The 114,470-nt window shown below is 40.6% G+C and overlaps 2 protein-coding genes across 2 annotated transcripts; both read left to right on the top strand.

Moving 5' to 3' along the window:
- Nucleotides 1-12,674: 12,674 nt before the first annotated feature.
- On the top strand, nucleotides 12,675-37,022 carry LOC114664656 (zinc finger protein 260-like). Its single transcript, XM_028818851.2, has 3 exons — nucleotides 12,675-12,880; nucleotides 18,345-18,798; nucleotides 34,387-37,022. Exons 2-3 carry the CDS (start codon nucleotides 18,396-18,398, stop codon nucleotides 36,189-36,191), a joined length of 2,208 nt encoding a protein of 735 aa, XP_028674684.2. The 5' UTR covers nucleotides 12,675-12,880; nucleotides 18,345-18,395; the 3' UTR covers nucleotides 36,192-37,022.
- A 24,748-nt stretch (nucleotides 37,023-61,770) lies between these two features.
- Nucleotides 61,771-112,896, top strand: LOC114663513 (zinc finger protein 665-like). Its single transcript, XM_028817329.2, has 6 exons — nucleotides 61,771-61,974; nucleotides 64,562-65,003; nucleotides 69,072-69,957; nucleotides 89,135-89,155; nucleotides 91,763-92,133; nucleotides 110,476-112,896. The coding sequence occupies exons 2-6, from the start codon at nucleotides 64,586-64,588 to the stop codon at nucleotides 112,191-112,193; spliced, it is 3,414 nt and encodes a 1,137-aa protein (XP_028673162.2). The 5' UTR covers nucleotides 61,771-61,974; nucleotides 64,562-64,585; the 3' UTR covers nucleotides 112,194-112,896.
- The last annotated feature ends 1,574 nt before the right edge of the window (nucleotides 112,897-114,470 follow it).

The raw sequence follows: 114,470 nt of genomic DNA, 5'->3' as shown, positions 1-114,470 counted from the left end.
TCTAACACTTATATAGGGAGGGCAACCTCAATTGACGGTGATCTGTACTGAGGTAAGCAAATCACAGCTCTGCAAAATTAAATAAATAAAACTAATTGTGAAGTTATTTTTATTTGCATTCATTAACAGAATAAAAAAAAATAATTAGAATGTTTCCATGACGTCAAATTGAAGTACAAAATTTAAAGGAATTTGACTAAAATTTAACAAATGAAACAATTTATTATGTGCACAATAATGTAACCAATCGAATATTTTTAAACATATACATTGATTTCCATATAACTTACAGTTTTTGTCACTTCCTAGTTTTATTTTTTTCATTTAGTGGCCCATTGTTTGTCCACTTTTCCTGGTACGCTCAAATCTCCAGCAGTAGTCCACCATCATATCAACACCCCAGCATCCTTGGTACCTTCTTTCCATTCTCTTGATATGCTCAAGGAATCTCTCACCCAAGGTTTTTAGGGAAAAATTCAAAAATGCTGATCCAAAAAGTGAACTTTAATGTTGCAACCCAATTTCTTAAACTTAACTGAAACATTTTTTTTAAAAATTTAGGATCTTTATTGTTACCTAAATACATAGAAATGATTAGCTTGCATGCTAACCAAACCTTTTGTTCCAGGTTGTGCACTGCACCATCAAATTCTACATCATGTTGTTTGTTGCTTTGCTAGATTACAACTGAAATGAATACAATCCATAATATTATTATCATCCTTTCCTTAAAATAATCCAATTTTTTGCATGAATACAACAACTTATACCTTTGCAACAATGAAACAAGTTGATTGTTTTCTTAATTTAGAAATGTTTCAGAATCGACTTGCTTGTCTTTAAATTTAGATTGGAATCAAACTTCCACTTGCTCTATTCATTTACAACTTCAGAAATGCTTGGTTTTGTGTAATTTTTGAAAGCACTCTGTGATAGTATTGCTTAAAAGATCCATCCATCCATCTATCATCCAACCCACTATATCCTAACTACAGGGTCGTGAGTGTCTGCTGGAGCCCGGCTAGTTTCAAATATTTCTAAGCTGCCAGTTAATTCATTTTAGTGACAGTCACCCTAGTTTTCACATTAAACATTTTCCAGATTTCCACCTCTTACAGACTGTGCATTTGATTATCACATACTAGTCAAGACCCAAGCAAGCATAAGGCATACTAATTCTAGAGCAAAATATCGCAATGACATCAACTAATTAAAACAAACAAAAAAAAAAGATCCAGGGAGGGCAATATGGACCCAATATACCGGAGGTGTTCCAGAATTTACTGTTGTGAGGTGATAACTACTCATGACATGCTGACTGCTGCGAGTTGCGCTGATTGCTGGGTGTAGCCAAGTTAAGCTAATCCATCCATCCATCCATCCACTTTCCAACCCGCTGAATCTGAACACAGGGTCATGGGGGTCTGCTGGAGCCAATCCCAGCCAACACAAGGCTCAAGGCAGGAACCAATCCTGGGCAGGGTGCCAACCCACTGCAAAAGTTAAGTTAATGCAAATAAATTTTTCTGTGCTGACATTCACTTCAGTGTACATACATGTTGTGAAAGCTAGGGGCGAACCAGAGAGCCCCAAACTCGAATACACAGACACTCCTGGGTTCAAATAAATTGTATTTTATTACACAATACCTCAGTATAAAGCACAAAACAAGTTGTTGTCTCTCCCCCAATTCTCCTCTCCTCTCCCCACCACACCTCACTGCACTGCACTCCTCCAACTGAGTGTTGCCTTCCTTCCTCCCAGCTCTGACTCGCCCGGACAAGTTAGGTCCCTTTTATTGGAGATCGGGATTATTTCGGGTGCCAGGGCTGTTGCCCGCTGGAAGCACTTCTGAGTAAAACATATGTCCCACCAGGCAGGGAGTCCATCTCCCTTCAGTGCCCTCTTGCTTCACCCAATGACCACAGTAGGGCTGCGCTGCTAGACTAAAATTCCTGACATTCTCTGCTGTTTCCTGAATGGGTGCAGATATCCAGGGCTGCTGCCATCTAGAGTGCTGGGGGAACAAACATCCCATAAAGCCAGCTCTTCCCTGTCCTTCCCTTTCATCCTGGCCAAGGAAGGCACTATAAATATCTCTGGTTGGGACGCCTGTGCATTTGCTGGGGGCTTCCTGCTGGGTAAATTAATCTTCTATCCTGCTTGGGTTGTCTATCCATGCACCCGAGAAGTCCCCTTCAGGTCTGGCACCATTCCCTCCCTTGGCCGGGACGCTTGTCTGTCCTTTAGGAGTATCCCATCCCGGTAAGTAACCATCCCCTCTCCTGGTCTGGATGCCCGTCCATTCCATGTGGCACTTATAATGTATAATACATCTGCTCTTATAGCATATACTCTACCTGAATACATACGTTGAGACATTTTTTTTTGGTATTTGTTTCACTGTATTATCCCCACAGGGTCAGCAACTGTACAGCATACCTGGAGCATATTTTCAAGCATGATGCAAAAAGCAACGCAAATGACGCATTGCAAGCCATAGTAAGCTGACACACAGAACGTATGCAGTATCTGATCCAATCACACCCACCCCAGCTTGTGAGGTATCATCTACTGCCTTACGTGACAGTTTTACTGGGTAGATAAGTAAGCATGTCTGACACCTCGTACATCAAATTTAAATATTGTCTATGATGAACAAATAAGTTTAAAAAATATATTCCTGTACCCAAACGTTTTTCTGGGTTGGTAAGTAAGTACAGTACTGTGCAAAAGTTTTAGGCAGGTGTGAAAAAATGCTGTAAACAAAGAATGCTTTCAGAAATATAAATAATGATTTGTAAATTGATAACAATAAACAAATGTAAAGTGAGCGAACAAAAGAAAAATCTAAATCAAATCAATATTTGGTGTTACTACCTTTTGCCTTCAAACCAACATCAATTCTTCTCGGTACACTTGCACAAAGTCAGGGATTTTGTAGGATTCTAGTCAGGTGTTTGATCAACTAATTCTACCAAACAGGTGGTAATGATCATCAATGTCACACGTAGGTTGAAACACAGTCATTAACTGAAACAGAAACAGCTGTGTAGGAGGCTTAAAACTGGGTGAGGAACAGCCAAACTCTGCTACCAAGGTGAGGTTGTGGAAGACAGTTTCATGTCATGGCAAGATTGAGCACAGCAACAAGACACAAGGTAGTTCTACTGCATCAGCAAGGTCTCTCCTAGACAAAGATTTCAAAGCAGACTGGGGTTTCAAGATGTGCTGTTCAAGCTCTTTTGAAGAAGCACAAAGAAACAGGCAACGTTGAGGATCGTAGACACAGTGGTTGGCCAAGGAAACTTAGTGCAGCAGATGAAAGAAACATCAAGCTTATTACCCTTTGAAATCGGAAGATGTCCAGCAGTGCCATCAGCTCAGAACTGGCAGAAACCAATGGGACCCAGGTACACCCATCTATTGTCCGGAGAAGTCTGGCCAGAAGTGGTCTTCATGGAAGAATTGCAGCCAAAAAACCATACCTCCGATGTGGAAACAAGGCCAAGCGACTCAAGTATGCATGAAAACATAGGAACTGGGGTGCAGAAAAATGGCAGCAGGTGCTCTGGACTGATGAGTCAAAATTTGAAATATTTGGCTGTAGCAGAAGGCAGTTTGTTCGTCGAAGGGCTGGAGAGCGGTACAAGAATGAATGTCTGCAGGCAACAGTGAAGCATGGTGGAGGTTCCTTGAACGTTTGGGGCTGCATTTCTGCAAATGGAGTTGGAGATTTGGTCAGGATTAATGGTGTTCTCAATGCTGAGAAATACAGGCAGATACTTATCCATCATGCAATACCATCAGGGAGGTGTATGATTGGCCCCAAATTTATTCTGCAGCAGGACAATGACCCCAAACATACAGCCAAAGTCATTAAGAACTATCTTCAGCGTAAAGAAGAACAAGAAGTCCTGGAAGTGATGGTATGGCCCCCACAGAGCCCTGATCTCAACATCATCGAGTGTGTCTGGGATTACATGAAGAGACAGAAGGATGTGAGGAAGCCTACATCCACAGAAGATCTGTGGTTAGTCATCCAAGATGTTTGGAACAACCTACCAGCCGAGTTCCTTCAAAAACTGTGTGCAAGTGTACCTAGAAGAATTGATGCTGTTTTGAAGGCAAAGGGTGGTCACACCAAATATTGATTTGATTTAGATTTCTCTTTTGTTCATTCACTGCATTTTGTTGATTGATGAAAATAAATGATTAACACTTCCATTTTTGAAAGCATTCTTTGTTTGCAGCATTTCTCACACCTGCCTAAAACTTTTGCACAGTACTGTACTTACTTACCAAACCAGAAAAACGTTTGGTACAGGAATATATTTTTTAAACTTATTTGTTCATCATAGACAATATTTAAATTTGATGTACGAGGTGTCAGACATGCTTACTTATCTACCCAGTAAAACTGTCACGTAAGGCAGTAGATGATACCTCACAAGCTGGGGTGGGTGTGATTGGCTTTTTACTAGTCTGGACACAAAAACAAGTCCCTTTGTGTTTTGGGCAAACATTGTACAGTATTATGTCTCTATGGTCCAGCTTTAAACTTTATTGATTTTTTTTTTTTTTTTTGCTAAAACCTGGAAAAAGTTGTGGCGGTGCATAAATGGAAATAAATAACAGAAAGCAGTGATTAATAAATGATAGTAAATTATCTTTGACCTGAAAACAATATAAAAGGCCATTATATAATGTTACAACTAAAGAGTGTTTATTAAAAAATAAACACTTATTTTGATTTGGATACTTGCAACATGTTCCAAAAAAAGCTTGGCCAGTGAAGAATTTAGTACTCTGTAACATTTCCTTTCCATCTCAAAATCCTGAATAAATGTCCACCAGCTTTGTGGAGTGCATCAGGTGTAATTTTGTCCCATTCGTCCTGCAAACAAGTCTAAAGGTGGGCAACAGTATGGGGTCTTCGTCCTCACATATTGTGTTTCAAAATGTGGCAGACATTCTCACTTGGGACAGGTCAGGACCGCAGGCAGGCCCGTTGAGCACCGCCCCCTTTCCCATGCAGCCCTGCTGTTGTAATGCACACTGAATGTGGTTTTACATGGTCTTGCTGAAACATGTATTGGCTTCTATGGAAGTGGTGTCATCCTGAAGACATCATATGTTGTCCTAAAATCTGGATGTACTTTGCAGCATTAGTGGTGCCTTCACAGAAATGCAAGTTTCTCTTACAGGGCACAGACAAAAACCCATACTGTCGCAGATGCTGGCTTGTGGACTTGTAGCTAGTGACAGTCTGGATGGTCCTTTCCTTCTTTGGTCCAGAGGACATGACGTGCATTTCTTCCTGAAATATTGATTTGTCCAAACATGATGCACATTTCCACTGTATGATGGTCTATCCTAGGTGCCTCTGAGCCCAGAGAAAGCAATGGCGCTTCTGAACACTGTTAACATATGGCTTCCTGTTTGCCTAGTGCCGTCGTAACCAGCATTTATAGACGTGACTGCATATTGTGCCACTTGATAAAGGTCAGTACTCCTGGGCCCATATGCTTATATCTCTCATTGATGAATGATGGTTTTTGAAGCAGCATCACCTGAGAGATCCGAGATCATGGGCAATCCATGCCCTTGCCCTTCACATATTTCTCCTAATTCCTTGAATCTTTTAATTATATTATAGACCGGTAAGGGTGAAATACCTAAATCCTTCCCAATCTGTCTTTGAGAAATATTGTTTTTAAACTTTTGAATGAATTTCTCACACATTTCCTCTTTGCTGCTAAAGGACTAGGCTTTTCCGAAAAGGATCTCTTACTCAACATTATAGAAACGGAGTGGAAGGCACCCATGCACATAATACACTCGAGCTCCATATGCGCAAAGCATGCAATCATTCAACTTAATGTTTTATCGAGCGCATCTCTCTCATTGAAAGTTGTACAAAATGTTTCCAGTGTAAGATCCAACCTGCGAACTTTGCCATCGAGCCCCAGCTTCACTAGGCCACATATTTTGGGCCTGCACCAAATTAACATCATTCTGGACCAAAATCTTTAAATGCCTTTCAGACAGCTTTAGGGTTACAATCCCTCCTAATCCACTAACAGCTGTGTTTGGTGGGCTCACAGAGGGGCTTAAAGTGGAGAAGGACAAACAAACTGTGATTGCCTTTACTACACTATTGGCAAGTAGACCTGTCTTGCTGAACTGGAAGAATCCAAACTCACCTCTTTTAAGTCAGTGGGTAGCTGATATTATATATTATTTGAAACTAGACAAAGAGCCCGTTTCGACAACGTAAGATGAAACGGGCACGAGTGGAATAGTAATAAGTATAAGCACCACAAACCTGATATAGGTGTATTGAATGAATGCGTAATTAGGCCTCGAGCTGTAGTCGAAATCGCCTTTCAGGCCTCTAGAGCTTTAATTGAAGTCACCTTTCTCTTTGAATTTTTGCGGCCGTAAATCCACCACCTGCTGCGATGTTGGGGTTGGATATCGGTCGAAGTCGCCTTTCTCTTTGAATTTTCGCGGCCGTAAATCCGCCACCTGCTGCGATGTCGGTCTCTTAAGGTTTTTTGGGCAGCTGCGCAGAAGGCGACTGCGCATTCGGCTTCGGACGTGCGCAGAAGGCGACTGCGCATTTGGCTTCGGATGGACGTGAGTGAGTGAGTGAGTGAAGAGACTGGCGAATTATATATAAGATTGGAAAAAATCTAATTCTCACTTAGAGGATCTGTACAAAAGTTTTTAAAACCTGGCAGGATCTAATCAATAACATTTTAGATTAACCAATTAAATTAGGGAAAAGACTCCTTTTCTCTCTGTACTACTCTCATTTGTTTTACGTTGGCTGTCGGCCTTCCTCTCTTTCTCATGGGTGGGGTTTGAACTGAATTTAGTTCTGTTAAGTTTTGAATTGATTGTACGGAATGTTATATGTTTTTATTCAAATCAATAAAAAGTGAAAAAAAAAAGTCTAGGCTTTTCTTGGATGCAACTTTTGAACCAAGCATGATTACAATCACCTGTTGAACACCGTCTCTTCTCTTTCATTATTTTTTTTCTAAAGTCATTATTGGCTCAAAATTTCCCCATCACACCTTTCTTTGGAATGTGTTTCAGTCCCTCAATGGCAAGAATGGACGTATGTTTTCAAAAAAATGAAGCTGACCAGACTAAACATGAAATATCATGTCTTTATACTGTTTGGGATGGATTACAAGTCAAAGTGAATTTTAAAATCACAGCTTTATGTTTTTATTTGGATTTTCCAGTCAGTCAGTCAGTCAGTCATTTTCCAACCCACTATATCCTAACACAGGGTTATGGGGGTCTGCTGGAGCCAATCCCAGCCAACACAGGGCACAAGGCAGGAACAAACCCCGGTCAGGGCATCAGCCCACCGCAGGGCACACACACCAAGCACACACTAGGGACAGTTTAGGATCACCAATCCACCTAACCTGCATGTCTTTGGACTGTGGGAGGAAACCCACGCAGACATGGGGAGAACATGCAAACTTCATGCAGGGAGGACCCAAGAAGCAAACCCAAGTCTCCTTACTGTGAGGCAGCAGTGCTACCACTGCGCCACTGTGCTGCCCTTGGATTTTCCGTACTCCCCCAATTTTTATGAGTTGGGTTTGTAATCCATTTACATTTCTTTCACATACTGTTGGTGGTGAGATCTTATTATGAAAAAATTTGGATGTGAGTGTCAGTAGGCTACCCGAACTACTCTAACATTTCAGTAATTAGTTACCACTCTGATGCTAATCTTTCTGAACATAAAATAGGTCATTATGATAAATATTAATGAGAAGAATTCATAATTAATTGCAGAATTATGTTATTTGAGGGTTCCACTTGAGTGAATCTTTCTCTTTCATGATTTGGCTCAAAAACTAATCAGCACATCGTCATCTCATAACAGGCTTAAGTTTCGAGTTTGGTCTTTTCTGTCTAGCCATTTTAGCTCCAGACCATCCTCAAGAAACTGTGGCACACACAGGCAGACACACACCCATCATTGACATATCAATATTTTTGGTATCAGGGGACCCTAAAATGTTGAGATCTGTTGAAAACCAGAGATCGGAATTTTTGACAAATCTAAAGCTTTTGCTCCTTCCCCTTAGACGATAGGTTATGGTGTTGGAGGGTGCAAAGCAAAAAAGTCAAACGTGATTTGTCCTTGTTTCTGCCATCCTTCAATAGAAGCTGAAATGTAATTGAAGGTGGATGTAAACTTTTGATATCGATATTTCATTGATCCAATTATAATTATACAGGGAGAGTAGCTTGTTATGTTTGAAATATTGTCAAGATACAGCTAGTGTCCTCACAAGTGGCATTTGTTCAAACTACATACAAGAGATTGAAAAACACAGAAGTATCTGAAAAGTGAATACAGAAATGAAGCACAAACTGAATCACAACATATAGGACTTTGTAAAAGTCTTCAATGCATTTAAAAGTTTACAGATGTCATTGGATACATCAAAGATAATACCAGGATTTACATTTACATTTATTTGCTTAGCAGACGCTCTTATCCAAAGCGACTTACAAAAAGGGGTCAACATAATCGAGTAACATCAGTCTTGGGGGACTGTTTGGGAACAAGTGTTACAGGATAAAGGCATAAATTTGACCACCACAAGTGAAGAGCTCAGAACAAAATATACAAGCTTGTTACAACTCCAAGACTATAAAACTTAACAGCTAATATCAGTTAGACAGAAATTCACCAAACAAGAGCATCTGCTGAAACATCTGAAACACGTTGAGGGACCCAGAATTTCAAATGGAGAGGAGCAGCTCATTCCTCCAGCTAGGAGCTTCACATCTGGATTGAGATTTGAGAGCACACAGAGGTGACATCACCAGACGTCACTCATCAGCAGATCTGAGTGGTCGAGGAGGAGCATAGGACCTCACAAGTGTCTCCATATATATATATATATATATATATATATATATATACATAATATAGATTGTGGAACGAGCCCCAGACACAGACAGACGGACATCGTGTTTGCACCCAACAAATGTTTATTTACAATATTTACAATTATTTAAGTTACACAAACCCCAGTGCCACAGCACCAATCACCCCAGTCCAGGCCAACACCACAGTATGTCTTTCTTCTTCAGACCGTCTCTTTCTCTCTCCTCTCAGACCTTATCCTCTTTCACCCGACTCTAGCCCTTCCATGAAGGGAGGCGGCTCCTTTTATATGCACCCAGATGTGCTCCAGGTGCTTCCCGGCAATCTTCCACCGGCACTACCCAGTGTGGCGGAAGTGCCGGCTGCGTACCCGGAAGCACTCCAGGTGTCCCCACTTCTCTTCCCCCCAGCACTTCCAGGTGTGGTGGAGTGCTGAGGTCCAGGGCTCTCCAGGCATGGGGGTGCCCCCTGGCGGCGACCACGGGGCCCCTACAGGGTTGAGCTTCCCAGCTCCGTACTCGTGGCCCCCAAAGGAACCAGGGCGGTCACCCCCTCGTGGTCTGGAGGAGGCACAAGCCTTCCTCCGGTCTTTCTGGGCGTCCCAGCTGGGTACCACCCCCAGCCGGGTGCCACAATATATATGTGTGCTGATCCTTTGCCTACTCTTTGGGTAAGCATCAAACTGCTTTGAATTTTAATGCCTTCCACTATAAAGAGGCAATGTATTGTTCTGAAGAGAGAAGTGACATGTATCAATTAGTCTAATTGAACACCAGACATGCCATTGCATTTTTTTGTTGGTATTCCTGCCAGTAGAGAGTTGGAGTAGTCCAAATGTGACAAGGTCAAAACCTAGACCAGAAGTTGTGCTGCATATCCTGTTAGACATAGTTTGATCTTATAAATGTTAAATGTTGTATAGAGTGAATCTGCAAGACCAACAGATTGTAGCAACATGGTCTCTTAAAGAACAGCAGGTCATCTATCACCACCCCAAGGTTGCATACAGACTTGGCGAGTGTTAGTGATAATGAACCTGAGCTGAACAAAAAGGGGTGCTGAACAGATGGATGAGCTAGGATGAAAAGAAGGCCTCTCTCTGCCAAGGTGAGCTGGAGATGGTGTTCCTTCATCCAGGTTGTAACATCAGTGAGACATGCAGATACAGTGGGGCAAAAAAGTATTTAGTCAGCCACCAATTGTGCAAGTTCTCCCACTTAAAAAGATGAGAGAGGCCTGTAATTTTCATCATACGTATACCTCAACTATGAGAGACAAAATGAGAAAAACAAATCCAGAAAATCACATTGTCTGATTTTTGAAGAATTTATTTGCAAATTATGGTGGAAAAAAGTATTTGGTCAATAACAAAAGTTCATCTCAATACTTTGTTATATACCCTTTGTTGGCAATGACAGAGGTCAAACGTTTTCTGTAAGTCTTCACAAGGTTTTCACACACTGTTGCTGGTATTTTGGCCCATTCCTCCATGTAGATCTCCTCTAGAGCAGTGATGTTTTGGGGCTGTCGCTGGGCAACACGGACCTTCAACTCCCTCCAAAGATTTTCTATGGGGTTGAGATCTAGAGACTGGCTAGGCCACTCCAGGACCTTGAAACGCTTCTTACGAAGCCACTCCTTCGTTACCCGGGCGGTGTGTTTGGGATCATTGTCATGCTGAAAGACCCAGCCATGTTTCATCTTCAATGCCTTTGCTGATGGAAGGAGGTTTTCACTCAAAATCTGATGATACATGGCCCCATTCATTCTTTCCTTTACACGGATCAGTCGTCCTGGTCCCTTTGCAGAAAAACAGCCCCAAAGCATGATGTTTCCACCCCCATGCTTTACAGTAGGTATGGTGTTCTTTGGATGCAACTCAGCATTCTTTCTCCTCCAAACACGACGAGTAGAGTTTTTACCAAAAAGTTCTATTTTGGTTTCATTCCTCTTCTGGATCATCCAAATGCTCTCTAGCAAACTTCAGACGGGCCAGCACATGTACTGGCTTAAGCAGGGGGACACGTCTGGCACTGCAGAATTTGAGTCCCTGGCGGCATAGTGTGTTACTGATGGTAGCCTTTGTTACTTTGGTCCCAGCTCTCTGCAGGTCATTCACTAGGTCCCCCCGTGTGGTTTTGGGATTTTTGCTCACTGTCCTTGTGATCATTTTGAACCCACGGGTTGAGATCTTGCGTGGAGCCCCAGATCGAGGGAGATTATCAGTGGTCTTGTATGTCTTCCATTTTCTAATAATTGCTCCCACAGTTGATTTCTTCACACCAAGCTGCTTACCTATTGCAGATTCAGTCTTCCCAGCCTGGTGCAGATCTACAATTTTGTTTCTGGTGTCCTTTGACAGCTCTTTGGTCTTGGCCATAGTGGAGTTTGGAGTGTGACTGTTTGAGGTTGTGGACAGGTGTCTTTTATATTGATGACGAGTTCAAACAGGTGCCATTAATACAGGTAACGAGTGGAGGACAGAGGAGCCTCTTAAAGAAGAAGTTACAGGTCTGTGAGAGCCAGAAATCTTGCTTGTTTGTAGGTGACCAAATACTTATTTTCCATCATAATTTGCAAATAAATTCTTTAAAAATCAGACAATGTGATTTTCTGGATTTTTTTTTCTCATTTTGTCTCTCATAGTTGAGGTATACCTATGATGAAAATTACAGGCCTCTCTCATCTTTTTTAAGTGGGAGAACTTGCACAATTGGTGGCTGACTAAATACTTTTTTGCCCCACTGTATTCTAGCTGATACCATGTGATCCACTGTAGGAAACAACAGGTACAGCTGCATATCATCTGTTTACGTAGCACTGATAAGAAATATAATGGAACTGGATGATTGAGCCCAGTGTGGTGGTGTATAGAGAGGAGAGGGATCAGCACCAATTGTTAGGACACCCTTGACATCTCTCCTCACCACAGTAGGATCACCCCAAAAGGTAGGATTTAAACCACCTGAGGGCAGTCCTAGTGATGCCAAGGTCAGACAGGGTGACAACGAGGATCTGGTGGTTGATTATGTCAAAAGCAGAGGAATGATCTACCAGGATGACGTGTTGGTAGCTCCGGGCTACTGTAATGTGTTGACAATGCTTATGCAGAGCCGTCTCGGTGGAATGGCCCTTCTTGAATTCAATTAATTAGGATTGTGCAATATGTTTTGAGATTATTGTTTTTGACATTACATACTTACGTATATTCTGTAAATTTACAAAGAGTTTTATATGACGTGTGTCTTCAACGTGTTTGATGTGTGCGTTTCCAGTCGCTGAATCTACACGTGTCTTTCCTCAACGAGGATGTTATTAAAGTCACATTTGATATCCAGGTACTGCTAAACTGCACGCCTTACCGGCTGTAACAGAATGTGAAAACTTTAGTAGCTGGTTACTTCCACAGAACTTCTAAGGAATTAAGGATGGAAGAAACAGGCTTCATCATCCAATACACACTTTAATAAGAGCGTTACAGATACAGTACTGAAGAACAAGTAACAGCTACCTGTAGGAGGCGAGTCTTATTTCTTCACTACGCAGCAGAACAATTTGAACAGGTTAATATAAATTTTACATACTGTACATCGCACATCGTTTCCTATTAGAGGGGTTTCCAAGTTCAGTAACGAAGTAACAAAGAGCACGTGTTAAATCTAAAGTCGTCAACACAACAAGGCGAGTCAGACGAAACCGCAGTTTAGTCAGGGGATGACGTCATTAAGAGCGACGGAAGCACAAGTCGAGGTGCTTGTTGTTTCGGAGTTGCGAGGAACGTTTAACAAGAAACAGTAGTAGTAGAAGAAGAAGATGAAGAAGGAAGAGCAATAGCGAACGGTGGATGTGAAGTGTTAGATAGTGTTTCTTATTTGTCTTCTTGTGTCCGGCTGACGGAGTCTGTGTGCAATGATCGAGAGTGGAGAGCACCCAAAAAATACGAGGGTAAGTAACTGGAATTGTGGCTCTTCTCTTGATACTTTTTGTACTTACTGCAGTTTCCAGTCGGAGTTGCTTGTCTCATTGTTTTAGCGTCCACTTCCTTAAATTGCCTCATTGACTCCTGAATTTCAGGGGCGAATTCCGTCGGCCGGTAGCTGTCGCTGCGTGACTTGAACTATCTTTCACGTAGACAGTGCACTGATTACTTAGTTTCTTCCTTTCTTTAGGGCGGAGATGAATCGACAGTTCAGACAGTCGGGTAAAGTAGGTGTACATCCATCCATTAAGTGATGCGAGGAAACGGATTTTACACAGCGGTTATTATAAAATCGAGATTAATTCAAAAATGAAGAAAAAACAGTGACATACCTCAGTGTTAACTAGCCGTTGGAACTGAGTGTGACTGAAAGAGATCATTTAAAAGTTACATCCGTCCATTTTCTAAAATTGCAGGGTCGCAAGGAAGTTGAAGCCTATCCCAACGTTAACAAACAATCATTTGCATACAGATGTTATTCACATGTATTCAGTATATATATGAAAAGAGGCGACCATGAATAAAAAGAATGGCCATTTCTATATGATGAGACCGAAGTGTTTGCAAATCTGCAATGTGCCCTTTAATCACGTCAGAATTGTTTGATTTGAAAATTTAAACTGTGGAGCAAAATCAAGGAAAATGTGTCTTTGTCCCAAACATTATGGAGGGCAGTGTGTGTGTGTCTTTATATATGTATATAAGGGCTGAGAAATGATAAAAAAAAAAAATAATAATAATAATAATAATAATCGCATCCAACATTAAAACGTAATTATAAAAACAATACATAAATCATGAAGTAAATACATACTGAATCACAAGTTTAATGTAGAATCAATACAAAGGAATTTAAGAAACATTAATGGCATAGTTTAAAACAATGACCTTAAACCTGAACTTTCAATAAAATACTGCTTGAGCAAGTACAACCTGAATTTGAATGCCTTCCTAAAAGGCAAGTTGAAAAGAAGACAAAAAGAAAATGAGGCCAAAGTACTAATTCTCAGATTGCCACAGCATAAGAGACACAGACGTGTCAAAATAAGACTTAAACAACGGAATCGGCTGTTGACTTTGAATGTACTGTGTGACTGATTTAATGGAAAGAATAAGCATCTCTTAAATGGGCATACATTAAAACTTGTGTTAAAGGTCCACAAATACTACCCTTAATTGCTCATCAACGACTGTATAATTGTACTCTACAGAACACAAGTTGCGCCGTGGAAAGTAACAGTAAACAGTAGTGTCCGTGGGTCCTGATCTGAGAGAGACACACTGCTCCTCAGGTGGTCGAGACCTTCATGTCTGAGGAGGACGGGACTACCTGGAGAAGCCGACATAAATGCAAGTGATTGCGTTAGCTTTAATTGCACTCGGACTCGTCTAACCCTTCTATTACGATCTTCTGCTTCAGAATTACGGTCCAGAAGCACGTCGCTGCTTCACTCCCGCTTCCCTCAACTCATTCGTTCACTCCGTGCTGTTCACGCACACCACACTGCTCCTTCTCATCCGCACCTCTGCCGCTGCTGCCTCGTGTGACTCCCGCGGTTCACCACTAAAGCCGAGCAAAAGCGCTTCCGTTCTAGTGCCTTCCACACTCAAACCCGCCTCTCGCGCTCGTTCCACCCCTTTTCCCGGGGTTACCTCCACTCGCTCAGATGTTTCATTTGCATAACGCACTGCGCCTTCTGAACTTACGGTGCTCGGTAGCTCCAGCCTGATCAGTACAGTATTATTGTTTCGTAATGTGAAATATATATATATATATATATATATATATATATATATATATATATATATATATATATATATATAATATAACCCTCTTGTGTCAAATATCACTTTACAAGTAAAATAAATAAATTAAATAAATAAAGCTGGATTGACATATCTGTCCAACATGTCCATTAATTCTAGACTGGTCAATCAAAAGGTAGCCCTCAATCTTACCCGGAGAAAATAACTGAAGCGAGGAAGTACTGCACAACTCATACAAGAAAGTGGAAACACAATCCTTAACCAAATGGCTCAAACCTTTTTTTTTCAGAGAGTTAAGCCTAAAAAGTAAATAATAAGGACATAAAGATATTAGTTACCCTAGTCCAGCCTTTTTTGCCTTCCTAGGCCAGACTTGAACTAGATCAGAGTGAGCAATGTCGGTCCTGGAGAGCCACAGTGGCTGCAGGTTTTTGTTTCTTAATGAGACGTCAATTATTGCTGATGAAGCCCTTATTGCTTATGTGACATTTTGATGCTTCATTTTAGTGGTCTTGCTTGTTAAGGTTCCCCACCCTTAATTGCTTATTTCAGTCTTAAACTCTGCATTCACTGTTTTTAATGGCTCCTTATTAGCAATAAGATGTAAATGACAAAGCAGCCAGCAGCTTTCATTCTGTGTTGTTTCACGTGTGTGGATTTATCATGGACTGTTTGATTTAATAAAACACTTAAAAGAGAAATGTGACAGACTGAAAATTATCCGACTTAGGCTTCAAATCATTTGGATAATATCCTTGAAAAGGGAGAAAAAATTTACGATATAAGAACATTAAATTGCAGACTAACAAGCCAGAAAATTAAATGAGTTCTGAGATTGGCAATGATTGGTTTCTAATTAAACACTTGGGTTGGAATGAAAACCTGCAGCCACCATGGCCCTCCAGGACCGACATTGCCTACCTCTGAGCTAGGTAATAACTCGACCATTTAATAAACTTCAAGGTCTAGACTCGTCATTAACAGAATGAAACCTCCTCTCTAACAGTCACTGATGTTACAAGTAATGCACTGTAAATTAATGTGTCGCACATCCAATTGATGATTCCACCCTTTTTAACCTCCTAGCCTCATTTCCAGTCTCTCTTCTTCATACTCAAAGTAGGTAATGAAAATGTGCTTGGGCAGCATGGTGGCAGGGTGGTCAGTTCTACTGCTACTCTATGAACTGAACCCCCCAATATTCATCTCCTGCCTCTGGTCCTTGTCTGTGTATATTTTGTTCCAGCTGCTCCAGTTTTCATTTCACATCTTCAAAGATAAGCAAATTAGTTTATCTGGTGATTAAAAATGGGCCCTGTGATGAACTGGCACCATGCTTTGGTCATGCTGCTTCTGCTTGGATTGGCTTTATTGTGCATTTTCTTACTTGGGCCAAACAAAAAAAAATATGATTGACAAACCATAAATGGACTGCTGAGTAAGACTGGAAAAAGGGAAACATGTGTAGCCGGGCATCTCAAATTCTGAGTGGGATAGTGACATTTTGGTTGAAACTGAGCTGTTACAGCACCTTGCTCGGGGAAATTTCATTTTCACTGTCAGAGTCCAGTGTGATGGAAACCAGGGGTGTCAGCTAGTCTCAGACCTCCAAACACAAACACACAGTGAGTCCCGGGTTCAAATAAAGGATAGTTTATTCACCAAATCCTCCACACGTAGCAAAAGCACAAGTAATCTTTCTCTGTCTCACTCATATATATATATATATATGTATAACACACATACTGGAGTTCTATATCTCAGTCCTTTTAGGTTTCGCCAGGGGGTGCTGTGAATATACAAGAGACAAGGTTTTCACCCAGCCCGTAAGTGCTGGCAGGCCACGTGAGCGGAAGCCCAGAAGTACTTTCAGGTTGGCCAATATAAAAGGACTGGACTGACCTCTCAGGGGGGAGCCATAGTCGGGTGGAAGATGGACGAAGCTTGCTGGGAGGTGTGGAGGAGAAAGAAAAAGTATTAGAGAGAGAAAGAAGGAATAATTGTTGGCTGTATTGCATATTGCGTGGGGCTGTGGTGCTAGAGAAGGCATTGTAAAGAGCATGAGAAAAATAAACCCGCTCTCGGTGCTTTTAAACTTGTGTCCGCAGTGTCTGTCTGTTGGGTTTGAGGAGCGACAGTGCCCTCTGGTGTTCATACTCCCCATTGAGTGAAACACCTGACTTCAAATAAACTTATAATCCAAAAAGGTTCACACACAAACATGTGCCAATGGATAAGCTTCCTCAATAAAGAAATGAACAAGTAGAACGTTTTTGTGCCATTTGTTCAATTGCGTTCTCTCTGTGTAATTTTAAAACTGGCATTAAAATCTGATTGTGTTTTAGGTCATATTTATGCAGAAATTGAAACAAAAGTCTAAAAGATTTCGCAAACTTTCTAGCACTAACGTAAATACATGAAAGTGTCCAAAACTCCTTTAGTTTGAGAGTAATGGGGCAATGCTGCCTTTTGCCAAATAGCAACCACTTGCCCCCTCTTTGCTGCGGAGTATGATGTTATCTGTACCATGCTGTGTTACTACTGCATGTTTCCAGCACATCTACTGAATCTGACGTTTTGTTCTTTATTTCGCCTTATACAATTTCTTGTATTAGGGATTTGTTTGTTGTCGCATACCCATTAGGGTCAGAGCCCAGGGTCAGCCATTGTACAGCACCCATGGCGCAATTGCAGGTTAAAGGTCTTTCTCAAGGGTCCAGCAGAGTAGGCAGTAATGGTGATTTGAATGGGCAACCTTCCAGATACCAGCACAGATCCTAAGCCTCAGTGGCACCACGCCTCCCTACTTTGCACGTCAGGTTGATGTACTCCTAGGGGGGGCACAAAGATGTGAAAAAAAGAAAACAAGAATCGAAAATATGAAAAATACATCTATTGAAACCAAAACAAATTAACTTAAACTACATTCTGATACTAGAAAAATAAATATAGATTTAGATAAATGTCGATAAAAGTTAAGTAGGTATAATAAAATATGCATCTATGATATATCATTAATTAAAAAAGAACAAATTGGTATTAGTGGGCTCCTTTCAAAAAAACGTTAGGGGGGCGCGATTAAAGCTGTTATGAAAACTCGGGTCGCAAATACTTAAAGGTTGAGAAACGCTGATGTACTCTGTCCCACACTCCTATTTAAACAGTACATTTTGTGCTGGGTGTTACCTACTGCTAGCACAGAATTATGGGAGATGGCTTCACGTCTGCTTGCTTTATTTTCATGACATTTCCTACTGTTTTACTCTAGGCTATTTAATATGAAGCATGAGGAGGTTAAGGTGTAGTAGCTGTGAACTGATTGTTTTGGCTTAAACCTCAACTGATGTGTTGCTATAACAACAACAACATTTATTTCTATAGCACATTTTCATACAAATGATGTAGCTCAAAGTGCTTTACAGGATGAAGAAAGAGAAAAAAGACAAAATAAATAAGAATTAAAATAAGGGAACACTAATGAACATAGAGTAAAAGTATGGTCCGATGGCCAGGGAAGACAGAAAAAACAAAACCAAACTCCAGACGGCTGGAGAAAAAAATAAAATCTGCAGGGGTTCCTAGGCCACGAGACCACCCAGCCCCCTCTAGGCATTCTACCTAACATCAATAACAAGAACCTGAAATTCTGTTCTTTCCAAACAGATGGGCGCTGCTGCTATTCCCAGGAATTCTTAGGTGTTTTTGCTGGGGGACATGCACCAGCCTGACAAATACACCATGGAGAAAAGAGACATGACCATTAAAGAAGAGGATTGTGAATGGGAAGCCAGCCTCTGCAGTCAGACTAGTTTGCCCATTAAGTCAGAGGACCGTGAATGGGAGTCAGTGGGCATTGCAGAAGACTCTGAGCAGACATCTGCCTGTACTGACGTAGAGAAATGTGAAATTAAAGACCACGTCAAGGAAGAGGACCTCAATTCAGAGTATGCCTGTAAAGATGCAGACATGACCGGAGTAGTCTCCCTGCAGGACGGGTACCATTCTTTTCAGGAGTGTCCTGTCAACGTGAAATCCGAGACCTTAGAAGAAGAAACAGAGAAAGAATCAAGGAAAAAAATAGAATCTGAGCCAACCCCATCAAGTCTTTCTGGAAAAAGTAAGTCTAACATTTGGCTAGTGTTTTTTTTTTTTTTTTTTACCTAAAAGGTTGCCTTGTACTATAAGTGTTAAACATGAACATTTTATGATGCTCATATCTGAGTGGGAAATTGTTTTAAAATGACTGCATTTACAGGTAAAGTGGATAAAAAATTAATTGAAAGCCAATTTTGGGCAGGTTGAGCTTATTATATTCACTGCGCAAAAGCAATACCAATGACAATCCTCCCTTTGAAAATTCACAAAAATTTGAATTTTCTTCAAGATTAGACACCAAACGAGCAGGCATCTGCTGTCTCTTTGTTTGGAAAATCTAGTGGGTGACATGAATGCCTTGACCATTCTTTGTGATCCAGCGTCTTAGGTATCTACTGTACTGGTAGGGGCTAATGGCTGTGTGGAGAGGAAAGAGAACTGGTGGAAACCAACTGAAGTCATCTGGTGATGACGAGTAGCTGCATGGGATTTGCAGCCTGTGAATTTTATTTAAAGCCTTGTGTGATCAAAGTTATCCTACAGTGGTACCCTGCTACAGTGAATCTCTTGCAGAAAACATGCTAAACTTTATTGCGGTAACCGGCACAAAGGGATAAGAGCTGATAAAATGTTAAGTTATAAATAAAAATCTTTTGAATTTGAGGGGTGTTATGCTCAAACTACAGGGTATAATGCACTAGTCACACCACATCTGGAGTATTGTGTGCCATTTTGGTCACCACAGTACAAGAAAGACAGCAGCACTTGAAGTTGTGCAGAGAAGAGCAGCCAAGTGCATCATGGGACTTAAGGACATGTCTTCCTGTGACAGACTCAGAGAATTAAACCTGTTTAGTCTCGAACAGAGGAGACTGCATGGGGACCAGGGACCAGGAAGCACTTCTTTACACAAAGAGTTGTGGGACTTTGAAACAAACTACCAAGACATGGAGATGAAGCAGAAAACCTTTAAGAAGAATCTGAATGAGATATTGGGACAGCTTAGCTATTAGCTAAACAAATGGGCTTGATGGACTGAATGGTCTCCTCTCGTTTGTCAAATTTTTTATATATAAAATTAGAGAGCACCAGAAGAAAAGGCATAGCCAAATTAAACTTGGAAGATTTATACTGAGGGTCTGTCCTATCTTTCACCTGGCTCAATACAAAACCCAGCTTGTCATTAATTGGAAGCCCAAAATGTTTTAACCAGAAAGCCAAAATCCTCAAGAAATGCCAGCAAAGCGATGAGGTTTATCCACAAAACTGGAATACTCGTAGGCACTGGGAACTGACCTTTATACCCATCAAGACTGTGCCATCACCTGTTGCACACTTCCAGTCCTTTCCACCTAATAACTCAAAAGACATTAAACATTTAAAGTCAAACGACACAAAAAGTCAAAGTAAATATTGTCATTTATTGTCCTCTATCTGTTGTCATCAGTTGAGATGACTCCCCGATGTACCTGACGTTTTCCATTTTGGAGATAAAGGCTCGTCCTGTGCAGCATTGGAGTCCCAGAGCCCTAGAAATAAATAGCTTTGTGATCCTTTCATGATCGGTCACTTTCAACAATGTTTTCCCTCATTTCTTCTGAAATTTCCTTTGATTGAGACATAGTGTTGTTCTACAAACCTCGTGGTGGCCACTTCACTGTTATGGTGAGGGTCAGGAAGTGGGGAGGTTTAGATTTAGCAGGTCTGGCTGTGTTCAGTCAGCTAACTTGAACTATTCATTCATGTTGCACAGCCATTTGAATGAGTATCATAAATGAATCCATAAATATATTAAGTAACATTAATAAATAATGATATATTAAGGTTGCATTTTGTGTAAAGATCTGTACTTAACCAGGGATTGTTTAAAACAGCAACACAGAAATATGAATTTCTTGTGCTGCTGGTGCGATATCCTGATGATGTCATCAATTATTGCACTTTTAAAAGCACTCAGCTAGTCTGCCTTGTGAAAACCTGAATGTGTAGGGATATCTCTCTCTATAAATAAAATCCAACTTCTGTCTGTCTGTCCACTTTTCACGAGAGAACTACTTCACGGATTTAGATTGGGTTTTTTTTTCTATAATTTGCTTGAATATTCCGGCTGATTTTGTTATTTCTCTCATTGCACTATGTATCAAAGTTCGCTTGCGGTACCGATTTATTTGCGTGAATCCGAGAGAGACTCATCTGGCTGCGAGGGAGGGGGGTGGGGCCTCCTCACTCACGCGCCAGCCTCCGGGTGTATACTCTAACTCCGCTTAACTAGCTAGCAAATGAGAGAACTTGGGGATTAATAAAGCATCTATCTATCTATCTATCTATCTATCTATCTATCTATCTATCTATCTATCTATCTATCTATCTATCTATCTATCTATCTATCTATCTATCTATCTATCTATCTATCTATCTATCTATCTATCTATCTATCTATCTCTACTTAACAGATTTAGATTGGGCTGTTTTTCTAGAATTTGGTTGAACATTCTGGTTAAATTTGCGACTCTCTCTCATCACACTGAGTTTCACAGTTTGCTTGCAGGAGTGATATATTCACGCTAATCTGAGAGACATGCAGTAGGCCCCTCCTCATTTACATGCCAGCCTCGGGGTGCATCTTACATCCACTTAGCTAGCGAACAAGAGAGCTACTGAATGGATTTAGATTGGGCTGTTTTTCTAGAATTTGCTTGAACATTCCTGTTGATTTTGCAACTTCTCTCATCACATTAAGAATCATAGTTCGCTTGCGGTACCAATTTATTTGCACTAATCCAAGACAGAGGCTGTGGGCCAAGGGAAGGGGGGGAAGCGTGACGTCAGGAGTGAGGAGTCAGTCTGTCTCTGTGTTTTGGGGTGTACCTTGCCTCCGCTTAGCTAGTGATACCTTTTTGTTTATTGATTTTTATAGTCTGGCCTGTTTCACTACTACGCGGGCAGAGCCACAGAGATTGGCTAGTAATTTATATAATAAATTATTTATATATAATAAATCCTTTCAAAGGTGGCGGGTGTGTATGTGAGTGGACTCCGTGATGGACAAGTGCCTGATTCCATGATGAAGATGTCTTGCACCCTATGCTGCTGGCCACCTTGACTTGAATTAAGCAGGTCTGACAATGTCCTCTCAGAACATGGGCAATATTTAATGTAGTAGTCATGGATTTTTTGCTGATAGCCCTGGTGAAAGAATGAACACAGAATGGGCTCTGTGACCTTTGAACAGCACAATGTTGCATGAATTTGATAACATGGTGTTATGCATTATGTACATTTCAGTACACACATTTTGTATCAGAGTCTACCTGTGGGTACAGGTTATTCAGTTAACCTTTGAGCCATTTCAGTCTTAGATTGTGGGAGTATATTAAGCCTTATCAGTGAACTTGATTAAAAAAATAATCTGCATATATTCCAATTTACTAGATTATTAAATAACTACAGATAGGAGCTTCCAAGAGTTGGTAGATCCTGCTAGAGATGGAGCCCTGGAAGGACAATGGGGTTTGGAGGCAGGCCGAGGGCAAGAAAGCAAGAGCTGGGAAGGAATCGGAGGAGATTCCACCTGAATGTTACAGAAGTGCCAGATTTTACAGGCACTTCACAGCCCAATCACACTCAAAATCCCCCCTCCGATCCTTCAAAATCAATCCCAGTATTAATTAGTCTGTTCAAGCAACCAAAATGCCAGTCAAATACACCTCTCTACCACTAAGCTGCAAACATCTGTGAACGTCACTCCTCTGATTGGCCAGTCAGCCCCTGACTTGCAGGAGTGGGCGGGGCCAAAGAGAGACATTTTTATGGAACCGCAAATGTCCACAGACTGAAGCCTTTAAATGGATTTCTTTAAATGCATATGATGGAACGGTAGAAAAAAATAAATTATGACGAGAGCCCATTTGCCTGTTTGTTCTTTTCAGGCAACCTTATAAACATTGAAAAGCTGTGCATCTGCAAAGGAAAAAAAAAGTTAAATGGTTGTTATATTAACGGTGAACAAGAAAGAAGGTAAGAGACCCAATGTTTCAGCTGTATAACCTTCATCAGGCGTGTTGTGTCTCTTACGTTCCTTCTTGTTCACTGTGAATATAACAATCTTTTAACATTTTTTTCCTTATCAGAATGATATGACATCACTAAACCTAAGCAGTACAATTACAAACACCCTGGTGAAATACGACACAACAATTTTTTCTTGAGACAATAAAAAAATATTCTACCAAAGGCATCAATGTTTGTAACAGTTATCATTTAAAGCCTTGTGCAACCAAAGGTACCCTGCTACAGTGCATCTTTTGCAGAAAAACATATTAACCTTCATTGTGGTCTGTCACAAAGGGAAAAGGGCAGATAAAATGTTAATATTAGGGTTGCCAGATTAGAAAATTAGAAATATGGGACACTCTTAAAATCTCTCTCTATATTACTATATATATATATAAATGTATACATGCCCCCTACACACTCAGACCAATATATTATATAAAAGTGGAGACATAAGGGAAAAACATAAAGCAAGGATTTTAATGGGTTATGAGGAAAACAAAAGTAAAATCATTTGAAAATTATTTAATACAAGCTAAAAAAAATCCTGGAAAAGTGAAATCATTTGGAAATATTTAATACAGACAACAGAGAAATATTATTTAATACAGGCAGTTAGAAAAAAAGTGGTCCGTGACAAGTTGTTACAACACACTTTGTTGACACTTATGTTGCGATGTTGATACAGACCTGCACAGCAGCGCGGCTGGAGAGCAAAACGGTAACCGTGTCGCTGTCCTCAGCCAACCCATAGCAACTGAACAAGCTGCAAACAGGCAGCAAGCACTAGCTTCCTCATTATATTTGGGTTATTTTCATCAAGAGAATCTGAGAAAAGAAAGTATAATTACTTATAAAGTTACAACTAAGTACCGTAAGAAGGTAGTAAAAATATATTTTTATTATGAAATTTGAAAATGAACTAAATATGGGACATGAAAGGTCAGTATGGGACAGGGGACAAAATGATCAAATATGGGACATGTCCCGTATACAGTGGTGTGAAAAACTATTTGCCCCCTTCCTGATTTCTTATTCTTTTGCATGTTTGTCACACAAAATGTTTCTGATCATCAAACACATTTAACCATTAGTCAAATATAACACAAGTAAACACAAAATGCAGTTTGTAAATGGTGGTTTTTATTATTTAGGGAGAAAAAAAATTCCAAACCTACATGGCCCTGTGTGAAAAAGTAATTGCCCCCTGAACCTAATAACTGGTTGGGCCACCCTTAGCAGCAATAACTGCAATCAAGCGTTTGCGATAACTTGCAATGAGTCTTTTACAGCGCTCTGGAGGAATTTTGGCCCACTCATCTTTGCAAAATTGTTGTAATTCAGCTTTATTTGAGGGTTTTCTAGCATGAACCGCCTTTTTAAGGTCATGCCATAGCATCTCAATTGGATTCAGGTCAGGACTTTGACTAGGCCACTCCAAAGTCTTCATTTTGTTTTTCTTCAGCCATTCAGAGGTGGATTTGCTGGTGTGTTTTGGGTCATTGTCCTGTTGCAGCACCCAAGATCGCTTCAGCTTGAGTTGACGAACAGATGGCCGGACATTCTCCTTCAGGATTTTTTGGTAGACAGTAGAATTCATGGTTCCATCTATCACAGCAAGCCTTCCAGGTCCTGAAGCAGCAAAACAACCCCAGACCATCACACTACCACCACCATATTTTACTGTTGGTATGATGTTCTTTTTCTGAAATGCTGTGTTCCTTTTACGCCAGATGTAACGGGACATTTGCCTTCCAAAAAGTTCAACTTTTGACTCATCAGTCCACAAGGTATTTTCCCAAAAGTCTTGGCAATCATTGAGATGTTTCTTAGCAAAATTGAGACGAGCCTTAATGTTCTTTTTGCTTAACAGTGGTTTGCGTCTTGGAAATCTGCCATGCAGGCCGTTTTTGCCCAGTCTCTTATGGTGGAGTCGTGAACACTGACCTTAATTGAGGCAAGTGAGGCCTGCAGTTCTTTAGACGTTGTCGTGGGGTCTTTTGTGACCTCTCGGATGAGTCGTCTCTGCGCTCTTGGGGTAATTTTGGTCGGCCGGCCACTCCTGGGAAGGTTCACCACTGTTCCATGTTTTTGCCATTTGTGGATAATGGCTCTCACTGTGGTTCGCTGGAGTCCCAAAGCTTTAGAAATGGCTTTATAACCTTTACCAGACTGATAGATCTCAATTACTTCTGTTCTCATTTGTTCCTGAATTTCTTTGGATCTTGGCATGATGTCTAGCTTTTGAGGTGCTTTTGGTCTACTTCTCTGTGTCAGGCAGCTCCTATTTAAGTGATTTCTTGATTGAAACAGGTGTGGCAGTAATCAGGCCTGGGGGTGGCTACGGAAATTGAACTCAGGTGTGATACACCACAGTTAGGTTATTTTTTAACAAGGGGGCAATTACTTTTTCACACAGGGCCATGTAGGTTTGGATTTTTTTTCTCCCTAAATAATAAACACCATCATTTAAAAACTGCATTTTGTGTTTACTTGTGTTATATTTAACTACTGGTTAAATGTGTTTGATGATCAGAAACATTTTGTGTGACAAACATGCAAAAGAATAAGAAATCAGGAAGGGGGCAAATAGTTTTTCACACCACTGTATAAGGGACATCTGGCAACCCTAGTTAATATATAACAAACTATTGACTTTAAATCAAAGAACATTATGCTCCCAACTAGATAATGCAGTGGTGAGTATTGTGTGCAGTTCTGGTCACAGCAGTATAATAAAGACATAGCAGCACTTGAAGGAGTGCAGAGGAGGGCAACCAAGTGCATCATGGAACCTAAAGACATGTCCTCCTGTGACAGACTCAGAGAATTTAACCTCTTTAGTCTCAAGCAGAGGAGACTGCATGTGTGGGGACCTCATCCAGGTGTTTGAAATCCTCAAAGGCACTGATAAAGCAGATCCAGCAACATTCTTTCAGCTTAAAGGTGAATCATATACTCAATGACATCAGTGGAAATTAAGTGGAAGTGCATTTAAAACTGAAGCCAGGAAGTACTTCTTTATACAGAGTTGTGGGACTCAGGAACAAACCACCCAGACATGGAGTTGAAGCAGAAAACCTTTAAGAACAATCTGGATGAGATATTGGGACAGCTTAGCTATTAGCTAAACAAACTGGCTTAATGGAGTGAATGGTCTCCTCTTATTTGTCAAATTTCTTATGTATTCTTATGTATAAATTAGAGAAGACCAGAAGAAAAGGCATCTCCAAATTAAACTTGGAAGATTTATACTGAGAATCTGTCCAATCTTTCATCTGGCCCAAACCAAAACCTTACTTGTCATTAACTGAAAGCCCAAAATGTTTTAACCAGAATGACAAAATGGTTTATTATAAATGCTACAGTGAAATAAATAAGAATTACTTACCAGTTATGCCACAGGCATAAACCTTTGTATCATCTCAGAGAGCAGAAGCGATCAGTTGTTTTAAACTGGGAGGATCTTTCCTCACCTTCTATAATATTGTTTTTTTTTTTCTGTTTTATAAGCTATGTTGACATTTTTCCAACAGTTCGCAAAATGTGGTCCGACAGTAGATGAGTTACTGTGAAAATGCGTTGTGTGCTGCACATATCCTGCTAGTACATTCCGATTTTCGACACCGATTTGTGCTTTGGCTTTTTTAGACTGACTGTTTAATTCGCCGTAATGGTCGACTTCCACTGCAATCGGTAATTGAGTAGCAAATGCTGTATTTGGTTCAGTAAACTTTAACTATCTGTGAAATTGGCACATTTTACATTTTGAATGAGGGAGATTGTGTGACATTTCACTATCATTATGTTGGAAAGAAAAGAGCCGCTTTTGAAGGTTGAAGGGCTGTGCAAATTCACATAATAATGATTTCCAGTCTTACAAAATCACACACAATTTCAAGAAGAAGAACCCATAATGAGAAATCACACACAAGCCAATTTTTTTTATGCACAGCAGATTTAAAAATAGTCCAGATGTACATGAAAATGCCCATTCTGGCAACTCTGAGGTTAGGTGACCGAGCCAGTGCTACACATGTCTGCTGCCCAATTAGATGAGTGGCACAAGTGGTGAGTCAACATGAAGTTTCCAGCTTTGCAAACTGAGGTCCTGCTGCTCAGACGTGGAGGGACTTGTACTACATTCCCATTTGACCTCTTAGAACTACTGTAGCACACTTGTAACCATCAAGAAATTACACTGGGCACTGCCTGATTCGTTTTATGTGCCCGTGTCGAGAGGCAGGCCATGCACTTGGGAAGGAAACACCAGCTTATCCAGTTTATCTGAAGGGAACTTCCACTGACCAAGTGAGTTGAGTGAGTGGGCTTCACTAGGTATCATATGACACAGCAGCAGGCTCTCTCTCAACCTCACTGTGTTGTGATTCTGGCACCAAAACAGGGGAGGCCTACAAAAATAAGGCCAGAATCCTGACTGGCTTGCCCAAAACAGGTCGCACCCCCAAGACAAGTGTGACCCAAGCCAAATGGGACATGTCAGGCCTGGATAGGCCTAAAAGTGAAGAACAGGCTTTGAAAGTTGAAAAATCACAAACAATGTTCCAAATTATTGCCCAAGTCCAACAAGAGGGAGGATGACCATAAACTCTCAGTTTGTAAATAATAGGGGACACAAAGAATCTTTATAAAAAAAATGTTATTTATTCACAAAAAAGCAATAAAGAAATGCCATGAGAGGCAATTCTAAGGTGAATACACTCTCAAGACACAATCCAGTAGCAAATTCCAGTAAACAGAAGCTAAAAGTCAGCCAAACCAGTAAATCCAATAAACTAAACAACACCCGCACCTTCTTTGTGTGAGAATACGACGCAAAGAAGGGCAATGGCCCTGACATTTGGGGGCTTGTCCAGGATTGCTCAGGGGAAAGGCAAGTGCAACGAGGTAAAGAGATAGCAACTGACCCCACTGCATAATGGGAGACCCTCCTAGTTGTAGTTTAAAAGTTCTGAAGCCCAAGGGAGTTCCTTTTAGCTCAGCTGGATAAGCAGTCACTTACCGGCACTCTCTGTGTGAGCACATCAAACAAAGTGGCCCTGTGTGGCTGTTTACTATTGATACAACTAGAAATGAAAGACCATGGAGCTCCAATAATCAGGCAGCGAAAACCGTAAACGCACGTCTTGAAACGGCCAAAGTGCTGGCAAAAAAATCGCACAAAATCCAGTACAATCGTACAATACTATATCACATAACACTGATTACATTTTAAGTAAAATACTCACCTTTTATGGAGGCAATCACGCATACTATTTTCAGTGGAACACGTTGATCTGTGAGTCATTTAAGAACACTACCTGAGTGAAGTTTTTTATTTTCAATGTTGAGTAAGGTTTATTAAATTTTTAATTTCAATTATAGATATGTACATAAATAACGGGGGCGAAATGTGAGGGGCAACTTATCCAGACACCGTAGCCAACCTATCTGGACGCGGCTGCAAGAAGAAAATTGACCCCAGAATGGTCAGAAGGATAATGAGAATGGTAGACAAAAAGCCAAGGAGGACTTACAAAGAGAAATGAGCTGAGCTCCAAGGTCAAGGTTCATCAGTGTCTGATCACACCAACTGTCGCTTTTGAGTGACAGCGGCCCCAATGGAAAAAGACCCAGGAGGACTCCACTGTTGAAAGGAGAGCATAAAAAAGCTAGAGTAGAATTTGCCAAATTGCATATTGACGACCCACAATGCTTCTGGGAGAACATCCTTTGAACAGATGAGTCAAAACTGCAGCCTTTTAGCAAGTGTCACACACGTGCGATTAGGACGCATTCAAAGAGCCTAAAGGTGAGTGAACTATCGTGAGATATGAGTTGGTCACGTGGTACTTACCTGGATCTCTTCTTTCCACAGAAAACCAGAAGAAAAGTAATTACCTTCACTTCTGGACATAAAAATGGCCGCAACAACGTCACTTCTGGCCATCCTCAATGACATCACTTCCGCCGCTTACAGATCACATCACTTCTGTCTCACGTCGATGACGTTACTTCCGGTTCCTGTTCTTAACGTCACTTCCTGCCAACCATTTCCTGTTCCCATAATCCTTTTTGTATAAATCCACCATTTTCTCAAAGTAAAACTGTCGAATGTTCTTGTAAATTCAAAGACTTTGATCTCTGTATTTCTTATATTGTCTTAGGGCAATATACGGGGACGGTCCCCAAAACTTTTTCTTGACTTTTGAGTTGTTTTTTTTGGGTTAAAAGCCCACAATTGGCGTAGCTGGCAGGATTGTTTTTCCTGTTTTTTCAACAATGACAGAAGAACAGGACCTGAACACCGTGCTGTCTACAATTATGGGCGAACTTCGCACCTTAAAAGTACAGATGGGCGAGACCAGGACACAGCTAGCTGAAGCTGAGGCCCGTGCAGCTGCATCAGTACGAACGGAGGCTGCTCGGTCACTTCCTACTCAATTAACAACTTTAACAGAAGATGACGACATTGAAATGTATTTTCTAGTTTTTGAGCGTACCGCATGGTCGAGGGCGGAATGGGCATACCTACTGGCTCCCTACCTGAAGGGGGCGGCGCAGAGAGCCTACTACGATTTAACCGAGGAGCAGGCTGCCGATAATGACACTATAAAACTTGAAGTGTTCAAGCGCTATGGCATATCAGTGGAACAGCAGGCGAATGAATGGAGGGAGTGGCAATTTGACCCTGAGAGGCCATTGAGAACTCAGACTTTTGAAGCTTGGCGCAAAGTGTGTCGCTGGTTAAGGCCAGACATAAATACTTCACACAAAATGGCCGAACTACTGGCCTGTGAAACCTGCGTGCCTGCACTCCCTGACCAGATAGCCCAGCAGGTCCGTAAACATAACTATGAGGATATGGACACCCTGATCAAGATTGCGGAGCATCACTGGGCGGCTTGTAAATCGGGGTGATCGGAACGGTTTTCTCGTCACGCTCAACAGGCACGTGGGGCAGTCCCTGAGCCCACCCGCCAGTCTCCCCTCCCTACCGTTCGAAAACGAGACAGACCGATCAACCCCCCTCGCTGTTTCAAGTGCGGGGAGCTTGGACACCTGTCCCCGAACTGTACTTCGGAGCCCATGGATTGTTCTTTGGTGAAGGGAGAAAGGTATTGTGCCACGGTGACTAACCCGTTATCTCTTCCATATACAGGTGCAGTTATTATAAATGGTAGGAAAGTAAGGGCGATGTTTGATTCTGGGAGTAACATTTCTATTGTTGCTGCCCATTTCGTTTTGCCGCAACAGTGGACTAAGCAAAAAACTAGTCTGAAATGTATTCATGGGGACATCCGGTATTACAAAACAGCCCGATGTGGGGTGTCAATAAATCACAATCTAGTTGGTATGTCCATGGCTGTATTACCGGATTCCCCTTTTCCAGTTATATTGGGTAGAGACTGGAATAAAATCAATAGCGGTAATAACGTAACTGTACCAAAAACAAATTTAGGCTTAGTCATGGAAAATGATGCTCCGACTGCCTTCACGCCATGTCCCACAGTAGCACGGACCCATACGGGTACCCAGTGTGAAGAATTTGATGTCCCAGCATCCTCTGCGGGAGCTAGTACAGCTAACAGAGAGGACATAGAGGCAGTAGCCCTGCCCATTGAGGTCGAGAAAGACCCAATACAAGACTTATCATCTCAAATTGTGTTAACCCCTTCCTCGTTTAAACGAGAACAATGAAATGATGATTCTTTAAAGTTTGCAAGGATTGCTATAGTGTCTGCCGATGGTTATACAACCCTAGATCCCATGCCATCAATGCCATTCTTTGTAATAGAAAATGAATTACTATATAGAGTGGCAGAACACGGGGGTGAAGTGCGAACATTGCTGCTAGTCCCACGCACTTTTCAGCGACAAGTGTGCGAGTTAGCACATGCTCACCTTCTAGGAGTCCATTTAGGCTCCGACAAAACTTTGAAGAGAATAAAGCTCCTCTAGTTTTCCTTCCCATTATTGATATCCTGTTTGAATGAGTCGGAATTGATATCATAGGACCTTTAGAACCCTCGGTAAAGGGCTTTAAATATATTTTAGTCTTAGTAGATTATGCCACTCGATTCCCTGAAGCTGTTCCGTTGTGCTCAGCTAATACAAAAAATATTGCACGGGAACTAATAGGGATATTCGCTCATGTGGGGATCGCCAAAGAGGTTCTAACGGATCAAGGGACTCCCTTCACTTCGGAGACGTTCAGGGAGGTGTCTAAATTACTCCGTATAAAACATCTGAAAACGTCAGTCTATCACCCGCAAACTGATGGATTGGTAGAACGTTTTAATCAAACATTAAAGCAGATGTTACACAAATTAGTTAATGAGGATGGAAGAAACTGGGATCAGTTACTGCCTCTTGTTTTGTTTGCATACCGGGAAGTCCCACAGGCCTCTACGGGTTTCTCCCCTTTTGAATTATTATACGGAAGACAGCCCAGAGGTTTATTGGATATGTTAAAAGAAGGTTGGGAAGAGGAGGTCCTTCCTACTTCAAATGTTCTTGAATATATCGTGCAATTACGCGATAGATTGGAGAAAAGTAGGCCATTTCTAAAAGAAAATTGGGAAAAAGCACAAGCAGCGCAGTCGCGTTATTATAACCATAATACCACCATTCGGAAATTTGTCCCGGGTGATCGTGTAATGGTCCTTGTCCCAACTTCACATTCCAAATTATTAGCCCATTGGCAGGGGCCCTATGAGATTAAAGAAAGAAAAGGTCTTGTCAATTATTTGGTTAAACAACCCAATTGTCGACCGACTGAGAGAGTATATCATATTAATTTGCTGAAACCGTGGAAGGATAGGGAACTTGATCCCTCCTCCGGCCAGCCTCGTTCCTTGTTTATAGCTCAAACCCACCTTAATTTTGGTCCCAATTTGACGTTGGAACAACGACAAGATCTCAAACAAGCTGTCTTGTCTGTCCCCAAAGTTGTGGATGAGATTCCTGCACGTACTGCGCTGATTGTCCATGACATCATCATTGACCCTGGAGTGATTGTCAGGGAAAAATCCTATAGGCTCCCGGAGGCAAAGAAAGTGGAAGTAGAGTTGGAAATTAGGCGAATGAGAGGATTAGGGGTTATTAAAGAAAGCCATAGCCCTTGGTCTAGTCCAATTTTCCTAGTTCCTAAACCTGATGGGTCATGGAGGTTTTGTAATGACTTCCGTCGTCTCAATCAGGTCTCTAAATTTGATGCGTATCCCATGCCGTGCGTGGACGATTTACTCGACCGACTGGGGAACGCACAATTCCTAACTACTCTTGACATGACGAAAGGGTATTGGCAAATTCCCTTAATGGCCTCCGCTAAAGAAAAATCCGCATTTAGAACCCCAAGTGGACATTGGCAATACAGGGTCCTTCCTTTTGGTTTGCACGGGGCACCAGCTACCTTCCAACGTCTGGTAGATACACTGCTACGGCCCCACAATTCATTTAGTGCCGCCTACCTGGATGATGTAGTCATTTATTCCGACACCTGGAAGGACCATGTAGTGCAGGTTAAAACGGTACTCTTCACACTAGTGTCAGCAGGGCTTCATATTAATCCAAAGAAATGTTTTTTTGGGTTACGTGAAGCCAAATATTTAGGCTACCTAGTGGGTGGAGGTATTGTTAAATCACAGTGTAGCAAAGTTGATGCCATCAATAATTGGCCCCGTCTGATAAATAAGAGGCAAGTTCAAGCTTTTTTGGGGTTGGCAGGTTACTATCGCCATTTTGTACCTCATTTCTCCAAAATTGCTGCGCCCTTATCTAGTCTCACATGAAACGAGCATCTTCAAAAGTGGTATGGGATGATTCGGCTGATAAAGCATTTGGTGACCTGAAATTACCCCCTACTTCAGCACCTATTTTAAGATCTCCTAATTTTTCTCTTCCTTTTATCCTTCAGACCGACGCATCGGCCACAGGTTTGGGTGCCGTGTTGAGCCAATGCGTCGATGGTGCTGAACACCCCGTGATGTACCTCAGCCGGAAACTGCTGGACCGGGAGACCAAGTATGCCACGGTGGAGAGGGAAGCCTTGGCGATTAAGTGGGCTGTAATGTCCTTAAGGTACTATCTCCTGGGGCGTGAATTTACTCTGGTGACAGATCATGCCGCTTTACAGTGGATGGCCCTTCATCAGGAGTCGAATCCACGTGTCACTAGGTGATTTTTGGATCTACAACCTTATCGTTTTAGTGTGATTTATCGTCAAGGTTCCTTACAGGCCAATGCGGATGCTTTCTCCCGTGTCCATGACCTCTCGGTGCAGGTCACCCGACCTGATGGGTCTGGGCTGAGGGCGGGGTCATGTCACACATGTGCGATTAGGAGGCATTCAAAGAGCCTAAAGGTGAGTGAACTATCGCGAGATATGAGTTGGTCACGTGGTACTTACCTGGATCTCTTCTTTCCACAGAAAACCAGAAGAAAAGTAATTACCCTCACTTCCGGACATAAAAATGGCCGCAACAACGTCACTTCTGGCCATCCTCAATGACATCACTTCTGGCGCTTACAGATCATATCACTTCCGTCTCACCTCGATGACGTTGCTTCCGGTTCCTGTTCTTAACGTCACTTCCTGCCAACCATTTCCTGTTCCCATAATCCTTTTTGTATAAATCCACCATTTTCTCAAAGTAAAACCATCAAATGTTCTTGTAAATGCAAAGACTTTGATCTCTTTATTTCTTATATTATCTTAGGGCAATATACGGGGACGTCCCCAAAATTTTTTCTTGACTATTGAGTTGTTTTTTCGGGTTAAAAGCCCACACAAATAATATCAGCTGTATGTCCACAGGCAAAAATTCAAGATTTCAAAGAAAACAACACCATACCTACTGTGAAATGTGCAGGAGGTTCGTTATGTTTTGGGGCTGCATCCTGCATGAGGTGCTTTGAGTCTGAACAAGAAACAATGATATCTCAAGACTAGCAAGACATTGTCGAGCAAAACTTACTGCTCAGTGTCAAAGAGCTAAGTCCCCCTTGCAAGGTCATGGATCATCCGGCAGGATAATGACTCAAAACACACAGCTAAAATCAAACAAGAAAACTGCTAAGAACAAAACATTGAACTCTTCTGAAGTGGTTTACTATGAGCCCTGATTTGAATTCTTATGGAACATCTATGGAAAGAACTGAACCATGCAGTCTATAGAAGGACCCCTTCAGACCTGACACAGCTGTAACAGTTTTCTCAAGAACAGTTGGCCAAACTATCTGTGCAAAGGTGCTGAAGTCTCATTGATAGCCACAGTAACTACTTGTTTGCAGTGACTGCCTCTAAAGATTGTGCAATGACATATTCGATTGAGGGTCCCCTCAATTTTGTCCATTATTATTATTTGAAATATTGTGTATCAACACTCTAAATCAGTTTCAAGTTATTTTAAAGTCAGTTATGGGTTGTTTTTTTTTTGTGGTGGGGTACCAACAAATTTGTCAATGTGTTTTATTCATGTTAGGTCTTTATCTAAACCCCTCTGTGTCACTTATTTAAACCTCTCTAAATGATACATTTTATGTTTTTCTACAGAATTGCAGGATTGTGACCACTTCACTTCATCCTCATTTGGTCAGTACCCTCTTCAAGGCAAAGAACAACGATCAGCATGTGAGGAAAATGTGAAGAAATCAGATTCAGGAGCAGCCTCAGTGCAATCCAGCTGTTTGCATACAGTGAAACTAACAGACTTCCCTGGCACTCCTCAACAGGTGCAAAATATAAATCCAATGTCTCTGCATACTTGTCAAAAGCCCAAACAAATGTATAAAAGAAAATCAAATACTGAGGTTCCACAGTGGAGTTTTTCAAAACAGAAGCTACATTCCTGTTCAAACTGTGGCAAACAATTCTCCAATAGCAGCAATTTCCAGAAACACATGAGAATTCACACTGGCGAGAAGCCATACTGCTGTTCTGAATGTGGCAAACGATTCTCCTGTAGTAGCAGTTTGCAAAGACACACAGGAATTCACACTAAACCGTATTGCTGTCCTGAATGTGGCAAACAATTCTCCTGCAGTGGCAGTCTTAAGAGACACACAGGTATTCACACTAGCAACAACCCGCATTGCTGTTCAGAATGTGGTAAGCAATTTTCTGACAGTAGCAGTCTTGAGGCGCATATAAGAATTCACACTGGAGAGAAGCCTTATTCCTGTTCTGAATGTGGTAAACAATTCTCCTTCTGTAACAGTTATCAGAGACACACAAGAATTCACTCTGGAGAGCAGCCCTACTGCTGTTCTGAATGTGGCAAGCAATTTTCTGACCGCTCTAGTCTTCATGTACACACAAGAAATCACAATGGAGAACAGCCCTATTGCTGCTCTGAATGTGGTAAAAGATTCTTCCGCAGAAGCAGTCTTCTGAGACACTCAAGAATTCACACAGGAGAGAAACCACATGGGTGCTCTGAATGTGGCAAACGATTTTCTTGTGCCAGTAGTCTTCAGGTACACACAAGAGTTCACTCAGGAGAGAAACCTTACTGCTGTGGTGAATGTGGTAAGCGATTCTCTGACAATAGCAGTATTTGGATACACAAAAAAATTCACTCTGGTGAGAAATCACACTGCTGTCCTGTGTGTGGAAAACGATTTTCCACCAGCAGCCATTTACAGAGACACATGAGAACTCACACTGGTGAGAAGCCATATTACTGTTCTGAATGTGGCAAACAATTTTCCAACAGCAGCAATCTTCAGGCACACACAGTAATTCATGCTAGTGAGAAACCTTATTTCTGTTCTGAATGCGGCAAACAATTTTCTGACAGTAGAAGTCTTCAGGTGCATATAAAACTTCACACTGGAGAGAAGCTGTACTGCTGTTCTGAATGTGGGAAACAATTTTTATACAGCTTTAGTCTTCAGGTGCACAAAAGAATTCACACTGGAGAACAACCTTTTTGCTGCTCTGAATGTGGCAGACGATTTTCTCGCAGAGGCAGTTTTCTGAGACACTCAAGAATTCACACTGGAGAGAAACCACATGGCTGTTCTGAATGTGGCAAACAGTTTTCCAGTACTGGTAAACTTCAGGTACACATGAGAATCCACTCGGGAGAGAAACCGTATTGCTGCCATGAATGTGGCAAACAATTCTCTGATAATAGCAATTTTTGGGTGCACAAAAGAATTCACTCTGGAGAGAAACCGTATTGTTGTCCTGAATGTGGTAAACGATTCTCCACCTGCAGCCTTATCCAGAAACACATACAAATCCACATTGATGAGAATCCATATTGCTGTTCTGAGTGTGGTAAACAATTCTCTTGCAGTAGCAGTCTTCGAAGACACAGAAGAAGCCATGCACCAGAGAAAGATATGAAGTAAAATAACTTGGGAACTTGTATAATACTTGAACTGTAGTAAATGTCGCCCAGGCACCTCAGGTTTTGAAATTGTTTTATTGGGGAGTGGGTATTTTCAACGCATCCTCGTTGATGGGCTACTGGGAAAGGTTTTGGGTATCATCCTGCTCACAAGTGATCCTGGGAAGGCTTCAAGGCAGGCTTCCTTTTTGCATGTTTACTTTGCCACTAATGCAATTGATATTGTTTTGTGAAATTATTTGCAAAGTGAAATGCTTAAGTTTAATAGAGTTCAGTTTTGTGCAATAAATTATCAATACTTAAAAATGAAAACAAAAAGGTAACACAAGATGAAAAGGTTAAACGAGACCAAAATCCAGAAGAGACCTGAGCTTGTTAAACACAAGGTATTTTTTTAGGTGCACCATATATGTAAATGTTGTGGAATACAAAAGAATCAGCAGATTAACTTTGTACACTGTTTATAAGCCTATGCGGAGACCATGGGTTATGAATGTGTGCTCTCACACAGACAGTTCTGGCAGGGCATTATATAGCAGCAAAGGTAGGTGGCCTGCACAGCTGATAACACATCTACTCTCACCTGCAATACAAGCTTAAACCAGTGTTCTCTGCTTCTGAAAGTAAATAAGTACAGGCCAATCTTGCAGGTGGACAATAGTAGGAACTCAAGATGTGTAAACATAAAAACTATACCATAATGTGTCTCTTCTTCATATAACTGTCAAGTGTATGTTTTTTTTTATTAACCACACTGAGCAACAATTTTTTTCAAGAGTTTTGCTTCTTGAAATATTTTGGTGAGTATTACATACAGATTCAGTCTAAACACAAATATCATTTCAGCCTTTCTGTATCACATAGAAATTTAGAAAAATCTGAAATTATTTTCTTTATCTCTAGTGTGTTTACTCACTTAATAATGCTGATGTGTTTTTTTTTTTTAGCTAAAAATGTTTTGCTGCTCATTTTCATTTGTACTCCACATTGGGCGCTTTGTGTCTCAGTCAGCCAGCATTGATGGATTCCACCATCCCTGATACCACTGTTACATTGTTACAATGTTCTGGTGAAATCTTTCACCATGTCCATCACAAACTGCTCCAAGATAATCAGGGATGAAGCCCAAGTGTGAATGCAGAAAATGAATCTTTAGTGATATGATGCTCTTCCTGGTTTGTATTTTTTAAGCATGTTGTCAACCTGCTGGACATAGTTTGATGTTCTGTAGTTGTATTTGTTAAGAAAATTCTCAACAACATCCTTGCATCCCTTCCATGCAATTTTACTCCAGTCCCACTGCGGATTTTTCAACTAGTTAGAGTTGATGATATGTCCAGCCTTCCTTAATCTTGGTATCGGTTATTTTTGGAAACATCTCAAATATCAAAGTCCTTCACATTTCTTGTTAATCACTTTTATGAAATTTTGCATTAGTCCAAGGTTGATATGAAGGGAAGGCAAAAACCGTCTCTGTTGGGTCAGCAAGTGTTTTCTGTGCCCTGGAATCATATGCTTATGGAGCAGACAGTCCTTTTTAATGTAATGAAACTCCTTAGTAAACTGTTCCCACGTATAAATGAACCAAACAGTACCTGATATATTGAGCAACATTCCCAGTAGCAGTGCCCTACTTTTAGATCAGCACAGGTGTTCCAATTGCAGTTATTACACCATATAAGTAGACTTACAATGTGAGAAGACATCACAAAAATAGGCAATTACAATTATCGGTACATCATAGGATAATTTAAAGGTGCTTTTAAGCAGGAAGAAGTGTTCAAGAAGCCAAATACTCCAGTGTGACTACTTGTAAGCTTATAATATTTAACACAAATAAGGTAATGCATTATTCCATACCATCCAGATGTCAACAATCAAATTAAATGCACCAAAGATGTATATTTTAAAATTGTTTTATTTAGCAACTATAACAGGAGTTAAAATAGTTGCTAAAATGTTGGTTGTTTAATTACCAAAGGCAATGTGCAAGATAATTGTATACATATGGCATGTATTTATATTTTACAATTGGAGTAGAGGCTGGTTATTTGACCTGTTCAAGGTAGCAGAGAGTTGAGGATTGAGCCAGCAGCCTTACAACTTCAAGTCATGTGCCTCACCCACTGCACCATGTAGTCAAAAATCAGCACCAGTGGGGTACAAGAAACTGAAAACTTGAGTCCTGTTTGTTCTTCCCATTTAATATTCAGTAATAATTAATGTATCAGTCTCGAGTGATTACTCTTTGCTGTAGCTAGAGAAGCAGGAAACATCACAAAATACCAAATCATACAACTTCAAATGACCACACTTTTGAACAAAACTATGGAACTGGTTTCAAAAATTTCCTAGATCAATAGGTGTTGCCAAAAATTGCTTTCCGTCCCCGCTGTTATCCCTCCATAGAAGTGTTAATAAAAGGTTGTCGTGGAGGGATACAAACAATTTTGGGACTGCGGACCTTCCGTTTCAAAGGCCACATCTTTCCCTGCTGCAAGTTTTGCTGTAGTGAGAAATGATGAACGGTAAATGAACTCTCTGGGAGTTTACTTACAGATGTTTCACTCAGAGCAGCGTCGTCTGAACCTCTGAGTGGCACTGAAAAGACTTCAGTAATATTTGCTTCACACTTCTATGTATCTGTCTGGGTCTAAACCCAGCTTTCTTCCATTTTCCCCACCAGCTCGAAATTATAACCTTTGGTTAGGATGACCGGTCAATTTTTTAATCAAACACCAACTGAAAAGCATCTTTTTTTCCCCAAAGGAATTGGACATTGTATAGATTAAACACTCCTGAGAAGACAAGGTGTTGTGTACATATTTTTATGATTAAAGCTTTTGGAAGATGCTGTCCATCACCAGAGTAGTCAGACAATTATCTGTGTGTAACATCATAGGCTATGGAGCCCCATCTGTGTCATTTGGCATGAAGGGCCGATTGCTCAAGGTTTAAGAGAAATGACATCCATCAGGACATTAAAGACTCCATCCGTGCATCAGCCTGACTCCTGAATCCAAACAAGCCACCCAAAAGATGTCCCTGTCCTGACAGAGATATTCCTTTTGGTGCTACACCTCAGCTTGCACAAACTTATGGAAAGTATTGTTTAAGCTTTATGACTTTGAAACAAGTGTGTGATCTTATTAGGGCTATTCAGATATTGCAAATAGTCTAGTATTTTAATAAATATTGCTGTGCTTTTAAATGTCTACACTTTGTCTGCATGTTTTGAGTGATTGAACTAATAAAGTCGTTACATGGCACCTGATGTGAGGTGATGAATCAGAATCAGAATATCTTTATTGTCATTGTAACAAATACAACGAAATTAGGTGCAGTCCCTGCTTTGTCAAAATATACATGAAATATAATTTTAAAAAAGGGTAAGAAAGGATAAGAAGAAATAAGGTAGAACACAAACATTCAACATAAGAACTTATTGCACATGATGTCATCTATTGCACTGCTGCATTGGAGGTGATTAGGTGGCATTCAGTGCAACAGGGTAGAAACTGTTATTCAGTCTCTTAGTCTTTGTTTTGATGCTCCTATATCTTTTGCTCGATGACAACAGTTGGAACATGTCATGAGCGGGGTGTGAGGAGTCTTTTAAGATGCTTTCCGCTTTCCTGAGGCAGCGAGAGCTGTGCAGTTCATCCAGAGAGGGTAAAGAGCAGCCGATGATCTGCTGGGCAGTCTTTACGATCCACTGAAGTGTTTTCCTCTGTGCTGTTGTGCAGCTGGAAAACCACACGCAGAGGCAGTAACACAGGATACTCTCGATAGAGCAGCGATAGAAGGACACCAGCAGTTTTTGGGGGATGTTATTTCTCCCGTGGACTCTCAGGAAATAAAGTCTCTGCTGAGCCTTCTTCACCAGCTCAGCTGTGTTCACACCCCAGGACAGGTCTTCCATGATGTTGACTCCCAGGAAGCGGTAGACTGACACCCTCTCCACACTCTCCCCTCTGATGTAGTGTGGTTTGATGTCCATTTTCTTTTTCCTGAAGTCCACAACAAGCTCCTTGGTCTTATTTGTGTTCAGGAGCAGGTTATTGTCAGTGCACCATGCTGTCAGCAGCTCCACTTTGTCCCTGTTGGCGGATTCATCCTCCCCAGAGATGAGCCCCACCACAGTAGTGTCGTCTGCAGATTTGACGATGGTGTTGCTGTGGTGGGCAGGGGCGCAGTCATGTGTACAGCGTGAAGAGCAGAGGGCTCAGCACACAGCCCTGAGGAGAGCCGCTGCTGAAGCTGATGACCGAGGAGATGTGAGGGCCCACTCTAACCCTTTGTGTGTGGTCTGTCAGGAAGTCTTTAATCCATGGAAGGTGGAATATGGGAGTCCCAGGGCTAGCAGCTTGCCCACCAACCTGTGAGGGAGGATGGTGTTAAAAGCAGAGCTAAAATCAATAAAGAGGAGATGAGCGTAGCTGCCCTGGTGCTCCAGATGGAACAGGGTAGCATGGAGAGCAGTAGCAACAGCTTCCTCAGTAGACCTGTAAGCAAATTGGTGTTCATCAAAGGTGGGAGGGATGAAGGACATGATATGACTCCGGACCAGTCTCTCAAAACACTTCATCAACACCGGGGTGAGCGCTACTGGCAGATAGTCATTCAGGCAGGGTATGGGTGATTTTTTTGGTAAAGGGAGTAAGATGGAGGATTTCAGACAGGGAGGAACTGAGGCCTGGGACAGTGACAGGTTAAAGATCTTTGCCACTTTCTTTCCCACAGGGTTAGCCGGCTGAGGGGGGACACCCCCAGGAGTGAGCAGCACAGTAAGGAGTAACTCACTGTTGGTTGGTAAGTGACAATAACTCGGGTGCATCGCTGTCTAGGAGAGGGACAGCCTTGTGTGGAGTACTGAGGAGCAATGGGCTGTGCAAGCATCAGTGATTAGGGTCTGGTTGTGTGTGTGTTAAGGTTAGGGCACATGAGAGTAGGCTGAGCTGATAACAAATCTAGTGAGGCTTGCTTAACCCATGATAAAGAAAACGTATAGAGGGATAAAATACAGGTAGTCTTCTAAAATCACTTATTGTCACCTCCCACTCTGGAGTCACTTAGCTTTTGCACACTGAAATGTGAAACCATTGAACTATGTCACATTAAATCAGGACATTACATCAGGTTTCTCAAGTTCGGTCCTGAAGGGTCACAATGGTTGCAGGTTTTGCTCCAAACCAATCTCTTGATTTTTTTTGGCTGAAAGCTGATTTTTTTATTTTTATTTAATTCTTTAATTCCTTCTTACATTGCTCATGTTTCCTTTTTAAGGTGGTCATCCAAATGATTGATGGCCTTTATTAGATTAGACATCTTCAGACCCTCACTTTTTTCTCTTGCCAAATACTTTATTTAAACAGATGATGAACACACTCAAGTCAGACGTCGAGCTACTCGTTCCTTTCTCACTCACATCTCATTTTAATTGGCGGCAGGTTCCGAATATTCAAAAGAGTGAATGCAGTGTCACACACGTACACACGTGCACATGGGAGTACAGCTAAAAGGACCAAATGAAGGTAATACCACGCCAGGCCAGCAGGTGGCAGGGTGCACTAACCCTTTCTCTGTTATCCCTGTAGACCAAACACGGGAAATTCTGCTTGATTCCGGCTACGATGATGTCACATCCGGGTCTGGCTACGAAGATGTCACTTCCAGTTCCGGCCACTCTGACGTCACTTCCAGTTCCCTGCCTTAAAACCCAGACCACTTCCTATGTTTCCTCAGTTCAATGGTGGACTGAAATCTGCACACATCAGTGCAACTAATTTTGTCTTTGGTAGCCAGGGCTCAAGTACACGGGTGGCTGCCCTAAACCTTCTTCTGTGTGTATCGAGGCTGTTTATTCACAGCAGTTAACAAAAACTTAAAGAAGCAAATAAGGATTGGGAAACTTAAGAAACGGCTTAATGCAAATGATACACAAAAATTTTGCTGGTAAAATAATATCTTCTGCTGAAATGATGGCCTTCTAAATGCAGAATTAAGTCACCCAGTTTGTGGCTCCAGGATCAAACTGAACCCACTGGAGTGGACTGGCTGTGGGATGCAAAAACTGAATATCTTGGCTCTTTAGGTTCATGAATCTCTGTATTTGTATTAAATTGCTTGCTTGAGGCTTTATTGCAATAATGATTTGGTGGAAAACAGAATCTCAAAAGATTTTTGGGGGCTTGACAAGACAAATGTTATCAATGGAAAGTTGCACTGTACCTTAAAGGAATGATAATCTCAGTAAAGGATGTGCAGTCTGTGATGGATGGCCGGCTAAATATTCTGGCCCACACCTCCAGGCCGCCAGATGGAGCTCTCCCAACAGTATGGAGGTTCCCCAAATTCCAGCAGGGCCTCATGGACCTTGTAGTTTATATACACAGCCCTGCTGGATACCATGGGGGCCACCGGGAGCCGCTGTAGGGAGGCTTTTAGACTGTTATGTGCCCTATAACCTGGAAGTACATCCTGGTCACATGAACAGGAGAAACGATGTGCTTCCAGGTTGAAGAAAAGGACTTTTACTCTGACCCGGAAGTAATGAGGACTTGTGCATTGTTGGACATGAACCACTTCCAGGTCAGGGGGTATAAAAGGACGCTGGGAAAGCCCAGACATTGAGCTGAGCTGGGAGGTAGGGTGGCTAAGTGTCTGGGAGCGGAGGAGAGAGAGAATTGTGTTTAGTTGGAGTATTGATCATTGTATGAGTAGTGTGGAGTGGAGAGTGCACGGTATTATTATAAAATAAATAATAATTGTACAGTTACCTGGTGTTTGACGTGGTACCTGAGGGTTTGAGAGGTCGATAACAGCCTCTACTGCTACAAGTCATTAATCTGGATGGGGGTAAATGTATAAATATCAAAAAATAAATGAAGGTGCAGAAGTAAACCACAAAACACTAACATAGTTGAGGAGCAGTGAACACGTAGAAAGAACAGCGAGGATCCTCAGGCACTCCCTAAAAGTTTGTGGGAAATAATTCAAGCAATCAGCTCACTGACAACTCCTACAATTTCCTGAAGTACTCTATATAGATCTGGTCCAGATCTAATTATGCAATTTTCATTACGCTATAACTTATTAAGTTTATTACATAGAGAATTCACAAAAAAATCTTTTTGTTGCCGATAGATGGCAGCACCTGCCCTGTATTCCAAAAATGGTGGGAAGACGGTTGTCAGTCGAACAGCAGATGCGATGTGTTCGCCTGTTTTTGATAACGGGCAATGTTTCAGAGGTGCAACACAGGATGTTGGAGGAATTTGGACCACCTGCAGTGCATAGGAACACGATCTCCCAAATCAACAAAATGTTTGACCAGACTGGTAGTGCCAATCACCTGAAAAATCCCGGACCATCAAGAAGTGTGTGAACTGATGACATGAAGAATCGTCTTCGCGTCGAACTGGAATCATCCCCACATAAATCAAAGTCATCCAGACGATTGTCTGCAAAACTGAACATTGGTAAAACCAGTGTGCTGAGGATGTTGCATGAAATGAAACATACGCCCTACCATCCACGACTTCTTCATGCTCTCAACGAGGACGACTTCGACAGGAGGACTGAGTTTTCGGAAGTGTGGCTGGTAAGACTGGAGGGGGATCCGGACCTGGCTCGAAATGTGGTGTGGACTGATGAGGCCATTTTCCAAACATCTGGCTCAGTCAACAGACACAACTGTGTCTTTTGACGCACAGACAACCCCCACATTACCATTGAAGTCGAACACAAGTCCCCAGGAGTGATGGCATGGGCTGGTGTGTCTTATGATGGTATCGTTGGCCCATATTTCCTTGAAGGAAATGTCACAGACGACAGGAACCTCAACCTTCTTGTGAATGATGTCATCCCAGAACAGCAGAACAGACCGAACTTCGACCGTATGTGGTGGCAACAGGACGGGGCTCCACCTCACTTTGCGATAAATGTGAGGAACTTCCTTGACCAACAGTTTCCACACCAGTGGTTAGGACGTCGAGGGCCTGTTGAATGGCCACCACGGTCACCTGACCTTACCCCACCAAATTTTTTTTCTTTGGGGATATCTTAAGGACAAGGTTCATGCGCATCCTATTGACAGTTTGGAGGATCTGTGCATGGCGATTGTTGAGGTGTTCGGGAACATTCCTCTGCAAATGTATCGAGATGCATGTGATGCTGTAGCCAGAAGACTCTGAGCCTGTGTCCAACTGAATGGAGGACAAGTGGGACATTACATGGAAAATCAGTGAATTAATTCAATGTAAGTCCATTTTCATTTATTAAAAGATATTTTGAACAATTCTTTTGTCTTGCATTGTTTTCCTGCATTGCATTAAAAGTTGCATAATTAGATATGGACCACACTTTAGTTCCCTACATACACACTAGGACCAGTTTTTTGATATATGTTCCTAATAACAGGTAGGACCCCTTTTGTGCTTCTAGAGTAGCCTGAATTCTTGTATTCATGGATTCTGCAAAGTGCTAGAAACCTTCCTTGGAGATATTGGTCTTTGCTGACTTCATTACCTAACAGAATTCTGCAGATTGTTTTGGACAAACATCGATGCTGTGTTCCACCTCTTCAGCAAGAAGGTCTATTGGATTGAGAACTGGGGACTATGCAGGCCATTGAAATACCCTAAGGATATGGTCATGTTGGTGGAACCCACCCTGTGACACCCTGTGTATTGGGAAGATGGCACCAGACTACACGCTGGGTGAGTTGTAGTTCGGAATCAGAAATATGAGAAGTTAGGAAGGGAGGCAAAGTCACAAAAAGATGGTGTTGCAAAACAAAAGTAGATTTTTATTTCCGGGAGCATGTAAAATAGTGTCAGGCAGGCTTTCTTACACATTCCTCACCTCAACTGACACACAAAACATGAAGAAATAGTGTCCTAAAATAAAAAAAATACTGACATATTTACAGTGAGTATTGCAAGTCCCCAAATGACAAAAATAAATATATATAAACAAAAATTGGTCAGACTTCCTGAAAAAAAATGCAGTCAGGAAGATACTAGAAAAGCATATAGTTCTTCCAATTATACTATTGATAAAAATATCTCTCTATTACTTAAAAAAATTCTGGGACGAGATGTGACTTTCTCAGACAGACACTTTCACGTCCCGCGAGATGAGACTTTGTTCCAAGAGATTTAACCATGCCCGGGGCCACAAATAAAAGACAAAGAGTAGATGACAAAGTAGAATGTCGTAAAGAATTCATAAACGTTGGCACAATACACATGCAGAGCAGGTTAGAGATAATGAAAGTACTAAAATTTCAAAAGTCTCAAAAAAATGACAGTAAAGATTGCATTAGCGCAAACAAACGGAAATTATTACTCGGTGAAATAACAGAACAGTGAAAAGAGATTGGATGTATTGTTCGGCTTTAAACTTTAAGTCGGAGACTTGTAGATCATCTAATTCGTGTTGCTGTCAGGGAAAAGTAGTGTTGCCTCCCAAAGAAGAGGCGTACCCGCAAGAATGAAAAGATTTGTTGTTTAGTGAAAGTGAAATCCACATACGCGACCAGCAGAGATGCAAAATGACTGGCGCGTAGTGATGGCTGGGGTAGGGAGGGGAGATGAGTTTTTAAGCAGGAGGCAAAGACGAGCATGTTGTCACACATACATAAAAAAGAAAAAAGTGCACCACAAACTCAAATCATATAAATACACCAAAACTATGCTACTACAAGGAGATATTTAGATCCACGCGTAAAAACGATAACTAGAGCTACACCAAATAATCACTCACAGTGTTTAGAAGCCTTTAAGAAGGCTAACAGAATGTCAGGTTATATAGCGCCCTGACGTGTGGAGTACAAGTCACAGGAGGTTCTGCTTAAGCTTTATAACACACTGGTGAGGCCTCATCTGGAGTACTGGGTACAGTTTGGGTCTCCAGGCTACAAAAAGGACATAGCAGTGCTAGAAAAGGTCCAGAGAAGAGTGACTGGGCTGATTCCAGGGCTACAGGGGATGAATTATGAGGAAAGATTAAAAGAGCTGAGCCTTTACAGTTTAAGCAAAATAAGATTAAGAGGTGACCTGACTGAAGTGTTTAAAATCATGAAGGGAATTAGTCCAGTGGATCGAGACTGTTATTTTAAAACAAGTTCATCAAGAACACGGGGACACAGTTGGAAACTTGTTCAGGGTAAATTTCACACAAACATTAGAAAGTTTTTCTTTACCCAAAAAACCACAGACACTTGGAATAAGCTATCAAGTAGTGTGGTCGATAGTCGGACTTTAGGGACTTTCAAAACGCGACTTGATGTTATTTTAGAAGAATTAAGTGGATAGGACTGGTGAGCTTTGTTGGGTAAATGGTCTGTTCTTGTCTCGATTGTTCTAATGTTCTGAGGTTCTAATGTTAAAAGACGACCCCTGCAGGCAGGATGTGTCTTTTTATTTCACCGACCAATCATCAAGCGCCTTTAACCTTAGGGTGTCCAACTCTGACCTTGAAGGGCCGCATTGGCTGCAAGTTTTCTTTCCTGCTAATTTCTTAATCGGTAACCAATTTCTGCTGTTAGCTGACTTGTTCTCCCTTCATTTTAGTTGCCTCAGTTATTTAACAGTCCACTGAATTGCTTTCTTTTTCCTAAAATGGCTGCCAAATAACAACAATATAGGAAGTGAGTCAACGTATATTCAGCTAAGTTGGGGACCTCAAACTCCAACCAATTTTCCTCCTACCATTTTTTTAATTAGAAGCTGATTCTTGTTGTTAATTTAGCTTGTTATTTAATTCCATGGCTTGTTGGTGCTCTCATTCAACCACAAGAGAAAGCACCACCATGCTATTTTGTGGACCTGAGCAGATCAACATTACTAAGACCGTCGCCTTTTGTTATTTTCTGATATTGCATGATGGACACAGGTTAGCAGTTTGTGTGTTTGCTTGTTTTGTGTCTCAGTATTGGCTTGTAATTCAGGAATAGAAGAAACAATTACAGGGTTTGACTTTTAAATAGCAAGTCAAATAAAATGAAGGGAAGAAATTTAATTACAGGCAAAAACAGGTCACTAATTAAGAAAAGGGTTAGAATGATAACCAGCTGCCAATGTGACACTCCAGGATTGGAGCTGGACACCCCTGTTTTAACCAATCACTGGTGAAGCAAGCATGTTCTCACACAAGGTCTGCCTCATGGATGCGCACATACGCACACATGTATTTTGGCCTCTTTACTGGAAGGACCCAGAAAGAGAGCTTATCTAGAACATTATCTCCCCTGGAATGCTAGAGGGGAGCCTACTTGGCTTGTAGCGGGGCCACAGATTTGGAGCATGGAAGCTCAATCCTGGCAAATGCTGATCCTTTGGTTGCAGTCCTTCCGCCAGACCCAGAAGTGCTGGCGGAAGATGGTCATCAAGCACCTGCAGAACTTCCGGGTGCCGTTTAAAAGGAGCTGGCGACCACTACTCCAGGATCCAGAGTCGGGTGGAAGAGGATGAAGCTTGTTGGAGGAAGAGTGGAGGCGAGAGAAAGGAAAGAAGAGTGTTGACTGTGCTTTAAACTGAGCTGTTCAGGTGGGAAACAGGGAAAGTTGTTTCCCATGGGGAAAAAAAATAGAAAAATAACAGCGTTTGTGTTGCACTTGTGTCCTGCGTCTGTCTCTGTCGGGTTTGTCTAGCAGGAGCGCCATCTGCAGGTCACAGCACGGAAATGAAGCATGAGTACTTTAAATCCACATCAAAGGTAAGTTAACACCTTCTATTCTAATCCTACGATTAATAAACCTCCGGGATTCCTTTTACTTTCTGCGGTAAAGTACAGGCTTCGTACCTCTTTTCTTTTACTTCAGTGGCGGTTGGCGATGAAAAGTGAAAAAATATTAGTTTACTCAAAACAAACACAAAAGTCAAAAATAGGAATACAATTATATTTGTCATAGAAGAAAGCAGACCAAAACATAAAGAATTTAAAGATCTGAACACAACACAAACCCAACAGTCATCAGCTGCCACACACAACATAACACATGAACCTCCATTCAGATCCAGGTTGGATTGCAACTGCTGAGACCAAAAAAAGAGGAAATTGTTTCAAAGTCAAGAGTTACAAGTAAGACCATCTTATTGATGAATACAAACATAATTTATTGTTTCATTTCAAGTTTTCAAGATTACAAGATGTCAGTTAATAATAATTGTGAATCTAAGGTTAAACATATCCCTTCTTGTTTCCCACAAGTGTGGACCTTTCATTTCCTTTCTATGTTGTGTGTCTTTACTTGAAGCCCAGTGCTATGTGTTAAGCACCAGATGGTGGTTCCAGCTTCTTTTCCTTGAGTGATTTGTCATCGTCCATAGCCGTAAAGTCAGGATTCAGCCTTCCCTCCATTACCTGTCAGTTCATTGTCAAGACAACAAACATTTTGAGCAGCACCAGGAGATGTACATAAGAAAATAATCAAAAGAAAAGGACAAGCTAGGAAGTCCCAATTAGAACATGAAGCCAAGAAGCGAGACAAACAACAAGCAAGAAGTTAAATCTAAACAAAACACACAAGAATTTTTAGAGCAAGGGTTTTTGATAAACTTTTGGCCTCAACAGACTGGATAAGGAGATGAATCCCTAGCTGTCCTTTTATCCCATTATGTTGATTATGAACAGGTCATGACCTCTGAAGCCACACCCCCAGAAACATGGGGAAGTGGACCTAACAACAGGAACTCGAAATGGCAAACAAGATGTTGTAAAAACAAACTACAGTACTTAAACCATAAATAATTCTGACTATAAAATGACAGGAGCAGAATCCTTAAACTCAAAACCCCTCAATTTTAAGTGCTCGATAACACTAAATAAAAATAAATTATGGCAATTATGGAATCCGTTTGACTGAATTTTAGGGTTTTGGCAAGAACTGAACATCAGTCTTCAAAACTTCACTTTGGCCCACCAGTTATTTAAATCCAAATACAAAATGAGCCATCATAAGATTGAGGCCTTGGTGTAATGGAGGGGCTTGTGTGCTCCAGCGATCCTTAGATGTTTGGTTATTTAGATCTCTGTGTTCTTGCTAGGGTTACCTTGGGCAGTTTCTATTTGACTGTAATGGTATTTTACAATAAGAAAACTCAAACGCTGTCTGGAATAGGAATAATCAGACTTCAGCTTACTCCTAAAGTCAGGCCTTTGATGTCCACAGCCCAGCCAGTTTCATTTCAAAAGCTTGGGCGTGACCCCACTCAAGTGATAGGAATGTTGAGGAACAGATCCAAACATCCATAATTGGGATGTCCACCTCATGCAGATGTTGAGAATTTCCTAGTAGATGTTATTTTCTCAGTTGGGGGGTTTAACTCTGGAGTTGTCCCACAGCACAGGTTCTAGCTAGCATACTGGCCAGATGAAAATTATTCAGGTCAAAAGCCCAAAGCCTTTAGGAGGTGTGACAAGAATTCTAGGAGAAGAGGCAGTCCGTGAACCTCATAAACAAAAGATTAACAAATATAAACACTAAAAAGAAGTTCCAAAAGTCAAACTTGTGTAACTAAACACGGTCCTAACCATAGACAACAAGTCCCTTACCTAACTCTAAAAATATGTAAAGATTTCCAAGGTTTGTTTTTATTTCAGTTAATCCAAAAACTTGCACCAGGTTTGTGTGCCACCATCTTTATCTTGTACATGTAACATCAACGTCTGATCAAGTTCCCAGCAAGGAACATCATGGCCGGACACATAGAAAAGTATCATCAAATGGCAGCATCCATACAAACAATAAACTAAATGGCAGTGTGAAAATAAAAATCAAGTTAAATCATAATATTAACAGAACCGATGACTGCTTATGGAAAAACAAAAGATAGAAAGGAAAATGCAGAACAGGATCTAAAGATGGACAAAACAATAGTCAGGCAGATTAACACATTGTAGTCCATAATTAAAGAGACAGAGAACCTGGACAACCAAGTCCAGTTACAAAAACACAGAATCCTAGTCAAGATTCAAAGAATGTAAACCAAAATTTCTTTAAGTTTTAATAGTTTTAAGGAGCAGTCCAAGATTTTGGATGTTGACATGTCTGCAGTGCTGGTGTACAGTGTTGCATGACCTTCAAAGACGTGTGTCTAACAACCAGACATGGCATCAATGCAATGGCTACCGAAAAAAGAAGGTGTATTATTTATAAAAAATAGATGGTAAATAAAACGAACTTGTTCAATAACTAAACATACCAAGTAAATAACCAATACAAAATGGTCTTTGATAAAGAAACAAACAAAAAAGACAAGAATAAAGCTCAAAAAAACATACTAAAATAGGAGGACATTTGTAATGAATCACAATTATTATAATGACCAGGGCCTTGTAAATAGAATTCTCATTAAAACATGGCGTATGGAACAAAAGTGGAAATACGCGTACACCCAAAAAAATTCAGCTGCACAAAACCGTGCATAAGCCAACTTCCACGCACTTCAGCCCCATGAATCCCAGTCAGCGTGAAATGTAACGCTCGTGCATGCGACTGTTTTTGAGAATGCTAATCAAGGATCAATGCGTTGCATTATCAGTTTTTGTGCTGTTAGCTATGAAAAGTGTAGGCCTGAAACAACCTTAAAAGGACACCATTTATTTTGTTAGAGAGGCCTCTTGTCTGCCTGTCCTTCTTACTTGCTTTGTTGTGAGTTTCTGTGAGTCGAGCTGTGAGACAAGGTCATCAAGCGCTCAGAGGAAGCAAGCAGGCAGATTTTGTTTTAAGAATGCCAGTGAGGAGCTTCTTACTGACAGAAGACCAAGCAAACTGCATGCCAGGCCTTTGCCTGTGTGAGTAAAGAGTAAGCTCTCAAGCTAGCATATAAAACATATAAGCAATTAAATGGCATTTAGCAGCATCAGAGCTCATCAATACCTTAGGCCAGGGGTGGGCAGATTCAGTCCTGGAGGGCCGCAGTGGTTGAAGGTTTTTGTTCCAACCCAGTTGCTTAATTAAAACCCAATCCTTGTCAATTATTTAATTGCATGGCTTGTTAGTGCTTTAACTCTGCCATGTCAGGTCATTCTCATATCTTAGATTTATTTTCCTTTCTAAGGATATCATCCAAATGATTTGAAGTCTGAAACGGATGAGTAATTCTCAGTGCTTCACTTTTTTCTCTTCACTGTCCTTCCAAGTATTTAATTAAACCAAATAGTGAATGATAAATACACACAGGTGTAAATGAAAACAAGCTAAATGGAGAAATGCTGATCTCTTTTGTCATTTGCATGTTATTGCTAATTAGGAGCAATTAAAAACCAACAATACAGCTGTTTAAGACTAACATAAGCAATAAAGGTTCAAAATCTTAATGAGCGAGACAACTAAAGTGAAGCTGAAGTGTTACTTGAGCAATAAATGCTTCTTATTAAGCAATTGGGTTGGAGCAAAAACCTACAGCCACTGCTGCCCTCCAGGACTGAATCTGCCCACCCCTGCCTTAGGCAATAAAATTAAAACACAATATATTATGATATTAGTTAGTATGAACACTATAGGGGCTTAAGAGTTGATTATTGAAAGTTGGGGGACTTTTTCCTGAACATGTGCTGTGATGTAAGCAGTAGCCTGTCCTCTGTCAGACCTCTGGGCAGTTGTGTGCCATGACTTAACAATGCTGCTGTCTGCATTCATGGACTTTTATATTAGCACGCACGTATATGTTTTACAGTAGCATTTAAGTTTGTATGGCAATGTTTCTTTATACAGATTAGTGATGATAATAAGATATAGTAGCACATATGAGTGAACTTAAAGAAGCAGTTGTTAAAGGCTTGTCTTTTTCCTTCTTTCTCTCAAGCATGAAGCGCCATGTCAAGGCTGTCTGCAGCTTGGCTCTTATCAGTGAAGCTGTGCACTGCTGTTCACTGGCACAGTCACCTATTATGTTAGCCTTAGCCTTACAGAATGCTAGTGCAACAAGTAATCATTTATTGAATTATAATTAGGCAGTCCACTATTCATATATGGGTCCTTCTGACTCCAACTTAATTGTTAAGAACTGATTAACAACTGAAAGGCTATCGATCTTAACAGCTCAGGATTAGGCTGTGAGAATGAAGGGAAGGGTAATCAGGTGATGCCGACCTCTGGGTGGCAAATATGTCCTGCCAGCAAAAATATTGTTATGAGAAGGTTTATCGGGAAGAAGACTATTATGTGGATGTCTTCTGGGGCAAGAATATTATTATGAGAAGGTCTGGAACATGAGGTGATTGTTAAAGGTAAAGGTGCTGAGTAGGGACAACATCATGGGAAACTCTATACAGTAGATGCTGGGAAATAAGTCTGGAAGGGGGGCATTTTATGATAAGAATTGTAATATATTCAGGGCTCTCTGGACACTCGGGGCTCACTTCATGAACTGAGACAGGGTTTATGTGCTCTGCAATTGTTTTCAATGCTGTGCAATAAAGTCTTAAATTTTAAACTGCCTTTCTGAAGACTCTGCTTGTTTTTTCTGAGATTTCTCCACAACACTGTCACCCCACTCTGACTCCTCCAAATATTACACCCCTTTGATTGTGCAAATTAACATAAATATTCCCTTTAAGTTCAGAATTTTGTGAAAAGACAATGGCAAAAGCGTTCCAAAATAAAAAACTTCAGCAAATGCAAAGTGGAGGCAAAGAAAACTATTTGTTGGCTTAAGCAGTGTTATAAGCAACAAAAGGAAAGTGATGGAGTGATAACAGAGTGGCGGAGAATCTCAAAAGTTCAAGTTCGGAAAGTTGCACAGTGCTTGAAATAAAAAAGAAGTGGTCAGATGTCAAAGTCGATGTAAAAAGGTGAGTCACAGCCCATCATCTGAGTGTCATACGGAAGCTTATTAGGGTACAGAGAAAAGAAAAAACAATTAGGCACATAGTGAAGAAAAAAAGGTCGAAATGTAGACTTTAATCTTGAAACTTCCATTTTAGTCTCATAGTTTATTTTGTCATTAAAGTAGGACATTGTAAACTCTTAATCTTAAAATTGATGATTTATTTACTAGAGTTTCTCAAATCCCATCGTAACTAAAGTAGCACATTAAATGCTTCATATCCTATGCGTGTAAATCATTACGCGCTTCTTAAATGGGCTTTCTCTTTTATAGACAGGAGCATGCAGGCAGTGATCGCCACACAGAATACATTACATTCATGATATTATACCTCTCTGAATATTTTATGAAGAGTAAGATGCGTACTTGATATCATTTTCATGATGAAATGCATTAAAGCATGTATTGCACATGTAGGGACACGGTGGCGCAGCGGTTGTGATGAGCTTGCGCCCCATCCAGGGATTGTTCCTGCCTTACACAAGATGATTGCTGTCGACTGGTGTGACCCTGGATGGATTAATTAAATTCAGCAGTACTGTCTCTAATAAAAATACCAACCCTATTTCTGTCCTTCGGTTTTCTTTCTCCATACAACCAATCGCCACCCAATGAGCTCTGTAACAAATATGAAACCAGCTGTAAACTTAGAACAAAATATTTATAAAACATTGAAAAATCTCCGTTATACATGTTTAATTATTCCATCCATCCAGGGTTACATCAGTCCCAGCAAGCATCAAACATGAGGCAGGACCAATCCCTGGATGGGACGCTAGCTCATTGCTGCTGCTGCACCACCGCGCCCTCACCTGTTTAATTATTAGCAGCAAACATTATTTAAATGAAGTTAACAATTTATCTGTAAAATGTAATATGTATACTTTAATGGATTTCATCATAAAAAATGATATCAAGTATACATCCTAGTATTCTAACAGCACAGAGCTCCAAGAAAATACAATAACTCTTGGAAATCTAAATCAACTTAGAAGCCAGTCATAACCATCTGTACATATGCACTGTCTTCTATTAAATTTAATTGAATTCCTTTATTGTCATTGTACAATGAGATTCAATATACTACTCCTCCATCAGCTTATTTTCCTATAAAATGATAAAATAACAATAACAATATGATAAAACAATGAAAAATATGTAGTATGAAAGCATAAGTACAATATACATGTACATACAGTGGAGATGGTTCATAAAATGGTTCAGGTTGTGCAATATTATAACTGTAGTGCAAGTTTACAGTGATTATACTTATGCAGTTTTACAGTAATTATACTTATATGTACAGACAGTTCTACCAGGAGCACTTGATGGACTGATTGAGTGCCTTTAAAGCGTGGAGTGGTGGCTCTGAGGCTAGGGATCTGTACTAGCAAGCGGAAGGTTGCTGGTTTGAATCCCGTAAATGCCAATAGGGACTCTGCTCTGTTGGGCCCTTGAGTAAGGCCCTCAACCTGCAATTGCTGAGCGCTTTGAGTAGTGAGAAAAGTGCTATATAAATGCAAAGAATTATTATTATTAATTATTATTATTAAAGCTCTCAGGATGGAACTGTTTCTGAGCCCCGAGGTAAGGATCTGAAGCGTTTGCCAGATGAGAGAAGTTCAAATAGACTGCACATGGCTGAGTTTAATCCGTGCAGATGCTGGTGGCTTTCCTGAGGCAGTTTGTGCTATAAATGTTCTCCGGAGCTAGAAGCTGTATCCTGATAATCCTCTACGCTCTCGACACAACCCACTATAGAGCTTTCCAATCAGCTACTATACAGCTGTGATTCCACACTCAGATACAGTGATTTAAAATACTCTGAGTGGTGGACTGAGAGTAACAACGCTAAAGCAGGTGTGGTGTTTGGAATAGTTTGCTCATTCCATGCACCATTACATTGTTACAGAATGATTACAATCAAGTGAATTAAATTTGTAAATGATATGCAATTAATTTTGGTGTATTTGATAAATCCTGTGTCACTGATGTGAATGTGAATAAAGGGAGACCACACAGAAACAGTAGCACTGCTTTAATATTGGGTGCCGCCAGTTTGCAAAACTGAACAGAAAACTGTGCAAAAGGGGGAGGCTGCTGTGAGAACATGTGTGGCTTTTCGTCAAGATTAGTTTTTGGACTTTGGGATGTGAGCATGGAAACGGGCAAACACAACATTTTTGTGCGTTTGCACCATTTATACATGAGGCCCCTGAACTGCAAAAGGATATCCCCAAACTTTTTTTTTAATTAATTTTATTGTAATCATTCCATACATATAGATCAATTTTTACAAAAAATAGGATTGAAAGCAAATCAAACCCCACCCCTGAGAAGGAGAACATGGCCAAATGAGTAATACTTAAGGCTTGTAAACATGCCTAAATTATTGAGTTTAATAGGGCAAAAAAAGATAAATGGAGAAGGAAAAGAAATGCGGAAATAATTATTTCTCTTATTCTAAAATATTATTGATTAAATCCTGCCAGGTTTTGAAAAAATTCAGTACAGATCCTCTAACTAAGAATTTGATTTTTTCCAATTTCAAATAATATAAAACATCGGTTTCCCACTGACTTATTAAAGGAGAGTTAGGATTCTTCCAATTTAACAAAATCAGTCTGCGTGCCAAAAGTGTAGTGAATACAATCACAGTTTGCTTGTCCTTCTCCAATTCAAGTCCGTCTGGAAGAACACCGAACACAGCTGTTAATGGGTTAGGAGGGATTGTGACACCAAGGCTGTCTGAAAGGCACTTAAAAATTTTGGTCCAAAATGATGTTAATTTGGTGCAAGCCCAGAACATGTGACCCAGTGAGGCAGGAGCTTGGTTGCAGCGTTCGCAGGTTGGATCTTGCCCTGGAAACATTTTGGACAGTTTTAAGCGAGACAGATGAGCTCGATATATAATTTTGAGTTGAATAATTCTATGCTTTGCGCATATGGAGCTCGAGTGAATTCTCTGCATTGCTACCTTCCACTCCTTTTCTGATATATTGATTAAGAGATCTTCTTCCCAATGTCATCTTGGATCTTTAAAAGGAAGGGACTCTAATAAAATTTTATATATTGCAGAAATGGTGTCTAAGTCCTTGAAGTTGAGCAGTATTTTTTCCAGCATGGTGGAGGGTACGAGATGAGGAAAATCAGGCAGGTTCTGTTTGACAAAGTTTCTAATTTGAAGATAGTGAAAGAAATGTGTAGCTGGAAGGTTAAATTTGGAATGTAATTGTTCAAAGGATGCAAAGATATTGTCTATATAAAGATCTCTGAGCAATTTAATCCCAAATCTTTTCCAGATATTAAAAACTGGATATGTTTGTGAGGGTTGAAAGAGGTGGTTCTCTTGCAGGGGTGCCACAGATAAAAGATTTTCCATCTTAAATTGCTTTCTAATTTGGTTCCATGTTCTGAGTGAGTGAAGCACAATTGGGTTATTAGTATATTTGTGATAACTTGCATTTATTGGAGAGCAGATCAGGGAATATAAAGAAGTACTACAGGATTTTACTTCTATTGCGGACCAAGCCTGTGTATGTTCATTTATTTGTGTCCAGGTTTTTATGGCTTGTATGTTTGCTGCCCAGTAATAAAACTGAAAACTAGGTAGAGCCATGCCACCTTCTAGGACATCCCCAAACTTAAACTCCTTACAGGTAGTTCTAGGGATAGTCATAACGCTAAAGTGAGGAGACACACACATGAAGTTCATACCAGAAGATTACAGCATCACTTCCATGTAGGTTATGATCAAACAGAGGAAATGATTAACTGTAAGTGCATGTGGGCTTAGCCGTAACTTAGGCATCAGCCCTCACTTACATCATAATAATGATGATGATAATGATGATGCCCACAGAGATGTGAAGTTAGGAGGAGCAGTTTGGTGAATTATTGCATGCCATGGATTGTAAAGAATGCAGACCATAGTTCGCACTCCAGGTTGAGAGAGAGCACTTTAGGACAAGGGTAAGTGAACAACTTCATTGTCATATGATTCAGCTTGGAACTGTAAGTTGTAGAGAATCAGATAAATAAATGCTCTGAGCTGACCATTTGAAATTAAGCTGGATCAGACAGTTAGAGCAACAAAAGGTGAAAAGTCCCAGAAGAGTTAAACAGGTGCTGAGTATGCTCTGGAAATGTCCTAGCAGATTCCTATGCTTAGGACAAATTCAGTTCTAAACTCAACAACAGCTTCTCATACTGTACATGCTGAGGGAATTTAAGATATATTGAGTCTGTGTGGACCCTCTTGAGAACTACAGTAATGGAGGACACTGCAACAGCTGAGGCCAAAATGTGGATGACACCTGTCATGAAAGTAACCTTCCAATCAGTGATTGTGGAAGGTTCTCCACTTTTCCCCAAGAAATGCAACAGGCCAAGAGGACACATATGAGGGAGGAGTTTGATGAAGTCATGGAAAGTAACCGTGAGTAGACCTGAAAGGAGGTCTTTCAAATCCTTTACAATTAGGGAAGTGTATGTAAATAGTAGAGTTAGAGTTCAAACGGTGGATGCAAGGTTTAGATGAGGTCCTGACTCAGAGAAAATCTCTTCCTTGCAAGCCATGTCAGAAAGATTGATGGGTTTGGTTCTGGTAGCTGATTGAAAATAATGAAGTGACATCAGATCTGTAATGCTGAAATTACTGAATATTTTTGCAGTGTCTTTGCCAACACAATTCTTTTTATATACTGTATATAAAATGATAAGATGTCTGACTGTCCAGCATCCATGCTCTTGCCCAGGTGTAATGTCGCCCAGTGTCCACAGTAGTCCAATAAACAATGGCAAGTGGCTGGCGTAAGATAATAAACTGTGCAACATATGTTTTATATGTCCAGAGATCACATTGTCCAGTGTCTACACCAGGGCTGGAATGTCTGATGAAGAAACGCAACAAGAAGCACAATAAAAGAGGTGTAAGGTATATTCAGTGAACAAAGGTTCATAAGTGCACAACATGATCAAAACAGGCACACTTACCTTTGTGCCATTGATCCCATTTAAATAAGCAGCTGTTTCACTATGCTAGTCTCCTCAACACTGCACCAGAGGTACAGACATTCACAATGGTTTTGAGCTGCCACTGTCAAAGTGTTCTTCTCTAAATAAAAGCTAATCTTGGCCTAGTCATCCTCTACAGTCCTGTACATAACTCAACTTAATTAAATAGGCACTTGAAATGCCAAACATGCCTATCAAGATTATCTGTGTGAACTTAGATGACTAATGGGTCTATACATCTTGGGACAGGAGGTTTGATTTTGGACCAGCTTCATCAAATCTGTATCCTCCTCCTTCTTCTTAGATTTCTTTTGTCTCTGCCATCACAGAAAATGGTCCAACATCTCAAAACAAACAGCTTCAGGATGAATCGAACTTTTTTACAACCTTCATTTAATATGAATCTAGGCAATACAATGAAATATACAGTATATAAATTGTAACAAAAAGGCACTATATCAACGCCTGACCCGACACAGACAGACAGACACAGGAGGCACACTTATAAAACAAATGTTTTTTATTTATTCTACACCATGTGGGAAACGCCTTTTCCTTTTCCCACAGGCACAACACAGTCCCAGTAAGCACTGAAACACACACACTTTTCTTCTTTTCTTTTCTCCTCTACTCCTCTCTGACAAGCTTAGTGCCTCTCCTCCCAAGTCTGGCTCTTGGAATGGTGTCTGCCGGTCCCTTATATAGTTCACCCAGAAGTGCTCCAGGTGTTTGATTATGCATTTCCGGAACGTTACCTCCTTGGACTCCTGCAGGGCTTCATGGGAGTTGGAGTTCGATACAGTCTTGCTGCAGCACACCCTGGCAGCACCTGCAGATCCCAGCAAGACTGTTTCGAACTCCAACTCCCATGAAGCCCTGCAGGAGTCCAAGGCACTGCTACAACCCAGGGGGGTTGCCATCTAGTGTCCCGATGGAGGTAATGTTCCGTCCACGCTTTCTCCCCCCCAGTCCTTCCAGCATGTAGGTGTCCCGGCTGGGCAAGAGCCCCGGCTGCAGGCTACAAAATATATATTGTAAAAGTTGACAAGACAAAAGACAAACAGTTGGGGTAACACCACGACCCTGTATATTATCAAAGCAAATTTTATAAAGCTTTTCAGCGAAAAAGAATGTCCCTAATGACATGAGTCTCAGTTAAACTGGCTAAGATGGCAACACTTCCAGTTATTCACAGGCCAGGCAGGAAGAGGCGGCTCCAGGGGGTCAACCTTGGATATGACATCAGAGGTGGGCGATTGTCAATTATCCAGGCTGTAGAGGGAGGAAGAGAAGAATTAGCACCACCAGAGCCTATAAGCTGTCCCCAAGGTACATGTGTATGACAATATATACATTTAACTTGCTGAAAATTCTATTTCTATTTTATTGCTTTGAGTCCATACAAGCATCCATCCAGCATGGAACTATTTTCTTCTTTCATAATACTATTTTTAATATTGACTTAAGGTCAGCATTGCAAAGCTTTACAGTCAGTTCTCATTATTTGCAGGGATTAGTTTCCTAAAATCATTTGGATACAGAAACTGCACATACTGAAGCATTGATCCAATGGAAAAAATGGAGTTAGGTTATGGTGGAACACTGACTCAGAGGGAGGACCAGTGTGGAGAGACATGGTTTGGCGGACATGTTGGCCTTACACTCTTGTTTGGCAATGATCTTTTTGCCTGTTCACCTATGGAAACCTAGTAATGACTTTTACTTCCTCTGTAATAATAATAATAATAATACTTTTTAACTTATGTAGCACCATTCTATAGTTAAATTCAATCATCTTCTTGGCTCTCTGCTGAGACCATGAGGAGTGGAAACAATCTGAGGACCTTGATAAACCATCCAGATGTATTAGTATTAGGCAGTGTGTGCAAAGGGCAGGAGCTTCATCACCTTATAACCTGCAGTTACTGGGGATTCCTTATTCATGGGGAACAGTTGCAAGCACTGGTCCCCATCATGAATGGCTTAATCACATTCCTCAGCACTGGGTAGATACACATGATACATCTAAGGGTATCACACACCTTTTATTAGTGAATCTCACATTTCACTTGGCTGAGCATAAGTGCAAATGCAACTCCATGATATCCAAACCCACCCTACCCTATTCCGAATTCAGTTCTGTCAGTTCATGTACCACCCCATATTAAGAACTTTGAAGTCACTTCATCATCGGGTTGGACAACTAGATGGGCCTCAAGTTTTGCCAAATGCAAGATGAACAATTGTGCCACACAACATGCACAGTGGTCATATCATGTACTGTATGTTAAAAGAAATGTTGTTCTCAGTAAGTAAGGACATCGCTTGGCTAAATGGTGACCTCCAGCAAAAATACACCTTTCACCAGTACTGAAATATGTTTTCTGTAGTTGCTCAAACCATTATTAAACCAAAAATGTTTACATTTCAAAAGTGGTTTCAAGTCTCTTGCTTGGTGGATTATTATTATTATTTTTTATGAAAAATTAATGCTAAAAATAATACATTTCAAGCGAGGAGTTTGCATTGATCTTGCTATTCCAAACAGCATTAATTTCAATTCTAAACCAAAAATTTTGGGGGATAAAAACAGAAACTCAAAAACAGCAACGCCAAAGTCCATCCATCCATCCATTTTCCAATCTGAAGACAGGGTCACGGGGGTCTGCTGGAGCCAATCCCAGCCAACACAGGGCGCAAGGCAGGAAACAAACCCCAGGCTGGGTGCCAGCCCACCGCAGGGCATGCACACACATACACCAAGCACACACTAGGAACAATTTAGAATTGCCAATGCACCTAACCTGCATGTCTTTGGACTGTGGAAGGAAACCCACGTAGTCACAGGGTGAACATGCAAACTCCACACGAACCCAGGCCTCCTTACTGCGAAGCAGCAGCGCTACCCACTGCGCCACCCTGCTGCCCCCAAAGTCAACCTGCGATACGTTTTGAACAAGTATTTGTTTTAAAAGTTTGCTTTAAATAACAGCATTAGTGCAGTGCTCGGCTGATGAATGGCTCGATACCAACTCCGAAGCAATAAGTATTGTCAATGTAAAGGCTGTAGAATTCGACCAAATTAAACAGAGTAAACAGGGCTGTAAAAAAACGTTATTTCCACTCTGACAAGTAGAAGACAATAAAATAAGTTAGAGTTATAAGCCTAAATGTTGTGTTTTTCACCTTCCTTCATTTTAGCATTTAATTAAATTGTAACCTTTTTCAAAATTAAATAATTATTATCTATGTTGTAACCTAACGTTTTAACCTCTTTTTGAATGAATAAAGTAAACCTCACTGTGTGTAAGGAAACAAAGATAAATTCATGTTCTAAAATGTGAAAAGCTGCAATTCTTATACGAGTGTTACCTATTCGCCAACTTATCCATCCTAAAAAAAGAATACATTGAATGAGTAAAGTTAACGCAAGCGTTTCAACACCAAGAGGCAAAAACCACACCCTGTCTTAAGCTATTTTTCAAATGTTGGGAAAAAAGGATGATGGTAGCGTACACACAAACATCACAGTATCCGCGAATTACTAGAAGAATTTGCTGTAGTTCGGAGCGCGGTGGACAGAATAGGCCGACAACTTTCAATCATTTTCAATTGCAGCCAATCACGACATCGATGGGCTCCTACGTCATTTCGACACCGCCCATTTCTAAGCGTTCGCCGTTGACGTCATGAAGAGCGACGCGCTTTAAAGTGCTCTTAACCAAGTCAGTGAGATGCTGCGTGCTGCTTAAGGTGCACTAGCTAAAAAAAAAAAGCAAAAACAAACAACAACAACAACAAAACACCAACAAGAAACAGCGGGCTGTGCATATCGAGTGTTGGATAATGTCTGACTGGATATCACCATTTGGCTCATTGACGACTGGTCTGGAGTACAAGCAGCTTTAAAGAAACTCGAGTGACGCAGGGGTAAGTGTTTGGGCATTTCACTTTTTGGATGTAGAATCTTCCAAATTTCTCCAGTCACAGTTTCATTATGGCCTTATTATGTTATACTTTAATGGTCTCCTTTTTCGTCCGCTCTGTGTGTGGGTTTTTTTATACTGTACCATATATTCTCTTTAACAAAATGCGTCATCTTCGCCGCTTCGCATGCAAGTCGTTCTTGAACAGACTGCGTCTTGGAGCGCACAATCTTTTGAGCTCGCGGCAGTTTCTCTTTCTTGATACGACCCACTGATGGCTGAGAATTTACATTTTAACCAGCATTATCTTATACTGGATAGGCTTGGAGTCTTTATAATAATAATAATTCATTACATTTATATAGCGTTTTTCTCAGTACTCAAAGCGCAATCCGCACGTTCACGGCGGTTAACAGAAGGCGAGCTGTGAGATTTGAAACATCCCTAAAAGGCTCGCTGACTTAACCAGTATGTCCCCATTATGGCAAAATATAAAATAGTCATTTTGCCACACGCACTGAGCGTACACATAATTCTACGTTAAGTAAAAGCCAAGTGTCTTGAGGAGAACGGCAGTCTCATACCTGGGCTGTCCAGAGAAGCAGGAAGACGACCGCTTATTATTGTTATATAGTATATAACAAACGTAAAATAAAAGTCGCACGTAAATACGTATAAAGCTGTCAGTCGTATGTTCAGAAAGGCGTTTGCAATTTTTTGTTGCTGCTGTATCCCGGTAGCTTCCTTGCTCGCGACCTTTTGAAGTGTGCACAGCAATATCAATCTTTACAGGTATGGGGATTGAGGAAGTATTAACCCCCCCCCCCAACAGATAAATAGGTAATTGATTTGTGGCACTTCATTCTGTTTCAGCATGCTTAGCTCTTTCACATAATGTTAATTTTTTTATTTTCTCAAGGTTATTTAGCTATTTTTTTAATCTTGCATGCATACGACCCTCGAGAGAGAGCTTATAACACGAGGTGCGGTTAAAATATCTTATTCAGATCTAAGTTCTGTCATTTGAAAGTCTACATCATCTTGAACGTAAAAATTAAAGTCACGTTTTTAAGAAACTGATGTGTTCACATTAGTAAACAATATACTGTGAACATGCAGCATGATCAAGGTGGTGATTGTGACAGTCCATAACATGATCGGTTAGCTGGTGTTCTTCTTTAGATCCGTATGTTTATTGTTTTAATGGCATTCCTAGGGTTCTGCGTGGAAAGCAGCGATATTTAAAGCTTATTGCATTTCGATAATTATGAATGTCAATACTAGTCTACTTAAATAATACTTGCATAATTACGTGAAGGCGATACCACCATTTTCAAACGTCTGTTACATTATGAAATATAGAAATACTAACTGTATCACACAATAAAAGCACATTTAAATAATGGAGATACCTGTACTAATAAGTAACTGCTTTGTTACTTGAAAACTTCATTCCTTTTTTTTTTTTTTTAATATAAACTGGAGGAGGTTATGTGAAATAGAATGGATTTGTGTTTTTGCTATGGTATCAAGTATAGTGAAATTTCTTGGTATTGGTATTGACTACAAAAAATTTGGCTACTGTGACATCTCTATATCTGCCTGCCAGTACCCGAGACGTGATATTAATCTTGACAGTTCTTTACTTAATGTTTTTTAAATTGCACATCAAATGAATATTGGGGGGTTTAGGGGGTCTTCTGTTGTACCGTTTTACTCATAAACATTGTCATATACCGTACTAAGAGGGTGAATGCTATTGATATATACTGTAGCTGGGGAAGATGGCCTCCCTGCAGACTCTTTTGCTCTCATAAGATTGTTCTGTTTTTATGCCTTGTAATTTTAATTTGAAGAATATCTAGAAAGGTTGGCAAACATTTCTGTTGTAATACTTCAAAGGATGAAGGGGAATGTCAATTTAATGAACATGGATGTCACTGTCAAACTGACAGAGAGGGATTAAGGGATTGTGTAAGAGAGTGAAGCAAGATGAATCGCTCTGTAAATGCTGTTGTGTATTTTTTGCAAACTTTTAACTTGATTAAATGAGGGAGCACCATAGCTAGGGGTGGGTAGAGAGGGTGGTCCGCCCCGGGCAGCACATTTTTGGGGGCGGCATTATTGGCCAAAAGGCTCAGAACACTTCACTTGTAAGCAGCAGGGTTCGGAAAAATATCACTCATGAATGAAAATAAGTCAAATTCTCTGATTTTTTTCATCCACAAATGCTTCAAAAATCATTTTCAGAGGGTCCTTCTGTGATGACATCAGACACAACAGTTGAAATTTATGAGGCAATAACAAAAATAAACAGAAACATTACATCGATAATAATTTCTAGGAAGATAAACAACTAATTCACAATGTATAATTTTGTTTCGTTATCAATCCGAATGTGTTCTTGCTCATCCCCGCCTATCACTTGTACACCACACCGGTTCTGGTTTTCGCACTGTAATTATATTAAACTAATAATCAGAATACAGCTTATCAGTGCGTCTGTACTATATTCTTGTGGCTACACCACTGACCATAGCAGGGATTTTCCCTTTTTGAATGAAACTCTGATGAAATCTTTCTTTTCACAGAGGAAGAAGCTGTCATTTCAAGTAATGGAAGAAATGCACCAGCCTGACAGATACGCCATGAAGAAAAAGTCAGTGAACATTAAAGAGGAGGACTGTGAATGGGAATCTGTTTTCCATAATCAGGAGAGTCTCTGTATCAAGGAGGAAAATTGTGACTGGGTGCCAGGTGGTATTAAAGAAGACTCTGAGGAAGTGTCTGCCGGCATTGAAATTCCGAAACATGAAACAGTAGACGGCATTAAGGAGGACTATCTTCATCCACAGTCCATTTTTCAGTATGCTTATTACAATGGTGCCATAACGGGATTACTTTCCTCTCGGAGCAGACCCTGTTCTTTTGAAGAGTGTTCTGTGAAGTCTGAATCCTTAACATCTAACACAAAGAGGACGGAGGAGCTAAAATCATGGAAAAGAATGGAAGATCAATCATCATCTGAAGAAAGTAAGTGTAAAATTGTAAGGCTAAGGGAAATTATCTGAAATAAGTTTTGAAACTGGTCAGGCTATTCATTCCAAAATAGTTTGTCAAATTCCTTTTACTTTGATTTTTTTTTTTTTAAATATTGTTGAGTCTGCATTTGAAGGCCCCCCAGGATGTTACTGTCTACTATTCTACTTTGTAATATTTAACCAATACATTTGGTTCACTTTGTTGGTGTGAAGAGTAACTGCCAGATTACATATAGTCAACTGGTTTAAAACATGTCTTGGTTTTTATTTGCCTCCGCTATAGAAACCTGTATGGTCAGAAGGTAAATGCAAAGGCCCTGTTTGCATACTGGGACATTTTAGAGTATTTATATTAGCCAGAGATCCCTCCTTCTAGTTTCTTTCCTTCCAATTAACTCATCAATGCTGTCAACCATAAGGCACTAAGGCTATAATGATTGAAGTGTTTAAAATTATGAAGGGAATTAGTCCAGTGGATCGAGACTGTTATTTTAAAATGAGTTCATCAAGAACACAGGGACACAGCTGGAAACTTGTTAAAGGGAAATTTCACACAAACATTGGGAAGTTTTTCTTTACACAAAGAACGATAGACACTTGGAATAAGCTACCAAGTAGTGTGGTAGACAGTAAGACATTGGGGACTTTCAAAACTCGACTTGATGTTTTTTTGGAAGAAATTAGTGGATAGTACTGGCGAGCTTTGTTGGTGCTGAATGGTTTGTTCTCATCTAGAGTGTTCTAATGTTCTAAAAATCATACAAACCCAGGTATTTTTATTTTGGACCTTGCAGTATAACTGAATGGAATTAACAGTTTTTATTCTAATTGGTTTTGTCTTGAAAGAGCAGCAGCACTGCCCTTCTTTATTAAGTTAATCTGTCCAGCACCTTTAAGAACAATGTAACATTTTTAGAATCTTTCTCGGAACTTTTAACCAGGACACCATCTTGCCTCTTACTTGGTTTGCCTGCTGTTGTTGCTTAACTGTGTGTTTATCCCAGTGATGGACACTCCTGGCTGCAGGCTTTTGTTCCAAACAGTTTCTTAGATGCCAGTGGCTTTCGATTATAGACCACACTGTTTAATCAGATATTGTACTCCTTGTGCCTGCTATTTTGCTGTGTTAGAATTTACTTCTATCTTATAGTTAACTTTTCCAGAAAAATTGACTGGGACAGATTAGGACCCTTTAAGCTTTTTTTATTTCAGTCATATATTTAATACTGATGCACTTGCAGGTGAAAATGGTGTCAGTTTAGCAGATAAATATATATATATGTATAGTGTGTGTGTGTGTATATATATTTTATATCCATTTTCCAACCCGCTGAATCCGAACACGGGGTCACGGGGGGTCTGCTGGAGCCAATCCCAGCCAACACAGGGCACAAGGCAGGAACCAATCCTGGGCAGGGTGCCAACCCACCGCAGGACACACACAAACACACCCACACACCAAGCACACACTAGGGCCAATTTAGAATCGCCAATCCACCTAACCTGCATGTCTTTGGACTGTGGGAGGAAACCGGAGTGCCCAGAGGAAACCCACGCAGACACGGGGAGAACATGCAAACTCCACGCAGGGAGGACCCGGGAAGCGAACCCAGGTCCCCAGATCTCCCAACTGCGAGGCAGCAGCACTACCCACTGCGCCACCGTGCCGCCCCATTATATATATATATTATACACATACACAGTGGTACCTCGGTATACGTCTGCTTTGGCATAAGTCCAACTTGGTATACGTCTTGTTTGGACGCAAAAAATTTTGCTTGGTATATGACCTTTGTTTGGAATATGACTCGCGTGCTAGAACAGCGCATGTAGTATAGCGGGTCCATGGCTTCAATAAAAGGGCCAGGTTTTAACCCGTATAGCCGTGTCGTTCTCCATGGGCGCGATTGCACAACCGCGGGGAAGTTAATGAGGTAGTTGGAGCGAGTCGCACCTGCACAGGTGAGCTGTGATCAGGAAGAGTGAGACTGCATTTTTAACCACAGATTTTATCGGATTTATTTATTGTTTTTGTCCCCACAGAATGCTTGTTTTTATGGATATTTATTAAATAATTATTTATTGAAATCAGATGCACTGCACTTTTTGTTTGGACATTGATTTTTGTTTTAAATAAAAGCACTTGGCATTCTTGCACTATCCCCTGGCTTCATTTGAGAATTGTCCTCATTTGTCAGCTCATCTCGGTGACATTACCGACGCTGACGGGTTCAGGGCTCCCTGTAAGGACGTATGGGAGCATGGAGCGGACCTGCATCGTCACACCGTGTGCTACCTTACACTGCCTATGAGCGTCAGTACGCCAGTTGCTAGCATTCAGTGAACAACCCGCACTATAACTCTATGTGAATTTTCACATGATTTTGTGTTTTTTCACGTAAATTTGAATTGATTGTAGAAAAGTATGAAGGTGGCATGCGTATCCGGGACATGGCTGCTGCATACCATATGCCGAGAATGATGGCATCTACGAAGCAGTGTTTAAATTATTTTATACAACCCCATCAATGTATAATATGCCAATAACAATAGGATTTTTTTCATGGGAACGGGTTAATCATTTTCCCTTTATTTCTTATGGGAAAAATTCATTTGGTATACGTTCTGTTTGGTATAGGTCATTGGATCTGGAACGGATTAAGGATGTATACCGAGGTACCACTGTATATATAATTAAAAAATAAATGGTGAAAGAAACAGCAGGACACACAACAAAGGTTTGGGGCAGCCACCCATATAGTTTCCCTGGCTGCAAAAGTAACATACAATCTGTACAGGTTAGAGTCCAAAACAGAAGGTTTTTTATAGGTGGTTCACAGGAAGTGATGTACTCGGGGCTGGGACAAGAAGGATTTCTCCTGTTTGGTCTGCGGAGAGAAAAGAGAGAGGTTTGGTGCACCCTGTCGCCCCCTGGCCTGGTGTGGAATTGGCGTTTCCTGGTCCCTTATGGAACCAGGGGAGTCGGAGAGCTCCAAACCCCAACACAAGCACACCAGCACAGTCCCATCTTCAAGTAAAGGATGTATTTTAAATTTTTTTTTTTTATTAACTACAATACCTTCACAGTAGCACAAACACAGGTTCTGTCTCTCCACAGTTCAATTCTCCTCACAATTCCTCTCACCAGTGCACTTCCCTCCTCCAGTCAAGTGTTGTTCCACGTCCTCCCGACTCTGACTTGCCTGGGTAAGGGAGTGAGGTCCCTTTTATTAGGGACTCGGGAGTACTTCCAGTCTATCTATCTATCTAATTGGGGATTGCATCTACCGTCAGCACCCATGGTTCCCAGCAGGGCTGTGTTGCCAAACTACATCTCCCAGCATTCCCTGCTGGTTCCCAAATGGGTGCCAATATGGAGGGCTGCTGCCCTCTCATGTCCTGGGGGAATAACTCATCCCCTTCTGTGTCTTTCACAACTGATGGGCTGTCCGTCCATCCCTTCAAGCCATCTCTCCTGGGTCTGGTTCCTTCGTCTCCCCTGGCCGGGATGCCTTTTTGGAGCCTCCTATCCAGGTAAGGAACCTCATATCTCATATAATATATATATAATATAACATATGTGTGTACAGTATATGTCGTCGTGATTACTTTTGATACAAAAGGTAAGATACCCAGGTTGAGTGAATGTCTACGGTTTCAAAGAGGTGCTGGAGAAAACTATTAACACACAATGTTGCTGTTTCACTTGCTTCTGATTATGTCAAATGATTCACGTCATTTGAACAGTCTTGCATTATAAATTACAATTTAAACCATTTTGTTTCTCTATCTTTTTAATCTTTATTGTCTCACCAGTGCTTCTTAAGTAGTACTTTTCTAATACAATTTGGCACTCTTCTCAAACATTCGAGTAAAGAGGTGAAGAATCTTTCATCCCCAACCTCAAAATGAGCACTAGGGTTGTAGTGTTTTGTTGTATAATGAATTGCTTTACACATGAATAAACTGCTTTACTCTATATGGTTATCTCTTGTCATGTGTTTTTCTTAACATCACTATGCTATTTATTTCCAATTTCCATTTTTTTTTTTCTCTTCAGAGTTCCAAGATGATGGCAGCTTCCCTCCATCTTCATTTGTTCAGACTTCTTGTCAGGACACACCTCAACTTGCAGTACATGATGAAACCATGAGGAGTTCCACATGTGGCACGGAGACTTTGTTGCCTGACTCTCTGCAGTATAACTCTCGAACCGTTGAGGAAAATGGTCCCAGCAATCAGCAGGTTCAAAAGACCAATTCGGTGACATTGTACGTCTGCCAAGAATGTGGGAAAAGATTTAAGAATAAATCTAGTTATAAAGATCATCACTGGAATCATGTGAAAGAGAAGCCATACTACTGCTTGGAGTGTGGAAAACAGTTCTGCCGCAGTAGCAGTCTTCGGCTACACACAAGAGTTCACTCTGGAGAGAAACCCTATTGCTGTTCAGAATGTGGCAAGCGATTCTCTAACAGTAGCCATCTTCAGAGACACAACAGAATCCACACGGGTGAGAGGCCCTATTGCTGTTCAGAATGTGGCAAACGCTTCTCCAGCAGCAGCAATCTTCAGGCGCACTCAAGAATTCACACTGGGGAGAAACCATACTGCTGTCCTGAATGTGGTAAACAATTCTCCACTTTCCGGCATCTTCAGACCCACACCAGAATTCACACGGGAGAGAAGCCGTACTGCTGTCTCGAATGTTCCAAACGATTCTCTGATCACACCAGCCTTCGGAGACACACCAGAATTCATACTGGAGAGAAGCCGTACGGCTGTCCTGAATGTGGCAAACAGTTCTACCAGCTGAGCCATCTTCAGACTCACTCGAGAGTTCACACAGGAGAGAAGCCACATTGCTGTCCTGAATGTGGCAAACAGTTCTCCAAGCGCCGCAGCCTTGAAGCTCATGGAAGAACTCACAGTGGAGAGAAGGATTAGGACTAGTCAAGCCTTGCCAACACTACACTTCACAATTCAGCCCTTCCTGTGTATCTTCATGTCTTGGGGTTTGCCATAAGCATGCGTATTGGTACAAAATCAACTGGATGAAAGAAAACGGAAGCAAAACCCCATAATAATGTCATGGTTTTCTGGGCTGAAAAAAAAAAAATCCCATCCTCTGCACTGGGGCTGGTGAAGATGGCATCAGGTAGTGGAACATTGTCAGCCAAAAAGATAACATTGTAGGGGAAACTGAGACGGGTATTGACTGTACTGCAATTTAAAAAGACTCTGGATGAAGTATAGTTGACAGTTTGAGATGATGATGATGAAGAAAGAGGTGTATATGGAAATTCTTTCTCTTTCCCTTTTATTTGCTGTAACTTTACCTGAAGTAGGATCTCTAGATGTTGGCTCATTATGCCAATGTTCTAGTTAGTCTTGTTTCCATTCCTTTAGATGTTTGATTTTGCTGCTTGCCTCCGAATTGAATCTTACCTTGGATTTGCATTTTTTTTTAATCCTTTATTTCTCCACAAAATATTTTAGAGAAATGATTTGTCCAGTTAACTGCACTAGTTGCCTTCAAATTTGTAAACTGACTGAAACGAACACCAGCAGTAGTGACTTCAGTTTTGGGGTTGAAAACCACTGGGCTCACCTACCATGGACAGCATATTTAAACTTGGATAGGTTTGTGGGGGTGGGGGTGGGGGGTTCAATGCAGGTGTGTGTCTGTTGTTTCATACAAAGAGAAAACTGTCAGACTGCGCAATGCAACATATTTGTTACTTCTGCACTAAAAGATGATTTTAAGCACGTCTTTCTCCGAAGTGTTCAATATTAGGTAGAGGGTACCTGTGATTAATGTCCCTTCATGGAGTAAAACAATTGATGCGTTACACCGACAGCCATCTTCTTTAGTGTGACATGGTAGTGCAACAGTTCCAACATCCTGCATTCCATTCCCACTTCTGTTCTGTCTCCATGTGGAGTTGGCATGTCTTAGTGGAATCAACAACATTCTATGGCAGATTTTCATACAAACAAGGCAGCTCAAAGTGCTTTACAAAATGTCAAAGAGAAACTTACAAGGGAAGAAACAATGAATTAAAATTTGATAAGAATGTCAATGAATAAGTAACAAAAAATAGTCTACAGTTAGGTCCACAAGTATTTGTACAGTGACACAATTTTCATAATTTTCGCTCTACTCCACCACAATGGATTGGAAATGAAGAAATAATTACATGATTGTAGTTTTAATTTAAAGTGTTTAACAAAAATATTATCTGCTTAACCCCCCTATTTACAGGACCTCAAAAGTATTTGGACAAGTTAACATAATCATAAATATAACAGTCATTATCAATATTTGGCTGATAATCCCTTGCAGTCAATGACTATCTGAAGTCTGAACCCCTGGCCTTCTCCAAGTGCTGGGTTTCCACCCTTGTGATGCTGTGCCAGGCCTTTACTGCTGCTGTCTTCAGGTGCTGCTCGTTCGTTGGACTTTCTGCCTTCAGTTTTGTCTTCAGCAAGTGAACTGCATGTCCAGTTGGGTTGAGGTCAGTTGAATATTCCAATTCTTTGCCTTTTAAAAGCTCTTGGCTTGCTGTCACAGTATGTTTTGTCTCATTGTCCATCTGTACTGTGAAGTGTTGTCCTATCAGTTTTGCAGCATTTGTCTGAATCTGAGCAGATCATACAGCCCTGTACACTTCAGAGCTCATCCTTTTGTCAGCAGTCATATCATCTATAAACACCAGTGAGTGACTTCTATTGGCAGCCATGAATGATCAGGCATAACACGGCCTCCACCAGATAGATACTTTATTAATCCCAAGGGGAAATTCACATACTCCAGTAGCAGCATACTGATAAAGAACAATATTAAAGAGTGATAACAATGCAGGTAAAAACAGACAATAACTTTGAGTAATGTTAATGTTTACCCCCCCCCCCCCCCCCCGGGTGGAACTGAAGAGTCGCATGGTTTGGGGGAGGAACGATCTTCTCAGTCTGTCAGTGGAGCAGGACATTGACAGCAGTCTGTCACTGAAGCTGCTCCTCTGTCTGGAGATGATACTGTTCAGTGGATGCAGTGGATTCTCCATGATTGACAGGAGCCTGCTCAGCGCCCGTCGCTCTGCCACAGATGTCAAACTGCCCAGCTCCGTGCCTACAATAGAGCCTGCCTTCCTCACCAGTTTGTCCAGGCGTGAGGCATCCTTCTTCTTTATGCTGCCTCCCCAGCACACCACCGCATAGAAGAGGGCGCTCGCCACAACCGTCTGGTAGAACATCTGCAGCATCTTATTGCAGATGTTGAAAGACACCAGTCTTCTAAGGAAGTATAGCCGGCTCTGTCCTTTCTTGCACAGAGCATCAGTATTGGCAGTCCAGTTTATCATCCAGCTGCACTCCCAGGTATTTATAGGTCTGTACCCTCTGCACACAGTCACCTCCGATGATCACAGGGTCCGTGAGGGGCATGGTCCTCCTAAAATCCACCACCAGCTCTTTGGTTTTGCTGGTGTTCGGGTGTAGGTGGTTTGAGTCGCACCATTTAACAAAGTCCTTGATTAGGTCCCTATACTCCTCCTCCTGCCCATTCCTGATGCAGCCCACAATAGCAGTGTCGTCAGCGAACTTTTGCACGTGGCAGGACTCCGAGTTGTATTGGAAGTCCGATGTATATAGGCTGAACAGGAACGGAGAAAGTACAGTCCCCTGCGGCGCTCCCATGTTGCTGACCACAATGTCAGACCTACAGTTCCTGAGATGCACATACTGAGGTCTGTCTGTAAGATAGTCCATGATCCATGTCACCAGGTATGAATCTACTCCCGTCTCCCTCAGCTTGTCCCTAAGGAGCAGAGGTTGGATGGTGTTGAAGGCGCTAGAGAAGTGTAGAAACATAATTCTTACAGCACCACTGCCTCTGTCTAAGTGGGAGAGGGATCGGTGTAGCATATAGATGATGGCATCCTCCGCTCCCACCTTCTCCTGATATGCGAACTGCAGAGTCGAGGGCGTGGCAGATCTGTGGCAGCAGGTGGTGAAGCAGCAGCCTCTCCATGGTCTTCATCACGTGACGTCAGACCGACAGGCTGGAAGTCATTCAGTTCATCTTTTCTCCATGTTCTTCTGTTTCCAGCATTCTGGTACATATTAATCTAAATTTCATTTGTCCAAAGACAGTTGTTCCAAAACTGGACTGGTTTTTAAAAAATATTTCTGGCAAAGTTTAATCTTTTCTTCCTATGCTTGAGCCTCACCAGTGGTTTGCACCTTGAGGTTAACCCTCTGTCTTTACTTTCAAGAAGTCTTCTCTTGATTGTAGACTTTGATAGGTCTTCCTCACAGAGAGTGGTCTTGGTTTGGCTAAATGTTGTGAAAGGGTTCTTCTTCACCAAGGACAGAATTCTGTGGTCATCCAGCACAGTTGTCTTCTGTGGTTTTCCAGACGTTCTGCTGTTGCTGAGCTCACCAGTATGTTCCTTCACTTTAAGAATGTACAAAATGGTTGATTTGACCACTCCTGGTGTTTCTGCTGTCTCTCTAAAGGGTCTGCTTTGTTTGCTCAGCCTAATGATGACCTGTTTTTATTTCCATGGACAGCTCTTTGGACCTCATCTTGAGAGTTCACAGTGACAGCTTCCAAATGTAAATTCCACACTTGGAATCAACTCCAGACCTTCTACCTGATTAACAGTAAATGAAATAATGAGGGACCTGCTGACACCTGGATATGGAACAGCTTGGCAGTCAATTGTCCAAATACTTTGGAGCTCCAGGAAATGGGGTTTCGGGGGAGCATGTATAAAAATGACTGTCATTCCTAAAGCTCTAGTACAATAGTTTTGGTAAACCCCTTAAATTAAAGCTGAAAGTCTACACTTTAATTGCATAATGTTAGCTTTATTTCAAGTCCAATGTGCTGACATTCAGAGCCAAAATTATGAAAATTGTATCACTGTCCAAATACTTACAGACGTAACTGTATACAATTGTATAAGACACAGTTTTCCTCCCCGATTCCAAGGATGTGCAGTTTAGGTTAATTTAATGTCCTTTTATTTACTATTCAGTAAATTCAATGAGAACCTTCACATTTTTTCTTTCCATAGTGAGAAGTATTCTTTCTTATGGAAGTTTAATACTAGGCCACTGGTGTGACTGGTCCGCTCTTTTTCCAGTAATTTTATATGAAAATGACAGCAGCATTTCACCCTGTTTGTTTGTTTTTTCCCCCAAACCTTTACAGGAAACAGTTGTTTCTGTAATGAAAAGATGGGAGATCGTGATTGTTACCCTTGTGATGAACTAAAATGAATATTCTTGGCTGAAACCAAATTTCAAAAACACTTAAGCAGATTTTCAGACTGTGTGTATATGTGTGTTTGTTTTTCTTTTATTATTATTTTTGCACCTTTGTGGTTGTTTCATTGCATAATGATTATATTAAATCAATTTCACTTTTGATTTAGACTTTTTTTTTTTTTAATTGACCGCAAGGTGATGAAAAATCATTTTTATAACTGAAGTCCATCTTCAAAGAGGAGGTACAGTGCCTTCAGAAAGTTACAGTATCAGAACACTTCAGTTTTTTACATTTATGTTGCATCCTTGTGCTTAAATCATTTAAATGTATTTTTTCCTTCTTTAAGCAACACTCAGTACTTCAGAATAATAAAGCAAAAATTGGATTTTAAGAATTAGTGCAAATTTATTAAAAAAAACAAATGACAACAACTGTGCATGGCCGCAGATGCTGGTGAGGTGAAAAAGGCAGTTTTCATGATATTCAAAGCAAGGTTTTAAATAATTAATTGAAATGCAGTTTGAAAAATTATTTAGTAAAAAGGGAAAAAAAAAGAAGTTAAGATATAACTCACCAAAAGAACAAAACTGGGTTTTGCTGGGTTCTATGTTTCTTCTTCTGAGTTTTAGTTTTTTGAAATGTGGATTTTTACTTCTAAACAAGATCTTAAATGAAGGCTTGTTATCTATGGACTGGGGATTTTATGGCTCCCCTATATATATATATATATATATATATATATATATATATATATATATATATATATATATATAATATATACTAGACAAAGAGCCCATTTCGACAACGTAAGATGAAACGGGCGCAAGTGGAGTAGTAATAAGTATAAGCACCACAAACCTGATACAGGTGTATTGAATGAATGCGTAATTGAATCAAACTGCGTAATTAGGCCTGGAGCTGAAGTTGAAATCGCCTTTCAGGCCTCTAGAGCAGGGGTAGGCAACGTCGGTCCTGGAGTGCCACAGTATGTGCAGGTTTTTGTTCCAACCCAGTTCCTTAACGAGAACTCAATTATTGCTGATGAAGCACATATTGCTTAAGTGACATTTTAATGCTTCATTTTAGTGGTCTCGCTTGTTAAGGTTCTCCAACCTTAATTGCTTATTTCAATCTTAAACTGCTGCATTCAGTGTTTTAATTGCTCCTTATTAGCAATAAGATGTAAAACAGGGGTAGGCAATGTCGGTCCTGGTGAGCCGCAGTGGCTACAGGTTTTCATTCAACCCAATTGCTTAATTAGAAACCAATCATTGCCAATCTCAGACCTTATTTAATTTTATGGCTTGTTAGTCTGTGCAATGTAAGGCTTTTATATCGTAGATTTTTTTCCTTTCCAAGGATATCATCCAAATGATTTGAAGCCTAAAACAGATCATTTTCAGTCTGTCACATTTTTCTATTAAGTGTTTTATTAAATCAAACCGTGCATGATGAACACACACAGATGTAATTGGAAAAAAGCTAGCTGGAGAACTGCTGGCTGCTTTGTCTTTTACATCTTATTGCTAATAAGGAGCAATTAAAACACTGAATGCAGCAGTTTAAGATTGAAATAAGCAATTAAGGTTGGAGAACCTTAACAAGCGAGACCACTAAAATGAAGCATTAAAATGTCACTTAAGCAATATGTGCTTCATCAGCAATAATTGAGTTCTCGTTAAGGAACTGGGTTGGAACAAAAACCTGCACATACTGTGGCACTCCAGGACCGACGTTGCCTACCCCTGCTCTAGAGCTTTAATCGAAGTCGCCTTTCTCTTTGAATTTTCGCGGACTTGCCATGATGTCGGTCTCGTAAGGTTTTTCGGCCAGCTGCGCAGAAGGCGACTGCGCATTCAGCTTTGGACGAACGTGAGTGAGGAGGCTGGCGAATTATGTATTAAGATATATAATTATTTATTTTTTTTACTTAACCATAAAATCATCCTAATGTTTGGTGCCATTCTCTTCTCTTTTCTGGATGCTGCCATTCTGTGTGTGTTGGTCCCATAATAAACAGTTCATGTAAACATACTATGTCACCTAAAATGATGCCACATAAGGCTCTTAATCTCTGGTTTTTACCTAAAATGAAGCTTCTCCAATAAACCTTTTAAAATGACATTGGAATAATTGATCAGAATGGTTCTATTTATTATTACTATTTTGACTGTTGTTCTTGTAACTTTTGCTTGGTGCTTTGACCTTTAATTTTTTTCTGTCTCAGACCATGTCTAAGCCTGATTAATTATCCATTTCCTGGCCGTTATTGCTTAACAAAACTAAATTCAATTCAACCCTCACACATGAGAAAGAGAGGAAGGCCAACAGCCAGAGTAAAACCTTTGAGGGTAGTAAAGAGATAAAGAGAGTCTTTCTCCCGAATATAAAAGCTTAACATCGGTGACCCACTGACTTAAGAGTCTTCCAGTTGAGCATAAGTCTAAGTGCTGGTTTGCTTTCTAATGGATTACATATAAAACAATTCCTCTCCTCACACATGTTTAATACACAATAATAAAATAGTACGTATATAGATCAAACATCTTTCTTCTGCAAGGCGATTAAAAATGACATTTTATTCATAATACAATTATTTCATAATAAGGGCCTTTTCAAAAAAGTATAGGCGTCCAATATCAGTCAAAGATCGTATTTGACGCCATACCTTTGTGAAGTGTGGATGCAAGACTACCGATCGATTGATATTCTAAAGTTGGAAGGTATGAGCATAAAAGTCATAAACTGTAATAATAGCAACCACCTTAGGAAAATCTGCCAAAAATATGCAGCTGCTTCTGCAAAAAGCTTCTTGCTTTCACACTTTCACCTTTGTGCTCTTGTTAACATACTTAATTTTGGGATAGCAACTGGTCCCCATCTTCCCAATGCAAATCATACTTTTTAACACTTCTGTGATGTCTCACCTTAACTTCTATTTACTTAACCTCCTTGGAGTTATTCCCGCGTCAGACTCGGCGTGATGTTATTACGTCAGCATTTACAGCTGGGAGCATGCGCTGATTACACCCCGCGATGAGCCACCTGGATTGGGACCCGAGTGCCACGGGTGATACAACTCAGCAGATTTTTGTGATTTTTTTTTTTTTTTTTTTAACGGTACTGGAGTGCCAGTCCTGCCATCAATCCCCAAGTTTTCCCTGTAATTTGGAGGACCTGCTTTGCAGGACTGTATGCAGTTTAACGTCAAACCCAGGACGAAATAGTTGCAAGCTATGGGCCTTGCTTTTGCATTTGCTCAAGGGAGTAGAGTCACTTCTGGCGTTTACGGGATTCAAATGGCGCAGATCCCTGGCGTCCGGGCCAAACCCGCTTTGACGGCATTCAGGCCAAATAACTTCAGGACAGTTCTGCTGCCATCTAGTGGATAAAATAACATGCTGTTATTCTAATGCAGTGATACACTTTTGTCAAAGCAGGGAAGACACCTAAAGAATGCTCTAAGCAATCCAGGAGAGAGGAAGGACAACCGCTGCCTAAGCGAAAACCTTTGGTGATCCCTTATGTGTCAGGAGTATCGGAACTCGGTGGCTTTCAAACCCCAAAACACGCTACGACAAAAATTGGTCCACCCCAAGGACCGAGTGTCCCGGCACAGACAGAGTAATATAGTTTATGCAGTTAAGTGCCAAGAGGATTGCCGTGAATTATAGATCGGGGAAACCAAACAACCACTGGCGAAGCGGATGGCACAACACAGAAGAGCTACCTTGTCAGCCCAGGACTCCGCAGTCTATTTACACCTACAGGACAATGGTCACTCTTTCAGTAATGAAGATGTGCACATCCTCGACAGGGAGGAAATGCTTGTTTGAGCGAGGAGTCAAGGAGGCCATTTATGTGAAAAAGGAGCGACCATCTCTGAACCGAGGAGGGGGCCTAAGGGTACATCTTTCACCATCTTACAATGCTGTGATTGCAGCCATTCCCCAACTCTCTGTGAATGATTGCAGTAAGGAGACTGTGGACGATTGTGGGTTCGCTTCTCGGTTCCTCCCTGTGTGGATAGCGCTTTGAGTACTGAGAAAAGCGCTATATAAATGTAATGAATTATTATTATTAATGGTACTCATGACCATTGCTCAATGGACAATTTGTATATCATTGATCACACGGCCCATTGTTAGTCAATGGTGCTAGTTTCGGTCATTATGCAAAGGTACTGTTTATAAAGTTGGAGAAACCTGCAGTCAACTGAGACTGAGGAAGTCACTTGGATGAGTGATGTAACATATCTCCCTGGAAAAGAACTATGTCCAGATGAACTGAATCAACTTTTTAGAAGCAGTGATATACTGTTTTAGGGGCGGCACAGTGGTAGTGCTCACAATGAAGAGATCGGGGTTTTTATTCTGTGTGGAGTTTGCATGTTCTCCCCAAGTCCTTGTGGGTTTCCTCAGGTGCTCCAGTTTCCTTGCATAGGGTGGGTGTGATGCTAAATTGGCACCTGATGTGTTGTGTGTGTGTGTGTGTGTTCACCCAGCTCTGAATATTCTATTCAAGAGACTCATCCCACTGTCTGAAGAAATCCTCCTTGAATCCCAGTGCTGATTCTGCCCTGCCTGAGGCACATCTGATACTGTATGATCTTTACAGTAAAACAATTACAAGAAAAATGCAAGGAACAAAAACAACCATTGTAAACTGTTTTCATTGACCTTACCAGAGCTTTTAACTCCGTCAACCGTCAGGCCCTCTGAACAATCCCCTCAACCTGGGGCTGTCCAGAAAAGTACATTTGGATTCTAATGCTCCTTCATGACAATAAAGCAGGCAGCATGGTGTAGTAGTTAAGGCTTTGGACCTCAAATCCTGAGGTTGTGGGTTCAAATCCCACCACTGATGTTGTGTGAACCTGAGCAAGCCACTTGACATGCGTGTGCTCCAATTGAAAAACCAAAAGAAATGGAACCAATTGTATCATAGATGTTGTGAGTTGCCTTGAATAAAGGCATCAGCCAGATAAATAAAGTCTGTTAAAGCTCTCTGTGATGGCATTGAGACCAAACAGTTGTAAAACAAGGATACATCATTGCCCTCACCCTTTTCACGGGCTACACTGCAGCCACACTCCACTTAATCGGTCACAGTTTACTCAGTAGTGTCCAGATCTCTTACAGAACAGACAGTGAGCTGTTCAACTCAAACCATTTCAAGGCCAAATCCAATATCTTTCATACATCCATTGTGGAGCTGTAATACACAGATGATAATGGAATCGTTTCCCACACAGGGAATACATGATGCTTTTGCCAGGGTGTACACCATCCATCCATTATCCAAACCGCTATATCCCAACCACAGGGTCGCGGGGGTCTGCTGGAGCCAATCCCAGCCAACACAGGGCGCAAGGCAGGAAACAAACCCCGGGCAGGGCGCCAGCCCACCGCAGCAAGGTGTACACACTCCTTTGTTTTTCCATGAACATGAAAAAGACCAAGGTTCTCTATCAGCCCCCACCGACTTCCCTCCCACAATAATAATTAACAATGAAAGCCTAGAAAATGTAGACCACTTTTTCTCTACCATGGACTTTTTGCAAAACTCTGTGGAAGTTTTTTTCAAAACTTGGACTTACTTGCAAAGACCAAGCAACTGGTCTACAAGGCAGTTATCTTGCCCACCTTCGTGCATGGCGCAGAGACGTGGACTACCTACAGTAGGCATATGAGTCCTGGAGTCCAACCACCAGAAATGCCTGTGAAAAATTCTGAAAGAAGAGAAAGAAAAGTGCACTAATTTTAGTGTTCTTGAGGCAACAAATATTGACAGTATGGCCACCACCATCATCAAACACCAGCTGAGATGGACATGCCTGACACATGCCTCCCAAAACAGGTCCAGAACTAAATGTTGCAGAACAGGCCCCTGGAGGTCAGAAAAAGCATTTCAAGGATAACATCAGGGAAAATCTAAAAAAAAAAAATCCACATAAAAAGGGTTAATTGGAAAGACCTTCCACAAAACAGAATCATATGGAGAAATGGATTAAGTGAAGGAGCCATGCTCCATGAAAATGATCCAGACAGGCTGCCAGAGTCAACTAGCAGCAAATAAAGGAAATAATGCCCACCAGGAGGGCTATCCCCCATTCCAATTTTTGCACCACCTGCCAATATCCATACTGTGAGAAACTTGCAGAATTGGCCTCTACAACCATTTGAATATCCACAAGAGGACCATCATACATGAGTTTGAGTGGTCGCCTATGTTCCAATGCTCTGAATAAATGGGTTTGGACATTGAATGGATGATATTGTATTAATGCTGTAAATCGAGTGCTTTTGATGAGGAAAAAGATCTTGATGTATCCCAATTTTGTTTCAAATTTGAGTAGTAAATGGCTGTTCATTTATGCAAGTGCACAAACATCTAAAAAACATGCTGCCAAGACTCCAGTACATCCTTGAAAGCCTTCTAACAAATGTGTTCAGGTAAGACAGATGGAAGCTTTGAGGTAAATCAGTTATTTACAGTGTCATATCAAATGTTAAAAATCAACCCTCAAATATGTATGTGGTGGCTGAAATAGTTCACCTGTGGTGGAAACTTAAGCAAGGTCGGAATTGCAATACGAAAATATGAACACATAACTCCAGTTCTTAAATTATTACACTGACTCCCGGATAAGTTTAGGGCAAATTTCAAAATCCACCTTTTAACATATAAAGCCTTAAATGGCCAAGGTCCGGCTTACTTGTCTGAACTTATCATGACTTACAAACCTGAGTGCACAATAAGATCTCAAGATGCCCGTCCGCTTATGATTCCAAGAATTAATAAAATAACAGTTGGGAGGTCGAGCTTTTAGTTACAGGGCCCCTAAACTGTGGAATGGTCTGCCTGCTACTATAAGAGATGCCTCTTCAGTCTCAGCTTTCAAATCCCAGCTGAAGACTCACTACTTCAGTTTAGCATACCCTGACTAGAGCTGTTGATTAACTGTACAGACTGCATCTCTGTTGTTAGTCATTAGCACTAAAACATAAGTAATATGATAGTTATAGTTTGTTACTAACCTTCACCTATTCTGTTTCTCTCCTCAGTACTCAAATTAAATCAGGCTATACCTGTTAATTTAGGTATATTTATCTACATTCTTATTCAACAATGTTGGGATTTGGAGAGCTTTGGTGACAGTTGGCGACTAACAGCGGAAAACGGCGTTCAAACGTTAAATAGTATGAATGGACAAGGACCTTAGCTGAATAAAATGAACACAGACTTTTCTGACCTTTACTGGTGACACGAGACTGAAATCAGCTTTACTTGCGCTCATGAGACCTTGCATTGATGTCAGTTAACCACCAGATGTCGCTGTTAATACTGGGGCTGAGGCTTCAAAACTTCGAATCCTTTTCGGGAAAAATAGAAAGAAAGCCTCGAAGCTTCACGAGGTTTTATTTTCCTCTCACTACGCCTTAAGCTAACGAGAAACATTGGCCGTTTGTGTAACCAGCAGAGCCTCGATTTCGTGAAATCCCCCTATGTTAATAAGAAGAGCACCTCCGCTCTTTGCAGTTTAAAAATCACCGCACTACTTTGAGCGCCGCCTTCATAAGGCTTTGGATTGGCTTCGAAATGTGACACTCAGTCGACCGTCTATTGGTTCCCACCCTCTTTTAGGCAAACTCCACTCACGTTCATTTCAATCTAACACTCCAGTGCAATAGGTGGCGGTAATGCACCTTCAAAGTGGGGCGCGGATCGCCATAAACACAAAGAGGAGGAAGAAAAAAAAGAAGAAGATGGCTGTGATATAATTAAGTGCGGAAACTCGCCAACGAAAGATTCCAGAAGACGTCGGGCCAATAGAAATCGTGAACTTTTAAGTGGAGATGTGTGAAGTCATCTTGTGAATTTTTGGCCAGAGACGAAGGTATGTGCCTTTCTAGCGTTAGAGTGACTTTGAAGCGTATAAGTGAAAAGAGAAACACTAGAGTTTACCATCATGGAGGGGGCACGTAAAAAGACACCCCTCTCCCCTTTAATTCCAGTCTCAATAATGTACTTAATTTTATACTGGCAAGCCCACATTCTCATTTAAACCGCCAAGCGCCCGGCGGCTGCTCCTGAATCTGCACTTTTTCATCGGCCTCTCAATTCTGTTGTGAAATCAGTGCACTCGGCGAGGCGATGGCGGCTTTTCATCTAGCAGAACGTGCGCCCATTTGTTTTTCTTTTTCCTTCTTCTTCTTCTAGTATTCCTTCAGTGAGGTGTCTTGTGTAGCGTGGGGAAGCTGAAAGAGTGCTGCTGTTCTAGTGACCTTGTCTCCAGAGGCCCACTGCGGTCACCGCCTGTATGGCTCCTTCTCATTTCGGCTTTAACGCGCACTGTCATGTCGCCTCTCCCGACTATTCCACAGCCGATGTTCAGGCCAATCCGCCAGTGACCGTCCAGATTTGCCCGTGAGCTGAACTCTTCGCAGGCACGGCGCTTTGTTTAAATCGACTTCGGAGCTTCTGTCTATAAAGCGCGGAGTTTGACGCAAAAAAGAGCTAAGAAAATGCTAAATGTTCCTGTCATTTCAAACCCAAAAGTGTTTTGTTATCTCTTTAAAACCCAAGTAATTAAAGTAAAACACATTTGATGAGAGGCAATATCGACGCTTGGGTATTCATTTTTGGTCTTCCTTCTCTCCAACGCGGTTAATTGTGGCAGCTGCTCATGTGAAATCCCGGAAAGATCCCTGAGTCTCTCATTCAGCTTTTGGTCAATTTGTATCTGAAATAAATGGATTCTCTCATTTCTAATAACTACGTGGTAACTTTCAAATCTAAGGTTCTCATCATTTGAAATAGAGCATTCAGATACTCATTTAAGCATAGGCTGCTACACTGTAAAAAATAACGCGTTAAAAGTACTTAAAAAAATAAGGCAACAAATTACAAGCAATATTTTTGAGTAGATTTAATATACTGCACTATTGAGTAAACTTTAATTTATTTACTCAAATTTACCTAAAAGAAATGAGTTTGATTAAATATAAGTAGTGGCAAAAATGGTTTATTTTACTCCGATTTTCATTTGAATTACAGTACTAAAAAAAAAGTAATAATGCAACGCTGGACAGTAACGACTGTATAACAAATACATGCTAAAATTCCATATATCTTTATTTATTTGAACATACACAGACAGTCACAACAACAGAGTTGTATTTTCAAAGGAAAATTAAATCAAATGCCTGAGGATAATTTTTACTGAATTACTGACATTCAAATGTCTATGAAAATTTTCTTTTCTTTGAGATATACTTTTTGAAGAAAGTTTAAATAATCAAATAATGCCCCAGGAATGAGTGCTAAACGGGAAGGAAACGTAGAGAGTGAAATCCTGACGCAGATGGCGCTCTTCAAACATGTCCTGCTTTTACGCCAACATATCCGCTTAAATCAATGGCCGCCTTTTCCACTACTTCTCAGTATGCGATAGCGAAAATCCTGAAATAAAATAGGACGTAGGAAATCAAACATTGCTAAATAAATCGCAGTATTAAAAATTAACCAGTAAATACATTACCTATGTAGAACACTAATTAAATAAGAAGTCAAATAATACCGTGACGGTTAGGCAAACGTCTTTTTGTGTTGTTTACAGGTCGTACTTTAGGACAAACGCCATAGCGTTCTCAAACTTATCTCAAAGTGTTATTTTCTTTTTCTGTGTAAAATAAAATTTTAAACGATTAAAAAAAAAAATATGAACATATGTAACTATCCGAGAAATGTGCCTGCTTTTTAAAGCAAACCAATGAGGTAGGTTGTTAGAAAGACGCTACCTTGCCCGCCATGTTTCCCACATGAAGGGAAAGGTTTCGTGAAAATAACAAATGCTTACATCTGTAATTATACGAAATGAAATACTAGTTATTCATTACGGAATTAATATGCTTTATCCTTACACATTCGTAGTAAAATAACTCTTATTATGGATAAGCGTTACAGCTGAATGCGTTGTTGTAAAGACCAAGAAACCGATGTGAGAGGAAGTGCCGTGTCATTACATTTCGATGTGAGAGGAAGTGCAGTATCATTAAATTTAACTTAACTTAAATGTGTTCAATTCACAGTATAGTTTTTTTTACTTAGAATAAGTTATAAAAAATGTTTACATTTTAAGAAAAATAAGTTAACATATTTTTTTTTATTGAATTAGAATTAAATAATCAATAAAAAGGGTAAAACCCATTTTTATTAAAGTAATAATTATTTTGCGTAGTTAGCTATTTTTTATTATTTTCACACATGCAAGATTTATTTTTTACAGTGTACTAAAGAAAACGGGGACTAAATAATAACATATTGTACAAAAATTCACTGATAACGAATTTTAAGTAAGGTTTGTCTTGATTTCTCTCGTACTTTTAACTAACAATTCTTTAAGCTTACAAAAGTACTAAGTTCGAAATTTAAGAGTAACTTAAATACGTTAATTATCCACTTACCTCTGTTCAGCGTTTGTCTAATTTTCTTTAATATTCCGTTTACTTCTTAATGTTGAATTTATTTTTTTACCATGTTCTAGTTTTAGCTTTTTAATTTACCTGTAGTGCACCACAGATTCTCACATAGACACTGTTCACAAAGTATGAAAAGATTTTCTCCAAAATTGTCAACTCTGTAGCATTCATGTCGTACCAGTCCACTTGATGTGTACAAATTTACCATCTGACAGAACTCCATTTTCTCCGCATAACGGAACAGTTCAAGGCTTGCAGTCAAGAGTCAAATAGTGTGCACTGGGGTCGATGTGTACTTTATCTGCAAAAGTTATTTCAAAAACACTTCATTTATATTTAGAATATTGTGTGTGTGTGTATATGTATATATATAATATACTGTATATGTGTGTGTGTAGATAGATATAGAAATTATATATACATGTGTGACTGTCACCTACCCTTTTATGGACTTTGAGAGTGTGTTTTTCTGAGGGAATTCTTACTTTGGTTAACACTAGAATTACCAGAGCCTACGAAAAAACTCGTATATCCGGCCCACCTTAAATCGCTTCTTAAATCCGTTCACACCTCTCCGCCAGCATCCTTTGTCCTCTAAATGTGCTGATAAAAGACAAGCTGCCAGCAGCCGGCTATTCCATCCCCCCCACCGACTTAGAACGTGAGCGCACTTTTCCCAGCTCTTGCCTTCATTGATTATGTGGGAGTGAAGTGGAGTTTTACAGTGGAAATAATAGATCGTCATTCTAAAGTAATCTGTGTAAACACATTGTTAAAACAGAAACTTTGTCATATTTTAGTAATAAATGTTACAAAATGTAGTAGGCATAAACTATAGAATGTGTAAAGCCCGAGTTCCAAAGATCAAATAAACACTTTCACAAAAGCTTCAAGGACAATACAATAGTTTCTGTGGCGTAGCGTGTTAAGATTTACCTCTTAGAGCAAAACAACTCTGCCGCCTCTCAGACCTGAGTTCGAATCCCCGCTAGGGATAAAATGTTGCTTTTTTTTTTTTTTTTTCTTTTTAACCTGAAACGGACATAAAATTTATAAATTGGTATGCACTGTCAGTTAATGAGATCGTTATATTTTCATGTGGGATGCTCCTTTTAAAATATTTTTTTAACAATTGAGACTGCAATTAACAGGAACAACTGTCCTTATAACTGTTATTTTGAAGATCCATAACACACAGACAGACGAGCACTGCGTAATAGGGAGACAGACAGGCAGAGATATATAAATAAACAGGGAAGGCACATGTACTGAAAGAAGAAAAAAGATCAACGTGCGTTGTTCCTGTAGCACTGAATGAGATCACCCGCTCTAACATCACCCCTCCCCCCATCTGACTCTCTAAGTAACAACAACGCACTTATTTTATTGTATATATTGTATATCTGACACAGCTGGTTTCACATAAATAAAAGTGCACTTTTATTCAAGACTATAACCGAAGAATAAAGAAAGCAAGTTACAGTTGGTGGTTGATACGACAGCTTGCGTGGTGCAATGCTAAGAACTGCTGATTTCAAGTGACGGTGAGATACGAAGAAGGCAGCTTCGCCAGCGTTTGTGTGTCAGAACCCTTTGGGGGGGGGTTAGTATGCATCGTGGTACACTGCAGACCTATAGCGCGTCTTTATGTCAGATGGGGTTGTATGGATTGATTCTGAATGCGACTGCGAGAATGAAAAGTGAATTAAAAAAAAAAAAAAAAAAAAAAAAAGCTAACCTTTACCAGTATCATAAGTTACACCGGCTGTTACAGACTGAAATCAAATTTATGTTGTTATTCTAAAATTGTAAGAATAAGAGCAGTTCATTTCTTGAAGTGGAGCCGTGCAGGATCAAACTCGCCACCCTCTGATTCCCAGTCAGGAACTGATACCATTACACCACCGCGGCGGTTGTAGTAAGAGTGTCAATGTGGCATGCTAACGCGCCTTTTTTTAAAAGCGCACGTGTTCTCTTATTTGTACCTTTTGTGAAAGTGTTTCTTTGATATATGGACTTCAGGCTTCATATGTTATATAGTTTATGCCTACATTTTGTCATTTACTATTAGAATATGAAAAACGTTTCTGTTTTAAAAATGTTTGCACAGACTACTCTAGAAACGGAACACACATGAAATGCGTGTATTCCAAATAACGCTAGAATTATTTCCACTCTAAAACTCCACTTCAATCCCAGATAATCAAATCAAGGCTTGAGCTAGGAGAAGTTCATTCTAAGTCGGTGGGGGGATGGAATAGCTGGCTGCTAGTAGCTTTTGTTTATCAGCACATTTAGATGACAAAAGACTCTGGCGGAGATGTGCAAACGGATTTAAGACGCGATTTAAGGTGGGACGGACTTACAAGTTTTTTCGTAGGCTCTGGTAATTCTAGTGTTAAACTGTGTTGATAGTAATACCAGGGATGATAATGGCAATTTTCCATAGTCTGTAGTGCATTTCTACAAGCATATTTAGTTCATATACTAAACAACTATTTTATCGATCTGCAGAGCCTCTCTGTGAGTCTGAACCAGGTAGATTTTATTCAACAATATTGCTTGCAAAAATTAATGGATTTTGGCAATTGAGAGGGCTTATTGTAAAACAAGCCTCCTTCTGCAGTTTTGCACACTCGGCTCACATATGCAAGGGAAGAACATGCAGACTCCATTCAAACCCTGAGCTTATTGCACTGTGTGACAGGAACACCAGCTGTACCCCACCGCTCTTCCCATTTTAAAAGAATCCATACTAATAACCTGATGATAACTAAATTTATATGTGCAAAGTAAAATTACTGCTATGCAGTTTTAATGAGCATACTGGCAAGTGAATAAACAAATCAAAATTACAAAATCTAGTTCTTTTTTTTGTAGTTTTCAGACCTTTTTATTTTTTTAACATCAGATTTCATTTTAGTTTTCAACATGGGGTGGGGGGGGTGGGGATGCTGTCTTTAATAGAAAACAATTGTTAGAGTACATACAAGTGAAGAAATTACGCATATCAGTATAACTATTTTACCAGATTAACTTTACAAGTTTCTGGTGAACAATTTCAGTAGTACAACACATACATTAGAAACTTGAAGTTAATCACAAGTTTGTGGGTGTGCGCACACTCACTGACTCACTCACTCACGCTCACAGAGGTTGCAGGCCTGTCCGGTTGCTCTTGAGCAGTGTGGCCAGAAAACCAAACAAATGGCCACATCACTCAGTGGAGCAGAAAATAAAACAAACATTCTGTCTGTCGGGATGTCCTGAAGAAGGCAGTCCAGAACAATTCTGTGGCTGAGCGGGTGTCTTTCCAGAGTATTGGTGAGGACCCTGAACATCTCCCCGGTCAGGCTTTATTCCCCCAATTCTTTAGTAAATGTTTGGTTCCACTCCCCACGTTATAGTGTTTTATAAACCGGTATGAAAACTTCATAATGAGTTAACAATGGCAAATGAAAATGCACCGGCATTCCAAAGGAGAAACACTAGCAAGTGGGCTTATTTTTGACTGGACTTTTGAGAATAGTTTTCAAGTTACCAAATTAATAACGTGTATACTGAAATACATTTTGATAGCCTGGCTTAAAATTGCCTTTTACCTCTTGGCTTTTTTGTTTTTCTTTGTAGAGAAAAGCCAAGCAAAATGACCCCTTTTATTGGCTAACTAAAAAGATTACAATATGCAATCTTTCGAGGCAACTCAGGCCTCTTCTTCAGGCAAGACGTAATACAGAAACTGAAGTTCCCTGTGTTTATATACACACTCTAGGACAAGAAACAACATTGGTAAATCTTTAAATGAGAAATTTTAAATGTAAAAAAATGAATAGATTCATTCAGGCTAGGGTTAATTTAACAAGAGAGAGAAGAACAATATATTGTCAAGATCTTTGGATAAGATAACTGTCCAACAAAGTCTTTTGAAGTTTTTAATGAGTTTTTTCAAAACAATATGGATCTGTAGACAGGTTGTCTGTCATTCGGAGAGATGTAAACAATCCTCATATCTGGCCATAAAACTCTTGTCTCTTTATTCAATCCATGTTGTGTTAAATTTTAGCATGAGTTTAACTTCCCATTCTTTTCTCTCTTGCTGTGTTTTGAAGTTGCCCATAAGCACAGTGGCTTTAAAGTCCCTCTCGCAGTGTCCATGGCTGTTGAAGTGGGCCGCTACAGGAACATCTGTGTTGCCATGTTTAATGTGGAACCTGTGTAAATTCATTATTTGGCGGAGTGTTTGTCCAGTTTCTCCCACATAGAGTGCAGTGTCAGGACACTAAGGTATATGTGCTGTACCACTACACCATCTTCTCTTGCACTACCCTTCTCTTTTTTTCCCCTTGTTAACCCTTTACTCAGCTTCATTCCCCCTGACAGCAGGTGAGTTGGTTGCAGTTGCCCAACCAGCTTCATTTAACTTGCTGTCTACTCCTACTCTCTGACTGCATGGCTTGCAAAACATGAAGATTAAATCATCCTTAAAGGCACAGATTTGCTAATGTTAGACAGTAGCAATACTAATATTTGGTGGGGCTACTCATATTTAAAAAAAAAAAAAAAAAACTGCAAGTCACCGATTGACATTCACCAATTCCTCAATCTCAAGAAAAAAACCCAACCTCACCAAACAGTTAATGTAATCGTGAAAAAAAATTGGAGATAACTGTGAAGATGTTTCTCATGCAATTGTTGGAAACGACCTTCTTATTCCTGTTCTGTGGCTGTGGCAGGATGACAAATGTCCGATTTTCATGTTAACAGCATCCTGGTTTAAGTGTGGCCTGCATGTATGGCAAGTCGAATTAACATTTCGAGATATCACAAAATGAATTACAGAGATCTAAAAATGCATCTATTTTAAGATATCTAAAAAAAAGCATTTTATATCTCAAATAGATTTCAAGATATCTTGAAATGAAGTGCTGTACATTTTGAAATATCTGAAATGCATTTTAAGATATCTCAATCACTTCCTGTAAAATTTCCTATTCTTTCAATGGGACTTCCTGTCTATTTTAAGATATCTGAAAATGTATTTGAGATCGTGAAATGCACAGGAAGTTATTTTAAGATATTTGAAAATCTGTTTGAGATATCTTAAAATGTGCAGGAAGTTATGTTGAGATATCTGAAAGTGAATTTCAGATATCTCAAAATGAGTGAGATATTTTAAAATGAGTGGGAAGTTATTTTAGGATATCTCGAAATATAATTAAGATATCTCAAAAAGCATTTAAGATAACTTAAAATTCACTGTTTGAGATATCTAAAATACATTGTTAGATATCTAAAATTAATATCATGATATCTTAAAATGGGTCTCTGCTCCATTTCCATCTTGAAATGAGCAGGAAGTGATGTTGAGATATCTGAAAATGGATAGGAAGCTGTTTTGAGATATCTAACAATGTATTTCAAGATATCTAAAATGCATTTTAAGATATATTTAAAAGACACTCAATTATTTCAGGATATCTCAATAGCATTTGCAGATATCTACAATACAATTTAAGATATCTGTAATACATTTCCATTTTCAGATATCTTATAATAAACAAGAAGTTCCATTGAAGAAATAGGCAGTTTTGCAGGAAATGATTTTGAGATATCTTGAAATGCATTTAAGATATCTTAAAACACACGAAAGGTCAATTTAAGAGATCTGAAAATTCATTTGAGATATCTTGAAATGCAGACACAATTATTTTGAGATATTTGAAAATATATTTGAGATATCTCAATGTATTGCAGATATCTTAAAACATGAAGGAAATTATTTTCAGATCTCAAAGCGAGTTTGATATCTTAAAGTAAATTGCATTTTAAGATACCTGAAATTCATTTTCCGATATCTCTAAATGTTAATTCGGCTTGCCATACTGCATGCTTCTTACAACATTTGGTGTTGCCCTTTTGAGTTAACATGTCTGTCTTTGCTGCTTCACAATTATTTAGCTTGGTGATTAAAGTGATTACTCAACTGTTTTTTGTGGGTTTCTGACATGGTAGCAGATCTTCATCCCTTCAGTCTCCAAATTTAATTTTGAGGAAAAAAATCACTGGGAGTTAGAGATGGTGAGAATGGGGAGGGAGTGGTGAATATGGTGGTACGAGACGATGATTACATTTTTGGTCAAAAACTGTTTGACTGACAACACAGTGGTCCTGCGGTGGGTTGGCACCCTGCCCAGGATTGGTTCCCTGCCTTGTGCCCTGTGTTGGCTGGGATTGGCTCCAGCAGACCCCCGTGACCCTGTGTTTGGATTCAGCGGGTTGGAAAATGGATGGATGGATGGATGGATGGATGGATGGATGACAACACAGTGTGTGCTGTTATGGTGCAAAGTCCAGTTTTGAGTGGGCCACATTTTTTCCTGTTGATGCATCAGAGGTCTGAGTGTAATGTTGCTGATTAACAGTCTGTCCACAGGGAACAAACTCTTTGTCAAAAGCACGGGTCTTGTTTAAACAGCGGACACCATCTTGTTCAAACTTACCCCCACGGACCTTAAGTTCAGAGTTTGTAGTAGGGGTAGGCCAGTCTAAAACAAACGAGAAGGATAATTTTAAGATTGGATGCCTTTTAAAATTTAAGGTCAGGCACCCGATCTAATTTTTAACATTAGGGACCATGAAATAAATCGGCTCACACCCCACAAACCTTAAGACAAGGCTTTGGGGCAGGGAAAACAAGTGGCGTCCGCTTTTTGAACAAGACCAGAAAGCGCAATTATCATCATCATCATCTCTTAAAATTCTCACTAATATTTGAAACAATATTTCATAATTTGTTCTCTAGTTTTAGTTGCTTAGGTATAAAATTATTGATTTGGCTTTCTTCAAAAATAAAGAAATAACAAACGTCGCCTACACGCTGCACATTTCTGAAAACTTTGCACTCTTTTTCTTTCAATCTACAGGAAAATCAAAAAGCTGCCAGTAACCCTCAGAGGTACAAAATAAGAGATCTGGAATATACACGTGAAGGAGAGGATTAGCGATAAATTGTACAGTTCTTTGTCTTAATCAGGGCAACGTTTTGATGGATGCCATGGAGGAAAGAATTGCGAGCATCAAACAAGAGGAGTGTCAGTGGGAATCGGACTCCTTTACAGAAGACTTTGCACTGAAGCCTGTCAGCGCTGATATACAGAAAGTTGAAATTATAAACTGGGTTAAGGAAGAAGAGCTTAAATCGGAGTCGGCCTTTCATTGTGCGTCTTCAGATGAAGAGGTGAGTGGATTAAGCTCCACTCTGCCTGGACTGGGCTCCCTACAGGGTCATTCTGTTCATGTGAAGTTGGAATTGGAGGCTGGTGGGAAAGTGACTGAGAGAGATGACTGCTTTTCTGGAGAAGGTAGGTACTAAAATTTAAGGGAAATGGTTTAGGCCCGATTGTGTGTGGGTGTTTTTTCTTCTTCTTTCGGCTGCTACCATTAGGGGTTGCCACAGCGGATCATCTTCTACCATATCTTTCTGTCCTCTGCATCTTGTTCTGTCACGCCCATCACCTGCATGTCCTCTCTCACCACATCCATAAACCTCCTCTTAGGCCTTCCCCTTTTCTTTTAAAAGACTGAAATTAGAATTTCGGGATTGTTCTTATGTATAATTTCAATGCTGAAAATGCAACTGACAAACATCTGAATTAAACCATTTAAGCAAACAGCCCAATTCATAAGTTTTACTTTCTTAATCATTAAACTATCAGTCTTCAGTATTGACTGTGTGCAGAGGGTGCAGACCTATAAATACCTGGGAGTGCAGCTGGACGATAAATTGGACTGGACTGCCAATACTGATTATCTGTGCAAGAAAGGACAGAGCCGCCTGTACTTCCTTAGAAGACTGGCATCCTTCAACATCTGCAGTAAGATGCTGCAGATGTTCTATCAGATGGTTGTGGCGAGTGCCCTCTTCTACGCAGTGGTGTGCTGGGGAGGCAGCATTAAGAAGAAGGATGCCTCACGCCTGGACAAACTGGTGAGGAAGGCAGGCTCTATTGTTGGCATAGAGCTGGACGGTTTGACATCCGTAGCAGAGCAACGGGCACTCAGCAGGCTCCTATCAATTATGGAGAATCCACTACATCCATTGAACAGTGTCATCTCCAGACAGAGGAGCAGTTTCAGCGACAGACTGCTGTCACTGTCCTGCTCCACTGACAGACTGAGAAGATCCTTCCTCCCCCAAACTATGCGACTCTTCAATTCCACCAGAGGGGTAAACGTTGAACATTATTCAAGTTATTGTCTGTTTTTTACCTGCATTTTTTTATTACTCTCTAATATTTTTTGCTGCTGGAGTATGTGAATTTCCCCCTGGGATTAATAAAGTGTCTGTCTGTCTGTCTGTCTGTCTGTCTGTCAGTCAAATGGCAGCACGAGTTCAGCCATGCAGTGAGATGTTGAAAGTAAAGAGGCAGGCCCACACTGGATATTTGGTATGGTTCAGGCAGTGCTCTGCCCCTTGTCTCTGTTTTGTTAAGTATGTACAGTACTGTGCAAAAGTTTTAGGCAGGTGTGAAAAAATCTGTAAACAAAGAATGTTTTCACAAATATAAATAATGATTGTTTATTGTTATCAATTTACAAAATGCAAAGTGAGCGAACAAAAGAAAAATCTAAATCAAATCAATATTTGGTGTTACTACCTTTTGCCTTCAAACCAGCATCAATTCTTCTCGGTACACTTGCACAAAGTCAGGGATTTTGTAGGATTCTAGTCGGGTGTTTGATCAACCAATTGTACCAAACAGGTGGTAATGATCATCAATGTCACACGTAGGTTGAAACACAGTCATTAACTGAAACAGAAACAGCTGTGTAGGAGGCTTAAAACTGGGTGAGGAACAGCCAAACTCTGCTACCAAGGTGAGGTTGTGGAAGACAGTTTCATGTCACAACAAGATTGAGCACAGCAACAAGACACAAGGTAGTTCTACTGCATCAGCGAGGTCTCTCCCAGATAAAGATTTCAAAGCAGACTGGGGTTTCAAGATGTGCTGTTCAAGCTCTTTTGAAGAAGAACAAAGAAACAAGCAACGTTGAAGATCGTATACACAGTGGTCGGCCAAGGAAACTTAGTGCAGCAGATGAAAGACACATCAAGCTTATTACCCTTCGAAATTGGAAGATGTCCAGCAGTGCCATCAGCTCAGAACTGGCAGAAACCAGTGGGACCCAGGTACACCCATCTACTGTCCGGAGAAGTCTGGCCAGAAGTGGGCTTCATGGAAGAGTTGCAGCCAAAAAGCCATACCTCCGACGTGGAAACAAGGCCAAGCGACTCAAGTATGCACGAAAACATAGGAACTGGGGTGCAGAAAAATGGCAGCAGGTGCTCTGGACTGATGAGTCAAAATTTGATATATTTGGCTGTAGCAGAAGGCAGTTTGTTTGTCGAAGGGCTGGAGAGCGGTACAATGATGAGTGTCTGCAGGCAACAGTGAAGCATGGTGGAGGTTCCTTGAACGTTTGGGGCTGCATTTCTGCAAATGGAGTTGGAGATTTGTTCAGGATTAATGGTGTTCTCAATGCTGAGAAATACAGGCAGATACTTATCCATCATGCAGTACCATCAGGGAGGCGTATGATTGGCCCCAAGTTTATTCTGCAGTAGGACAACGACCCCAAACATACAGCCAAAGTCATTAAAAACTATCTTCAGCGTAAAGAAGAACAAGAAGTCCTGGAAGTGATGGTATGGCCCCCCCAGAGCCCTGATCTCAACATCATCGAGTGTGTCTGGGATTACATGAAGAGACAGAAGGATGTGAGGAAGCCTACATCCACAGAAGATCTGTGGTTAGTTCTCCAAGATGTTTGTAATATCCTACCAGCCAAGTTCCTTCAAAAACTGTGTGCAAGTGTACCTAGAAGAATTGATGCTGTTTTGAAGGCAAAGGGTGGTCACACCAAATATTCATTTGATTTAGATTTCTCTTTTGTTCATTCCCTGCATTTTGTTGATTGATGAAAATAAATGATTAACACTTCCATTTTTGAAAGCATTCTTTGTTTACAGCATTTTTTCACACCTGCCTGAAACTTTTGCACAGTACTGTACATTTTTGCCTTTATATATATATATATGTTTTAAACATTTTATTGAATGAATTAAATAACATTCCATACAATTAAGTCAAATTTTACAAAACGCGGCTCAAGTCAAGTCAATAACCACCCATGAGAAGGAGAACTAGGCCAGCAGAGTAAAATTTTTAACAGTAGAAAAGATAAGTAAATACATAGAATAAAAAGAGAAAGGGAATCTGTTTCTGCAAGCAGTGACTTTACGCTGTAGGAAGATAAGTAAATAAATCAAGGTAAATACCATTCAATCTGGCTTTTATATAAGTAACATATAAATGTTTCCATCACAAAATGTATTCACAAACAGGACTTTGCCCGATAAGTTGGCGAGCTCTGTAAACCGTGCTGTTTCGTTGGAGGACAGGTGTGGGGCATATTGACTGGCAGGATGACACCCGGCCTATTGCTGCATCTAATAGGTGCCATCTTTCACCTTTACGCCTGGTGCAGCTGCGTTGTTCTTATATGTGAGTGGACGTTTCTTGAAGGGAGGGCTCCTGTTCTTTCTCTGATGTAGAACCCTCATCTGAGTTCACTTCTGTTATAACACGTCTTTATTTGTAAACAGCAGTGTTGGATCGGGGCGAACACGACTGAGAGAATAAAATGGAATAGTAAAGAAAAAAAGTCCAGGAAATAAGTTGTGTAGAAAAATGTTGCGGCCTGGCAGACTTGACTTTCCTATAAGCTCCTGAGAGAGGATGGGATTAACCAAGTTTATCTAATCTTTCAAAACCAAGGGGAAATTTGCAGGCATACAGCAGCAGTAACAAAACAAACAAAAAAAAAGACAAGAATACAGACTCGCTGGACACAAAATGCAGCCAATTGATATGAAAATAAATATAAATGTACATTGTTGGATATTTCAAAATAAACTTAAGTGCTCCGGGAAGCATTGATAGCAGGGGGCAGAAAAGAGGCTCCTCTTAGCACACTGTGGCAGAATGAGCCAGTGGCTCAAAGTGCTCCAAGAGAGCGCCTCATGGTGGGTGTTTTTCATGATGGTATTTCATTTTGCCATCTTCCTCTTTTCCACAACAGCTTCCAGTGTGTCCAGGGTTCACCCAGTGATGGTGCAGGTCTTCCTGACAAGTCTGTCCAGGCATTGGGCATTTTCTGAGCTCAAGTTGCTTTCCCCAGGAGACTGCAGGGTAGAACACCACACTGGCCACTATGGGCTGGTAGAGCATTTCCAGCCCACTTACTGCACACATCTAAAGACCTGAGTCTCCTTCACAAGTCCCGTCTGCTCTGGCATTTTTTGTACATCACCACTCTGTCACACCGGTCCAGTCTGCTGTTTACATAGACCCCCAAGTACTCTGCACCACTTCCAGGTCCTCCCTCTGAACGGTCTCAGAGGCTCCTTGGCACATCACCAGCTGTTCTGTTTTGCTGATGTCGAGTTGCAAGTTGTTGTCCCTGCACCACAAGACAAAGTCCTCCACAACCTCACTGTACTCTGACTCATCTAAATTATTAATGCAGCCTGTGATGGACGAGTCATCTGAAACTTTCTGTAGATGGCAGGTGCTGATATTATGCTGGAGGTTTGTGAATGTTAAGGTAGACTGGACAGTTCCCTGAGGTGCTCCAGTGTTACACACCACCATTTCTGACACACAGTCCCTCAGCCTCACAAACTGCTGTCTTTTGCTGAGGTAGTCCATGATGAACTGGACAAGCATTCTAGCACAAGTGTCTCTTCTGTGCAGGTGAGATGGGGCCTGATGAAGAGCAGTCGATATGGCATTTTCATTGGAACAGTTTGGGCAGTAGGTAAACTGGAGGGGGTCAAGTGAGGTGGGAAGTCCTGCTTTCAAGTGGCACAACAGTAGCCTCTCCAAGCACTCCACAGTAACCTGTTAGAGTACCAGAGGGCGATCGTCATTAACGCAAAAGACGGATGACTTGTTCAGCACCTGGGGATGACTGCCTGCCTGCCTGCCTCTGTGAAATGTTGAGAATGTCTGTGCGGATGTGTGCCAGCTGGTTTGCACTCGGCCTGGTACGTTGTCTGGCCCAGCAGTTTGGTGGGGGTTTACGTTCAGTGAAGTTCTTCTTATGTCAGCAGTGGCCAAGCACTCTTCCTAAGGAGGGATGGACTTCTTCTGGTACATCTTTCAGGGCATCAAATCACACATACAAGTTCTTTAGGAAAGTGGTTTTCAACCTTTTTGACACCAAGGACCGCTTTACTAGAAGAAAATTTTTCAAGAGACGTGTGGGGGTTCAATGTGGGTTGGAGGATTCAAGGTGGGTTCGTAGGGCAGTTTTATACACAATTTACATTACATTTCTATTATTAAGTTATAATATCATAATAGAAATTGTACAACTTACCATAATGCAGAATCAATGGGAGCCCTGAGCTTGTTTTCCTGCAACCAGACAATCCCATCTGGGGCCGATGGAAGACAGTGACACATAAAGTGTGTTGCTTATGTTCAGTCTACTCTGTAATCTCGTTTTGGTTGCTGTCACTGCAGAAAACGTTGCCTCACAAAGATAGGATGTTGGAAATGGAAGCAGACTTTTCACTGCTTTTGTGGCAACCTCGGGATATTCTGCCTTGACTTTGTCTCTAGTGTGTGTGCTTGGTGTGTGTGTTTGTGCGCCCTGCGGTGGGCTGGCGCGCTGGTTGGGATTGGCTTCAGCAGACCCCCGTGACCCTGTGTTAGGATATAGCGGGTTGGAGAATGACTTTAATCTAAATCGTATGGATATTTGAAGTTGTCTCAAACATACTTTTAAGGCCACCATCATTTGCAACCTCAAGTAGTTGATAATCTTCAAGCACAGACAAAGTTGATTCACCTGGCTTATTCACAAATGGGTCACAGATCCATTCCTTCCCATTTTGGGGGTCATTTGCAGTTGGGAATAATGCTCAAACTCTCTTGAAAGCTGAGATAGGTGATCATACACCAGCTGGGAGAAAGAAGGCCCTGGCTTGGTATCTCTAACTACCTCTGCTAACGTCTGAACATATCAAAAATCCCAATGTTCACTTGTCGGCCCCATAAATCAAGTTTGACTTTGAATGCAGCCACTTTATCTGCCAACTTGAACAACGGGTATCTTCTGCCCCTGCCCCATGCGCTGCTGCTCCACCACTGCCTCCGATTTTCCTCCTCCGGTTCCTCCAGCCTGGCTGGATATGAAGTCTGCAGAGTTAGGTAAAGGTGGGGTGCCCAATAGTGCCTGTATGCCTGTTCAGATTGTGAGGTTTGTAAACTCTTGGGACCTCTGTCAACGGGACAACATGCCGAAGAGCATCCCTAAGTGCGATCACCACGTCTGTGGAAGATTGTTTATCTGTTGCTAGGTAAGACGCAGTGATTGCACTTGGGGATGCTCTTCGGCGTGTTGTCCCGTTGACAGAGGTGCAAAGAGAGTTTAGAAACCTCACATTTTCTTGAATGAGTGCCACATTAATAGGAATGTTTCTTGAACGAGCATCACTGAACCACATAAAAACTGTCTTCAAATGCAGCAGTTCGCATACGTTTTTCTTGTTTTCTTTGCACATAACACAGACATATGCATTGCATTTGTCATTCCAACAGATTGCACATCACAAACATTAACACTATCTTTTTTTCGTGTCTGCCGTTTCTATAGGAGGGTGACAATGAGTTAAATTCCAATGGATGTTTTTCAAATGTTGACAAGCAATAAGCAAAAGGTATCACTGAAAACCACAGAAAACAAAAACAGCAAAAAAAAAAAAAAAACATGCGAGCAAAGTTTGAAGAAAGAAAAATTTTTTTTAACAATGTTTCTGATTGGTTGTCGTTGTGCACATCTGAGCTGCGACCACAGATCTAACTGCTCTGTAGATGATTTATTCAGGCATTTCAAGGTCACTTCATTGTAATGAAAGTATCTGCTGAATGTACTTTGTAGTAACGAGATTTCTATAGACTCGTGTCATATGGGGAAACTGTCGGGACCATAAAACACTTCATTGTAATACTCGGTCTCTCTCCTCTCTCTCTCTGCACCGCTGCAAAGCCCCACCCACCTAGCATTCTGAACAGTGTCCTCAGTGAAGGGGGCAGCCATTTTGCTGTAGCCCTTCACTGAGTGAGTCTCCATTGCCGGCAGTTCTCTCACGGCTGCAGACCAGGGGTTGGTGACCCCTGCTTTTGGACATCTGGAAGGGGAGGCATTGCCACAGCAAACGTGTGGTGTGGTCTCGTATTCTGTGATGCCCTGGATTTCCTGCTGTGTGGAGCAATTCACATACTAAAAATGTGTGTGCTTTTCAACAATACTAGTGACATAAATTATTGAAAATGAAAGGAGAGAAGAGGACTAAACTTGATCCATTGCTGGCTGACTAACAGAAATAGATTACCAAATAGATGTGTCACTTCTTCTTAATTTTTTGGGCTAATTGGATAAGGGTGTTCTCTTCGCTGTCCTGATGTTATACTTTTCTGCACTTCTGATTAGCTACTGACAAAGAGCATCAAGTCAATTTGGGCAACGCGCGAACTTCAAGAACAGGGCATAATTAGCATATCTACGCAGACTGACGACAGCCTTCTGACTGACTGCATCAGTGGTGTACACATCTGGATTCCTTGTTCTCTTTATTTTAAAGAGAGGTCATTTTTGACAAACTCCTCATTAGTCATTACTTAACACAGTGGTCTCAAACTCCAGTCCTGGAGGACGCAGTAGCTGCAGGTTTCCATTTGTGGTGCCCAGTTTTTGCTGCTAATTCACTCCTTTTTCTTTCATTTGAATTGTTTTTATTTTTATTTTTTTAAGATTTGTTCCCCTGAATTTCTTCATCGTTCTTCTAATTCCTTCATTTCTTTCCTTAAACCGAAATGAAACGTGAAGTTAGGGAGCCAACAGAAGACCAACTAAGTCGGGGCCTCATACTCCAACTGGTTGCTTAACTAGTTGCCGAGTCTTGTTGTTAATTAAACCCGTTCTTTAATTCCACGATGTGTTGCTGCTCTCATTGTGCAGTAGCAGACATTTCTGAAATTGTTGATTTTTCTCTTTTCTAGGGGCACTGCTAAAAGGTTTTGTCGACCCGAGCAGATCGAGACCTTCACCTTACTTTATTTTCAGATATTGTATGATGGACACCAGTTGTTTTGGCTCATTTTGTATCTCATTATTGTTTGGCTACTTGCTACTTAAGGAAAAAGAAACAATTAAGGGGTCTGAGTCTTCAAGTGCAACTCAATTAAAAATAATACAAAAGAAGTTAATGAGCAGCAAAAACCGGTCACTAATTAAGAAAAGGGTCAGAATGAAAACCTGCAGCCACTGTGGCCCTCCAGGCCTGGAGTTTGACACCCCTGCTCTATGGGATTAATTTATAGCAGTGTTTCCCAACCTTTGTTTTCTAGGATGACACACTATTTGTAACAAAAATTGTCCCAAGGCACACCACTATCTTACTGTGTCTCATACATGCGCTCAACTGTCTGAAGGGGTGCAACTACCAGAGACGCTGGTAACAAAGCAGCTCTGAGATCAGCATTTGCAGACCCTGCACTTTGTGAGCACTTTGACGGCATCTCTATGCTGCTTTGTCCTTTAGCTTGTCCCTCTCTGCCTCTGAGGCAAGTCGTATGCCCACTGGCTCGGAGAGACTTGCTGGTGAAGCACACGCCCAACTGGTTGGACTCTAGCAGCCTGGAGATGCCTCTGAAGTGCTGTGTGTGAGCTGCGCTTATGCCAGCTTCTGCAAGTAGTCTTGTCCTCCTCAGACAGATCTTGACATCCTTTCAGGTTCAGACCCAGGTTTCCATTGTACACCTGGGTAGCTCTCATGGTGCCCCCCTGTGCCTCGCTATGCTGGTTAAAAAGCACTGATCTGTTAACATTCTTTCTACTTAAGCAGGTGTTCGTGCAGATTTTAAAAAACTTTTTAGGATTGACTCATGTTGTTGTTTTTCATTATCTTCTGAAGCTGCAAAGTTACATTTCCTTAATTTGTACTTTTTTTGTACTCCCTTCTCCGGACACTTTCAGGTATACATAAGACTCTGCCCATATATGCCATATACTCTCATGCTGCATTCACATGCTATCGGCATACTTTAAATGCGAGTTTTTGAGTTGGAAATTCTGTGTGAATACCCTACCAACTCGGAGCCAGAAGTTGGAAAATTTGGACAAAACAAAACTACCTGAATTCTCTAACATAATGCTGACATTTCACCTTGGTCAATTGTATATCTCTCTATTATAAAAGAAAATCTTGAGCTGAGACGAGACTATTGCCAAGAGATTTTTTCAAGTCCCGCCCTCCTCTCAACCATTTCCGGTCAACGTCCCATGCCCATGGTCCTCTCGCCTCTCATTCGTGTGAATGCTTTTGTCAGACACAGTTTCTGTGCTCTCGGCTCTTATACATTTTTACGTTTTCCTCACTTTAAGTTCCCAATTAAAGAAGACATATGTCCAAATCTTATTGAAGAAATTCATCCTGAAGGGTTATCAACAGAAGAAACGAGTACACAGGCAATCCTAGCGCAGAGAAACAATGAAGTCAAACGAATTAACGTGAAAATTGTCGATCGTTTACACGGCAAATTGGTTAAATGCGTATCAATGGACTATGCTGAAGCAGATGGTGGTGATCAAGAGGAAGATGAAAACATCAATTTACAATATCCCGTAGAATATATACAACCATTAACACCATCTGGTCTTCCACCAGCCGAATTACTGTTGAAAGAAGGATGTATTGTGATGTTATTGCGTTATTTATTATTAAATACATCCATCCATCCATCCATTTTCCAACCTGCTGAATCCAAACACAGGGTCACAGGGGTCAGCTGCAGCCAATCCCAGCCAACACAGGGCGCAAGGCAGGAACCAATCCTGGGCAGGGCGCCAGCCCACCACAGGGCACACACACATACACCAAGCACACACGAGGGACAATTTAGGATCGCCAATGCACCTAACCTGCATGTCTTTGGACTGTGGAAGGAAACCCACGCAGGCACGGGGAGAACATGCAAACTCCACACAGGGAGGACCTGGGAAGCAAACCCGGGTCTCCTAACTGCGAGGCAGCAGCACTACCACTGCGCCACCATGCCGCCCTTATTAAATACATTTTAGTTATTATACTAGAGAAAATTACTTTGGCTTTAAAAACTCAACAAACACAAATGTTTGTTTTCAGCAAACGTACATACTTTTTTTGTAGCCCAGCTAACTGTGCTTTTATGCGATTATGCACTTCCATTGATTCATTACATTTCCGATAATTTGATATGTCTGCCTTGTACTTTGGAGTGTTCAGCTGAGCCACACGTGTCTGGCCAATATGGATCTTTTGAAACGCTAAGTAAAATTTATTTTGAATGAACATATGGAGCAGCTCACTTAGTCGCCGTTCGTCTGTACCCACAGGCACAGATAAGCCAGTTAGAAAATAGCTGGATTAGATTATTCTTTATTTGTCTCTAAGGGGAAATTTTATTTATATACTCTTAAAATAAAATTATATAATTAATATAAATATAATTATTATTTATTTTAAGAGTACTGTCAAAATGATTTGTGGACCTGAGCAGATCGACATTACTGAGGCCTTTCCTTATTTTCAGTTACTGTGTGATGGACACAGGTGGTGGTTGTTGTTTGTGTTGTTTAATTTTGTCTTAATATTGTTTGGTTGCTAATTAAGGGACCTGAGTCTTAAGACATGCATCAATTAAAATTAAGGCAAAGAATTAATAAGCAGCAAAAGCTGGTCACTAATTAAGAAAAGGGTTAGAATGAAAACCTGCAGCCCTCCAAGACTGGAGTTGGAGACCCCTGGTTTAGACTGAGAGAAACACAAAACATATTGACAACACTCTTAAAAAAAGAAAATCAGAAGTTTTGGAAATGTCTGCCGTGGCAGAATGAGCACAATGGAATTAAATAAATAATGGGTTTAATTAGCAACGAGAATTGGCTTCAAATTAGGAAACTGAACGAAGTGAAGTTGGTTGGAGTTTGAGGCCCCAACTTAGTTGCTCATCTGTTGGCTCAGTTCACATTAAATTTATGTTTAGGTGCTGTTTAAGGAAAAAAGAATAGATTCAGAGGTCAGAGTCGCAAGAAAAGTCAATTAAAGTAAAGGGAAAGAGATAATTAGCACAATAACTGGTCACTAATTAAGAAAAGAGAATGAAAACCTGCAGCCACAGTAGCTCTCCAGGACTGGAGTTGGAGACCCCTTCTCTAGACGGAGAGAGACGTTCAAACCCCAAAGTGATTTTTAAGACTCAAGTAAATCTGAGATGGAATGAGCCCTTCATTTGTCAAAAACCTAATAATAGTCCGCTGCGCAACACTACTTTGTACCTCTTACTCTGACATGTTGATTAAAAACTGACCGGAATGGGGGGAACGAGCAGCTAGCATTACTAATGGTAAGTTTGTCCAAGGAGTCATGTCGGCCTTGCACTCTTTATAAGAACAGAGCTTAAAAATTCCTTTTAAGTGAATGTCCCTCATATTTATTCTCTTTTTTGCTCTTGTACACACAGGGCTGAGCAATTTATATTGAATTTTTTTTATGATTGAATATTTAGGAAAAATCAACAGACAACAGCTAATATCCCAATCTTCAGCACTTTTATTTGACTTTGCACAACTTTTTCCTGAATGTTAAATAAAATGTACAAAATGCTGCCTGTACTACCCTAACCCTAACCCTATATATCTCATGTACTGCTCACAACTGTGTCTAAGTGTGTACACATCTGCTCTGCCAATGTTGCCTGGTGGTGATGAGTGTGAGGGAATAAAATGATGTGACGGTCAAAAGAGAGAGAGTTTAAAACGGTTAGGGTTTAGCAAATGGTTTGATTTTACTCAGGGTGACTGTGCATGCAGAACGGTATCTCAAGATAAAACCCATTCTGAATGGCCTCTTCATAAGCAAGGAGTGTCCGGCGCCTGAAATGTGCCCTCTGCCTCCCTAGTAAAATGGGTCCCTGCTAAGTAAAGCTCCATAAAGTGTTCATTCATCTCAAAACGTTTTCTTCTTAGAGGGTATAGCATTATTCCAACATTACAACCTAACCATAGCCAAACCAATGACATGATTGTGAAATGGCTGTACTCTGCTTTGCTTCAACAAAAGGCCTTGACTTGAATGCCAACACTCAATAAGTTACTGTGACCTTTCTCCATTACTTACTGCTGCTTTTGGTATTCTTTATCATAAAATTCTCCTGAGTTGTCATAAAGGTATTTTAAATGAATAAGAAACTGGTCCACATTGTTCTAAAATAAACATATTTAAGTTCATTCCTATCACAGTAACAAGTGATGTTTTTTATTATTCCTCCAACTGCCACAGGTAATTGGCACCATTATACGGTGCCTATAAGCTTCATAGGCTTACAACTGGTATTTACTGTAACTGGTAAATACAGGAAAAAGTAGGGTGAAATGACACCTTTTATTGGCTAACTAAATAGATTGCAAATGCAAGCTTTCGAGGCAGCTAAGGCCCCTTCATCAGGCAAGGTGTAAAGGTCATTTCACCCTACTTTTTCCTGTATCAGTCTATGGCTAACACGGTACAACACCCTACTGCTATTGTAAATATAGAAATAGGTCATAATAAAATACTGCGACTCAGTCAGGGCTGAAACCTTAATGTAGGGTTGTTGGGGTTAAGTACCTGTATTTTCTTTTTTTTTTTATTCTGTACATTTGTATGTGGAGGATTGAATTTCTGTTTTTTTATTTCAAATTAATTTGCAAGAATTTTATTCATGTCTTGTTTTCGTTATGTTATTTCATTATGACCATTTTGGTTGCGTTAGTAAAGTCACAGTATATCATTTACAAATACAGTGACTTTCACTTCACGCACCGTTCCTCGGTGGATAAACGTTCCAAAGTTCTTGTAAGAGCCATTTCCTACTTACATAAGATACATAAAATGTTTTACTAAATATTAGTGGATAATCTATGGGAGGTTCCTATAACCCCCATAAATTGAATTGGTATATGCTAGCTATTTCTAGCTTCTCTGACTAAACATTATTCTCAGTTTGTGATCAGCCTTGCCATGTGTGAGACGTAGAGGGCATATGACTTTAAACTGTTCCTTGCGTACCTTGTGTTGCGGGTTTTATGTGCCAAGTAACATGTAAGACAAAACACTTAATTGAAAGTGCTGCGCCGTACGTTTAAAGCGTACAGAAGTAGTTAATCTTTAAGTATAGAAACAGGTAAAGTTTTACATCCACTCCTTGAATTGTGACTGGACATAGAGGGTACAAAATTGCAGAATGAGTACACATAAAGACAAAGCACTTTAAAACTGATAATAAGTGGAGGCCAAAGATATATCTGTCCATTAATAATGGTTGTTCTCTGGCCAGTTGACAGTAGAGGAAAGGAAAATGCAAATTGCAGTCGGCAGCATCAATGGGAACAACAAACCTCCGGGGTATCAGAGTTCAGTTACTGTGTCACAGACGCAATGATGGTTGTGGTGACCCACCTCTTCTGGGAAGTCCGTAGTAGAGTCAAAGCTGGGCGGTGCAGTCTGATGACAGAATCTTTCTGTCCTTTGATTCTGATTCCAAGGCTGCCAATCCTGCAGGTATTTTTCCATGGTCAGGAAGACAGTGTGTCGGTAGAGCTGTGGCACCACTGCCCCATCAAGATACCAACAAGAGAAACAGAATAGAGAGTTATTAATGGTTTTATAATTATTATATTACTTGTATGTTTATGCCAATAATTAACAAACCGATGCGGCATGCACATTTAGTCAGCAGCTCTATTCAGGGTATACTTGGATAAATGAGTGAGTATCAGAGTTCAGTTACTGTATTGCTGACACATTAATGGTCCTGGTTATCCATCTCTTCTTGGAAGTCTGTAGTAGAGTCAACGCTGGGTGGTGCAGCCTGATGACAGAATCTTTCTGTCCTTTGATTCCAAGGCTGCCAATCCTGCAGATGTTTTTCCATGGTCAGGAATACAGCATGTCGGTAGAGCTGTGGCACCACTGCCACATCAAGATACCAAGAAGAGAATCGGAATAGAGCAGAGTTACTAATGGTTTTATAATTATTGTATTTGTATGTTTATGGCAATGATTAACAAACCGATGCGGCATGCACAGTTAGTCAGCAGCTCTATTCAGGGTGTACTTGGATAAAGAAGTGAGTCTTCAGCCTGGATTTGAAAGCTGAGACTGAAGGGGGATGTCTTATATAAGCAGGCAGATCATTCCACAGCTTCAGGGATCTGTCACTAAAGGTTTGACCTCCCACTGTTATTTTATTAATTCTTAGAATCTTTAGTAGGCCAGCATCTTGATCTTATTTTATACTCTGGTTTGTAAGTAATGGTAAGTTCAGATAAGCAAGCAGGACCTTGGCGATGTAAGGCTTTATAAGTTAAAAGGAGGATTTTGGAATCGGGCCTGAGCTTAACTAAAGCCAGTGTAAGGACTTGAGAACTGGAGTTGTGTGTTCATTCTTTTTGGTTTGTGTAATTTTTGCAGCCACATTTTGAATAAATTGAAAGCTGCATAAAGAATTATTTGAACAGCCAGTGAATAGTGCATTGCAGTAGTCAGTCCTGCTAGAAATAAAGGAGTGAATTATATTTTATCTTTTATATTTAGAAAATATTATTGTCCCTACTTTAAGACAAAGAAAAACATGTTTTGGATAGTTTTGTAATGTGCGTTTTAAAAGAAATACAGATATTAAAGATAACTCCTAAACTGCATGCTGTTCCAGTAAAATTAAGGTTGAATTAATGGTTAGTGACTGAATATTGTGGTGGTCATACTCATTACTACCAGCAAGACATTTTTGTTTTCCTTTATTCAGAGACGAGTAGTTCTCATTTATACACTCCTTTAACTCATTGACCCCATTAAGGACAACATGGAGAAATGTCATTTGGTCCAAAAAAAAGTACAGCAGGCTATTGTTTGCATATGAGTGGAAACTAATGTTCAGTTTTCTAATGATAGACCCCAATGGAAGCATGTAAATTGAGAACACTAAAGGTCCTAGTACTGAGCCCTGCGAGACACCATATTTAACTTAAGAGTATAATGGAGTGCTGTCAGCACATTCATTTATTTATAAATTATATTATAATTTTCTTTAATTGTTCACTTAAGCCGGCACTTAAGTCTTCAATCTGCCTCAAGAATGATTTAAGATATGAAGAGGTAGGGAAGTGACGGCAGTAGGGATGAGAACGGCACCCATACGCATGTGCCTGCCTGCTGCCGAGAGTTGATTCTACAATAAAATAAAGTAAAAATAAAAACAGTAATAAAAATCATCACCCTGAAAGCAGACAGTAGACGTCATATATGTGTACCAAAGTTCAGGTCAATAGGTCAAAATACTGAACAGACACAGTAGCGTGTTTATATATTAAGATTTTTATATTTTTTTTATTTTGACAGTTCTAATAATTTTAATTGTGAGGATTATTTTGAAGGCACATTCTGAATCTGTCATTATTTATTTTTTTTTTTTTTTCAATTGGAAGCTCACTTCCATTTTTGTTTAATTGCCATCATCGCCATTTTGTTCATTTGTCTTTAGGGTAGCTCCCATGTTGTCAGAGGTATGCCTTTAGACTTTTAGACCTGTTAAATTGTTAGTCAAACTTCACTTCCTTATCCAAGTAACAGATTCCAAATCCCTTTTTGTCAAATGTTTCTTTTTTTCAAAAAAATCTCTTTTTTACAACATTTTCTCTGGTCTCTACTCATGCTGGTATTTTTGACTTTGGCAACAGCACAATAGTTTTTGTGGTTTTTCAACCTTTCCTGGCTTTTGAGTACATGTTTTCTCCTGGTAACTCTTCACATAGCCCTTGCTAGTTTTACTCGCAGAACACTGGAAGTCATTTAACTTTAACGGCTGGATTAACATAGAATGTACACCATGTTAGAATTCCAAACGATGGAGTCGCCAGTTGGGAGCACTTTGTTCTCCACCTCCACAGAAGTGCTGCTTAGTATCTGCTGTAGGTCAGAATTGGTGATCTGGGTGCCATGGGACTCGATGTGGCTGTTTATAATTGGTATTTTTCATCTTTTTCTTTTTTATTCCATTTCCTCATTGAGTTTTGGATAGGTTTTGTGTCATTTGAGTTTTTGTATATATTTTTTTTTTATTAAAATCAAAAAACATTCCATACATGCAACTCAAGTTTAACAAAACTGGTTTGAACTGGTTGCTAATTCTGAGGTGTAATGCATTTAATTGATTTTGAGGATCTTTAAATTTTTATAAGCGTTTTCTTGCAAAGCAATTTTGATTATCCTTTGAGTGCCACCATCTTGTAGATTCTATCATCATGATGTGGATCCTGGTTGCCAGGTGTGTGGCTTCTAGTATCATGAAATAGAGTGGTCAGTTGGTGTGAGGTTAACGGGTCATCTTGACTGACATTTTGTATTTTGAGTTCACAGATAAAACCTTTTTCTTTGACTTTCAAGACCTTTTTATTTTTGGTCCCTGACCTTGGATTGTGAGCTTGTTGTGTTCTCGCTGATGGATCAGTTTGACTCTGGTCTTTCTCTTCAAGTTCGTGACCAAATTGTTGGTGCTAATTTTGGTCTTACACTGACTTCTGTAGGTAGAAAGTAGGCAAATCTGAAATGGCCAGATTGTCTAAACAACCTGTCTTGATCCAGTTTAATTTTATCTAATCACTCTCCGGTTCCTATAGCAGACCCCCAAAGTATGCATTTCTCCCACTTATTCTAACCCTACATTTTTAGCAGGGTAATTGATCTATACAGTCGGCTGGAATTCCTAAGCTGTACACAACATATAAACTCAATAGTTGGAGAATAAACTGAACTTAAATTTAGTGCCAAAATCACCTTTATCATTATGCTCCCAGTAACTTCAGAAACGCTGCTTTTGCTGGGCAGTTAATTTAAACTGAGCATCCAGTAATGTCCTGGATGGTGACACCAACATTTATAGTATGTGGTTGCAACAGATGTCATAGATATAAGCGGCATTGCTGCAATAACTGAAATAAAAACAGGAGAGCTAGTAAAACGCATCCATCATAGCTATAAAAATGTGCAAAATGCAACAAATCAGTGCCAACAAACTTCCAGGATTTTTACTTTAAAAAGCAGAAGATAAAAACACAAATTCACCACATGTTTGATGTCCATTACCTTGTCCCTGAGAAGACTGCGTTTTCCTTGATGAATACAAAAGAAAAGCATCTAACGTGTCATTAGTTTGGGGGGGGGGGCACTTCCAGCTAAATATTAAAATTCCTTTTCTTTTTGTATTTGCATACTGTGTGATGTATGAACACTAATACAGTGGAACCTCGGTTTGTGAGCATAATTCGTTCCGTAAACGTGCTCGCAGTCCAAAGCACTCATATATCAAAGTGAATTTCCCCATAAGAAATAATGGAAACTCGAATGATTCGTTCCACAACCCAAAACTATTCATATAAAAATGATTAATACAAAATATAAAGTAAAAATACATAACAAATTAACCTGCACTTTATCTTTGAAAAGAATCGTGGCTGGTGTGAGTGAGTTTCTAAACTCTTGTGGGATTCCACCCAACAGGATGACACGCGGAAGAGCGTCCCAAAGCAATCGCAGTCTCCCAGCGCTGTAGCAGTTCGCCGTAAAAGCGAATCTGAAAAGATCGCGGACATGCCATAAGCGCCTGCCGTCGATGGGTGATACAAGGAACATTATAAATGTGCAGGGCACAGTATTACTTGGCCACGGCCCTGCGTGACTGCTGTGTCTGTGTATAGGAGAGCGGCAGATCCCGCTACAATAAATAACCGTGCTGTTGCTGTTTCAAGCTGAATAAAGTTGCTGTTGCTAAAGTACTGAGACTCAGCTTCGTGTTTTCGGGTGCAAGACGGAGACTTGCACGTCACAGCACACATACACGCACACAGTCACAATGCTGTAGTAAACAGTATACGCTCGTACGGATGTTGACTATATGAGTGAGGCACACCGACTCAGACGGAAAATAGGAGACGATTGCCCACAATCCCGCATCAAGAGAGAGAGAAGAACCATCAGCTCAGTTGTGATCACATGATGCTCTGCGGACAAAGCGTATACATACTACTCGTATTGCAAGACGTCGATCATTTATCAAGTCAAAATTTATTAAAAATTTTAGCTCGTCTTGCAAAACACTCGTAAACTGAGTTACTCGCAAACCAAGGTTCCACTGTACAATACTTTGTCTATCCTTTGTGTGAGTTGTGACGTCATCCCAATAATAACTGTCCTTATAAAATATAACAATTGCATCATATAATTCTATCTTGCCCGAAGAAGGGGCCTGAGTTGCCTCAAAAGCTTGCATATTGTAATCTTTTTAGTTAGTCAATAAAGGGGGTCACCGTGCTTGACTTCTCACTAAATTATAACAAAAATCCGAACACACATCCCAGGTTAGTATCCAGATTGGAACTCTGTCAGATGGGTTAGGGTGAACACAAACTTTTGAACACTAATTTGTTGCCTTTTGTCTAAAGTTTTATCTTTGTTTTTACATGGCTTTGAATAACTGTGTGTCTGTGTTTTGCTGCAGATTTACAAGACCACAACAGCTTGGCCACTTCATTTTTCCAGACCTCCCCCAAGTATAGAACACCACAAAAAGAGCAAGATGAGAATGTGAAGAAACGGACAGCCAGATCGGAGGGTTTAATAATGACTCGTTTGCAAAATACATCTTTGCCTGCGGAGAATATAACAAAGATAGATGCTGCCAGTGCTCCTCAACAAGTGCAGAATAAAAACCCTGTAGCTCTGAATATCCACCAAGAGAGCGAGGATAGTTCTACTGGTAAAGATCATCCATGTGTTCATCCCTATTGCTGTTCTGAATGTGGAGAGCGATTTTCCAGCAATGGCACCTTTCGTCTACACATGAGGCTGCACAGTGGCAGGAAGCTGTATGACTGCTCTGAATGCAGCAAACAATTCCTATACAAAACAACTCTTAAGAAACACCAAAGAATTCACACTGGAGAGAAGCCGTATTCTTGTCCAGAATGTGGTGCCCGATTCTTGTACAGTAGCACCCTTCAGGTACACATGAGAATCCACAGTGGAGAGCAGCCTCATTGCTGTTCTGAATGTGGTAAAGCATGCTCCAGCAATAGCACTCTTCAGATCCACTTAAGAATTCACACTGGAGAGAAGCCGTACATCTGTCCCGAATGTGGCAAACGATTCTCCCAGCGTGGCAGTCTTCAGACCCACAGAAGAATTCACACTGGAGAGAAACCATACTCCTGTTCCGACTGTGGGAAACGATTCTCTGATCATAGCTGTCTTCACAACCACACCAGAATCCACACCGGGGAGAAGCCACATTTCTGTTTGGAATGTGGCAAGCGATTCTCCCGCAACAGTACTCTTCAGGACCACATGAAAGTTCACACTGGGGAGAAACCTCATTGCTGTTCTGAATGTGGAAAATGTTTCGCATACAGCCAGGCTCTTCAGAAGCACAGGCGGTTTCACACTGGAGAGAAACCTCACTGCTGTCTTGAATGTGGCATGCAGTTTTCCGAAGTAAGCCTTCTTCAGAGACATGCAAGAATTCACACTGGCGAGAAGCCTTATGGCTGTGCTGAATGTGGAAAACGCTTCTCTCGCAGTGGCCATCTTCAGGAGCACTCCAGAATTCACACTGGAGAGAAACCGTATACCTGTTCTGAATGTGGCAGACAGTTCTCCAATCATAGCAATTTTAAGAATCACAAAAGAATTCACACTGGAGAGAAGCCATATTGCTGTCCTGAATGTGGCATGCAATTCTCCTGCAGCTATCGTCTTCTGGAACATAAAAGAATTCACACTGGGGAGAAGCCATATTGCTGTGCTGAATGCAGCAAACAGTTCTCCAGTCATCGTAGCCTTAATAAACATGCCCGCTCTCACTCCACTGTGAAGCCATACAGCTGCTTAGAATGTGGCAAAAAATTTGCGCTCGGCAGCCTCCTCAAGAGTCACTCAAGAATTCACACCGGAGAGAAGCCACACTGCTGTTCCGAATGTGGCAAACAATTTTCAGATAGCAGCACCCTTCGGACGCACATAAGAATTCACACTGGAGAGAAGCCATATAGCTGTCCTGAGTGTGGCAAGCAGTTCTCGCAAATAAGCCACCTTCAGTGCCACAAAAGAAGTCACACTGGAGATAAGCCATATTGCTGTTCAGACTGTGGCAAGAGATTCTCCCGTAGCAGCAATCTTCAGAAGCACTCAAGAATGCACACACATTCACTTCCATCCTGAATGTGGAAATCAATTTGGCGGTCATTTTAATAAAATGCCAATGGCAAGAATGGACTCTGGCACCGAAGTTGTATTGTGGTATGCAACAAAGAAATCTAGCGTTAAGATTACTCTTCAAAGCTACAGATAGAGGAGGAGGAAGAGGTGCAAAACTATAGGAATACTAGCCCAGGCGACTACTCCAATCTTGACAAATACCTTTTAATGATGCACTGAAGTGAATGTTCTGTTCCAGAGAGCAATGGTCCAAAAATATATATATATTTTTTAATTTATTTTTTTCCACTTTTTTTGTGCCTGCCTTTGGGCATACATGAAATCAACTTTCAGTTTTTAAATGTGCTTGGCAAGTTGAATTATAAAAGTGCAACTTGATAGACAGAACTTTTTATTCCTGATGGGGACTATTTTTTTTTTTTTTTTATGAAAAATATTACTATTTAAATCATTCTTTTTCAAAGAGGACATTTTTAAAAATGTAGATATGAAAATGCAATGCAGAAGAGTAATGAAATGTGAGCAGAGTTTTAGCTTGGGTTGGGATGTTTTGTCCTTTTGTTTATTTGGCTAATCCACATTTTATGTTAAGCTCTGCTTGTTGGTTTGTGTCTAAATTCCGGGTTTCGGGCAGGATGATCCTTTCTTCTCCCTTCATTTAATAATTTGGTTTTGCTCTTATTAAAGCATTGTAGTGACAAGCTGAGATACTTCGACTTGTTCGTCATTGTAAGCAGTCCACTATAATCCTCTAAAGCAGCGTTTCCCAGACTCGGTCCTGGGGGACCCCCTGTGGCTGCAGGTTTTTGTTCCGACCAACTTTTATTTTTCATTGGGCTCCTAGCCTTATTGAGTCATTATTTCCCAGTTTCTGTGTTTTGGAGTCTATGCAGTAATTACATTATTAGAATTTTTATTAAAGTGCGCTCAGCTGTTATATGGGGAAAAATTATTATTTTTTTTTTATTAAGCCGTTAACAGTATTTTCATCCTGACTTTCCTTGTGCTTTTCCAGGTGTGGTGCTGCGCTGCATGTGCGTTTTACAGCCTACAAGCGCATGCACTTCCCATGACAGCCCCCTGGATCAGCTCGCGTGTCCGATGATCTCTCAAAAGCTGGCCACGTGCCATTCCTCCATTGTCACTCACTCCTCAAATCGCTGTAGATGTCGCTACTTTTTGGGCAATGGAAAGGTGAACAAGCATGATGGTTCTTCAGAGGATACTCCAAAGGTTACCTGACGCCTTATTGGCAAAAGTTTAGTAGGCTTTACCTTCTTTAAGGGACCAAACCTCACATTGCCTGACACTCTGAAATGCCCTCTGTATGTTTGTTTAAATCTACTGTGTTCTTTGAATGCTGTTGATGGCATTAATGGATTCCATGGACATTCAATGAGTGAAATAAATGAAGAGAACTGCCCAGTGGGAGAACGGTCATTCCTCAGTTTTCTGCAACTCCGGGAACGTGAAAATAAAACCAGCCTTGAGAGATGCCCCTCAGGTCCTGAATGGGGCAATAGCCCACTGCTTTGAGAATAGGGATGGGAATAGATAAGATTTGCACGATTCCGATTCCATTTTCGATTCTGTTTAACAATTCGATTCTTTATCGATTTTTTTTATTTTTAAAAAAGGAGAACACACAGGTCGATTAGCTTAGAACTTTGTTTTATATCTTTGAACAAGATAGAAATTTAGGAGTAGCATGACCTTACAAACCCAACAGTGAGATCTTAAGAGAGCCACAGCCTACGGCTCCTCGATGGGGTGCCACGGGGTCCCCAGAAAAAAAATTTGTAAATGTAAAATAATAATAAAATAAATATTCTTCTGTATCAATAACGAAGTATAACATAAATTATTCTGTGGCAATTACACAAGAATGTCCAGTAACATTTACACTCTTTTTTTAAAGTATATATGAGCTGAGCACTCAAAAATAAAACTACATCAGCCAGCAACAAATACAATCAACTCAAGTCCAATGAAACTGTGCACTGTGCAATTCTGCAACCATCAACTATTTTGACAGCTACATCCATGTTGGCCGCATTATCAACAGTGGCTGCCACAACCTTGTCTTTGATACCATACTCCTCCAAGATCTCATCAATCTCCTCTGCTGTGCCTGGTACACTGGTTTGGTTTTGAGGACTTTTTCTTGAGCCCTGGCCATTCCTGACATAATGCAGCGTTACTGTGAGGTAATGATCTTGACTTAAACTTGTCCATCCATCTGCAGTGACGTCTATCCTGGCCTGTGTCATTTTACTTCTC

Source organism: Erpetoichthys calabaricus, chromosome 1 (genome assembly GCF_900747795.2).
Source record: "Erpetoichthys calabaricus chromosome 1, fErpCal1.3, whole genome shotgun sequence".
Lineage (NCBI taxonomy): Eukaryota > Metazoa > Chordata > Cladistia > Polypteriformes > Polypteridae > Erpetoichthys > Erpetoichthys calabaricus.
Note: the sequence above shows the minus strand (reverse complement) of the source record. Positions and strands in the feature narration are given on the sequence as shown.

Bases quoted from the DNA above. Each gene is read 5' to 3' on its own strand.
- LOC114664656 (XM_028818851.2), top strand. From the start codon at position 18,396: ATGCACCAGCCTGACAAATACACCATGGAGAAAAGAGACATGACCATT. The intron at 18,799-34,386 runs GTAAGTCTAACA...GTTTTTCTACAG, and splicing joins ATCAAGTCTTTCTGGAAAAA to AATTGCAGGATTGTGACCAC.
- LOC114663513 (XM_028817329.2), top strand. From the start codon at position 64,586: ATGGAAGAAATGCACCAGCCTGACAGATACGCCATGAAGAAAAAGTCA. The intron at 89,156-91,762 runs GTGAGTTGGTTG...ATACACGTGAAG, and splicing joins TTCATTCCCCCTGACAGCAG to GAGAGGATTAGCGATAAATT. The intron at 92,134-110,475 runs GTAGGTACTAAA...GTTTTGCTGCAG, and splicing joins TGACTGCTTTTCTGGAGAAG to ATTTACAAGACCACAACAGC.